Raw genomic sequence first — 144,179 nt, 5'->3', positions numbered from 1 at the left:
TTTCAATGTAACAATTTTGATTGATAGAAAATGTGAACAATAAGAATATAGTCAATTACAAACAATCTTCATTTTGATCAATCTAAAACTATTTTCTTCTATTGTTCCTATTGTCACACATATTAGTTTTTCAATTTTCTCATATCGATCATATGAAAAGAGAAATTGCAATCATAGACCATTCAAATATTTAACTCCAGCTATTGTAGTAAACAAGATATCTTGTCTCCATTACTCTCCAATATTGATAGTAGTTTTCTCGAATCTCAATCATTGTGACTTATGGAGTGTTAAACCCCAAATAATTTTCAATGGTAGTTATTTTCTATTACCGCCTTTGAATGCAAACTAATTAACAATGTTGAATGATGGAAAATGGGAATAATAAGAATGTAGTGAACTATAAATAGTTTATAGTTCCAAGAAGAAAATATTTGGCTAAGAAAACTTTTTATTTAGGATGAAAATCCAAGTATTGTGTTTATGGTTGAATTACTGTAAAACATAAGTCAATTCACATCATGAATAATTTTTATTCGCTTACACTGAGAGAGAGTGTTTGTTTTGGGGGTAAGAAGCAGAGATAAGGGGAGATAGAGAAATAGATGGGGGGGGCGAGACGGAAGAATAGAGAGGAAAAGACAGGGAGAGAGGAAGATATATAGACATGGAGGGAGAAATGTTAGAGAGAGAGAAGGGGAAGAGGGGGGGAGAGGAAGGGACAAAGAGATAGATAGATATGGAGAGAGAGTCTGTATGTTTAGGCGGTGATATAGAGAGATATATAAGGAGAGAGAATGGGAGATAAAGATATAGATGGAGGAGGCACAGATGTGTTTGCAGTGAAATCAATGCACACTATTAATCTAATTACTTTGAAATTAATGTACAGAATACATCTAGTTGCATCACATCAGAAATCAACATCTACACTAAAATCAATGCATCTAATACCAACAATCAAATAGGATTATAAATCAACATCTATACTAAAACCAATGCTTCAGTGCAAGCAATTAAATAGGATTAGAAATTAATATCTACACTAAAACCAATGCATCTAATGCAAGGAATCAAATATGAGTGGAAATCAACATCTACGTTGAAATCAATACCTCTAGTGTAAGGCATTAAATAGGATTAGAAATCGACATCTACACTGAAATCAATGCATCTAGTGCAAGCGATCAAATAGGATTAGAAATCAATACGTACACTTAAACCAATGCATCTTGTGCAAGAAATCAAATAGGAGTAGAAATCAACATCGACATTGAAATGAATGCATATAATGAAAGGTATTAGATAGGATTATAAATCAACATCTACAATGAAATCAATGAATATAGTGCATGTGATCAAATAGGATGAGAAATAAACAACTACATTGAAATCAATACATCTATTTTAATGAAAATCCAAAATATTCATGCCTTTCTAGATCTAACTTCTATGTCTCTATTTGTCTCTCTATGTCTCCTTCTTCTTCCCTCTCTCTCCACCTTCCATTTTGTCTCTATCTCCCTCCCCCTCTCCTTCTCTCTCTTCCCCTCCCTCTCTCCCCCATCTCTCTTTATATGCCTCTCCCTCCCTTTCTGTATATTTCTCTTCTTCCCCCTCTCCCCCTACCATCTATATACATACATCCCTCCATCTCTCCTAAATTTTCTCTCTATCTCAACCCCCTAAACGCATGTCATGCTCTCTCCCCCTCCATCTATATCTCTATCTCCCATTTATCTTTCTTCCTCCCTCCCTCTCTTTGCCTCTCTCTTCTTCCCTCTCTCCCACCCTATTTATATCTCTATGTCCCCTTGCCTCTCCTTCTCACCCCCAAAACATACACACTCTCTCTCCACCCTCCAACTCTGTAACTATCTCCCTCCCTCCCTCCTCTCTCTGCCCCTCCCTCCCCCTTCCATATCTATGTCTTCTTTCTTTCTCTTACCCTTTTTTCCCTATCTTTATCCTCTCCTTTTCTCTCTCATCCCTCATCTCCTCTCTCCCTCGTTCCATCTCCATCTCTCCCTTGTCACTCCCTCTCTCTCTCCACCTCTATCTCTCAATGTCTTTGTTCTTCACTCCCTTTCTTTCCCCTCAAAATCCATCTCTCTCCCTCCCTCTCAACCCCTCTTCTCTCTCTTCCTTTCTCTCTCTCATTGTCTCTGCCATCTCTATGTCTCTCTCCCCCACTCTATTCCCCCTTCCATCCCACTATATTTATTAAATATGGTCTCATTGTATCGTATTTAATAAAGTATGTAATTAAAAAACCATAATTGGTTGTACAATATTAAACCTATATTTTGGATCAATCATGTTAAAGAAAATACAATAATAAAAACCTTAAAAGAATCATGCAATATCTTTCCTCTATTTTTGTTAATCATTTTTGTTTCTCAATTCCTTTGGATCCTTGGTTAAGTTGCATCTATCCTGGTTCATCCTTAGTTAATATGCACCTATCCTCGTTCTTTATAATATTATGTATGTTATATAAATTTCACATATCTATATATAAAAGTATTATCATTTTTTAATTTATTAAAACCTCCATTTAATATCTATGAGAATATTTTTAGTAGTCTTGAGGATGGAGGGTTTAGATACCTCAAAAGTAATTATAACCTTTATGCTCTTAGATTTAATTAAAAAATGTGATAAAATTAAATTAAAATAAACTATTTCTAAAATATTTTGACTTTTAAAAAAGTTATGGTTTTTGGGCATGTGGTATTGATAAGCCATGGTATTATAATAGAATAACTAATAGCCTAAATCCATAACATAATAATCAAAAGTCTAGATAACTCATGGTATTGATAAACCATGGTAGTACCCCATGGTATTATACTTTTCTTCCCTCCTCTCCCTCTCTATATTTCTCTTGTGGGTATTGGCACATGGTATCGTAAAAAAAACCTACTTAGAAACTAAATCTATATTAATTGTTACAAATATATTGATCACAATTGAGCCAACATTACAAATGTTACCCACATTACATCTACACATCTACCCTATACTGGGCTGTAGAGTGACTCTCAGCACAAAATGTTAATCGGGTGAGGAGAAATATTACATAAAATATAATATTACAATATTATATGTTACCCAATATTTATAACCACCCCCACCTAATAAAATGTAATATTATTATATTTTACCTAATATTTCATGTCACACCCCATCCTAAATATTACATTCTACTCAATATTTCCAATCACTCCTACTCATATTATAGTTTAGTTTGTTTACTTTTAAATTACAAATACAATTAAAAATTACAATAAGATATTTACCCACCTTTGCACACAAATTCCTAGTACCAACATATCCATAACTTTTGCTTACTTGTACAAGAAAGTTTTACCTTTATAGGCTACATGGGCTCAACGCCATCATTTTGTACAACTAATTATGTATCTAAATATAGCATCAAACTAACATGAATCTAGGCTAGTTTATCCCCCAAAAATAGATTATATTTCAAAGGAATTCCATGAGTCAACACCGTGGATTTTTAAAAGCATTATTCAATACCACGAGTCATTTTTACTTTTTTTATTATTTAATATTTATAGGGTTATTTTTTATTTTTTTTATTTTGTTATTTTAATTTTATTTTCACCAAGTTACAATGCTTACATTACATAAAGTTACACACCTATACCATATTTTAATTTTCTTTTCACCTAGTCAAAATGTTAACATTATATTACTTTAGGTTACACATTTCTAGTATACTATAAACATTATATCTTGGGTCAATTAAGAAATTACATTTATTTTTCATACTAAAAAATATTTTTTTTTTTAATTTACTTTATCTCATTATATAAAGTTTGATGTAAAGTAAAAGTGAAAATTCAAATATTTGAAAATCACTGACATTGACTTTTAAAGTAACATTATTATTTTTTTTAAAGTAAAGTTACCCACAACATCTCTTACATATACATATATTAAAGAATATCTCTTACATATACATATATTAAAGAAATGTTAAGCACAACATCTCTTACAATAAATATTTACATAGTTTTTTTTCCAACCAAAAAGAGTATATTCTGTATTAAAGCTTCTATGATCCATAATGAATTAAACAAAATCTTTCGGTAGAAATCACATGAAAAAGGTCCTAGTGCTAAGAAAGATACCAAGGATCGATTTTCTGGTGTTCATCTTCCTTTTATCCAAGGGACCACTGACAAGATTGCAAGCATCCTATGGAAGCATAAGGTGGTTTCAACCTTTCGGCCTTTAAATACCATATGGACCTCACTTAGATCTGTAAAAGACCCAGTGGACCCCAAGAATATGAAGGGTGTTTACGTTATCCCATGCTCTTGTGGGACTCTCTACATTGGTGAGACTAGTCACTCGATTAATCAAAGGATTCATGAGCATGTTGCTGACATCAAGCATGGGAGGGCCCGCTACTTTGCTTTAGCGGAGCATGCAGATAAATCTAAGCATCACATCTGCATTGAGGAGGCCCAAGTTGTTGCTAATCATCATCGTAAATTGAGGGAGGCCTTAGAAATTGAAAAAAAACTCAATAATTTGAATAGAGATGATGGTTGGAATATTAGTAGAAGTTGGGTCCCTCCCTCGTCCTCTTACTTTTTTTTTCTATGTAGGTATTGGCATCATTTTTATAGTATTTGTTGTTAATTTATTCTTCATTAGAGTTTATTTTCGCGATCCTTCATGTTTTTTTATGTATTTTATCATCCTATTCGTTCTTAATTCCTTTTAGTATTTTTGTTATTTGTTTAATGGGCATGAGCGCCATATTTTATTGTTGACCCGGTTTTATTTATTGGTTATTTTTCTTTGGATATATATATATATATATATTATATATATATATATATTTTGACTTGTGTATATTTTTGTTTTATTTATTTTTCCATTAATTATTTTCATTTTATTTCATTTTATTTCCATTAGTTATTTTATTTATCAAATCATTATTAGGGTCTTCACACGTTTTTATAATTTTTGACTCCCCTCATTTAAAGTTTGACTTTGATTATTTATTTATTTGTTTTAAAAAACTAGTTATTTAATATAGTGGTTACTTATTAATATTTGTTTTTAATAAATTAATAAACTAATATCACAGTTTAAATATTATTTTTCAAAAACTACTCATTTATATCCATTACATATTAACATAAATTAATAAAATAATATCATTATTTGAATATTATTTTCCAATAAATAGTAATATTTAGTTTTAATAAATTAATTTAAATATTATTTTTCAAAAACTGGTCGTTTAATATAGCCGTTACCATTTAATATTTTTAATAAATTAATGAAATAATATCATTATTTAAATACTTTTTTCAAAACTAGCGGTTTAATATAGCCAATTAATAATATTTGTTTTTGAAATTATGCTTCTACATTGCTCTCTATTTAAGCCTTTGCTATGGTCTGCCTCTTCATCTGATTCTGATGATGAACCACACTTGTTGGTTCGAAATGCGTCGGCCAAAAAAATTCTCTCAAATTTTATTTAAGAAATAGTATAGTCGACTTGGTGAAAATTGTGTAATGAGTAATAAGTATAGACGACCTGGTTTGGTGAAAATGGTGATTTCGTACATAGCCATTATTTCATCCCCACCTCGCACGAATTCACGACACCCGTCCATTGGGTGCCTGCCCAGATTCCGAGCATGGTTTCTGTGGCATTCTCTGTATCTCAACGTTCTTCTTTCATCCAATACTTTTTCCGGCGGCTTCATTTCCAGAGTCCTTGTGGCAGCGAGTAATCTCAACATGGAGGTGTCAGTTATGGCCGGAGGACTGATATCAAGAATATGTCCGGTTTTCAGATTTCCTTCTCTCATCCGAAAACCCATTTGGGGTGAGGGAGAGAAATGTGAGAACAAGATTTCCGTTATAGAGCTACCGATATTGGCCAATCTTCTTGTCATAAGTGAGTCATCCAAACTCAGATGACTCACTGCCACAAGCACTCTCGAATGAAAGCCGTCCAAAAATGCATTTAAAGAGAGAAAAACGATGAGATGAGAATACCACAAAAACCATGTTCACAGCCTCGGTAAGTATTTAGTGGACTCAGAGTTTGGGTAGACATTTAATGGACTCACAGGGAGTATTAAAATAAGGTAATTATTAGTGTATGTAGTGGGTAGGTATTTAATGTACTCACAAGGACTGTAAAAATAAGTTAATTATTAATGTACGTAGTGTTAATTAAATTTAAGAAGTTAAGTTAAATAGTGTTCCTTAAATTTAAGGAGTTAAGTCGAGTCAAGTTAATATAGTCTAATTTAATGTGTGGTGAATTTAAAATTTTAAATATTTTCCTTAAATTCATTGTAATAATGAAATTTTGTGTGATAAACTCTCTTCATACAAAAATAATTTTGTGTGATAAACTCTCTTTTGTGATATAATGGTACCACATTTCCATATTTCCCATATGATGAAAAATAATAGCCTCAATTGAAATCTTTTATGTCAATGTAGAGACTAGTGAGCAAAAATAATGATATAGTGAAGATGGATAAAGACAACAAGTAACATTTGTTAGTGGACTTTAGGAGTACAATAGACCTAAATAATGATACAGTGAAGATGGATAAACACAACAAGTAACATTTGTTAGTGGATTTGAGGAGTACAATAGACCTAAGTAATCAGAGGAGCATTAGAAAAAATGCCTATTGTAACATACCATTTATTTCAACCACCATGTTTAGAAACATAAAAGCCATACTTCTATAGTGGGAGCCACTATTAGCTACAGGGAACATGGTAAACACTTGAAAATTAAATATTAAAATTAATGACTCACATAAACGGAGGGATGCCAAATGTTTTGAAGAACTTAGATAATTGTTCTTGCCTTGTAAAGCCAATAGTCACCTTGACCTAATTTCTTAAGTGAGTTGTAAACCAATTAAGCTACCATCGTGTAACGAAACCAACACAGATCCATAAGTGTTGGGAGGATCGAATGGGTGAGAACATTACTTCAAGTTTTTGTACAATAAAATAGGTTTTCACTTCCAAGCATATGACCCCATCAAGCCCTTGATAGATCCAAGGTTAATATATTTTTCTCAATAAAGTGAATTTGTTTCTAATTTATAATATTAAATTAAGTTTCTTCAATAATAATGTCTTTTTGTTAAGGACATATTTTCGTCAAGTGTTGTCAAAAGTAGTGTAACAAAAATATCCATGAGAAACTATAACTATATCTTTTCTTAAACAAGATCCACTGTTAAGGCACTTCTAATGTAAGAGTGAATCCTACATTATCTATGTAGATGGTAGTAGTAAGAATCTTATTGTTATAGTGATAGTTCAATTATCGGAGTAAATCCTACTTTATCTATGTAGATGGTAGTAGTAATAATTTTATTGTTATAGGGATAGTTCAATTATTTGTCATGCTAGTATCAATAGTGACACATGGTGGTAATTGATGTCTATTTAGTGGTTATAGCTATAAATGGATTCCATGTCATGTGAGTATGTTCCTTGCCTAATTGGTGATTGTTATAGTTTCATGATGTTTGGATTGATCATTTTTATTAAAATGATATTTTCACAAGAAAAAAAGGTAAATCTACTTGTCAACCTAATTATTGATTTGTAAAGGGTTCATATGACATATGGAAGGTTTGTGTTGTGTATTAGCTATTTATATATTACATATTAGATCAATATAATCATGCTATTAAAAGGTGATTAAATAAAGTATTTCCAACATCATTATACACTCAAAATTTGTGTAAAGCCAATCCATGTAAATTTACTAATATTTGTAGATAGAAATTACCTAGAAATGAGAGATTCATTCTCGAATCTAACAAAAACTCTTGGTTTTTTTATAACTTTCATGTGTTACAATTTTTCAAAATTGGTCAATAATATCAATTTTATTGATGCTAAATGGATAACCAATACTTTGTGTTCACCATATTGTATTATTATTATTGTTATTATTATCTGTTATTAAGGTCACAACCAAGCCACACACCAAATTGCTGTATGTGACCCCCTTGTTTGTGGGACAAGGGACCCACCTCCACGTAGAGATTTTTCTATTGAGTCTACAAAGGCATACATACTCTACCCGCGGTTGGGTTTGAATCTGTAACCTCTTAGAAAGAAACACATGCTCTTAATCATTAGGCCTGCTCACGTTGTATTATCATTTAAAATAATAATAATTTATCATTTGAAAAAGTTGTAGTACAAATAATCCATTATTTCTTGATTTATTATAGATTTATTCTCCATTCATAATTTTGGATGGTACCATTGTAAGCTAGTCACTCAATTTCATATTAACCAAATACCATATAATTCATATTAATCAAATTACATATAATTAAGCACAAATATAGTTATTTGATTTCATTTCATCCCATTAGGAAATTAAACATTATAAATGAATAATTATTTTTCTAAATTATAAATGATTCTTATTTATAAAGTTATAATGTAAATCAATTATTTTTGTCATTTATTTTTTACATCTTTAAACTTGCTCAAAATCAATTAATATGGAATTTGATTTATATAAGTATAAATTTTCAAGTAATTTTTTAATTAAAATTATTGGTACTTTACACTTTCAATCATTTTTTTCCGTGATTGATAAGATTTCATTAATTTTATTTGAAATATTCATATTTAATGATAGGCATATTTATTTAATAATTAAGATTGGAAAATTTGGTTAATTGATTTTGATTAAAATATTTCCTTTTATAACACCTTTGAGATTAATATTACTCTCTTCATCTTTTAAGTTAATTCATTAATATTAAACTAAAATAATCACATTTGTAATTTTGTTTGAATGTGGATAGATCCTTATAACAATATATCTTTCTTTTTAATAGGTAAACGCCCACGAGGGATTTGAACTAGTGACCTATCACAAGGTTTTCCTTAAGAGTGCACCCATTCACTGTCAATCTGATGGGACCAACCCGTGCTACAAACCTTAATTAATCAAGTAACTGTTGATTACAATGATTTATAAATAATGATGTTGTTAATCAGGGTTTAGCGTAGATATTTAGGTTGGAAATTGATTGTTGTATTAATGTGTTTGTACGCCGAGAGGACAAGTGTCCAGACCTCGGGCTTCCATCCCGCATTTGGCTAAATCCTAGGGTATTGGGTTCTCCCAGTCATTTTCACAATGCGTTGTTGCTTGTGAGCTCTACGACTCTATGAGGGTTTGTTACGGTTTTGCAACTATGTTTGCCTGCACCCACTGTGGATTTTGTTGGTAAGTTACAGTCATGCATTAATATTGTTTCTCCTTGGTCTATTCCTTACTTGCTTGGTTCTACTCATCTTTGGTCAAATTGTATGAGGTTCTCCTGTTCCTTGGATGGCTCGTTGTTCACTGCTTCATTCTGGTTGCTCGTTCGGTCCTTTAATTTCATTTACAGTTCCTCTGCTACTTGAATGGTTACATGATTTGTTGTTTGAATATGTATGTACTTTTGCTCAGGTCGCAGCCTTAACAGGACCCTTCCATTCGGTGACTATTCTCTCTGGCAAGGTAAAAATGTCTCTCTCTGCTGTAAGTTATGTTCTTAATTTTTCTTTGTGCTAATGGTCTCGGCTCCTTACTAGCAGGGTTCTGGTTTAATGATGGCTGCGGTCAATGGTAATTCTTCTTGCTGAGCTTTGCTGTTGAGAGGGTGAGTTCATCTAGCACTCTCATTCCCTTTCTATCAGTCTTTACACTTGTTGTCTGGTTCTCAAACCCTCGTTGCTAACACCTTGTCGTGCTTCCCTTGCAGGTCTCTCGTCTCCAGTTAGCGTAACCCTCGACTCCTTCTTCGAGTGGAACTGGTAGGATCTTTCCTTGTTGTCTCTATTTGATCAAAGGGTTTCTGGTTGTGTTTCTATTGTGCTCAACTTGGTTCAGTTGCAATGCATTCGATTGTGAAAAAATCTAGTTTTCAGATTCATTCACTGTGTAATATGGATTCGGCCGTGAGCTATAAAGAACTTTGTTTTAAGGGTTTGAAACCCTAACCCTCTTCTTATTACTTGGTTTCTGAAGGAGGGTTTCCTTGCCTTCGAAACTATTGGATTTAGACTTGTATTTATGTGTTTGAACCCCAATGTGGACTGTAATAATATTTGTGAAAGATTAATGAAAATAAATTTGGTATTATCGTGCATAGGGTTACCTCTTACTTATATTCAATGTTGGAACTATGTTCGTTAATAATGCTTTACTGTAGCATATCTTTGTTGTAGCCTCTTTAGCATGCACAGGAACTATGTGCTCGTCTTCATTTTGTATATCTGTGTCTCAGCTTTAGTTATGCCTCTACTTGACTTTATGTTCAGGAACTTGCTTCTATTCAGGAAGGAATTTGACAGATTGTTTGTCTGTTTTAATATTGCATGTAACAAAATTAGATTATAGGAGATACAATAGTCAATTCAGATGGATTTAGGAAAATAGAATGTAAAGAAAGTATCTCTATTTTGTATTATTATTCTCTGTCCTGAAAACGAGGAACCCCGTTCATGCTGTGTACAATTGTTTTATAATTCCTTGCAATACAGTTAAGCAAACTGTTGGCAGTTTCTTGTTTAGTTATACAGTTGTAATCTATCTTGCTATTTTGATTCTTTCATTCTGTAAAATACAATGATAATATTTTCTTTCCTGTTACTTTGTTGTTTTTTTCAAAAGTAAACAACTAGAAAGTTAAACTAAACAAGGGACCAGACAACTAGGTGTCTTCGACTACTTTTACCTGATTGTACTATCCCTAACTACTCATTAATAGACAAAAACAAAACATAAAATAGGTTCCTAATATTGTCCTTAATTGACAAACACAAATGAAATTCGAATTGTTGACGATCTCTCCTTTTCGGCTGAGACCAACACCTGGTCATGGTGCCCTTAGCTGGATGCTCCTGCATCAGGCTCCCAAGGTAAAAGAAATCATGACTTTGGTCCATGAGCTTCTTGACTGAATAACCCGCCTGTTCTATCTACCTGGCATCAAGCCACGAACTATCCTCAATAGGACGGTTCTTCCACTTGACTAGGTATTGTAGATACTCTTTCCACTGAGTTCGCTTAGCCACCTGAGTGTCGAGGATCCTCTCAATCTCGGGAGGCTGAACGTAAGGCATTTGTCTCATCCAAGTCTCACTTCCATCTTGGGTGTCCCATGTAAGCCATCTGGTACTGTCTTCCTTTGAACCAGCAGTGTATGGAAATAGGTTTGCTACATTAAAGATGGGTGAAATACCTATTCCCGATGGCAGTTGTATTTCGTAGGCATTCACTGAAAAATTTCTAGAGGACTTTGCAGAGACCTATCTTCTTGTACTTCAGCTTGTTGTATGCACCTCTAGGGAAGCGTTCCTTGTGCAAATGTTTGAGGACTTCATCTCCCACATTAAACTGCACTTCTCTCTGTCTCAAATCTGCTTATTGCTTATATTTTTGGCTGTTGTCCTGCAATTGAATTTTCACCTGCTCATGAAAATCTTTTATCGCGTTAGCAAAGTCTTCCCCATCAGCACTCTGTCATTCCTGCTGTCCCAGATCTCATAATTCGTGCACTCCGCGAGGATGCATGTTGTACAAGATCTAAAAAGAACTGCAACCCATGCTGCGATTGGGCGAGTCGTTATAAGCGAACTCCCCTTGGGCAAGTACTCAATCCCACATCCACGAATTTTCACCAATCAAACTCCGCAGCAGGTTCCCCAGACTTCTATTTACCACCTCTGTTTTCCCATTGGTCTGTGGGTGATAAGCAGAGCTGTAACTCAATTGCGTGTCCATCTTCTTCCATAGGATGCACCAAAAGTGCCATGTAAACTTCACGCCCTTGTGAGAAAGAATAGACTTAGGAAAACCATGTAGCCTCACAATCTCTGTAAAGAACAGGTGGGCCACGTGGGTGGCATTGCTGGTTTTTCTGCAAGGTATGAAATGTGCCATCTTCGAAAACTGGTCCACTACTACCATCACTGAGTCATAACCCCGCTACGTCCTTGGTAGACCCAAGACGAAGTCCAAGCTGACTGAGTCCCACAGTCTACTTGGAATGGGCAATGGTGTGTAAAGTCCCGTGTTTTGACTGTGATCTTTTGCCAATTGGCACACTTTACATTTGGTCACAAATCTCTGTACATGCCTTTGCTTTTTTAGCCAAAAGTAAAAATGGCTGAGCTGCTCTAAAGTCTTGTCTATACTGAAATGTCCGGCTAGACCTCCACTGTGCTTCTCCCAAATAATATTCTCTCTCATCGAGCAGTCAGGAATGCATAGTTGTCCTCCCTTAAGCAATAGCTTCTCCTACAAATTATAGTCCAACCATGGACTATTGTCCCTTACCAAAGGATTCTGGCATGCTTCGTAAGCCTCCTTAAAATCTGTGTTAGTCTGATACAAATCTTTCAAGTGCTCAAATCCCAGCACTTGTATAGTACTCTCCTGCAAGAGTAAGGCTCTCCTACTCAATGCATCTGCCACCTTGTTGCCTGCCCGCTGATGTGTTTCAACACAAAGGTGAAACTCTGCAAATATTCAACCCACTTGGCATGTTTATGGTTCAGCTTGTGCTGTGCATCACATACTGCAGTGCAGAATTATCTGAAAACAAATCAAATTCATGCCCCAGCAAATAGTGTCTCCAATGCTTCAGTGCTTGGACGACAACATAGAACTCCTTGTCGTAGGATGAATACTTCTGCCTTCTTTCGTTCAACTTCTTGCTAAAAAATGCAACAGGTTTATCCTCCTAGCTAAGTATAGCTCCAATAGCCATACCGCTTGCATCACAACAAACCTGAAAAAGCTTTTTAAAATATGGCAATCTTAGGATCGGTCTCTCTGTGATCTTCTTCTTCAATGGCTGGAAACTCCTTTCTGCTACCTCAGTCCATCGAAAAGGCTGACTTGCCTTCTTAATAGTCCAACATAGGTGCGCAGATTTCACTGAAATTTCTTATAAATTTTTGGTAAAAACTCACCCGCCCATGAAAACTATGTACCTCAAATAAGCTTTTTGGGGATGACCAGTTGACTATCACTGCAATCTTCTCTGGATCCATCTTTAGCTCATTTTTTGCAATTACAAAGCCAAATAAACTAATTCTTTTTGCAGAAAAGTACACTTTTTTAGATTTATCAGCAGCTTATTTTGCTGCAATTTTTCCAGCGCTTTTCAAACATGTCGAAAGTGTTCCTCTCTTGTCTTGCTGAAAATTAATATGTCGTCCAAGTACACTATCACAAACTTCCTGATTTATTCCTTTAGCATTTCATTCATTATTTGCATAAAAGTACTGGGTGCATTGCTCAGTCCGAATGGCATTACCAGCCACTCATACAGTCCCTCATTAGTTTTGAAGGTTGTCTTCCACTCTTCCCCATCTCAAATTCGAATCTGATGATACCCACTCTTTAAATCAATCTTAGAAAAATATGCTGCTCCGCTCGAACAATCCATCATGTCATCCATTCATGGCAATGGAAATCTATACCAGATGGTGATCTTGTTGATGGCCCTCGAGTCTGTGCACATCTGCCATTCTCCTCCTTTCTTGGGAGTGAGCAATGTTGGAACTGCGCAAGGGCTCAAACTCTCCCTTATCAGCCCTTTATCTAGCAATTCCTACACCTGCTTTCTAATCTCTTCATTGTCTTTGGGGCTCATCCGATATGCTGCCTTATTCGGCAAACTTGCTCCGAGTATAAAGTCAATATGATGATTTATACTTCATTTGGAGCGCAGTTTATCTGGCAAGTCATCCACCACTATATCATTAAACTCCTACAACATCTGCTAAATTTCTATGGGAAAATCTGACACCTCTGTATGTAGCAGCACCGTCTTTTCTCTTCTTATGATAACATAGCTCACCTCGTTGTCCTCAACTTGTTTCAAAAACTGTTTTCTGCTCATTAACAACACTCTCATCTCACTTGTCCCTACTGTCTCTTCCTCCTTGATGGGCACAAGCATGTGCTTGATCCCATCTTTGACAAACTTATAACAGTTTGTCTTTTCATCATGTACCACCTTCCTGTCATACTGTCATGGCCTGCCTAGTAGTATGTGACATACATCCATCGGCATTATGTCACAAATGACCTTATCCTTATATCTGCCAATATGAAACTCCACTTTGCATCGCTCATCTACCAGCAACTAATGGCATTTTTGCAGCCATGATACTTTGTAAGGAGTGGGGTGTTTCAATCACTTCAACCCCAACATTTCCACCATCTACATGGCTACCAAATTATCTGTACTTCCATTGTCAATAATCAAATTATGTCACTTACCATGTGACTTAAAAACCATTCAAAACAAAGCTTTCCGCTGAGTTTGTTAAGCCATTTCTTTGGCTAGTTTCAGCAACACCTTGTTCAAAACTAAGGCTTCCCCTGTTTTCGGCACGTTTTTTGCTTGTTGGGGAGGTGCCTCTGCTTCTTCTGGCTATGCGACATACACACCCCTCTGTCCAACTTATTCTGCCTCGGGACACTCAAATGATTTGTGTCCCCACTTGTGACACCTGTAACATTGATAACCAGCTCCTTTGCCTCGACCATTTCCCCTGCCTCGCTGATATGGCCTACCACTTCTTGTGCTGTCACCTTTTTCTACCATTCCAGAAGCTTTAGAACTGCTACCTTCTTCGTTACTAGTAGCAGTTCGCCCTCTGCCATAAGACTGTCCTCTTCCTCTGCTAATTCCCGAGCCTCTCCTGGAATTTTGTTTCCTGGTGATTTTCTCCTCTGCTTTCATAGCACTCTAATATGTTTCTTCAATGTTTTTTGGGGAAAGAATGTTGATTTCATCTAAGATTTCTAACCTTAAACCATTTACATACCTGGTTGTTTTCTCTGGGGTGTCCTCTGTATAACCGGCCCTTAAATTCACTTGGTAAAACTCTTCAGTGTATTCCCTTACTGTCATCCCTTTCTGCTTCAGATTCTGCACTTGCCTATGTAGTGCAATATGGTAATCCTTAGGCAGAAAACTTCCTTTCAACTTGGCCACCATCCTTGACCATTTCTTGATCGGAAACTTGTTCAACCTCCTTCTCTTTGTTTGGACATTGTCCCACCACAGGGTTGCATGTCCCTTCAACTTTGTCACAGTGAACATGACTCCATAGTCTTCACTGACCTCTTCACACTCGAAATACTTATCCAGCTCGCTGATCCAGTCCAACAGAACCTCTGTGGACAAGCTGCCATCATAATTTGGGAGTTCTGGTTTGGGTTTGCTGCTTGCCAATAAGACCGACCTCAACAGTCTCATTTCTAGTCCTTCTTCATTCGATCCATCTGTTGTTGCTACAACTTCTTTTTCGCTATCATCACCTACCTCTGGATCCCTTCTTCTCCCTACTTCAACTGCCACCAAATAGGCAGTAAAGATCCTAATCTCCTCTCTCAATCCTTCCTCTTCTATCCTCTGAGCACCTCTTCCATGACCTCGCCTTCCTACCTCCATTTCTCAAGCCAATTCCAAATGCGGCTCTGGTACCACTATGATGGGACCAGCCCATGCTACAAACCTTAATTAATCAAGTAATTGTTGATTACAATGATTTATAAATAATGATGTTGTTATTCAGGGTTTAGTGTAGATATTTATGTTGGAAATTGATTGTTGTATTAATGTGTTTGTACATCGAGAGGAAAAGTGTCCAGACCTCAGGCTTCTGTCCCGCGTTTGGCTAAACCCTAAGGTATTGGGTTCTCCCAGTCATTTTCACTATGCGGTACTGTTTGTGAGCTCTGCGACTCTGTGAGGGTTTGTTACTATTCTGCAACTATGTTTGCCTACACTGACTGTGGATTCTATTGGTAAGTTATAGTCATGCATTAATATTGTTTCTCCTTGGTCTATGCCTTACTTGCTTGGTTCTACTCATCTTTGGTCGAATTGTATGAGGTCCTCCTGTTCCTTGGACGGCTCGTTGTTCAGTGCTTCATTCTAGTTGCTCATTCAGTCCTTTAAATTCATTTACAGTTCCTTTGCTACTTGAATCATTACATGATTTGTTGTTTGAATATGTATGTACTTGTGCTCAGGTCGCGGCCTCAACGGGACCCTTCTGTTCGGTGACTGTTCTCTCTGGCAAGGTAAAAATGTCTCTCTCTGCTGTAAGTTATGTTCATAATGTTTCTTTGTGCTAATGGTCTCAGCTCCTTCCTAGCAGGGTTCTGGTTTAATGATGGCCGTGGTCAATGGTAATTCTTCTTGCTCAGCTTTGTTGTTGAGAGGGTGAGTTCATCCGGCACTCTCGTTCCCTTTCTATCAGTCTTTACGCTTGTTGTCTAGTTCTCAAACCCTTGTTGCTAACACACTGTCATGTTTCCCTTGCAAGTCTCTGGTCTCCAGTTAGTGTAACCCTCGGTTCCTTCTTCGAGTGCAACCGGTAGGATCTTTGCTTGTTCTCTCTATTTGATCGAAGGGTTTCTGGTTGTGTTTCTATTGTAGTCGACCTGGTTCGGTTGCAATGCATTCGATTGTGAACAAATCTAGTTTTCATATTCATTCACTGTGTAATGTGGATTCAGCCGTGGGCTGTAAAGAACTTTGTTTTAAGGGTTTGAAACCCTAACCCTCTTCTTATTACTTGGTTTCTAAAGGAGTGTTTCCTCGCCTTCGAAACTACTGGCTTTAGACTTGTATTTACGTGGTTGAACCCCAATGTGGACTGTAATAATATTTGTGAAAGATTAATGAAAATAAATTTGGTATTATCGTGCACATGGTTACCTCTTGCTTATATTCGATGTTGGAACTGTGTTTGTTAATAATGCTTTACTGTAGCATATCTTCGCGCCTCCGTAGCCTCTTTAGCGTGCAAAAAAACTATGTGCTTGTCTTCATTTTGTATATCTATGTCTCAGCTTTAGTTATGCTTCTGCTTGACTTTATGTTCGGGAACTTGCTTCTATTCAAGAAGGAATTTGACAAATTGTCTGTCTATTTTAATATTGCACGTAACAAAATTAGACTATAGGAGATACAGTAGTCAATTCAAATGGATTCAGGAAAATAGAATGTAAAGAAAATATCTCAGTTTCATATTACTATTCTCTATCCCAAAAAGAACGAACCCCGTTCATGCTATGTACAATTGTTTTATAATTCCTTGCAACACAGTTAAGCAAACTATTGGCAGTTACTTGTTTAGTTATACAATTGTCAACTATCTTGCTATTTTGATTCTTTCGTTCGGTAAAATACAATGATAATATTTTCTTTCCTATTACTTTGTTGTTTTTTTCAAAAGTAAACAACTAGAATGTTAAATTAAACAAGAGACAAGACAACGAGGTGTCTGCAACTGCTTTTACCTGACTGTACTGTCCCTAACTACTCATTAACAGACAAAAACAAAACATAAAACAGGTTCTTAATACTGTCCTTAATTGACAAACACAAATGAAATTCGAATTGTTGACGATCTCTCCTCCTCGGCTGAGACCAACACCAGGTCATGGTGCCCTTAGCTGGATGCTCCTGCATCACAATCCAAAGCCCATGGGCCCTTATAACAATATCTCATCCACATCTACTAATATAATTCTTCTAGTATGTAATATCCATAAAATTAAAATATTATCAATGGCAATAAAAATATTAATATATTACTAAAAATATATAATAATAATAATAGTATTAAATATTAGTTAAAATATTTGTTATTTAAATTCCAACCTAATTAGATAATTGTGTGAAGAACGCAATATCTTAAACTAATTGTTTTAACCTAAGTGAAGAAGAAATAAAAGTGAGAAGAATAAAATAAAAAACTGATTTCAAATTTCAAATTAAATAAAATAACTACTAACACTTATTTAAATAAATTTATGACTAACATTTAAAATCCTTTTTAGATAATTTGGTAGAATATCTTCTCAACCTGGTAAGTCAAATGATTGCAGCATTTAAAAAAATGCTAAACCTATTGTTTTCCGTCTAGTAAACATTCACCCACATAGTTGAGAATAAGGTTAAGATGTTTCTTCTAAAGTGTACTAATTAAGCTCCCAAGTACACTTAAGCTCTCAACCCCGTGAATTTATGAGTATAATTTCAAACCCTAAAAACAATGCCAATTATAGTGGGAATAACACCAAGGTTAAAACAATTTAATATATTTTTTATCTTAGCTTCCATAACCAATAAGTCCAAGAATAATTTAAAAGTCTAAAAATAGTTGTCTAAGAGAGAAAGACATTGGGATGTTACCCATGGATTTGTACGAGCGTTGTTCATTTGGTGATTCTTATAGTTTCATGATGTTTTGGATTTATCACTTTTATTAAAATTATATTTGTAATAAACATTCTTGGATTTATAATTTATATTAAAATAAAATATTGAAGTGTTATAGATGGATTCCCGCATAGTAGACCAAAATAAATAAAATTTTATGATTCATATGTATAATATATATATTAGTTTCTATTTTATAGTTATATTGTGCATCCCTATATGACCTATGAATCTTACTATACACTCTTGTTCAAGTATTCTTACAAAAGTACTTCTAACAAAGCTATTTTCATTATTATATTTATGAATAGTTCAGAGTGTATACTCATTTTCTCACATTTTATCTAGTAAGAGAGAGTTTGACATACATGTATTCTATTCGCAATATAGATCTTCATTTATATATAATTGTACTTGTCTAATAATAATTACTCATGGGGCTTTGGATTGATGGTGAATGGGTGCATTGTTAAGGCACTCCTTGTGATAGGTCATTGGTTCAAATCCCTTGTGGGTGCTTACCTACCAAAAAAAATAAAAATTACTCACGCTGGTAGTTTCTCTATCTACAAATGGATATCTTCTTTTATGTACTAATAATTCTTTCTTCCATTTTTATCTACTCATTCATATAGAATTAACTCTACTTCACATATCTAATTGAATTCTTTGTTTAGAAAAACATTTATCTATACATCCAAAACTAGTAGCTTATTCGTTTTCCTTAAAATGATATTTGTACTACACATTTTTGGATTTATCATTTTTATTAAAATAAGACATTGGGGTTTTACAAATGGGTTCCCACAGATTAGGCTACATTGAAAAAAATATTATGATTCATATGTATAATATATATTTTAGTTTCTATTCAATAGTTATATTACAGAGAGGCTATATGACCTAGCAGATCCATCATATACTTTTCTTCTTGTATTAATGTAGAATAATAGTTGTAGGAAATTTCTTTTCATTATTATATTTATGAATAGTTCAGAGTGTATACCTATTTTTTCGCCTTTTATGTAATAAGACAGAGTTTAATATGCATATATAGTATTCACAATATAGACCTTAATTCATAATATAATTGTATAGGTCTATTGATAATTAGTTTCCTTGGTAATTTCCCTATCTACACATGCATACCTTGCTCCTTCTTCCATATTTATCTACTCATTACCAAGTAAGGTGTCATGTTATAAGGTATAAAATATAGAATTTACCCTACTCCACATATCTCATTTAATTCATTATTTAGTAATTAATTTATATACATGAAAATCTAGTAACTTATTAATTTTCATTAAAATGATATTTTTAGTAATCATTTTTGGATTTATCAATTTTATTAAAATGAGACATTGGGGTGTTATAGGTGGAACCCCATAGACTAGACTAAAATGATCAAAATATTCTGATTCATATGTATAATATCTATTTTAGTTTGTATTCAATAGTTATATTCCACAACCCTATATGACTTAGGAGACCTATTATAGACTTTTGTTCTTGTATTGATGCAGAACAATAATTCTAGCAGAGGTCCTTTCATAATTATGTTTATGAATATTTCAAAATGTATAGCCATTTGCTTACATTTTATATAATAAAGAGAGTTTAATATCTATATATCTATATATATATATATATATATATATATATATATATATACATATATATACATATATATCTATATTCTATTCACAATCTATACCTTAATTCATAATATAATTGTACAGGTCGAAACATAATTAGTTTCTTTGGTAATTTTTCTATCAACACGTGCATACCTTATTTCCTGTACTAATAACTCTTTCTTCAATATTTATTTACTCCTTATGAAAAAATGCATCATATGTAACACACACCTCCCACATCTACCTAAGCAATTTACAAACCGTAGTAAACATGTGACAAGAGGATACTATGATATGATTTGACCTCCTAAATCACATTAAGGAGGTGGAACCAATGGAACCACAACATACATACCTACAACATCAATATTATGACCTATGGGTCCCACTGACATTTTGGACCACTTGACCCCCAGACGCTCCCATGTTATACACCTTATAGCATCTAGGAGGATCTGGATCCTCTCATGACAAGGCATGCTATCGTCCGAGGACTATTTTGTTCAGTATTGTACTAGCGTCCATGGGATTTGAGCCATTTTTTCAGGCCCAAAGCCGAGGTCAGTCTCCAGAATTAAATGACACCTTCGAAATAGTAAGATAACAAGGACATGACAGTGCAAATGTAATTACATTAATTATACTTTGATTGGCCCCCTACTAGCCATGACAGGAATTTCATCAAACATATCGTGAATATGTAATCTACAGGTGTAAATAGCATATATGAGCATAGGGGTCTCCTACTTATCTGAGAATTGCTAAGAACCATTGATGCTTCAACACATTAACTACCATTTCATCCATTAGGTCATATATACATTGTTCATTCATTGACAAGTAAAATCATGATGAGAGCCATACAGAGTTGTTGTCATAAACCACATACATAGCCATCATAATAGCAGAAAAAGTATCAATGAAATCATAGCCATATGATCCACATATAAACCATTATAATATTCATAGAAATACAATGAGAAATAACATCATATCGATGATGAAAAATCAAAACCCAGGATGGGACTTGCATGTTCCACCCGACCGTAGAATGGCTAAGCCAAATTTCTCTCAAGTCATTCACCCCCATCCCATATTCCAAGAATGAGTGTGGGATCTCATATAACACATCAATCCTAAAACCGTCATGGGCTTCCAGTGGCCATCCACATCAAGGAATCAAAACAGTGATTCCACCTCGCGGTCATACATCAAAAAACCATCATCAGATTTGTGTGCATCCAAGCCTTCCAGGGCTCCATAGCATTTTTCCAACCAAGGCTTTCAGGACTAGTAATTAAACCCACAACTTATTCTAGGGTTCCAAAGCATTTTTCCAATCGGGGGTGTGAGAACTAGCAACTCAACCCACCAAGGGTTTTTTGAGTTTTTCTCCAACCAAGGCTTCGAGGACTAGTAACTCAACCCAAGTTGTTACAGGGCTTCCAGAGCATTTTTCTAACCAGGAATTCTAGGACTAGTAACTCAACCCAAGCTAAGGAAACATGAGAACCAGCCAAAACAGAATAAGGAAATAAATCAACAATCTCAATTAATATCCAGGAAATGGCAAGGTTAGGAAATCCACTATCAATCTAGACAATCCTCCATGGCTGTTACAAATCATGAAAAATAATCCACATGCATATGCCATTCATACCAAAACTAGTGAGGAAAATATCCATGCAACTCGGTACCTGCAATAAATATCTGTTGTAGTTGTTGATCTTGATGTTCTCTTGTGATTTCCTACTCCTACTTTCCCTTCTTTCTCGAAGACTCCAAGTATGCCACACTCTCCAATATTTCTCCAAGAAACGCTAATTATCCAAGACTATGAGAGAGAGGGAGAGAATAATGAGAGAGGTCCAAAAATGAACTGAAAAAATTATGTGAATTGATATTCATAAGAATTTTTATGAATGAGGCCTCTATTTTTTATATTTTCCACTATTTTCCTTCATTTTCCTCCTCACATGCAACCTGTGACCTTTAACCTCCCTTTTCTCCTAATTTCCATCATTTTCATAAAAAAATGGTCTAAAATGAAATTTTTGGACCATTTATTTATCCAAGTGATCCACTATCAATCCAGGCAATCCTCCATGCCTGTTACAGATCATGAAAAATAATCCACGCGCATATGCCTTTCGTACCTTCTGTGAATTGATATTCATAAGACTTTTTATGAATGAGGCTTCTATTTTCTTTATTTTCCATTATTTTCCTTCATTTTCCTCCTCACATGCAACCTGTGACCTTTAACCTCCCTTTTCTCCTAATTTCCATCATTTTCATAAATAAATGGTCCAAAATGCAATTTTTCTTTCCAAAGCCTTAGCCATCACCTTTGCCAATTTCCTTAGCCATTAATAAACCAATGAACACCCCCACTAAGTTGTCTTGACCAACATTCAACTTGAAGTAAATGTCCCATCAACCGTGGTTATAATTTTTCCTTTCTTAACTTTTATTGCATGGAATTTTCATAAGGATTGGTATAGAACCCTCCCCCTTCGGGGAAAACCCTTGTGGTTATTCAACAACACCTATAACCAAAAGACTATTGTAAGGAAAAAATACTATCAATGGAGCTTTACAACTTAGCTCATTGCAGTATTTACAATGATCAACCTGTTTAGAAGCAAACGAACATGAAAACATAACAAACATAAAATCATAATGACATGACACCCATACTGCTTATTTGAGCTTTATAACATAGCTCATGGTTGTATTTACATCCATATACATATGTACATATACCAAACATCACCAAAACATGTACGAAAACATCATAACAAAATGACTTTGCCTCCACCAGCAAACAATAAAGAATACATAGCCCACATCTGATCCAACATCTCCCATGTAGCTTCCTTAGGCCCAAAGTGCTTCCACTGCACCTTAAACTTCTCTATTGTTGAGTTCGAGAGCATAAGCACATTCCTCTACAATATACATTGAGGCTTCGACTAGAATTATCCATTTGGTTCCACCTGCAATATAGACGATTCAATCACATGGTCAACATATTTAACATACTTATTAAGAAATTACACATGGAAAACATCCTGGAATTTCAGTGTCAGAGGTAGTGCAAGTTGATAGGTTACTGGCCCAATCTTCTCAATAATACTGAAGGGTTTACAAAACTGGGGTGTCATCTTGACACGTGATCCAATCTGTAAGGAGATCTTCTTCAATTCGATGTGCAAGTACACATGTTCTCCAACATGGAACTCCTTGAACAACATGTTTTTATCTGCATAGATCTTCAACCTATCCTATGCTGCCTATAGATTTTTCTGGATTACCTGGATTTCATGTTCCATGTTCGCCAACATGTCTGGTCCAATCAACATCCTATTAACAGGATCACTCCAACTAATGGGAGTATTGCAATTCCCCCCATACAAATCCTCAAACAGACTCATTTTCAAATATTCTTGATACCCATTGTTATAAGAAAATTTTACCAGTGGAAGGTACTCTTCCCACTTAGTTGTTGATGCATCACATACATCCCAACATCTCCACCAATATCCTGTTGATCTTCTCTATCTATCCATCGATCTATAGATGATAAGTTGTACTGAAGGTTAACTCTGTGCCCAAACGTGCAAACAAATGCTTCCAAAACAATGAAGGAAATTTGCATCCCTATCTAAAACAATCTTCCTTGGAACTCCATCCAATATAAAAACATCTTTGATGAGTACCTATGCTACATTGCTACCTTAGAATGTAGACATCACTTGAATGAAGTGCACAACCTTTATCAACCTATCCACAACAACCATGATGGAATCATGTTGTCTCACTATCCTCGGTAACTGTGATGAAGTCCATGGAAATGACCTCCCATTTCCATTTTGGAATCATAATTGGCTGTAGCAGTCCACCTGGGTTTTTACACTCTGCCTTCACACGTTGAAAATTGAAACACATAGCCACAAACTCTGCTACATCCTTCTTCATATTTGGCCAATAATAAAACTTCTTTACTACAATCAATGTCTTCTGATAACCAGGGTGACCCGAATATGGTTTCGCATGAAACTCTCTCAAGATCACCTTCTTGAGCTCACTGTTATTGGACACATATATAATGTCTCTGAGTCGAACCAATCCATCTGCTATAGGAAAATAGTCCTCATCCTGTGTGCCTACACCTATACCATCACCTATACCACCACCTTTACCTGTACCTGTACCATCACATGTACTTGTACCCGTACCTATAACTATACTCTCCAAATACCTGTACATAATCTCCATATACTTTACATCATGTTGACCTACCTGTAATACCCTATCCTGTAAGTCTATCCCATAGTAGCTCATAGCTGCTAACTGGTTTACCTATACACACCTACTAAGAGCATATGCCACCCTGTTCTCTTTACCTTTGATATATCTGATCTTAAAATCAAACTCAATGATCATGGCCAGCCACTGAGCCTTCCTACCATTCTAGTTAGGTTTGTCAAATAGATACCGCAACCCACTATGATCACTCATCAACACAAATCTACTACCTAGAGGGTAGTGTATCCACATATTCAATGCATGTAAGATCGATGCCAATTCAAGATCGTGTGTGGGCTAGTTCTTCTCGTGCTCATTCAGTTTTCCTGACTCATAGCAGACAACATATCTATCCTACATAAGGACTCCACCAATTCCCTACTTGCAAGCATCTATGCATACTACAGACTCTTTGTTTGGATCTATAATTTTTTACAATGGTGCAGGTGTAAACAACTTCTTAAGTTGCTCAAAACTAGCCTCACACTCTTTTGTCCATTCAAACTTCATACATTTCCTCTGCAATGATGTGATAGTATAAGAAATCCATTAGAATTTCCCAATGAACCTCCTGTAATAAGCTGCTAAGCCCATGAAATGTATCACCTCATCTACATTCTTGGGTGCTACCCATTCCATGCTGGCCCTTATTATTTCTGGATCTAATTCAGTGCTCTTATTGGAGACAACATGCCCCAAATAATGTACCTCAATCTCAAATAAACTACACTTGCTAAGCTTAGCATACAACTAATGCTCTCTCAACAATCTCCACACTGCTGCTAAATTCTCGACATGTTCTTCCTCATTTTTAGAATATACCAATATGTCATCAATGAACAAAATAACAAGCTTATCCAAGTATGGATACAACACACTATTCATGAAGCACATAAAAGTAGTTGGAACATTAGTCAAACCGAATGGAACTACAACAAACTCATAATGCCCATACCTGGTCCAGAAACCTATGTTGTAAATGTCATCATCTTTGATGCATACCTGATGGTATCTTGATCTCAAATCAATCTTCGAGAACATTGTTTCTCCCTTCAGCTAATTAAACAAGTCATCAATCCTCAACAATGAATACCTGTTATTGATGGTCACTTTGTTCAACTGCCTATATTTAATGCATAATTTGAGAGTATCATATTTCTTCTTTCTTAATGTATCACTTGTCCAACATTTCCTTGAACTGTAGCTTCGACTCTACCAAATTAGTTACACCCATCATGTAAGGTTCTTTTGATTCTGATGTTGTCCCTTGCACCAACTCAATATAAAAGTCTACTCTCTTGTGATGTGGAAACTATGAAATGTCCTTAGGAAATAAATCCTGAAACTATTATAGAACTGGGTACCTTCTCAAAATATCTGTGTGCTCAACTTCCTTACCTTGTTCACTAGAAATGTGAATTGCAAATAACAAACACCATTTCATGCAACTGTGCTTTTCTTGCATAGTTCTCACTATTCTAAATGATGTTTCTTTATTCTTACCTCACAAGGCTCTTGGTTTACCATTGTCATCCAAGTACTCAATAACATTATCATAAAATCCACATTGGTTCTATTAAGATACAACCAATCTATGCCCAATAACATATTGTATGATCCCAACACTAATACATTCAAATGTGTTGTGGTAGACATACCATTCAAATCAACTACACAAGTTCTTACCCATTGATGAGCTTGCTTCTTTATACATGTAGCCAATTTCACTAACCAAGATTTTAAATGCAATTCCTTACTCAAACAAAACTTATCCATCAATTTAGGAATAGCATAGCTATAATTAGATCCAAGGTCAGTCAAAATAAAAATAACTTGATCACAAAGCTTACCATCCATCTCAATGATAGATTCGTGATGGTTTATCTATTCGTTATCCAGTGTTTCATAAATACGAGGAACACTCTGACCAACATTCCCAATAGTATCTACCTCTTACGCACTATATAAATGATGCCTACCACCCTTTGTTTATGGACAATATCGCCTGTGATGATCCTTGCCACAATTCAAACACTTTATACGCTTCCGGTCTACATTCTTATTTTTTTATTTTGATTGAAATCCTTGTCCTCTGTTTGATGCATTGAACTTCTTTGTTGTCACTAAATCCTCTTTATTACATGTGCCTTGAGGTTTTGCTCACTTCTTGTCCAATTTTCTCTTGTTATTTGCATTACATTAAGAGTCTGGTTTAGTATTAGATCAGTTCTTAGATTATTCATAGCAATGCTTTATATTTCAGGTGGCCTCCTCCAAGGACCTAGGCTCATGAAACTCAATTATGTATTTGAATTCCATTGGCAACCCACTAGTGAATCTCTTAATCTGGGCCTTGTCCTCCTTAAGGTAAGGCATATACCTTAGTAGCTCCAAGAACTTGCTTGTGTACTCATCACCTATCATAGGACCCATCTTTAGCTCATTGAATTCTTTCACCTTGTCATGAAAGTATCTCTTTGATCGATACCTCTTCTTGAATATCTGCTCAAACTCACTCCAACTCAAGTCTTTTTCATGTATACCTCTGGCATTCTTCATGTCTTCCCACTAAATTTCTTCTTTCCCTTTGAGACTAAATGTCACTACTCTGTCTTTCATGTTCTATGAATAGCCATGCAACCTGAATAAATTCCTCATACTAAGAAACCATACCTCTGCATCCTACGATTTCTTCACTTCTCCATCAAATGTAGGTTGATTTTCTTTCTTAAACTAATCCAGCAAGTATTCCCTACCACTCGTCCTGTAAGGATGATAACGATGACGATCATAATGCCTATCTGAACCAAAACTAGAATAGTAGCTTTGTCTATCCCCTCTCCTATCTGGAGTGTCCAACAACCTTCCATCACTCACTATGTCATCTCTATCCTACCTGTGACCACCCTGCGACCTCCTACCATATGGCCCATTAGTTTTGTCCTCCTTCTCATGCTTTATCTGATGTCATCCCTGTAGCTACAAATATAACAAACTATCAAGTATCAGTGCATTTAACTATGCTAGCTTCTCTTATTTCTGTATGATTATATCATTATCTTCCTTACAACTCCTTATTTCCTCCTTTAAGCTTCTAAGTTTATGTGCCAAATTAGAATAATTCCCAACACCATACTTCTTATTTAATTCATATGGAGAGTCTTTGTAGTCTACCATCTTCCTATTCATCTTTCATATTTGTTCCTGCAAGGTATATCATGTCAGCTAAATCAAATCACAATAAACCAATGTACCTTAGTATAGCTCAGGAAGGATACCTTGTCTACAGGATCAAAAAATCAACATGATACATGTATAACATAATGATCACAACATATAAAACATAACACATAAGGATATAACTGTATAACCATAATTCTAGCTAGGGTCTAGTCATTAATGCATGACCTTATCAACAACGCATACCACGACCTCATGAATGACAACCACCATTACACCATTGTACACTTGACCACATGCAAACATTAACATGCATAAGCAATGTGTAATCAACCACACACACACATAAACACCTAAAATCAAGCACAAATGAACAATAATTGAAACCAAGCTTATAAGAATGATACATGTAACCAAACATACAAAATGATATGTTTAAGAGACATATAACAACATGTAACCAATCATACACTCATGACGATGCAATCCAAAATAATAACATCAACTTCCACATGGTGACATCACTCCAACCATGATCAACATCATGCAAATGAAACAAGCACATGGAATGCAAGGATAAGGGACACACATGCAACCAACATGAATGCATGAACAACATGCCCAACCCATCTAGTTTGAGGGGTGAACCATGCTTTGATACCACTTTGTAACACCCTCCTCTCACATCTACCCAAGCAATTGGCCAACTAGGGTAAACATGCAACGAGAGGCCACTATGATATGATTCAACCTACTAAATCACATTAAGGAAGTGGGACTAACTAGAACACACCATATAGACCTCCAACGTCAACATTAGGACCCTTAGGAACCAACCCAACCTTTCTGCCAACCAACCACTGGATCCCACTAACATTTTGGACCACTTGACCCCTGGACATTTCCATGCTATAGGCCTTCCACCATTCGAGAGGCTCTGGATGTTCTCATGAAAAGGCATGCCAACATCAAGGGACTATTTTTCTTAGTGTTGTGCCAACGCCCTGGGATTTGAGCCACGTTTTCAGGCCTAATGCCCAGGTCACTGCCCATAATTGAATGACACCTCTATAACCGTAAGATATCAAGGAAATTACAATACAAGTTTAATTACATGAATAAGACCTTGAATGGAGCCCTACTAGCCATGATAGGAATTTTTTCAAACATATTGTGAATAAGTAATCTATAGGTTTCAATAACATATCTGAGCATTGGGGTCTCATACTTACCTGAGAACTGTTACGAAACATTTATGTTTCAACACATTAATTTCCATTTCATCCATTAGGTCATAGATACATTTTTCATTCATTTACAAGTAAAAACATTATCAGAGGCATACATATCTACTGCCATAAAACACATACATAGCCAACATAATAGCATCAAAAATACTAATGAAATCACAACCATATTATCCACATATAAACTATTATAATAGTCATAGAAATACAAGGATAAATAACCTCATATTGATGCTACAAAATCCAAACCCGAGATGGAACTTTCACATTCCATCAGACTGTAGAATGGCTGAGCCAAATCACTCTTCAATGATTCACCCCCATGTTATATTCCAAGTATAAATATGGGATCTCATAGAACACATCAATCCCAAAACCATCAAGGGCTTCCACAAGCCATCCACCTCAGCCCCTCAAAACAGTGGTTCCACCTCACAGTCATACATCACAAAACCACCATCAAATTGGTATTTATCCAAGCCTTCCAGGGCTCGAGAGTGTTTGTCCAACCCAAGCCTCCAGAACTAGTAACTCAACCCACACCTTATTCTGGGCTTCCAGAGCGTTTGTCCAATCAGCACTTCTAGGACTAGTAATTCCACCCACAAAGGGCTTCCAAAGAATTCGTCCAACCAAGGATTCTAGGACTAGTAACTCAACCTAAGATGTTAAAGGGATTCCAAATCATTTGTCCAAGCAGAGCTTGCAAGACTAGTAACTCACCCCAAGATAAGGAAACATGAGAACCAACAAGAAAAAACAAGGAAATATACTCACAATCTCCATGGCTATCTAGGAAATGGCAAGGCTAGGTCATCCACTGTCAATCTAGGCAATCCACCATGCCAGTGATAGATCATAACCAATAATCTAAATGCGTATGCCATGCATGCCAAAACTAGTGAGGGAAACATACATGCAACTTGCCACCTACAAGTCAAATCCACTGTAGTTGTTGATCCCAATGTCCTCTTGCGCTTCCCTACACTTCTGTTTCCTTCTTGCTCCAAGACTCCAAGTAAGCCACACTCTCCAAGAATGCCCCAAGAAAACTCTAAGTATCCAAGACTATGAGAGAGAGAGAGAGAGAATAATGAGAGAGGTCCAAAACAGAACTGACAAAAGTCTGTGAACTGATCCTCATAAGTCGTTTTATGAATGAGGGCTCTATTTTCTTCATTTTCCATTAGTTTCATTCATTTTCCTCCTCACATCCAACCTATGACCTTTCGCCTCCCTTTTCTCTTAATTTCCATTATTTTCATAAATAAATGTGCCAAAATTCAATTTTTATTTTACAAAGCCTTAGCCATTTCCTTTTCCAATTTCCTAAACCATTAATAAACCAACGAACACCCACACTAGGATGTGTTGCCCAACATTCAACTTAGAATAAGTGTCCCATCAGCTATGGTTATTATTTTGCCTTTATTAACTTTTATTACATGGAATTTTCATGAGGGTTGTTAAATCGTATTATAATATTTCAAATATAGAATCCACTCTACTTCACAGATCTCATTGAATTCATTATTTAGAAAATAATTTATCTATACATGTAAAAGTAGTAGCTTATTCAAATGGTTCTATGAATTTCATGTTTAGACTGCATTCTAACTATAATAGCTTCGACCAATTTGGAATTCAACATATAAAACATAATAAAATTATGCATACCCATAATAGATGTTTGCATAATATTCAAGAATCGATCACATTCCACCCAACCATGAACTAAATTCAAAATACCTCCCCCCCACGTGCAAACCTTTCATTCTAGTTTCTTATATATTCCTCCTAGTATATTTTTGTGTAGCATCTTGCTTTAAGGTCGTCCGACCTTTTTTGTAATACCATTTGTTTTATTATAGGAAAATATATTCTCTTTCGCCTCAAAGCATGTCTTTCTCTCTTGTTGTGCTTTGTTTCACTTTTTATCCAACTTAGAATTCCTCCCCATCTAAGTGCTTAATATAATATATCTCTTCCATTATGTTAACATATTTAAAAAATTTCTCCTATGGATTTTAAGGAGTCTATTAGGAAGTTCCACCTTGGGGAGTTTAATAATTAACAACTTTTTATAATTTGTAAATAACTATCTAATACTCAAGTGCTCTTTCTAGAATATTCCCATGCAGTCTTGTTTATTAATTTATTAAAATAAAATATAATTACATTATCGCATAGTTTTTATCTTGGCTTATATAGCCATTAAGTCCAACAATAATTTAAAAGTAAAAAATAGCCATGTCAAAAAAAATAATACATAGGGGCATTACATATGAATTCCTTTTTATGCGACTATCTGTAGTGATTCCTATAACTTTATGATGTTTTCGATTTATCATGTTTATTAAAATGATATTTGTACAAATAAATGGTTTTATTACATTGTTAAATATAAAAAAGAAAATATATTTTTCATTGGAATGATTGATTTTTGAAATATTCATATGACATATTGCATGCCAATCCTATGTATTATCTATTTAAAAGAACACACTCTTCATATAGCCCATTAAATATTATATAAATATAATCATATCACTCTAGGGTGATTTAATCAAGTGTCTTATCTATTTAATAGAAAACACTATGTGCATATCCTATTACACCTTAGATAAATATAATCATGCTATTCTAAGGTAATTCAGTTAAGTATTTCCAACATGATATACTCAAAAATTTGATTAATACAAGTCAATTATTTTAAAATTGCAAATATTCATAGGTAGGAATGATTTCATATGAAATATTCATTCTTCAATCTTAGATAAAATCCTACAATTTTTTGGATAACCTTCATGCATGTTATAATTTTTCAAATTTCATCAATAATATCAATTGTATTAATATAAGGGATCAATTGTATTAATATAAATGCATGATCAATATTTTGTGTTGACTATATTCTATTAACATGTAAAATAATAATGATTTATCATTTTAAAATTTTTAAGTAAAAAAAGTTCATTATTGTTCGATTTATTATGGATTTATTCTCCATTCATATTTTTGGATGGTAATATTTAAAAACTTAAATATAATTAAACAATTATATACTTGTTTGAATTCATTTCATCCCATTAAATAATTAAAAACTATAAATTGATCATTCTTTTACTAAATATAAGTAATTCTACATTATAAAACTATAATGTAAATTAATGATTCTTTTCATTTTTTTGTTTGCGTCTTCCAAAGTATTCATCATAAATTAATATTAATTTTTGCTTATAAAATTTTCTTTCTAAAATTATGAATTTCTAATAATGTTTTTAATTAAAATAATTGTTACATTACATTTCAATTCAACCTTTCTAGTTTTTTTTTTTTAATGAATATTTATATTCAGTGATAAGCATATCTATTAAATAGTTGTGATGGAAAGATTTTGATTTGAGTTTCTTTCCAAAAATAATATATATACTCTTTTGGTTTTATTTTGATTGAATTCTTTTTTTATAACACTATCAACATATCTATTAAATAGTTGCCATGGAAAGATTTTGATTTTGAGTTTCTTCCAAAAAGAATATATATATTCTTTTGGTTTTATTTTGATTGAATACTTTTTTTTTATAACACTATCAACTATTGAGATTCATTTCTCTCCACTTTTTAACTTACTTTAGTAAATTGAAAATTTAAAATACAATTTAAAAGAAAATTAAAAAACTTGATTAGGACAAATTTGGTTATATTATATTTTTATAACATGAAATTTTGGAAAATTAAAATTGATTAAACTAGCATTTGCATCATATGTTGAAAAGGAAACACCATAAGGCAATGGCATAAGAAACAATAGCATAGAAGATGTCATAAGAAACAATAGCATAGATGAAAGAAGTCGAAATTTTCCAATCAGTATATGTGCAAAGTGAAGGATTTATGAAAATTCTCTTCATTAAGATTTTGGAACCTTTATAAGTAAATGATTTAAGTCAAACATGAAGAGCATGCAGAAGAAAAATGCCAAACCCAGAAAGATAGAGTTTTACACCCAGGAAGAAGGTGCCTCACCCCCTTAGAGGTGTCCACTTTAGAAGATCCTTCTATCATGTAAAGACAATCAAGATGAAAAAAAGAGCTACATAATCAACTGGCCTCTTTCGAGACCTTTCCAGTGATAGTTGGCAAGCCTCCTCACTCGTCACAGTTGAGGAAAAATGTTTTTTTTGTATGCATACATATATACACCATGTCAATAGAAAAATTTTGTTTATCTAAGTGGTCAAGTCAGCCCCACTTAAAAAGACAATTCAAAAAGTGACATGTTGGCTCCAAGACAACCCCCAAAACTAGTATTTATATCCACATGTGTGGCTCGATTTAGACACCAAAAAATAATTTTGCTGAGGAATAAGGACTGAGATAGACCACAGGAGATCTGAGCTAAGGAGAAGGTTGAGCTATCTAAGGAGCAGAATCGAGTTTTGGGGACTACTTTGTCTGTTAGAAGGTTGAGCTAACTGAGGGAGGATTGTAAAGTATTTTTTATTCTTCTGTGGTATGATAGGGTCGAGTTTTTTTACTCTTGCAGGGGTCCTGTGTTTTGTGTTTTACCCTGTTCTTGTTTTACCCTATTCTTGGAGTAGGCTGAGCCCATTAAAAGGCTTGCTTGTAAGCCTTATCAAATAAAACTTCTTGTGATCAAACTTTGTGGTAATTATGTGGTATATATAGGCAGCAACCCTTATTGAAAAGAAGCAAATAGAAGAAAGTTTACAGTGATTGTCTTAGTACAGATTTGTTGATGTGAGTATCTTAGGTTGCAGGCCGGTAATGCATTTTAGAAGAGCAAAAGAGAATACATCTTCAAGGTTGTGGAGTCCTGTACATAGGCCATAGCCTAGATAGTGTATTCGAAAATAGACAGCAGGTCAAGCGGTGTGTGGAAGAAACAATGTTTGATATATGCTGCTAGGTGGGTAGACCTCTTTTTTTATAGACAATAAGTCTAAAAATAAGCAGCAACAATTTATCAGAGAAAAACAAGTTTCAAAGTGATGACTTGAGGAGGTTGCAAGTGGAGAATTTTGACCAAATGAAGTTTTCATGAAGATCTATTTTCTAAGGTAGAACAAGTGTACTGCCATATGTCAACATTCCTTTGTATATTTGTCTTCACAATGAGATGATCTTTGTCCATGCAGTGCACATCTCTAGATATATATAAAATCTCGGCTTTCATTAGAAACAACAAAATGAGCCACAAAAGAGCCAGAAGGAATAGAAAGTTCGATTTGATCTGGAGGATGCAAAGCCACAGAAATGCCAGAAAGAGGAAAAGGATGAGAAGCCACCGAAGGCAAAGAAGGGTAATAATGGTAGAGTAGGAGGAAAGAAGGATGAAGGAAAATAAGGGAAGGATAAAGAAAATGGGAACAATTGTGGTGGTGGTGATTGCGGTGGAGGAAAGAAGGGCAGAGGTGGTAATGGTGGTGGAGGAAAGAAGGGTGGAGGCAGTGAATGCCAAAAGAAGGGTGGAGGTGATGGCCAAAATAAAGGAGGTGGTAATGGTGACGGGTCAAATAAAGGAGGTGGCAATGGTGGTGGTGGTGGTGGAAAAAAGGGTGGAGGAGGTGGAGGCAATGAGGGGCAGAAAAAAGGTGGCAGCGGCAGAGGAAGTGAGGGAAAAAACAATGGTGGAGGGAAGAAAGGTGGAGGGGAGGAAACCAATATCAAAACCAAGGTGGTGGTGGTGGTAGTGGTGGTGGGGGAAAGAAAAATGGAGGTGATGATGGGGAAGGCAACCAAAGCGAGGGTGATGCTGAGATGGAGATGAAGGCAGTCAAGGCAAAATGAATGGGGGAAGTGGCAGCAGTGGAGGGAAGAAAAGTGGAGGGAGCGGAAATGGTGGAGATGGAGATGAAGGCAGTCAAGGAAAAATGAATGGGGGAAGTGGCAGCAGTGGAGGGAAGAAAAGTGGAGGGCGCAGTGGTGGGGAAATAGTAGTGGAGGAAAGAAGGGTGGGAAAAATGGGAATGAAGTTGATCTTGAAGTAAGCACTAATGGTTATGGGGATGATGGAAGTGGCACCAATGGAATGCATGGAGGAGTTGGTGGTGGTTACTGTTATTATGTTGGAGGCTATGAATATGGTAATTACAACTTCCACCTAGGGTATAGGAATAATATGAATGACAGATACATGATGATGCCACAAAGGCCACCATATCAAATGTCGAATCTTAATTATCCAACTGCTGATTATGCCACTCATATTTTCAGTGATGAGAACACTAATGGTTGTTCTGTCATGTAGATCATGGTTATGAGTTCATTCTCATATGAAATGTATCTCATGCACAGAAAATGAATGTGTACGCATATGTCTGTGTGGTTGTGTTTCTCTTTGTTTGAATTTATATCATGTAAGCTTGAATGAGACTGAAATCCTACCGCGGATGAATCGTCTACACACATACATAGCTATTTTCTTTTCTTCGGCATAAGTATGAATACATGATGGTGTGGTTAACTTAGGATTATGACATGTATGTGGCTCTTAGGACACAAGAGAGAGTCGTTGATGGGGTTGTTCAGAAAATTTTGGAAAGCGTTGTACTTATCCTACTGATGGGATTAATAATCAAGAGCTCTCACATCAATTTGATGTGTGCATGCATGAAAATGGTGATAATTCTTCTGCACTGGAAGAAAAATGGTAGCACAACAAAACTCAACATTGTTTTAATTTGGCTGAATTTTTTCTTGGGACTAGTATCTGTTTATTGAATTTTGATGTGTGTTGGTATATAGGTCCATTGTATTTTCGAAGTTTGGCTTGGGGTATCCTCTGTGAATGATATGCACTACTCAAGCTTCAGTACAAAATTGATGGTTTAAAATATTTTTTTTGTCCCTTTGGGACTTGATATTATATTTTCACGATAGTATTGAATGACATAGTAGGATGCAATAAGTGTGATTACAAATAATTTCACAACTGTATTGAATAGCTTCACTAGTAGTGTGTGATGATAATAGTAAATAAAGTGTGATCGCAAATAACTTCATAACAGTATTGAATAGTTTAGGGTGCAATCACAACAGTAAATAAAGTGTGATTGAAAATTATTCTGTACAATATTGAATAGCATGGCACCATTAAGCTTAATGACAACAGTAAATGGAGTGTGATTACAGAGTGCGATTACATAGTGTTTTGAGCAGTTTTGAAAATCAGTTCAAGTTGACTTCGACTTGGTCAGCTTGGCCGAGTTGATTGCTGGTTGAATTGACACGGCCTTCAAATTGTTTTGGTGGGCTGGTTTGGTACTGAAGTGGCTGACTCAGAGAAGGACTCAGGTAGATTGGTACCAAACTACTTGACTCAGTCCCTAATTGGCTAAGTAGATCTAGGAACACTCTGTGCGGCCTCTCTGTTTTTGAATTTTAAAGTTGTTTAACAAAAAACCTTAATCTCTAGACCCTAGAAAAATGTTATAAAGAAGAAACGCACCCCCACTCCGTTCACACCTCTTATTATGCATTTGGAGTTTTGGAGCAGTGCTGAAATCTTCAACAACAGTTGTGAGGCTTGAGCTTGGATCTACGTTAACAACTTTCCTGAGTTTGATGATTGATCATGTTGAGTAATGATTTGTAATAGGCTAATAGCTTGTCGCATGTTTTTGGATTCAAGAGGCCATTTAAAGTCTCATTGATTATGTATTTGTCACTGATATGTATTGCAATCAACACTATTTTGATACATTCATCATTACATGGCATATAAATGAACAAACTTTGACATATTTCATCTCTAATGGTTTGGAATCCTTAAAATATTTTTTTCATTAGTGTCTAATTATTTTTATGTATTTTTAGTGGATTAAGTCATTGAAATTAGATTGATCCGAGTCAGAATTGCAGTCCAAGTTGATCCTAAGGGATTCCAAGTCTAACCTTGAGTTTAAAAACTATGTAGTGAATAACCTGAAATGATTAGGTGCAATGCCAAAGATAAATGAAGTGTGATTACAAAGTGTTTTGAGCAAATCCTAGTGTGAAGATAGCAATAGGAGCATATTAAGTGGGTGACAATACTTGTACCCATGAGCAATCTGATTATTTAGTTATGAGAATGATCATGGTTACACTTAAGACTCCTTTTAGATTGTTAATACTGGAAGCATAGTAGGTAATTGTTAATACTAACTTGGGGATGGCTATGGAATCTACATCTCACCATCATATAATTAACTAAGAAATATCATATGACTATAATGTTATGTGTATTCCTGCAGAACAGTTGTGGAATAAAACCTCTAAGTGAATGGTCAATAGTATAAGGTTCCTTAATGGATATGATGCAATAGTTAGATTAGTTGTAAGGACCATGAAATCTTAATTATATCTAAAGGAAACTTTAAGAAATTTACGGAGTTAGGGGTTATATTTCTTGGTAGGCCCCGGAGGTACGTTACAAATGGTATCAGAGCAAATGTCAAACGCTGAGGCATATGGAGAATCCACCTCCATATCGTTTTCATTGACTGGTTTTAACTATAAAATCCAAAGATCCATAAAGACAAAATTGGATCGTAGAACTTAGAATATGTTAATGATGTATTGATTTTCTTGTGTTTAAAATTACTTAAGATTGATTCCAAAGGTTATATGTTTTGTTGAGGAATTATTAACATATGCATGATAATTTGGTTGGATCAAGCAACTAAATTTAATGAATATGGGGTTATATGCTTTCAAAAACACCGTCCAAAATTCAGCATCCCATAAGCACCTTGTTATCATTTAAAGGGTATCAACAATGATATATATGTAGTTTTAATCTTACTGTATATATATAGATGAGGACTTCTATTAAAGTAAATATTCCACTGCATGGACATTTTCAATGCAAGGAGGTTACTGGTGGCCATAAACGCCACCAAAAAGCACTACAACACTCTGAAATGGGCCCTTGACAAATTGATTATATCGCAAGATACAATCATTCTTCCACTAGTTCAGAGCCATTCCATTTTTCCTCCCGCAGACATGCCAGATTCAATTTCCTAATACAAAAGTTTCGACCTTATATTGTCAGCAGTTACATAGATGTTTGTATCCTAGAAAACCTAACTATATGTATGGAGCATGCAATGATTTCATTATTTTCATAACCACTGCTCTATGTGTTATCGAATAATTTCCATCTGATGTTCGAGGAACTCGAATTTGTTAGATTGGTTTTCGATAACATGTCGAACTCTGCAAACACATCCGGTTCTTGTTGCATGTATTATGTAGAATAATTATATAGTACCACACTTGAGTTATATTTTCTTTAGTGATCGAACCGCTCACTATAGATGGGTTGCCTTTCCCTCGTGAAGGGAGTATCACATTGAATATCCTTGAGCAATGCCTCTCCTCTCCCGTAGATAGCAATGGTTTGGAATTATTTATCACCCAAACAAGATTGTTGGATATGGTATGTTCCTCATCTATTTGCAGAGATTTACACTTTGGAAATTTTTGATTATGACTATATTACATAATTGAAACTTCTAAAATTAACACAACCACCAATATGGTGTGCGCACACCTAAACGATTGTCTCTGGTATAAGCATCAAAGTGGTTGATGCATTAATTAACATACTATTGCGTCAGAGGTGATGGAATTCCTCGCTAAGTCAATCATAACGGTTGAATGAGGAGAGAGGTTCTCTCATACCCCTAATGGTTTTAGGATTAACAGAACCTCGTCCAGGAATCCTCCTCCATATTAACTGGAAGCACCAATATGCTATTGATGTAGGGAAAAACCAAACCATGCTTGTAAGTTTAACGAATGTTTTAAAAACATCAAAATAATAGTGCCATTAAAAGAAAAGAAAAATTCTTACAGATATAGACAGACTATCCATGAGCATGCTGGTAAAAGAGGCCAGAAAGGAATTAAACGTATTATTTTCAGAAATGGTAAGAGGATCTAGATAAGATCCATCTACAAGCATTGTCTAACAACCATTGGGGTATAGGCCATACCCATGAGGAGGCAGCTATGTTACCAGAAACGGGAAACGGGAAACGAAACGAGAAATGAGAACGGTACGAGAAACAGAGTTTGCAGGTTTCTTGTATAAGAAACGAGGAGAGAGAAAAAACAAGATTAAATGTTAACAATATAAAACACAACATTAATCATAAAAATCTAATGTTTCCACATGTGAAGTTTTAAAGAAACATCTATAAAGATTGATTTAATTTTAATCATAAAAATCTAATGTTTCGACATGTGAAGTTCGAAAGAAACATTTAAAAAGAGTGATTTACTTTTAAGAAAGATGTCATAATTTGCCAAATCCAAAACTTTAGCCAATCATTAATTCCAAAAAAATAGCAAACATTTATGAGAATAAAATATTTGAAATATAAATAATTAAATGTATCTCTAAAGCCACTTCTAGCAATTCATATGCAAAAGACAAATAAACTTACTAATCTAGATTGCCAAGTTCATTTTCTAGAATGGTTGTTCAACTTGACCCAATTCCAAAATCATTATTATCATCACTAGACTTCTTGGTACTATCAATCATGTCTTCAGCATTGTCTTGTGTCACCTCAAGTGGAAGCTCATCATCTCCATCATCTTGTGAACCACCATAATACCACATTCTAGTGGGTCCAGTTTTATACTCTAATTGCTGTCGAGACAACAAGCGTAGATTTGAGTGTACAAACACCAAATCTTGTGCCTTTTTTGTACCTAGGCGATTCCTTTTTGATGAATGTATAAAGGCATATTCACTCCAATTTCTTTCACATGCAGATGAACTACTAACCTGTAAAACAATAATAATATTATGTTAGCAATAGACATTTGAAATCTTAAAAGGAAAATAATAAAAAATGAAGATTAGACTTAATTTCTTAAACAATAAATCAATACATTAAAGGTATTCAGTATTGATCATACCTGTGAAAGAAAACAGATAGCCAAACTATGAAGCAAGGGAGTCCCTATACCATATTGCATCCAAAAGTCTATGGGTCCAAGTTGTTCTCTATTGTATGCACAATCTTCATTTGCAAAGTGGTCTTCTGATCTCAAGTACTTTCCCAACTCAAGTCGTAAAGTAGTGCGATCCTGACGATCGTAACACCTACTTATAAAAGTGTTCCAATTTTGCATCACTTCCACATCTGTAGATGGTTTCTTATGAAACCATTTATGATTGAGTAAAAATGAAATTGAATGAAGAGGGCTATGAATCATTTTCCACCTTGTCAAACTAAGTTCCCAAACCTCATTTCTAGTGTCTTTGTCAATCCTAGAATTTTCATCTTCCATTATATCATGAAGTTTCTCCCTCATTTGATCCATACTCTCAAAAACATCCCCTAAGCGTGGTTGATCACTATCAAATATGCGAAGGGTGGAAACAATAGGTGTGATCAAGGTGACAACATCTTCCACTCTCCTCCAAAAATCCTTTGAAGAAATGCCAATAATAATGTCCTCAACTTTTGGGCCATCTCCAATATGAGAACCCTTCCATCTCTGCCAATCCATTGATACCACCATCTCTCTCAAAGATTGATGCATTTTAATAAGATGTTGCAGCATGATGAATGCAGATGTAAATCTAGTCTCAGCGCATCGAAGAAGTTGGAGATTTGCATATTTCCTATAAATTGCTATGGATGCTGCATGATTAATAATAAAATTTTTTAGCGTATTTGCTTCATTTATAGTTTTCCCAACCCATGCAATGTTATTAATATCTTTTAGGAGCAAATTCATGCAGTGCACAGAACAAGGAGTCCAAAAAAATTGTTGGATAATCATCCTCAATCGATCCCCCAGCAAGGACATTATTTGAGGCACTATCTGTAATAATTTGGACCACATTTTCTCTTCCAACCTCCTCTATTGCCTCTTTGAAGAGACCCATTAGGTATGAACCATCTTTTGTTTTTCTTGTGGTATCATGGGATTTTAAGAACATAACTCCTTTCGGACAAGATACCAAAATATTGATAAGGGGACGATGGTTGACATCTGTCCAACCATCTAAGACAATGGAGACCCCAAATTCTTTCCAACTATCTTTAATGTCATGAAGTCGAGCTTCAACCCGAGCCCTCTCTTCAGATATCACTATCGTCCTCATCTTTTCATAACTAGGAGGCATTTAACCTTTAGGGGCAGTGTTAACTAAATCCCTCACCATTTCCTTCCAATAAGGAGATCTACAAACATTGAAAGCTATGCCGTTTGCGAAAAAAAATCGCCCAATGGATGCATCGAGATTTCCCCTCCCTTTCACATCCCATAAATTTTCAAGATGGGAAACTGGAACTTGATGTTGAGAATAAGAGTGTTGACCACCAACTACTAATCCACTAGGATTGTTGTTGGTTTGAATTGAACCTTCAACAATATGTCTCAATTTTTCAAGTTCATTAAATTGTTTATGTAGAGATGCTTTCTCTATTTTAGGTACATTCGTACATATAACTGTTTGTTCTTTCTTTCCCATTCCAAGTAAATGCCATCGAACTCTTGCTAAACTCCCTGTTTTTTGTGTTTTACAATAAGGGCAAAACCAAGACTTTGAACCACTTGATCCACTTGCTCCTCCACTATAAGATTTAGTGCATTTCACAGTCGCCCAAAACCTTGCTTCAAATGCCTTTTTTTCTTCTTGATATTCTTTGCTTTGGACTTTTTTTGATACTCCCACGGAAGAAGTCTGTTGGGAAAGGGGTGGTCTACTTTGTGAAGCTGATGAACTTTCTTCCATTGTAATGACAAATAAGTGGAATAAAGAATAAATAATTCTCTTCCACAACCAATTCTAATCTGCACAATTTATATTTGAAAACTAATTAAAAAATAAAAAGAAAAATAAAACTAATACTTAATTAGAAAATACAATTAACAAAGAGTTTGAAGAAATAAATTTATTCACTTGCATAGTTTAATGTATTGCATGAGAGAATATACTGATAGAGCAATCATAATTTCATTTGATGTAAAATTAAATTCAAAAATATTGAATTTCATTACTATACTTAAATTTTACAATGTGATATGTAGTAAGTGTAATTCTATTAATTATTTTAACTTCAATATTAAAGAAAAACATAAAATTCTATTAGTGGTACAAAAGAAATATATTTAGTGCCTATTATTCAATTATTGTTCACTTCAATGTTTTTTCTATTATTGCCATTTGACCTTTATGGGTGGAAAAAGTAGTCCCTACAAAATTTTAACACAAATTTGAAACATAAACATTAGTTAAGTAATTAACAATTGTGAAGGCTAAATTTATGTGCATTTGATACTATCCAAATGAGTTAAACTAAACTAATTTTGTGAAAACTAAGAAATCTATAACTATGCAAACAATTAAAACTAAAGAAATTGTAAATGATAAATATGTAAGTACTTAAAAAAAAATAAACTAAAAGAATTGTGAACACTTAAATTTTTACATCACTTAAGTGCCTGTACTAGAAATAAGTGATAAATTCTTGTACTAGAAGAATTTGAGTGTAATAACAATAAAAAAGTATAACATTGCTTGACATTTGAGTGTAATAACAATAAAAAAGTATAACATTGCTTGACAGAATATGGTACAAAGAAGATCAGATAAATTTATCTTAAATTGATGGAACTAAAAGAAAGTGGCCCTTACATGTTGAACATGTGTTTACACTATTTACGAGATTACTATTTATTAAGTTATAAAAGGAAAGAAATTATATTGTCACAAATGACCTGGTCAAACATCAAGAATATAACTAGAGAGCACCTAAGGCTATGCAAAACATTACATTCATTTATATTATTTTCTTGGGACTATACGGCTGGAATTGTTTTGAGGAAATACCACAGGAGACTGCATCAACTTTTGATTTTCCAGTTCAAATTGGATGGAAATATTTCAAATATTTGGGAGTGAAAATTTATTTAGGTATTCATTTCAAGGAAGATTGGAAGGCGATAATACAAAAATTGAAAAAGAAAATAGGAAGTTGGGGTTCCTTTTGGTTGAACTTAGTAGGAAAAATAATATTAATTAAGTCTGTCTTATCTGCTTTGTCGAGTTATATGTGCTCTGGGCTTGTAGCTCCGAAGAGTATCAAAAAGCAAATTAGTATCATGATCAAAAAATTCTTATGGTAGGGGAAAAATAATGAGGAGAAGTTTAATTTATTTAATTGGAACATAGTTTGAGTCCCTGTATTATTTTCATTTATACTAATTAAATATTACCTTTTTAAATTCTAATTAAATATTACCTTTTTAAATTCTAATTAAATATAACCTTTTACATGGTGAACGTTCATGTTGGAAATTTTGTCATGTATAACTTATAATTTTCACTACTTGTTTTTTATATCTTTACACAATCTAGTGACTTAATATCATGTCTTTACACAATCTAATGGCTTTATATCTTTTACATTAAAGGATAAAATCAATTAACTCTTTTTCTACTTTTAATTCCTTTTAACAAATATATTTATGCATTGCAATCAAATACAGTTGCATTCATGGAGAACTTTTACTTAATAGTTAAAAAGTGATTTGGAAAAAAAAATCCTAAATCAGAGAAATTATTAAAGTAATGTAGCATAAAACTAAAACTAATAGACTTAAAACTAATAAATTATTAAAATAATGTAAATTTCTCAAACCATGGTAAAACTAATATACTTAATAAAAAGAGGGTGGTTATTTCAACCCTTCATATCATCAACTAAATATAAGCAAAGTGAATTTGATCTTCATGATTACCTAAAGTATTATTTAAAGTTATATCGTTTGACCGTTAGAAAATAAATATTGTATATAAATCTAATGGCTTAATATCTTTTACATTAAAGAATAAAATCAATTAACTCTTTTTCTACTTTTAATTCCATCTAACAAATATATTTATGCATTGCAATCAAATAGAGTTGCATTCATGGAGAACTTTTACTTAATAGTTAAAAAGTGATTTGGAAAAAAAATTCCTAAATCAGAGAAATTATTAAAGTAATGTAGCGTAAAACTAAAACTAATATACTTAAAACTACTAAATTATTAAAATAATGTAAATTTCTCAAACCATGGTAAAACTAATATACTTAATAAAGAAAGGGTGGTTATTTCAACCCTGCATATCATCAACTGAATATAAACAAAGTGAATCTGATCTTCATGATTACCTAAAGTATTATTTAAAGTTATATTGTTTGACCGTTAAAAAATAAATATTGTATCTAAATATAAAAGGTAGAAATGGGTGGGATAAATATTGTATTTAAATATAAAAGGTAGAAATAGGTGGGTCATCGTTATTTGGATGGTAAATATTTTAAGGTCTTCCAAAATATTCCCAGATTAATAATTGTTATGGTTCTAATAGATTATCAGAATATCATAATGCAATCAATATTTCCAAAGAAAAATTTGATATTGTCATAGAAATGTTCTATTTCTCCTGTTGATATTAAATATGACAGCGCTGAAAAATACCAAAGAAAAATTTGATATTTTGATAGAAATGTTCTATTTCTCCTGTTGATATTAAATATGACAGCGCTGAAAAATATACAAGGAAAAAATAGAGGAGAAACCGCAATTTTAAAGTGCTTGGGAAAACTTTGTATAGCCAAGTATGATCATATAAATGATGGCCTTACTTTGGTAAATTTCAATCAATCGACTGTCCAATTACCAATCTTGACTGTAAACATAAAAATGATATATTGGTAATTTGGTAATAGTTTATTATTGGAATGCACAGGTTTCTATAAAAAGGCCGTAAGAAAAACAAAGTGGTAAGACTTATCACTTAGAAATTGGAAGGATATGTAAAGGAGATCCACTACCAGTGAGGAGTTTGGGTAATCGAGTAGCCTCTAAAACCCAAATATAGGTAGTCTAAGGGGACACTGCTAATTTATGAGATTGTATATTGGATATAAATTTGTTGAACATAAATCATGGCTAAAAGAATTAACGAAAAAAAGAGTTATAGTGGGGAGGACATGTTCGGGAATAGAAGTTCAAAAAATATTTAAGTTACCTGGAATGACCTGAATTAAAAATACTTAAAAAAACATGAAATATGGAGATATATGAAAGCGCTCCCGAAGGAGGGTCATGCATTGTTGGAGATTATTTTTTGGGGAGTGTACCCTTAATGTTCCATATCACTATTGTTTATCATTTTTAATTTTTTTTGGCCTGGATTTTACAATACTAACTTTGAGCTGAAAAATATGTAAAATAGAAACAGCGGAATCAAAGATTATTTATCAAATAAAACAGATATGGAATGTAGTCAACTTATATATATAAGTGATGTTGGTATATGATCAATGTAATTACCATTTTTTTCCTTTGAAAAAAAATGATAATTGTTTTTATTCGTGAATATATATAGCCTTTGGAAGATCTGTGAAATTTAGAATTACATGGGCATTGGGGATTCCAAGGTAATCTGCAAATCTAGTGGTCCAGATTGAAAAATATTGATAAGCTAAAACTTTTGGAATCTAAAAAACCTATGGTTGAACTAACTAAAGTAGTCCTTCATGAATTCTATGGTGAATTGGATTTCATGAATTCCATGGTGAATTGGCTGTAGACGATAAAAATTACTCATATTTGTTTATGAACCAAAGATTGTGTGATTTAATTTGGAAACTATCTTCTTTAAGAAATATATTCTTAACCAATAAACGTTAAACCTAATTAAATCATACTAGGCTATTCAAAATTTTAATCTATGTTAAGGCCATTTTCTTGCTTGGCCATTGTACAGCCGGGAAAAAGGCAATACTGACGCAACGAGGTCATTTTCTTGCCAGCCAAAAAGCAAGCATTTAATTGTCCATCTTAAAAGTGTCTGTCAATCAGCAAGTGCAATATCTTGGTTTCTTTTCGCTAATCTCCTTTTAAAACTAAATATGTCCATTTGCTAGACCCTTGGCGGTAGAGTGAGAGCAAATTATTATCAGTATAGTGTTCATTTCAGTCACACTGTGCTGGATCTATTAAATCTTCATGAGCATCATTGTTTGATTTCTAATACTTAATTTGAGTAAATATGTGACCACAGAGACCAGAAATCAATGGACTTACCAATAGTTGCAATCATTTAAATACGTTGAAATTTTGAATGAATTATTTTGTACTATGCAAGACCTGTTATATAAAGGCTCTCAGCAGCAGGGGCATTTTGTCTCTGTTTGAAAATAGATGTTACGGTTACGGTTTACCTATTACAGTTTATTTTGTCAAGATATTTTTTAAATTCAACAAAAATTCGAAACCACAGCTAAAATAAGAACACCGTTTATAGTTAAAGATCAATTGCTAGCCTAGGTTCATTGAAACATACCAGTGAATTGGGAATTCTCACAAATCCAAAATGCTATGGACTCTGTTCGATGCGCTCCTCTCTGATTAAACTGCTCTTGACCGGTGTCTGTTGAATGACGAACCTACGCTCCTCTCAGCTTAAATTGTGCTCACACCTCGCGTTACGGGCAGGCACTACGCTCCTCTCAGCGTAAATCGTGCTCACACAGCCGCTGACTCACAGAACTCAAGTTGGAAACCACTATTTTTGAAATGGACCAACTCGGCAACTTTTGTTTTTTAAATGGGATTTAACGAAAAAACGGAGACGGAACCAAAACGTTGCAGGGAAAACGGATAAACTTTTTTGCATAAAACGTTGGGGAAACGATCAGTTTCACCAAAAACCAGTTTCCTGTCAATAAAAACGAGAACGCCCGTATAAAACGTGGTTTCCCGTCGCGTATGGTTTCTGGAGCTGTTTTTCGCAGAAACGCTGCCAATCGTAACGTTTCTGGTAACATAGGGAGGCAGTTGTTTTATTCTGAGTTTTATGTGTAAAAGTTGTAATCGATACTAGAAATTGCATCCTCATAGTCTATTCGAATATCATAGCTTCACCAATTGTAGACAGACTTGTGTTGATTGTGGGAAATCTTATGAAATTGGGATTCAGACATTCGTGTTATCCTCGAGGATGTGCATTAATGATTTTTACGAAATTACGACAGTATAACTAGATAAGCATAAAGTAGTCTTTGTTAAGATGACATTGCTCAAGTCTCGAGCAAGTGATGGCTACTTGACACGTGAATTATACTGCACTGCTGGGGAAAATAGCATATCTTTTTTTAATATGATTAGAATGTTTCTCAATCAGTAAGCACGCTGATGAGGTTGAATCTTTGTCAAAATATTCGCTGACATGGCAAGTGCCAAGTTCGAATGATTGTTATCCTGAGTCAGAATAAGTGAAAAATACATTCTCACGCTCAGATAAAAGCTCCAACCTAGGATATTTGTTATCCCCAATGCCTTATCCTCCAATGTGTAGAGGGTACGCATTATTAAAAGGACCATCTCAATCCTTAAATAAATTATATAATTCTATAGTTGTGAGTGCCTTTGGTTCGTTGACATGATTCAGTGCCGCCTTATAGAGAAAAATAATGAGGGGAGCTGTGTTAAAAGCTAGTTTTATACATTTCTATTGTAGTCTTGCAGCTGTGGAGAAGATTCTCCCAACTGCAGTCTGCTGCTTCAAAAATAAATGAAAGTGTAGGCAAGGCCTATGGTGTTGGAATATTAATTCCAACTGCAGGCGTTGTGGACAGCGACGGCAAAACCGTGAAACAGCAGTTAGTGCACCCAAAACCACTCCTCCAAACCACCTGCATTTCGGACCGCTTTTCCGGTGAGAGCAGTTTCCGTATAATCGAGCCCGATCCAATTATCCTCAGCAACGTGGTCGTCTGTATACGTCAGCAGAACTGACATTTCGGAGCCTAAATTTCAGCGTGAAGTGGGCTCCCGATATTCTTGTCCACCGTTCGATCGCCTTCGTCATTCTCCGCCGTCCATCAGTCAAACCTGCATACAAGCTTGCATTAAATACATTGCGTGGAGTAAAATCAATTTTGGTTGACCGCAGGTTTTGATATTAAGGCATTTAAAAAAAATGTCATAGTGGTTGGTAAAATATTTAAGTTCTTTTACAGCGCGTAAAACTTAATGCCTTTGCTTTGGGAGTCGTTGTTTTTCATACATGTTTTTGTTTTGGGTTTATATATTACATAATGATGAAACAAAAAATATAGTTTTAGCTGCAGCGAAAAAAACCTGGTTGACTTCCAAAGAAAACCAAGTGCGTTGCACAGCAGTGCATGGTGTAAAAAAGGGAACGAAGATTGAAATGAAGTTTTGCTGCAGCAAAGGACCTGTGTTGACTTTTGTGAAGAGATTTGAAGTTTGCACATCAGTGCATAAAGACAAACAAAGGGGAAGTGCATATGCTCGATGGATTTTTTTGACCAGCGTGAATCAAGGTAAATATTGCACAACAGTGCATAAGTGAAGAAGCACGGGAGTTTTGTTTGGTGAATGATTTTGTATTTTATAAAACTCACAGCAGTGAACAGAGGTTGAAATGTAATTTTTGTTGGTTGCCCAAATGAAGGGAAAGAAGCAAGAGCGTATGGTGTGAGTAAAGTTTTTTTTGTGAATGTAATGTAAAATTTTCCTGCGTATGTAAAAATAGTTATACACCAATATGTGTAAAAATAGTTTTACACCAGTAAATGTAAAAGGGGTTTTACAGCAATAAATGTAAATGGGTTTTTACACACCAGCAGTGTAAATTCTCAGGAGGAGACAGAGTTTTTGTTTTGTTGGCTGAATATTTTTTTTGGTAAATCCCTTTGAGTGAAAGAGGATGAATATGTATCAGGCATTTATGTTTAATGAATAGAAATCTTTTTCTGGTGGTGTAATACTCTGTTCTCAGACAATTTTTTTTTAAAAATGTTTCCCTGTGCAAAAGATCCTGTGGAGAGAAAAACAGAGCATTGCCTCTGTGTTCAGTTTTAGTTTCTTTGTTTTTGGGATTTTACCAGAAAAATCCCCAACAGTGGTATCAGAGCTGGTCCAGGCTCTTTGATGGTGACAGAGCTGGTTCAGGCTCTTTAAAAGCGTCAAAGAAGCTGAAGGAAAGATTCTTGTTGCAGCAGAGAAAGCTTCTCCAGCAGAGTGAAGTCTCAAGCAAAAGAACCCAGGTATTCCTCAAAGTTTTTTTTCTGTTGTTGTTGAAGAAACAGTGAGTCATTTTAAAAACACAGTCAGGTATTTTAAACATAGTTAAGAATGGAAAGGTCAAGGAAGAAAGTGTCCAAACCCCCTAAGGTTGTGTCTCCCTCTTCTATTAAAATAGAAAACAATCTATTTGAAAGCATTCTATTTGACACTCCAAGGTTCGATGGGAACTTTGATATATGGGAAATAAAAATGAGGACTTTCTTAAAGTCTGAAGGGATTGAAATTTGGGAATCAGTGATTGATGATAGCAAGATGGATAGAGAATCCAAGGAGTACAATGCAAAAGCAGCAAAGACTATCTTGGATGGACTGCCTGATTCTATAAAGAAGAATCTAGGAAAATATTCATCAGCAAAGGATATTTGGGACAGACTTCATGACCTTCATGCAAAGGGAGCACTGACCATGACTATGAGTGAAGAAGAAAATTATGAACCCATCATAGAAGCTGAAAGTGAGAAGATTGACCTCATCAAACTTCAAGTAAAAGAAAGGGATGAAGAGCTCGTCAAGCTTAAGAAAGAGCTTGATCAATGCAAGAGGAAACATCATGAAGAAGTCATATCCATGACAAATCAGTTGAATAAAGCAAAGAAGCGGGAATATATTTTTTCAAATCAACTTGAACAAAGGCACAAGAGAGTGAACAAACTTGTAGAAGAGATTGGACAGTACAAGGTAGAGGTCTCCTCCCTCAAGTCTGAACTACAAGAAGCTAGGAAGCAGGCACAAGAAGCTGAAAAGAAAATGGAGAGAAGTCAAGCAAAGAATGAAGAAATCTCCAAAATGAAGACAAACATCATCTCTCTTAAAATAGTAGCAGCTGAAGCTACTCGTAGCAAAGAAGAAACTGAGGAACAACTTGCAAAGAAAAATAATGAATGTGAAAGATTGGAAGAAGAGATTGTCCCCCTCAGGAAAAAGGTTGAAGGGATGAACAAAATCATGAAGAGCTCTCAAGCCTTGGATGACATGCTCAGCTATCACAGATCTCCATCTGATAAATCAGGACTCGGGTATGTAGGTGAACCCTCAAACAAGAATGAATATGTTTTAAGCAAAGGAGATGTGAAAAAGCCAGAAAGAAATGGTGATGCTCCTAGTTCCAACAAAGGAAAGGAGAAAGATCATGGGTACAATAGAAGAAATCCTATTCCAAGCAGAAAACCAGCTCCAAGAAGAAATGTAGCTGATGTCAAAGAGGCAAGATGCAATGGTTATCATCAAAGGATCTCAAGGCAGTAAGGCTTCAGAAGTACATCAAGGAAACCTCCATCTCCCAGGTACCAAAGTTCATTTTTTGGTTATTGTTATTCTTGCTCAAACTTTGGTCATATGGCAAAAGATTGTAGAGCATTTCATAGAGATAGATGTTATGGTCCTCGACAACCTCCAAGAAACAATTTTACAAGAAGAAATCATGAAATCTTATTCATGAACAATGTAGAATGTTTCAAGTGTCATAACATTGGGCATATGGCACGTGATTGTAACTTAACATGGGCTCTTACACAAGCTAGACCCATGAAAAAGAAGAAAGTTACACAAGTATGGAGAAGGAAGGAAATACAGTCTGAAAGTCCCTTGAGCTCTCAAGCTGATCTAAGTTTCTTTTGAGAAAACTTTGCTGAAAGAAAACAATGCATACATTAAGGGGGAGCCTGTAATTCTTGAACATTATTGCTGAAATATATTAACAGTGATTTTTTTATGAAGATCTTCTTATAGGGGAGAGATATGGAATTAAATCTACCATAAAAGCAGAGAAAAAATTCTGCAGGGCATGGAGACTGCATGGAGGATGTATTGCAGCGTAGGAGAGCGTAAATGAAATATTTTTGTTAATCCCTCTGAAATGTAATACGCAGTGGTGTTGAAAAATGTAATGTTTTTTCACATATGCAATGCAATATGCACAGAAGTGCGGAGAAGAAAAATGGGCAGCGTTGAAATGTGAAGTGCAGCAGCGCGATAAGAAAAATGAGAAGCAGTAGAACGCATAGCAGTTTCGAAAAAATTTCTTTATGAATTATATGCATTGTAATGCAAAGCAAGGAGACCCGCATAGAAGTGCGAAGGTAGAACATAGAACAGGGGCAGCGTGGAAACTTTTGTGTGGGGAGCACATGGATTAGAATGCACAACAGCATGGAATTTTTTTTTGTGGAGCACGTGCATTGAAATGCATAGCAATGGAATGTAGTTTTCCTTTTATGTAATATGAGAGAATATACTCACAGCAGAGTGAGTGTAATACACAACAGATGGAAATGTTTTGTATTGGCAATGAAAACGCAAAGCAGTGAGAGGAAAATGAGAAGAGGGCAAAACGCAGCAGAGCGTAAATGCCCAGTGTTTGAGAATGCAATGAAATTTTTCACGCAGCAATGAAAAGGGTAATGTAAGTGTTGTTTTTTTTGTTGGAGAATATGTAGTAAAAACACACAGCAATGTGAATATGAAAAATGCAGCAGCATGAAGTTTTTTTTTTGTTGTTGAAGAAACAAAATGTAATGGGCAGCAGCACATGTAAAAGAAATTTTTCTTTACAGCAGTAAATGTAAGTGCAGTTGATCCGGATTTAAACAGGAACACAACAAATTACAGAGATAACCATATACACAAAGATGCAGTGGAAATAATACTTCATTTCATTAATGGAAAATACTGAAATATGCTTACAACCAGAAATGGAAATAAATCAGCTAGGGCGATGGTAGCTTATCTCTGAGAAGAGATGTGATGGCTACATGCCTCTGAACTGTGTTACAATGAGGCTCGAAGGCCTATTTATTGTTTAGAAACAATGGAAAACCCTTAACATTCCAAAACCTAACCTTAGGAGATGAAACGCCAAACTGTGGGCCCCGTTTGGGGTAAATTGGTACATCAACTTCCCGGGGTCGTAACTTTAGCATATGATCTCCGTTTGACGCGTACAATAGCTCATTAGAAAGATCTATCCGAGCACTATCATTGTTGGAATGGGCAAAATTGGTCCATTCCATTGACCCATGTTGCCCCCGGATTCCCCAAAAAACGTCGTTTAGGGCCTCAAAACGGCTCTGCAAGTTCAGGACCCGAAAAACTGCTAAAAATAGTAAGTTGTGCTACAATTAAGGAAACTGAAAATGTCGAGAAAGACGATGGTTGGGGTCCAGGTGGACTTGGCAGGTGGCCACCAATATCCACCTGGATCATTCCTCCCCCCTTAGGAAGCAATGGTCCCCATTGCGTTGAGCTCCTCCATGAGATGAGGAAAATTCTGCTGAACTTGTTCCCTGGTGAGCCACTTTCCCTGCTGAAGGAGTTGGCCTGCTTTGACAACTCGATATAGTTGGATATTCTGTTGGCGAGTGTTCTTGATCTGTGTGTCCATGATCCGATCAGTTGCAGCTTGTTCCATGCAATATGGATTTAATTCTGTGGGTGTGAGCTGTTCTGCAATGTCGGATGTGTCTAGCAATGGTGGAAAGTATGGCCAAAGGCGGTCCACATTGAACACTGGGTGCAGGCCAAGGAATGGGGGAATGCTGAGCTCAAATGCATTATCTCCCATAGCCTTAGTAATGGTGTAAGGACCATATCGGAGTGGTCTCAATTTCCGATAGGCTCCAGTAAGGCGTTCCTTTTGCAAATGCAACCAGACTTTGTCGCCCACCTGAAACTTGTGTGGCACCCGATGTTGATCATGTCCCTGCTTGTACTTGGCATTTGATTTCTCAAGAATGTCATGGACCTGCTGGCGAATATGTTGGATGTGCTCAATGAAGCTGGTGGCCTTATCTGTTTCGGACTGGACATGAGTTGAATTCATGTGAGTAGCTGCAAGTGGCATGGCCACATCAATGGGGCATAGTGGTTGGAATCCCAAACCCACCTGGAAAGGGCTATGGCCAGTGGAGCTATGAAGAGCTCGGTTGTAGCTGTGCTGAACATAGGGGAGGCTCTCGTCCCATGTGCATGGATGCTTTGAGTTATACATGCGCAGGATGTGCACAATCATCCTATTGACAACCTCTGTCTGGCCATCAGTTTGAGGATGGAAGGCTGTGGACTTCATGAGTTTGGTGTCTAGCATTGACCAGAGACTGGACCAAAATGTGCTGAGAAACCGACTGTCCTGATCTGAGATGATAGACTGTGGGATCCCAAAGTGCACCCACACTCGTTCAAAGAAGAGTTTAGCAGTGGCTTCTGCTGTGATATTCTTCTTGCAGGCCACCATAATGGCCATCTTCGAGAACCTGTCGACGACCAAAAAAACACAGTCATTTCCATGCTTAGTGGAAGGAAGGCCTGACATGTATTCCATGGAGATGGATTCCCAAGGTCGGCTAGGGGTAGGCAACGGGGTATAGAGGTCGTGCTTCTTAATGGTCGGTTTGGCAATGGCACAGGCAGTACATGATCGGATGTACTTCCCAACATCCTGTCGAAGATTCGGCCAATAGAAATAGTTTTGCAGTACTGCCACTGTTTTCTCGACCCCGAAATGCCCAGCAGCCTGACTGTAGTGTGCTTCCCAAATCATCTTGGAACGCTCGCTTGAAGGAACACAAAGGTGACCGAGGTGGCATAATGGGGCATCCTGGAGGTGAAAATCTCCAACATGCCGACCCTCCAAGAGTGTCTGGTATGTGTGGCCGAATTCTGGGTCACTTTTGTAGAGAAGTGGCCAATCAAAAGTCTCGTGCCCACAAGAGTTGAGCACGGTGGTTAGCGCCATGATCGGTGGTGGACTGAGGCAATCTGCAACATTATTGGTGCTGCCCTTTTTATACTTGATATTCAAGTGAAACTGTTGCAGGTATGTAGACCACTTCTGATGGCGATCATTCTGCAATTTCCCTTGGGTCTGTATGAACTGCAGGGGTCGGTGGTCTGTGTGGATGACCGTTTCCTTCCCCAAAATGTAATGCTTCCATTGTCGGTAGGCCTGTACAATGGAATACATCTCTTTATCATAAGTGGGGTACTTCCGGATTGTGTCTGAAAGTGTTTCACTGTGATATGCCACTGGATGTCCATGTTGAGTAAGAACTGCCCCAATAGCATAGTCAGAGGCATCTATCTCGACCTCAAATGGTTGTTGTAAATCTGGTAACGCGAGCACTGGTGTCGTGCAGAGGCGATCCTTCAACTCCCTGAATGCCTTCTGTTGAGATTCAGACCAGAAGAATTTTGCTTTCGCCCCTCCCTTGGTGACTTGACTCAAGGGCCAAGAAAATGAGAAAACCCCAACACAAACCTGCGGTAGAAGTTGGCCAGACCCAGAAAGCTGCGGAGCTCTGTTAGAGTGGTTGGAGAGGGCCAATCCCGAATGACTTGGACCTTGGCTGGATCGACATGCACCCCCTGTTCATCAATGATGTATCCCAAATACTGAAGCTGGGTCATGCCAAAAGTGCATTTCTCCAAATTGGCACATAGCTTGTGTTGCCGCAGTGTTTGGAGAACCTGTCGGATGTGGTGGAGGTGCTCTTCCCAACTCTGGCTAAAGATCAAAATGTCATCCAAGTATACTACTACAAAGGAGTTGGTGAATGGCCACAAGATGTCATCCATTAGCCTCATAAAGGTTGTAGGAGCATTCGTCAATCTGAAAGGCATGACCAACCATTCGAAGAGGCCCTCCTTGGATTTGAAGGCAGTCTTCCACACATCGGAGGGTTCGATTGGTACCTGGTGATATCCTGACTTCAGATCGATCTTGCTGAAATATTTCGCCGCCTTTAGTTGGTCTAGGAGGTCATCAATCCGCGGGATCGGGTACCTATTACGGACAGTGATCTTGTTCAGCGCCCGATAGTCAATACAGAGTCTCCACATCCCATCCTTCTTGTGTACCAACACGATCGGGCTCCCACAGGGCGATGAACTCGGACGGATGTGACCTTTCTGCAAGAGCTCCTGAATCTCCCTCTTGATTTCATTGTTCTCCAGAACGGAGCGCCGATAAATTGGTCCATTGGGTAGCGGCACACCTGGGGTCAGATCGATGGAGTGCTTGACTTGACAGTGTAAAGGAACCCCTGCCGGGGAGGTGAAGATGTCCTCGTACTCCTCCACAATCTTGTCCATCTGTAGTTTTCGTGCAGAGGGACCCCGTTTTGAGGCCGTGGCCACTGTCTTCTTCTTTCCTTGAGGGCGTATCATCAGGAAAACAAATTTCCTGGTTTTGGAAATGATCTTACTGCATTGTTTTGCAGTAATCAAAGAGATGGCGGCAGGTGGTGCTACCTCTGGTATCCTGAACAACTTATTTCCCAATGTAATAATAACAGCACGGGGCCTTGATTCATACACAGCATGTCGCTTCCACAAGTATGGTTGTCCTAATAATACATCACAAACTTCAAGGGGAGCAATGTCACACAATACCTCATCCGTGAAGGGCTTGATGTTGTATGGAAGGCGACACTGTTGGCTCATGCGAAGATCTCGTCCTTGGTGAAGCCACCCAATGGTGTATGGTTGTGGATGTGTTGTGGTCGACAAGCCCAACCGCTTCATGACCTCTGCCGAAATGAGGTTCTTTTGACTCCCGCTATCAACAATGAACTGTATCGGGGAGCCCTTTACCCACATCTGGGAGTGGAAGAGACGCTCCTCCTCCTCTGGATCTTCGGGTTCATTTTTCTGGATCTTTGCGGTAGCAACAGTGGCGCTGGGATCCGCATCAATGATTTGCTTCCCTTTTTCATACCCCTTATCGGGTTCTGACTCAGAGTCGCAACATGCATCTGATTCTGAAACCTTTAGCTCAGCCACGAGTGACTGCTTGGCCCGACACTCACTTGTGTTGTGAGTGGAGCTCTTATGGAACTCGCACCATTTTCCAGTGTCCTTTCTCGGCTTCGCGACGCTGTTCTTTGCTTGCAACTTCAGCTGGTTGTCTTGGGCTGTCCCGCCTTGGCTTTGTCCTTGGTTTTGTGGTTTAGGGGCACCTTTCCCCTGCTTTGGATTCGCAGATCCAAAGTCTCGCTTCTTTTGTTCAAACTTCTGCTCGACCTTGACGGCATATCGGTATGCTGCGCCGAGCGAGGGGATGTTTAGGAATTGTATTTCTTCCTGGATGTACTTGTGCAGGCAGCCACGGTATTTGAGTATCAAATGTTGCTCTGAATCCTTGATACCCAACTTTGTGCGAAGGGTATGGAAAAGATTGGTGAACTCCGGCACGTCTTGGTCCCTTCCCTGCCGCAGCGTGGTCCACTTTATGTATTCATCCTCATAGCTTCCCACAGGGTAGTACTGCTCCTTGATGGCATCCTGGAACGAATCCCAGGTGGGTGTGGCTAAAAATAGTGAGCCAGTACTTTCATCCTTCTGCTCGCAGTAGGTTTCCCACCAGTCCTTGACGTGGGGGGCTGCTTTGAGAAGAGCAAAAACAATCTTTTCCCGACTCGAAAATTCATGAACAGAAAAATAACCCTCTAGCAGATTTAACCATTTATCTACGGCATCTGCGTCTATCTGACCCTCGAATATGGGGATTTCAAAATTAACTTGTACCTTAAAGGGTGTGGCGTTTCCAGAGTAGCTGCTAGAAGTCGATGCGTCGCTTCTGGGTAGCCGCTGAAGGATCTGGGCAAAGCTGTCCATCATCGCGTTCCGTTGTCGCTCGAGGGCTTCTTCGAGCAAGATTTTGATGGGATCTCCTGCCCCCTCGTCTTTCTTCTCGTCCGCCATGGGAGGCCGTCGGGATTTGCGAGGCTGGTTTTGCAAAGGTTCAACCAGTTCAAGCCCTAACTCCTTATATCTCGACCTTGTTGGGGACATGCAAAGAAAAACAGAGAAAAAGCAGACCGCTCTGATACCACTGATCCAGATTTAAACAGGAACGCAACAAATTACAGAGATAACCATATACACAAAGATGCAGCGGAAATAATACTTCATTTCATTAATGGAAAATACTGAAATATGCTTACAACCAGAAATGGAAATAAATCAGCTAGGGCGATGGTAGCTTATCTCTGAGAAGAGATGTGATGGCTACATGCCTCTGAACTATGTTACAATGAGGCTCGAAGGCCTATTTATTGTTGAGAAACAATGGAAAACCCTTAACATTCCAAAACCTAACCCTAGGAGATGAAATGCCAAACTGTGGGCCCCGTTTGGGGTAAATTGGTACATGAACTTCCCGGGGTCGTAACTTTGGCATATGATCTCCGTTTGACGCGTACAATAGCTCATTAGAAAGATCTATCCGAGCACTATCATTGTTGGAACGGGCAACATCGGTCCATTCTATGAACCCATGTTGCCCCCGGATTCCCCAAAAAACGTCGTTTAGGGCCTCAAAACGGCTCCGGAAGTTCAGGACCCGAAAAACTGCTAAAATAAGGGTTGTGCTACAATTAAGGAAACTGAAAATGCTGAGAAAGACGATGGTGGGGGTCTAGGTGGACTTGGCAGGTGGCCACCAATATCCACCTTGATCAGCAGTGAGTGTGTTGATTCATTGAACTGAAATCCAATATATGCACAGCAGTGCATTGTGTAAATAAAAAATGAAGACGAAGATTGTGTGAAGCAAGGGTGTAAAAAGGAACAGGGGCAGGCTGTGTTAATTTTTTTTGTGTGGAGAATGAAGTGCAGCAGCGTGAGGATGATTCCTTTTATATGCAAGTAATGCAGTATAATGAGTGAAACGAAAAGGGCAGCGAATGAAGAAAATAGAATGAGATGCATAGAAGTGCAGTGAGGGTAACGGACACAGCAGTGTGAGAAATTTTTACGCACAACAGTGCGAATTGCAGAGGCAAGCCAGCAGCGAACAATCAAGGGGAGATGCACAGCAGTGCATAGAATATATGTGTTGATTTATGTAATAAAAAAAATGGTGAATCCCTTTGTCAAGAGGAAGATGCTTTTTAGCATAGTGTGGCAAATCCCTCTGTCAAGAGGAAGATGCTTTTTAGCATACACTAGTGAATCCCTCTGTCATGAGGAAGGTGCTCTTCAGCACAGTCTCAGGTGAATCCCTCTGTTAAGAGGAAGACTATTTTGTTGTTTGTGTAACTGCATCAGAAGGAGTGTTGATGAATCCCTCTATGTGAGGAAGATATTTTTGTAACATCAGTTGGTGAATCCCTCTATCTGAGGAAGATGTCTTTGTAACAACAGTGTTAGTGAATCCCTCTATGTGAGGAAGTGTTTGGGTATGATTGAATGCCCAGCAGTTGAAATTAAAGGGGAGTGTTGGAATATTAATTCCAACTGCAGGCGTTGTGGATAGCGACGGCAAAACCGTGAAACAACAGTTAATACACCCAAAACCGCTCCTCCAAACCACCTACATTTCGGACTGCTTTTTCGGTGAGAGAAGTTTCCGTATAATCGAGCCCGATCCAATTATCCTTAGCCACGTGGTCCTCTGTATACGTCAGCAGAACTGACATTTCGGAGCCTAAAGTTCAGCGTGAAGTGGGCTCCTGATATTCTTGTCCACCGTCCGATCGCCTTCGTCATTCTTCGTCGTCCATCAGTCAAACCTGCATACAAGCTTGCATTAAATACATTGCGTGGAGTAAAATCAATTTTGGTTGACCGCAGGTTTTGATATTAAGGCATTTAATAAAAATGTCATAGTGGTTGGTAAAATATTTAAGTTCTTTTACGGCACGTAAAACTTAATGCCTTTGCTTTGGGAGTCGTTGTTTTTCATACATGTTTTTGTTTTGGGTTTATATATTACATAATGAAGAAACAAAAAATATAGTTTTAACTGCAGTGAAAAAAACCTGGTTGACTTCCAAAGAAAACCAAGTGTGTTGCACAGCAGTGCATGGTGTAAAAAAGGGAACGAAGATTGAAATGAAGTTTTGCTGCAGCAAAGGACCTGTGTTGACTTTTGTGAAGAGATTTGAAGTTTGCACAGCAGTGCATAAAGACAAACAAAGGGGAAGCGCATATGCTCGATGGATTTTTTTGACCAGCGTGAATCAAGGTAAATATTGCACAGAAGTGCATAAGTGAAAAATCACGAGAGTTTTGTTTGGTGAATGATTTTGTATTTTATAAAACTCACAGCAGTGAACAGAGGTTGAAATGTAATTTTTGTTGGTTGCCCAAATGAAGGGAAAGAAGCAAGAGTGTATGGTGTGAGTAAAGTTTTTTTTGTGAATGTAATGTAAAATTTTCCTGCTTATGTAAAAATAGTTTTACAGCAGTATGTGTAAAAATAGTTTTACACCAGTAAATGTAAAAGGGGTTTTACAGCAATAAATGTAAATGGGTTTTTACACACCAGCAGTGTAAATTCTCAGGAGGAGACAGAGTTTTTGTTTTCTTGGCTGAATATTTTTTTTTGGTAAATCCCTCTGAGTGAAAGAGGATGAATATGTATCAGGCATTTATGTTTAATGAATAGAAATCTTTTTCTGGTCGTGTAATACTCTATTCTCAGACAATTTTTTTTTAAAAAAGTTTCCCTGTGCAAAAGATCCTGTGGAGAGAAAAACAGAGCATTGCCTCTATGTTCAGTTTTAGTTTCTTTGTTTTTGGGATTTTACCAGAAAAATCCCCAACATATGGCAACCTTCAGGTGTGCGGATGAGAAAGTTAAAAAGTTCTGATGTTTTATGGGGGTTTTGGGTCTCGGCATGATCCAAGCATAACCAAGGAGGATTACGGGAATGATGTGTCTTATCTTGTCTTATCTTACCACCATCTGCAGTATTGTGGAATTGATGTTTTTATGTATATGTAATTATGTTATAAAACCGAATAACATGAGATCATCATGAACTCTTTCCTTACCTTATATAATGATTTGTTGGCTTCAGAATTGGATTTGGATAGTCTAAAATTTGTTTTTATTCTAACTCCAAAATTAAACAACGAATGTCATGGAAGTTTAAAACGTAATACGTAGACCATGGGACTTTTGGCCAAAACAATCATTCATTGTTGCAATGATGACTTGGCCTTGATGGTGGCTGAAAATAGAAACGAAGAGATGCATGCAAAGAGATGAATTCATGAAAGTTAACCTATGTAGTTTTTGTATTGTAAATGTAGTGGTGGTTGGAATTTGGCAAGGAGTCAACGGTTCAAATCAATTGCTTTAACCACCATGATAGTTTGTTTTTTCCTAAACGTAAGTCAATGATAACTGTTTAATGATTTAGGAGGTCATAGTTGAGTTTCTAATGGGTATGGCTAAATTATCATGAAGGTTATGATAACCTCTTTAAGTTTCAATAAAGAAGTTATATTATTTTAGCCATGTTAACAGTCCATCTATGTACTTAGAAATTGACTCATAATATGCTAAATAATCTATGAATGAATGCATTAGAATTCCCTTCGGCTGAACATATAAATCACTACTAAGTTAAACATGATTATATATGGAAGACATAACTTAAGTTCGATGTATAATAATATTTTTCATTGACCGTGTTAGAATTGGGAAAAGGCCACTTGTTAAGGCAAGCTAGTGGATAATGAAAACACTATTTTGGTTTGTTTGATTAGATGTTTTCTAGGTTTCATCTTGTCATGATTTGTGGCATCATGAGAGTAAGGAAAAAAGTAATACTAAGCATGGGAATATTAAATTTGGTCTATTTTTTGTTGTATAAGGGGATCCCTGAATTCTCAAAGGCAGTATGTCTACTCTCATAGACCGGTAGGAATCCATAATGAAAATTTTAAATGGTGGAAATCTCCCTCTAAAAACAATAGAATTATTGGCAAAATCATAACCATCACATTATAATAAATATGTTGTTGCATTAAAAAAATGGGTAAATGTCTTGTGGTCCTTGCAGATACAAACTTTTATAGTTATTGATTTGGTACAAAGGCACCACCCAAAAACTTGTTGGGTCTTCTTTATACTCTCAACTTTGAGAGGTATATCATTTAGGTGCTTTTATTTAATTACAGATTGGATGAATTGAGTAGGAGAATTTGGTATAAACTAATGTTGTTTAACTTGATGTGATGGTTATGATGAATAGTTCTCTTACCATACTGGAATATTGGGACTTGTGTTAATAACCTTCCTTGCACAATTTTCTATCAATTAATTAAGAAGAGACATGTACTCCATGAGAGGGGTGTTGTATTTTCATGTAGTCACAACAGTGGAATGTGAAGAATAACATAAACATCTAACATGCTAATAAGTATTTTTTTGTGTTCCTGGTAAATGAGGAGTTTAAATTTTATCTATTAATATATAATTTTTCAAAAGTTATGTTTTGAAACGTGACGGTTACAAATATCCATATCATGTAGAGATTTGACCTTTTCATCCATGTATAGGATTTTGAGTTGCTTGAACTATATTTGAGGTTATATTACTTTAGCATATATGCATGGGTTGTTATGTGCTAATGATAAATAGGAAAAGTATGCACGAACAACTTATTATTATGTTCATGTTTAAAATAATAGAATTAAGCATCGGGTTTGATAAGAAAACTAAAGGATATTAATCGTTACTGTCATGTGAAAAATGTTATAACTAAATTGTTATTACAGGCTATGTGCCATAATAAATAAGTGGCTTAAAATTGATCATGATAGAATTTGTTTAAGTATGGTTATAATATACACATATAGCATGAAGAATTGATGTTATGCTAAGCTACACATGGCTATTATAATGTGACCAAGATTAGCTAAATAGTATTGTTGCTTTGATATTGAGAATGACGATGACATGTGGTGAAGTCATGATAAATTTAGGTATCGTTAACCTAATGTTGCCATCATATAGAACAATCCAAAAATTGGTTGTGATTTTATATTTATGGTATGATGATGCTCTAGGGGGGCGGGAGCATATCTGGTATCTGGATAATAGAAATTACTTAGATGTGTTACCTAAAGCAGTGCTAAAGTGGGAAAATAACATGGTTAGTAACATTAAAAGTTTACAAAATTTAAACTATCGATAAATATTCTTATGTGGATACAATGACATGATTGGAAGGTGAGGATTATAATATGATAATTAAATAATTGAGAGTCATGAACAAAACATAGTCATCAGATTAATACAATATTAATCCTATTAAATAAGTAATTTATATAGAAGAAAAATGTGCATGTGTGATTTACAGGAAGGATTCATTGGGGAATACAACGAGATGCATGAATGTACCTTAATATGTGAAGGAATGAAAAATTTCCACAACTAAACTATAATAAAATTAAAGAAGAAGTTATCATGTAATATGGGGTGTAAATGGTTTTGGAGAAGAAACCCAAGATTAAACTATGATGACTTAACAATCATTAAATAAAAATATGAGAAAGGCATTCAACCAATGATAACATGTAAGTTGTTGGATAGTTGTAGACTCCATGGAAAACTATAATGAAACCGGATCAAAACCAATTAGTTTAGTAAGAAATGAGTGGTTGATAGATGACATGATCAACCTACTAAAACTACAATTGTATGGTTGCCATATAAAAGGAAATCTTAAATAAAATATCAACTCCGGGAAATTAAGAACCTATATCGAGAATGAGATTGTCAAGTGGGTATTAAAAAAATGATACAATATATTGTATACATACATAATATGACAAGGAGGTCAATGGACTGACCTCAAAAGCACATCCAATTTACATATATAATGGAAATCTAAAAGCAAGTTTTGATGTTACTTCTGAGAATGCCTTTGAGATAGTAAGTAGAAAATAGGGAATGTAAAAATATTTTACCAAATTACCACTCATAATGATTTAAAAATATAATGCTAACATAACACATGCATTAAGTAAGATAGGAGAGGATAAACAATTCCTTGGTCTTAAGGATGTGAAGTGGAGAGTATTATAAGTTTTCACTTATAACTCTTGCATGGGAGTTGTATACAAGTGCATACTCATTAACCATAATTTTTTGACCTACATGAAGCAACAAGGTGTTGGAAGAAAGAAATACTATGACATGATTATTTAAGTATGGAATGATTATCAATAACTAACCAAATTTGTTCTGATGGGCATGAGACTTGAAATATTTATGAGAGATTGAGTATCATAGTCAGCTTTATGATGTATTTCATTATTGTTAAAGCTTAGTACAGGTGATAGATTTAATCCCAAAACTAACAGTTATGGGTATGATTGAGTTATAATATGCCTAATGGCTGTTATGATGCTATTATAATGTGCATGACGACTATTATAGAAATGAAACAGGTCCTTAAATTCCTTAGCAAGAAACTAAACATAGTTGTTCTACATGCCAGAAATAGATAAAGGAATGTTTGGCATACTGCTAACCTCATTAAACACATGTGAATAAGTGTATGTCATGCAGGTGATGTTATGGCCATTGGTAGGATATACAGGGGTATAGATTGTACTATGTAGAAGTAGTACATATGGTACTAGTATGCATATATGCATGGCATGATTTAAACATGATATGTATAACTATGTGTGTAATACACCTTATGTGCAGGTATGCATGAAGATACTGGGTGTGTGTCTGGCAGGGTAACCAACCTGGAAGTTGCACAACAAACATAATTAAGAAGTGGATCAAGAATAAGTAACAATGGTTTATTTGTTGTATGTAATACAAATGATTATGATGAGTATATCTGATTATGATGATATGTGAGCTAACCTGCTATAATGTTTTATGCATATGCTAGCCTTGTTGTACACAAAGAAACTGTAGGAAGCAAGTGTTCGGCAAGAACACAAAGGCTTGGAAGAATGCAGGAGGAGAACATGCATTCTTCAAATAAAATGAATAATGGGCAATATAATCCATAGTGATTTTAATAGTATTGAGTGACAAAATATGATATTGATCATGGTAAAACTTAGTTGCATTTCTGCATCTAAAATATCTTACAAACTGTTGAAAACAATGTTTCAAAGTAGCTATTGAAGGAGATGTGTTGGGAGCACTCCTTGTAACTGATAGACATTGGAAGATTTGCATCAAATGGCAAGGCCATGAGAGCTGTGGATTCAAAATCCAGCTGCCTATGAACGAGGACATGACACAGGGATACACCGACAAGGGTGTAAGATTTAAGGGGGTGATTATGTAACATCCCTCCCTTGTGTGTAATCCTATCATAACCTAAGATGAGAAAAGATAGGTGCGATCTGTAATATTAAAAACAAATATATTATTGTATAAATTAATAAATAAATCATTTTGAAAAGCGAGGCACCAAGACATGAGATTCTTGCCAAATCCCATTGAGGAATGGGATAGGGACAAATCTTTCATGATAAACTTCAAGATGTGATTCTAGATAAGATTGGATGGATTGGAAATAGATATCCATCAAGGAAGAAAACAAAATATTTGCAGGAGATAAAGGCAAGCTTTTATGAGGAAAAGCCTCATGGGAGATAAAGGCGAGTTTTTGGAAAAAGACCTAGGCAAATGGAAAAATCAATAAAAGTGGGACACCGCTAATGGAAACTATATCATGAAATAGTGTATTAAATACCCATTCCATAGATCAATTGGTGGCATTTGATCCATGGCAAGAACCTCGTCTCGGGTGAAATCAAAGGTGATTCATGGTTGGGTGGTGGTGCTCCGCTCTCCAAGGGATGTTTTAGTTGGTTTTGCTTGCGAATGATGTCTTGTATGTTGACTTCGTACTCTTTCCTTTATAGCTATAATTCTACTTAAAATATGAGAGGGTTTACTTCTGTTTTCTCTCCATGAGAATAACTGAAGAAATTATATAGGATAAGTATAAATGGGTAAATTATGTTGTTTTGTACTCTTTCCTTTATAGCTATAATTCCAGTTAGAATATGAGAGGTTTTGCTTGTGTTTTCTCTCCATGAGAATAACAGAATTATATAAGATAAGTCTAAATGGGTAAATTTACTGTAGGGTTACTCCTTCCTTTATGTCATTAAGGCATTCAGCTCAGTTGCATGGAATATAGAGTTATCTTTATTATCAGAATGACATATTTTTATTATGCATGTGATCTTACTGCATCCTAGTGTGAAGATAACAGTAGGAGCATATTAAATGGGTGACACTACTTGTACCCATGAGCGATCTAAGTACGGGTTTATGAGAATGATCACAATTACACGATAATTTTTTACAGTGTTAATAGTGGAAGCATAGTAGGTAATTGTTAATATTAACTTGGGGATATCTATGGAATCTACAACTAATCATCATATAATTAACTAAGGAATATTGTATGACTATAATGTTATGTGTATGCTTGCTAGAATAAAACCTCTAAGTGAATGGTCAATTCTATAAGGTTCCTTACTTGATGTGATGTAGTAGTAAGATTAGAGGTAAACACCATGGAATCTTAACTTGATGTGATGCAGTAGTAAGATTAGAGGTAAACACCATGGAATCTTAATGGTATCAAAAGGAAATTTTAAAAATATTACGGGGTTAGAGTCTAGGAAGTACATTACATGATAACTCATTAGTTTTGATTAATTGATTACTTAAAAACCATAAAAAGTGTAACATTTTATTGAAGATAAGACCATGGAATCTTAAATGTATCAAAAGGAAATTTTAAAAAAATTATGATGTTAGAGATTAGGAAGTACGTTACATGATAACTCATTAGTTTTGGTTACTTGATTACTTGAAAATCATAAAAAGTATAACATTTTATTGAATATATGAATTTAACGCGCACAAAGACATGACCATAACTCATTAGCATAACCATAACTCCTTAGTTTTGATTGCTTGAAAATCATAAAAGATATAACATTTTAATGAATATATGAATTTAACATGTTCAATAAACTCTTACATCTATGATTGCCATAATATTACATCTATGGTTTATATATATATATATATATATACGGAAACTAAAATGAGCTACAATCATATAAGCTTACTAGAAACTTTCACTGGATTCTTGTATTGAATTCACAATTGTTGTCCATATTATTTTTAAGGATTTTTTCTTTTTTTTAGTTTAATTTTTTATATTTTTAAAACTATTCAAAATAAACAAATTTTAAATTTACTTTGTATTTAATAATTCAAAAATCATGTTAATGTGATATTTAATGATATTTACTTCCTATATATATCTTTCATTTCATTTATCGTCGAAAATAGACAGATCGATGTTCTTCAGAAATCTGGACTAAAAACTTTCCTTTATTGATACGAATGAAAAATTTCGATGCTTATTCATAAAGATGGAAGCTTCAACAATAAGGGGAGTGCAAGGGAAATATCAAAATGTATAATGTAAAACTAGAATCTATGTGGTGACATAGTGCTTATTGCTAAGATAACAAAATATATACGGTAGAACTAGAATTGACGTGCCAGACAGTTTTTGTTTCGGAAGGAAATTATATTCTTGTGAAGAGTGTCGTCATTCTTAATTGACTCTCCAGGCGAAGTGCAACATCCAGGGGGAGTTGGAACATTGTTGTTGCATTGAGATTTGGGAGGACACACTCCTGGTGCTGCTTTCTCGGCTGAAGATTTAACATATGGACGAAGATTTAACATATGGACGAGGGTGAGCTGGAGATTTAATATGGACGAGGGTTGCTGCGATCCCGGAGGAGCAGCAACCACAACTATTGGGACCTCCTTAAACAACAATGTTGTCATAAGCAGTGTGAGACCAACAACAAACAGACCACACGCACCGTTTTTCATCGGCAACGCCATTACCATTTTCACTGATATGCTTACGGAAGTGCGAAATACTATAATCCGCTGCCTGCCTGAGAATTGATTGTTCGTTAATTTTTGGGCTCTGGGAATCCTTTCATACATACTATACCCACCGGGATCGCCTATAAATAAAGGATCGAGAGGGGAGGAGCGGAGCGGAATATTGAATGGAATTACACGATGGTCGCGTGGGCAGAGTCTTAGTTCGTAGGGTACACGGTAGAACATTCATATGTAGATAAGCCGTTTGACATTCAGAGTCAAGGTCAGCCCCTCTGAATACCGAAAAGGAAACATTATTAGTGGCGGGTAATTTTTTTGGATTTCCTGATCTTTTAAAGATAAAATTTCAGCTAAAAATTAGATGTTAAAATAAAGTTATATCTGTATTTTCCTTTTGATATGTTTAATGCACTGGAGTTAAAATTTAAATTTTATGTTTTAAATTCTAAATATTAATGTTAACAATTTTATGTATTTAATGCCAACGGAAAGGGTGTTTTTTAAAGATGTAATGCAACTGTATAATTTTATTAATTCATAAAGTCATTAAAAAAAAAAAAAATTTAAAAAAATTATTTTATTTTAATTAAAATACATAAATTAATTCTTTTAAGATAGATGTTAATTGAGGTAGATGAGGGATGGAATAATTTATAGAAACGTATAGACAGGTTTATGATTATGATTTTGTAATGGTATAAATTTCATGTGTAGATGTGGTACATCAACTTTTTTTTATGGATTAGATCGAAACTATCTACATGATGTCAATATCATATTTTGCAAAAACAATTTTTCATTTGAAATTGATAAGCAATCCCAATTGTATGTAATGGGGATATAAACAAGAATCATAATTTCTTAATAATATATTTGCAGTTTAAAGTTAGATATTAAAATAGAGCGATGTTTGTATTTTCATTTTCATGCACTATAGAAATGGAGTTTAAATTTAAGTTTATATGTTTTAAATTCCATATGTTAATGTTCACAAATATGAGTGTTTAATGTAAATGTAAAGTGTAACAGAATGTTGTAATTTTATTGAATTCATAAAGTTATTAAATAAACTAAAATAAAAAAATCAATTCATTTGATTTGAAATATAAAAAAGTTAATTTAATATGATGCTATTTAATTAACTTATATGTTAATTAGATAAAAGGGTTGGATAATTTATGGTCAAGTTTGTGGTTTTGTAATAGTAAAAATTTCATATACATTACATACAACCATGGTACATAACTTTCATTATGAATTAGAGAGAAGGTGTTCACATGATCTTAATATAGTTTTAGTCTTTTGGAAGAGCATTATTATATTTGAAATTGATAAGAAAATTCAATAGTATGTAATGTTCCATAGTGAAAAAGAATCATTCTTTTGTGATAGAATTATACCACATTTCCATATTTCTTGTATGATGAAACATAATAGGCTCAGTTGAAAGCTTTTATGTCAATGTAGAGAGCGCTGAGAAAAAAGAATGATCGAGTGAAGATCGACAAATACAACCAGTAACACTTGTGGGTGGATTTTAGGAGTAGAATAGACCTAAGTAATCATAAGAACATTAGACAAAAAACCTATTTTAACATGTCGTTATTTCAACACCCATGTTTGGAAACATAAACTGCATACTCCTATAGTCAGAGCCACTACTAGCTAAAGGAAAAAGTAAAAGTTAAACATAATGATTAACATAAAGGGCGGGATGCCAAATTTTTTGAAGAACTCAAAGAATTATGATTGGAAAGTGTTGACGAGGCTGGAAATATGTCAACCAAGGGGGTTTGCCCGATGTGAAGTTCCAATTAGACCTCACATCTACACAAGTAAGCATCCAACTAGGCTAACATGTGATGAAGAATTACTATGATCTGATTCAAATTCATATGTATTAGTTAAGGAAGTGGAACCAACTGAACACAAACAACCTGACCTTCTACAGATGCAACAGAACCCCTAGGGCAATCCAACCCATCTATGTGACGAGCCCCTTAGACAAGCTTGCATTTTTCTGCATTAAAGCCTCAGTCATTCCTTTGACATGGGCATGCATGTGACTACGAACCTATAGTCGCTCCCTCAATAAGGCATGCCTGCAATTGAGGACTTGCACAGGTAGTTTTGTGCCAGCAACTCTCGATTTTGTGCCACTGTTTTAGGGCTAGGAATGAGGCCATTGCCCAGAACACCATGAAACTTGCATAAATTAAAAGTGAAATCAAAAATATGATATAAATGCAGATAATTAAACAAGGACTTAACTAGATCACTAGTAGCCATGATAGGCATGTTGTCAAACATGTCACAAATATGCATTCTATAGGTTTAAACAACATATATGAGCATAAGGGTCTCACACCTATCTAAGAATCTCTAGCAAGCATTGCTGCCTCATCACCATAAATGCATTACCATCTATTAAGCCGTATATTCATTGTACATTCAGTGATTAACCGAAACATGATGAGATCCATACATTTTCACTGTCATCAAACTCACTCATAACCAACAGATAACCAAAATAAATGTCAAGGATATAATAGCCATATAAGGAACATATAAACAAGTATATTTACCCATAAAATACTAGGGGGAAAGAGATCTCTTATTTATTATTGCATGGATTTACTAGGTATGGGACTTCCATGAACCACCCGACCATATACTAGGTGGAACCAAATGTTTCTTTTAGTCAGTCACCCATGTGCCATATTCCAATCATGAATGAAGGATTTCATAAAAAAAATCAATCAACGCCATCCAGGGCTTCGAGAGGCCAAACCACCTCAACTGCCAACCAATGATTCCTCCTCATGGTCAGACATCCCTAACCATCACCATATTGGTCTCTACCCAAGCTTTCGAGGGCTTCGGAGAATTTGTTCCAACGAGGGCTTCCAGGAATAGTAACTCAACCCACAACTGTCGTCGGGCTTCCAGAGTGTTCTTTCATGACTACTAACTCAACCCAATATGCTATAGGGCTTCCAGAGATTTTATCCAACCAAGGCTTCTAGGAACTAATAACTCAACCCATAGCCAAAGGAATAAGAAAACCAACCAGAAAAAAATATATATATTAAAAACCACAACACCATGATTATTCAGAAAATGGAAAGGGTAGGAAAAACCACTATCAATCCATGCAATCTTCCATGCCAATGAAAAATCATGACCAAATAACCACATGGATATGTCATGCATGCCAAAACTAGGAAGGAAATCATACATGCAACTTGGCACTTGCAAGAAAAAATCGTTGTAGTTGTTGATCCCAATGTCCTCTTGCACAATCTTTCTTTTCCTTTTCTTTTGATATGATAATCACCCTATGAGTGACCTCGGTTAAAGATTTATTAAATGAAGGTATTACAGACTCATATGTTGGTGTGTGTATATGTTATTTAAGCAACGGATCGATCAGATTGCCAATACATAGACAATTGAATGGAAAGACAACAGAGAAATATAGTAAGCAAATACAAGAACACAAGAAATTAATAAGGAGTTCACCCTATTCTCTAGGGCTACATCTCCGGTCTAGCTTCAGTGGTGGCCTTATTTTATTGTGTTTTAAGCAGAGAATTACAATGCAGGAACTCAATACGAGTCACCTAAAACAAATTTGCTTGGCAGGGTGGTTCTTGGATTCCCCAAGCCATTGGAGTGCACAGACTCGTTTGCCTACCAGCTCTGTGACCTTCTAGTCTACAATGGAAAGAGCCCAATGGGGTGCTCAGTCTGGACAGATCCTCTCTGGGATGGCTTGAATCCCTCAAGCTCTTTGGTGCTCGACGCTGCCTTTGGTCAGCTCGGCCCTCTGTCCTCTTCTGCTTTTGCTTCACTGTCTTTTTCCCTGTGTTTTGTCCTCCTCTGGGGATTCTGGTTCCTCTATCTCTCTCTTTTGTATATTCTGTCTCTGTTCATGGCTTTAAGCCATTCATTTCCATGTCTGTTCAGTTCCTCTTCCGCGTCCATCGAATCACCTTCTGCAGCTGCGCTTGGAGTTCCCTGGCTCGGCGTCATCATCGGCTCACAGGGAGGGGCCACATGTCTTCTTGTAATGTGCCAGCCTACTTCGTTGGTTCGGTTCTTCAATTACATCGTGGATGAAGTCTTCCTCCATTGTGGCAGTCAAAACGGACTTCAAATCCTTCTAAATCGCGACTCATTCCTTCGTCGATTCCGCTTCCCCCATCGGGCGCGATCTCGGCCATCCGATCTGGGGCCTCCAGATCTAACGCCATACGCACGTTTCACACGGTTGACTTGCTCGACCTTTAGTGCACGATCAACGATGGTTTTCTCTCTCCTCTGCTTGCCACGCATCGATCATTGAGTGGGATCACTCCAGTTTCTCCAAAACTGCTTACCATTTGAGGGCTCCCCGATCAATACCGGCGGTTTTTCAGAGCACAGGTCCCGCCTTGTCCTTTAGTGCCTTTTTCACTATTTTCGCCCACGGTTCTCCGACTCCCCACATGTTCGAGTGCTCGGAGCTTCCCCATTTCGGCCCTTTTCACCTAGCGATGCGTAATTAGTGCCGCATCAAAATCCACCTCTGTTTCCCTATCCGGGGCTCCCAAGGGCTAATTCAGCCTCCCGCGCAATCTCCATGGGCCTTGGTCAATGTGCTTTGATCGGGTCCTCGTCATTCCACGTTGGCTGCCATTACCACTGGTTTAGGGTGTTTTTTATCGTTGTTTTGGAATTTTTAGAAGTTTGTCCCGACCTAATACAGTCATGGTTGTCTTTACAGTTCTTTTATGGATCCAATTCAGATCACGACCTTCCCACTAAAAAGCTTTTGGACCACCTGTTGTGATTAGCAACAACCCCCCCCCCCCCCTTCTTATTTAAGTGTCATCCGAAATACTAAATGTGTGGGGACCCTTAGTTCAAATTTAGGAAAAGCAAGAGTAATGCTTAAATTCCTTTTCTGCAAAATAAAGTTACCATCGTAAGCTTAGGAAACTCCTTGGAATACTTAAAACCTAAGTTTATGATAACGGGAAAATCTTTAAAAAATCGCATCGTAAAATGGTAGTAGAATGCCACCATTCAAGTCCAATCCCGGCATGTGTGAGATTGTGGTATTGAACAACTATCGCGTCGCAATAAGAAAAACTTATAAGAAAAACTTCAAGATTTACCAATTTGCGATGACACCAATCGCAAGATCGCATATCACACGAAAGAGGTTAACGAAATTTGTCATACATAAAACTTCTGCGATTTGCGATATTGCGATATCGCGATAAGGCGATAGTTGCGATGTTAGGCCAGATCAACGCTGCGATGTTATATTTGTGCGATTTTACAATATTGTGATGGTGCGATGGTGCAATCTGTGATGTTATGAAGAAAAACGCAAAATCACTCCATCGCAGATCTTTCAGGCACGATATTCAAGAAAAGCTATTTGCCATAAACTGACTCATGATCATGCGCTTTAAATGCTAATAAAGGATTTAATTGTCAGTTATTAATAAAATATGAACACGTGCTTTTCAAAGAATCACTTCACGTAAGGTGGTGTATTTGGTATGTCTGCAGCATTTAAAACTCTCCCATCACCCGTCCGGGTCATTCATTTCCATTTCACCTGTGAATTGTAGGAACGGAGAACGGAGGACGATACAAAGCAATACGCAGGTTGAAATGGGGAAGAAAAACATAGCCCCGACCTCCAAAGAAAAGGAAATGGCACCTTTGAATACAGACATGGCTTGTAACAGAGATGCAAGAATAGCTACATGGGAAGGCATGTACAGTCTGCTCAAAGAAGAGAATCCTAGAGTAATGAAAGTTACTACTATCGCGGGCTCACAGAGTTCTTCTGAAGCATCCCTAGAAGAGCTAGCATGCTCATTCCTACATCGGATAGCAGCAAGGCCCAAAATTCTCCCATACACAGACATGGTTAAGTGGATACTTGATAGCGCAAAAATGAAAAATAGACAGTTCAAGGTTCATGGTCAAGGGCTCATCGAGTCATTCGCTGCGCAGGATTCAAAGCTTATGTATCATCTGCCTGAGCCACATGCAACTTATAACATGCAATTCATAGAAAAATTTGTGAAGGAGAACCAGAACCTATCAGAAACCACCAAAGACTGGTCCAGGGAGGATGAACTGCTCAAGAAAGATAAACACGGTATGTATAGTATTGGTTCCCTTACCTCCCCATATTTCTTTGCTACTGCCATGCTATGTAGATTATTTGGAATGCCAGATATCAACAAATTTTCATCTGAATGGTTACCATTACTAGATGCTGCCACAAATGCCACTATTGTAGATTAGGCCAAAATTTTATCTGATAACCTAATCACGGCTATTGTCACTTACCGGTCCAAAAGAGCTACATCTCAAAGGATTTATCCTCCTTTTTACCTAGCCGCATATGTTATGGATTCAATATGTTATGTTTCCAAGTTCCCTGTTATGGGTTGGAAGTGTACAACTCAAGACCCCTTACCCATCGATGTCTATCATAAGATATTGTGGGACTCTCAGGTCACTCCATATTTCTACTAGATTTGTCATGGACTTATGCTACCCTTGTATAGAATTTCGTATGATAAAGAACCCCCGAGGTGTTCACCTGAAGCATAGATAGATATCCTCCCCATCACAAGATGGTTCGGAGAAGAATTGTTCACTTATGTTAGGGTATTTGGAAGTACTGCACCCCCTCATGTTCTACCTTTGTATATCCCTGATAAACTCCTAGCTCGAGAAATTTCATATCAAACCTGTGAAAAAGGTGACCTAACTAAAGACTTAAAGGACAAAAAGAAGGCTATATGGCCACAATTTCCTGTGGCTTGTGGGGCCTTTTCACTATTTGATGTAGGTCACGCGTTCACTGAAGTACAGAATATGACGTGTTTACAACTATTTAAATTCCGAGAAGACCATTTGACCCGAATGAGGTTGCCCAGAATTTCACAATTACAGTCAAGGAAAGTGTTCGTTTGAAAAAGGATTTATTTGATGTTATATTCCAACATAAAAGCTCACTTCAAGAGATTTTGCGTGAAGCCCAATTGCAATTGTCTCCAGAAGACTTTCAAAATTTCATGGTATACAGAGAGAGAAGATTAGCAAGTATTCCTCTAGAAAAGCTACGACTGTCTACAAGAGAACCAACTCCAAGTGTTAGTCTCAGTGGGAGCTCAAGCACTAACGGATCTAAATCTATGTCTGAACAAGAAATGCCTGAACACTCTAAAAGATCCGGAAATGACCAAGATAGGAGCGAAGAGTCAGCTAAGGATACCACTCAGTCAATGGAACTTCTACAACAGCAGGTTATTGCCTCCCCGCAAAGAGATCCTCCTCCTCTCATCATTGAAACACCACCAGTCATGACAGAATTAAATAAGGAATGGGAAACCTTCAACGAATTGATCAATCTTGAAGGAAAAGCACTAAAAACACCTGTGAGCAATACAAAGGTAGCACAGGAAGTAGTCACAGCCATAGTCAGTGATGTCTCAGAAACAGAGCATATTCCTATTGCTCCATCTTCTGAGCCTGTACTTAATATAGAAGAAATTCCCTCTCTGGACATATTTTATAGTCCCCAACATAAATCAGTGGTAAGAAGACAAAGAAAGAAAAGGAAATTAGAAAGTACACTCTCTCAAGATGCAGAGCAATTAGACGTCTTGTGGAAATATCCCACCAGCAATCTGACTGAAAATCTCACCAAACTACCTCAGATCACAGGAGCGTATGCCTTTGCGACTATTGACAAAGCATCAGAAGTACAACAGTTGTTGAAAGAACGGGAAGATCAAATATAGGTACTGCAACTACAATTACAACAAGCCAACACTAATAATGAGGCACACAAACAGCTTGAAAAGTTGCAGGAGGACTTCTAGCAAATGCAGATAGGTTACCAGAGAAGTTTGGACGAGAAGGGAAAACAGTTACATGATTTACAAGAGATGCACATGCACGACCCTAAGCTTACAGAGTTTATTTCAGAATCGATTTCCTTGAATGAACAATTACTGTAGCAGCAAGAAGTGTTGGGCCAAAAGATATCACAGTGGAATTATTATTGCGAAATGAGTGATAAGATCACTAATCAAGTGGTCGACTTACGAAGTGACTCTGATCTGATTGATAAATGGGTGACTGAGTACTTGGCTTGGCAGGATGAAGACGAGGGAAAAAGAGCAGGCGCACCAAGGATAAATGAGAACCATAAAGAGCTACTCTTTAATAAGTGGGACGATCAAATCAGAGAGGCAGAGCAAGCGACAGAAACACCAGCCACGACAGCAAGCATTCTTATTGACTGTGTAAATGAGAATTTTCACAGAGCAAATTTGATCGCATAAACCATCCCGGGATGTTTACCGAACAAACTACAACTAGAGGCGGAATGGAAACAGAGAGCACAAGAAAAGGCAAAAGCAATCAAAGCGCTGAATAGGTTAAATTGGGAATGTTATTGGACATACTTGGTAAAGCCGTATAGTCAGTGGATGATTGTGAAGTGTGTCATAAATGTGGCTGAAAAGATGGTACCAGTTCTCATCGATTCCATTTTCTCAGCCCAGCTCAAAGCAGAAGTCAGCCAACCGACTCTCCTTAAACCAATGCTGAATACATGCAGTTTTAAAGACCAGATACAAAAGTAGTTTAGTTCTGAATTTAATTTTCACTTTAAATTTTGCTTAGAAAAAGGGCGGTCATTTTAAACCGCATCCTGAATTTTTGTAAATAAGCTATTATTAGATTTAGGAAGTAGTATTTAAACCCTTCTCATGCATTTAGAGAAGGGTGTAGAAATTTATCAAAAACTTGTCCTCAGAACATGCACTTTCGCACCCTCGGAGGAGGTTTTGGTGAATGAATGGATCAAGATTTGTTGATGTTTGCATTTGATATCTGCTACTGATGTTGCACTTTTGTACTCTTAGTGGATGTTAGAGCAAGGAGAGATAAATCATTGTTGCTTGAAGCTTATGAGTAGAACTAGTCATAAATGGTACTTTTATCTCTTGACCATTTCTGCTTATATGTTAAAGTGATATACAGTTTTTAGTTGTTTATGTATTATTTCATGAATGTTTGAGTTATCATTTGGCACTTTTGTACGGTGATAGCTATTTATTTATGCCTAATGTATGAATAGCTCATTATGCAATACGTTGTTCACAACTGTTTCGTCTAACTTTTTATGCGAAGTGGTTCATCTTGATTGATTTCCTTTCTTATAATTGTTGGATGATCTTTATTACCAGTTGTTATTTGAAATCTCTTTAGATCGCATAATAGAAGAATTACATCCCAGGTTAGCATAGATTTAGATGTGTTGTTTATTAGATTACAATAGCATAGAATTAGATTAAAGTTTGAATCAGAATAGCTTAGATAGGAATTGTTAGATCAACAACATCGAATTCTACACACACACACATAGATTGGGAAACTGGTCCCATTATCCCCAGTCGGACCCGCTATACCAAACAGATAAGGAGCTACCAACCAAGGTCTAGACCGGGCGGGTATCCCCCTTGTTGTCGACCTGATTTTCGGGGCTTCAACATATTTGGCGCTAGAAGGAGGGCCTGAACATGTTGTCTGTTGGGGTTTGTTTTCAATTGTAACATTCGAATTAGGATGGCTTATCTTAAACTTCCCATTTGGAGTGTATCCATGTTCGTGCTTCTTCCAACACTCCACCCCGAAGTGGTAAGACTCTTGTCTCAGGTAAAATTCAATGGTAAGAGAAATTCTTATGCTTTTAATCATGCCCTTCAATTTATTCAAAATGTTTCAAATTAAAATTTTCAAGGAATTGATGAAGGCATTTTATGCAGAATTTTTACTCTCACATTTGTAGCGGAAGCTAGAAACTAGTGTAGAACCCTCCCAGTTGCCTCAATTCACAGCTAGGACCAATTTGTCACGGCTTTCGGCTCTTATGAACATATGTGTTGAGATAGAGCCATCTTCTTTTGAGGATGCAATGGAGAAATCGATCTGGGTTGATGGCATGGTTGAGGAGTATGATTCCATTGTCAAGAACAATGTTTGGGATGTGGTCCCAATATCTGTGCATGAGTTAGTGGTGAGCTCCCAATGGATTTACAAGGTAAATAAAGTAGTGGATGGTATTGTGGAGCAACATAATGCCAGGTTTGTGGCCGAAGGATTTTATAAAGTGGAGGGGATTAATTACGATGAGACCTTTACTCCTGTTCCATGCTACTCATCAATCATATCCATTTTTTCACTGTCATCATAGATGGGATGGAATATACATCAGATGGATGTAAAGTCAGCCTTACTTAATGGAATGATTGAAGAAGAGATGTATATTGAGCAACCTTAAGGTTTTGAGACCTTCGACCATGAGTCACATGTATGCCGACTCAATTGAGTGTTGTATGGGATGAAACAAGCATGCCATGGTTGGTACACCAGGATTGATAGCTATTTCACTGGGTTTGGCTTCACCAAGATTGAAGCAGATGAAAGCCTTTAGCATATTACAATTGAAGTTAAATTTTTGATTATTATTTTATATGCTGACAATTTTATTCTGATAGGTGATGATAAGATGATCAAGTCTTTAAAAGAGGACCTTGCAAGAGAGTTCAATATGAAGGACCTGAGGCTCATGCACTACTTTCTGGGCATGGAATTATGGCAAGGTGAAGAGGAACTTTTTGTCTCTCATGGAATGTATGCCAACAAGATACTGAAAAGGTTCCACATGGAGAGAAGTAAACCCATGGAGACTCCTCTAACATGTAGATGGAGGAGGGAGGATGCTACTTCTAGTGAAGTAGTGGAAGCTACTCTTTACAGACAACTTGTGGGTTCACTCATGTATTTGGTGAACACACAACCGAACATGTTCTATGAAGTTAGCCATCTCAATCAAGTAATGGTTAAGCTAACCAAGCTATATTGGAAGGCATCGAAGCATGTGTTGAGATAACTCAGAGGCACTACTCAGTATGGTTTATGGCATAAATGGATAGAGGGAGTGAAGCTTCAAGGCTTCACCGATGTAGATTGTGAAAGGAATCTATATGACAGCAAAAGCACATTAGGAGGGATCTTCAATATTGGGTGAGTAGTTGTTTCTTCGTATAATAGGAAACAAAGATCAGTTTCACTCAGTTCAGCAGAAGCAGAGTACATGGTTGCTAGTCAATCATCTTGTGAGGCTATCTGAATGAGGAAGATTCTGGTTGGTTTGTTTGGTTAGCAGATGGATGATACTGTGATTCACTCTAAAAATCATAGTTGTATCAAACTCTTTAAAGATCTAGTTTTTTATGATTGGTCCAAGCATATTGATATCTGGTAGTACCATCTTTGAGATTGTGTGCAGAGGAGAATTATGTTGTTGGAGTATATTCCAACATAGGAGCAGGATGCATATATTTTTACAAAGACATTGTCAAGATGCAAATTCAAGTTTCACATAGACATGATCAATGTAGCTGATAATCCCTTTCTTATTGAGAGGGAATGCTAAAAATAGAAACAGTAAACACAAATTTAATTTGTCCTTAAATTAAATTTTGAATTAAATTGTAATTCTATTCTCATAGAAATTTCTAATAGTTAATTAAGTTAAATTGACCTAATATACTTAGGAAATTCGAGTTGGAAGTCTATCTAGATGAATGTAGCGTGATCCATAAATTTTAGGGGCTCAAGTTGAGTTGTAATTAGGTAACTCAATCTAACTGATTTATAGTCAGTTAAACTAGTTCTAACTATTGGAGGAACTAGTAGAGGTCTAGTAATGGAGTAGTGCACCAGTGCATCACCAGCACCACACCAGTTAGATGAAGATTCACCCACAAATTATTCATGCACCTCAGTTCATATGAGGACCCAGTTGAGATTCGATTTCCAGGATAATGTACTATTAGCTGTATAATTTTTTGATTTGTATTGATCCTGCATGCAATCAATTGAGGACCTATTTTTGGATTGTGCGTTTATGAAGAGTGGATTTTCCAATCAAACATGGGATGACTTATCTAGGAATTGCGAAAGGAAGTAGGGGATTCGAAGGAAGTATAATTGGTGAAGTGTTGGCTTTAGCTCGCTTGTGAGGTAAACAATTATATTGTACTAGTGTAAGAATTGTTCAGGATGAACAAGCATTGTATTTTCTTCTCAGATCTTCTAGTTTTTCAATATAGATAGTTAGGGTTTTTAGTATTTTCTTTCCCCAGAGAAATGTTATCATATGTGCGATTGATAGTATTCCTATTTCTTCTTATTTTTTTCATCAACCAATCTTGGTTTCTGCTGAAGAGTAGAGTAGATTCTTGTCTTGTGTTTTAGAATATCACATAATCTATTGAATCTACAGGAAAATCTAAAGTATGATGGGATTATTCCCCCTTTCTTAAAGGTAGGCTAGGGGGAGCTTACCGCTAACTATCTCTTGAAATTGAGCAGAATACATGTTATGGTGGGTAGAAGGAGGTGGAAGCACTTTGAGGAAACAACATGGCTAGATGAAAAAGTTTGAGCCACCCCACCCTGGTAACCCTAGGGGTATCTTGAAGAAGGAAAAAACACGAAATATTTTCCACAACCTACCAAAGGATGGATAAAATAGAATAAGGAGAAAAGAGAAATGTTCAGGGATAGGCATGGAAGCCAAGACCTCAAGCAATAGTGGTGGTCATGCATCTCCTTTTGAGAGCACCACTATTAGGTGGGGGCATGTGGCTAACACCTTCTAGTTTGTTCAAAGATGTATAAGGAAACCAGGTTCCCCATTTACCCTTATTCTTGTTGTTCCAATAATAGGAAGAAAACCTCAGAAAGGAAAGAGATTCCAGGTCCATGGGGATAGAAGAAGGACTAAGTGGCTTGAGGATGAGCCACATTTTTTTATTGTGGTGCTGCAGCACCCTAACAAGCCTCAGTCTTCTAGTGTAACAATTCCCCAATGGGCATGAGTTCTTGAGTATGAAAATGACCTCTCTGTGCCTTCTTATCTTTGATATGAGAAAATATTATGATAGTGATATGAAGGATATATTTTGAGTGCTACGAGAGACATACCATGATAGACATATGACTATTTCACTGCATTATTATTGCTAGTGTTATCTCTACATAATTTATTATGATGATATGGGGTTTATACAATTCAAAAATGTTGACTTTTTTTAAAATGTAATTATCTACAATAGAGACTTCTAGCCCTAAGAATATTAACATTATTAGTGCTCTACTTGTTAATGGTTAATGATGAATATGCCTTAGTAAATGTTGAAAAGTAAAATCAATTATATAGTTGTCAAATTTTATTCATAAAATTAAACATTTATGTGGGGAGAAAGGAAAAATTATAGGTCACCAATGGATGCTAATCAACCTATTTTCCATGTTGAAAATATGGATAGCTCTGTAATTTTAGTTTTTTGTTTGTATTTGGAGTTTAAAGTGATCGTTGAGTTGATTATTGTTGGTGCACGGGATACTGACAAACCTGGGATTTGCAACACAATGGCTAATAATAATCCACTTAGCATCAGCCCTTTTGAAAAAACCCAAAAGTGACTGAAGTGTCACCCAAGACATTAATGGGTGATTTTCAGTAGCAGGATTGTCTAGTCTAACGTGATGGTCTTATGATTGTGAATAACACATCCTACAACACTGTATTGTTACTACTCACTACACATATAACTAAGCATTAGTTATTCCATAGATTTCACAAACCTATAATGGCCATGTGTGGTGTGAGTCCTTCGACATGGAATCCATATGACAGATCCTATTCAATCCTCGACACAAATAGGTTTGTGACTACTATATAGATACAACTGATATACTAGATAGAATAACACTTCAGACGTTACCAGTGAAGGAGCACTTGTGATATTTCATCCAATTTTAACAAACATAACTCTATAGGTCTAAAAAAAATAGGGCATCACTAAAGATCACCGGTCCAAATCATATCAGTGACTATGGGCATTTGGATTAATAACAAACATCAAAACTAGTAACACCATTACAAACCATCACTAGAAAGTGAGGTAAATCATATTTTAATGCAACACATTCACATATATAGAAGAGTCATCCAATAATTTACATAGCTATGCATAAAAAATATTGCAAAGTGTTCCCCAAAATGTTTTCTATATTAAAAAATTATCAAATCAGTTTCGCCAACAACAATTCACATATATATTAGCAGGCAAGGAAAAATATCCCGAGTTACATACACCAGTTTACTAGGCTCCTCGAACATCTATGAAAACAATAGACAACAAAAAAAACCTGGCTATAGAACATCTGTAACACACTTGTATAGTCCATAACTAAGCCCATTATAGTAATTTTACCAAGTAATGACATACTTGACTATGGGTCGTATATTACATCAAAACAACAATGGCATAAATAAAAATTCAATACTTTAGCTAGAAACGCTTCCGGACAATGACCCACCCTATATTGGTCTTCAATAAACCATTTTATATCTATTGGGAGTTCTCTTGAATCCTTGTCTCTTCTTGCATATTTAGTCTACATGGATAAAATTCATTGGGATATTGCATTTGATTCCCTCCTGAGTTGTCCTATATCTATCCAAAATATATCCTTCCCTATTCAGCTCCGCTCCTCCCATTCTCTCTCATTTTAAAAATTTCTCCAACCTCCTATTAACCACAACTTCCCTAGTTAATACATTCCCGAGTCTTGCAGCCACTACAACCACCCTCCAAAATTTTTCCTTAGCTTTGTTTGGAGACTCCTTACCAACCGTCCTCAACAACATGTCTTGCATTGTCAAGTACATAAGCTTCAATGGTTTTCTAGCAGCATGACAACCTATGAATGATAGCTTGTTGCACTCCCCTCATAGGGTGCTTTCCCAGACATGGTCCAGCTACTGGCTGGGAATCTCCCTCAAAAATTGCGCAATTCTGGAGGGGAACCGGTGTTCCCTCCATAAATTGTGCAAGTCTGACTGGCAAGCTACTAGAATAAGAAATTGTGCAATCCTGTGAGTTAGCCTTCCATGAGAAAACTGTGCAATGTGATCCAACAAGACTACCTAGCCCAGAAATTGCACAATTTTGGGTAGCAGTCAGCTGCTCCTCCCAAAAATTGTGTAATTCCCTTAGGCAACCTGCCCAGCTCCCTCCCAGAAATGCGCAAATTTCTCCCTCAGTCAAGCAGGTTGTTGTATGTGCCATCGGGTTGACTGGTTCCACCCCAGACTGAGAAAATTTGACTTGCATGCATGGGCTACATTTTCCCGAAATAGAAAAAAGGAACATGCAAAATGCATCCCTAGATTTTAGGGATCTATTTTTAGCGGCTGGAGGTTACATGTAAATATCGTTTCAGAATCTTTCCTCCAAGTGTTGTTTTTTCTAGAGTTGTGGCATGCGCGTTATGAGAATTAAACTTATTTAGTCGATGCATTAGAGCTCACTTCCTCACATCGATCTTGGAGCTTTGACATCCCACAACACATCGAGGAGTCTTTGGCACATCCAACTCAGCTATTTCCGGGTAAGTCTGCCTAACTTGTCTTTTGCAACATTTCTATCGCCTTTTGTGTTTTGGCATGTGTGAGTGTTGTCTGCTTGATTTATGTTAACATTTGTTGTTATTTGCATGAATATTAGCTTGTACTAGCACAGTTTCAGTTTTTGTTAGCATCTCTTTGTTGTTGTATGCATGACACTGCTTTGCACAAATGGTCGCTGATTCGGCAACTTGCTTCACACACATGCATGTTGAACAATTTTTTTAATCCTGCATTCACTATTTTCATGCACAATCATTCACTCCTTCTTACACTCAGTATCCCCATGCATTCACATCCCCATTTGCTTTCAGTTTCTTTTCGATGGGTCTCGGTGACCTTGGCCTATACTATACCTCACCAAGACAGCATTGCGCAATCCTGAGAGGGAAGGTTCTACCTTCCTCCTAGAAAATGTTCATATATGCCTAGTGACTATCCTCGAGTATTGCATTGCGTAATTATAAGGGGCAGTGACTATTGTCCCATAAAATTGTGCAATGCAGTCACAGGACCTACAACCCTTGCTAGCTCAAATTGTGCATTATGCAATCCCAACAGCTAGCAAGCTAGTGTGGATTGCACATTGTGAAATTCCAGCAGTTAACCGACCTCCCAGTAGTTTAGACTGCCTTTTGTCTAGTTCCAGTAGCCAGTCTCCCAGCCTCACAGGAAAAATTGTGAAATCCTTGCTAGTCAATACCCAGGTATGTTGCATGTCATTCCTCAAGTTTGATTTGGTTTTAGGTTGACATATTTCTTGCCATACATGTTTCCATGTCTCCAGATCTAGCAAGTGTTCATCCCCCTCTCACTATTTTAGGACCAATGGTATCCAAAGGAGTAGGATCAAAAGACAACAATAAAAATGAATCTGGAGCAATAGTTGAGCGAGTGTCTACAAGTTTATCAATCTATGAAGACACCAAGCTGATTTTAGACAAGGGAATCAAGATGAAATGCGAAGGGGTCAACGATGAATTCGTAAGAACATTTAGGGAATATGTCAAAGACCGCCAAGTTTATGTGAACATTATCAAGTCCAGCTTGTACCAAATTGCATGTAGGCATCCTGTGTTCCCATGTGCAGACATGATACATTGGATTGTCTCACACACTAATCCCGAGATGATGACATTGAATAGTGTCAGTGAGATGAAGATTGTTACCTTCAAGGAACAGGGTTATGAAAAAATGTACCATATGTCGAAGCGAGTGATCACTATGGACACACCCTTCAACATACCTAGCAGCAATGCCAAATCCAGGGATATCTTGAAGAACTGGGTGAAGGAGCTCGCCAAATTCATGATGAGACCCAACTAGGTTTAGAAGACGAATACACTGTGGAAGTTGTATCAACAATTGGTCATGTTTGCATGTCACTTGTATGTCCAAGAGAGCATGAAAACCTTTCAGTGTATTTGGGTCATCACGTTGGACCAACTGGCCAATGAAGGAAAAGCATGCAACTCATCTGACTTGTTGGCTCATGGGTTGAAGGAATAGGTAACAAGAGCTCAACAATTGCTGAGAAGTCAGCAAGCATAAATCTACATGTCCACCTATATCTTGGATGCAATCTGTTTCCATTAGGAGTTCTCGGGCTTAAAGTGGGCATGGACATCGACGAAGACCTCTATGAAAACTTATTATAAAATGTTGTCCGAATGTAGGTTCAGAGGAGACATCAGACAACTATCAGATCATTTTGTCACCCCAGTGTACAAGATGATATTTGACTAGGATACACCTTACATGTCAAAGGCAGCAATGGAGGCACTGATTGACATAGTAGATTTGTATGCCTCACCATCTGTCACCTTCATACAGATGCATAGAAAGGAAAATCTTGCACATGTTTTGACAAATTTCACCTTGGACAAGCTCGTCATGCAAGTATTATCATACCACTTCTCGGCAGGTTTGTCAGCTAGGCTACAATGGAAGAAGAAGGCAACTTGGCCCACTTTTCCATTGTAGATCAGGTTATACTAGATACAAAATTTCAACCACATGGATGTCAAATTAGAGGAAACCAAGAAATATCCATTTGATGCTTGAGGCTACAATCCATATGACCACCATTTTTCGTAAAACATCAATGCACGGTACTGTAGTTTCAGTGGATCCACGGGGCATCTCATTGGGCAGAGGAGGACCCATGGAGATATTGTTTTAGCTTCTCCACACCCAATGAACTGGTCAGCATCATTGTGGAATGGTTAGCTAAGAAGCATCTAGGAGAGCAACGGTAGCAGAGGTAAAAATACCAGAGCATGACAAAGGAAAGAGGAAGATTGTCGACAGCGTGGAGGCAAAACAAAGCTACAAGTTTGGAGTAGACCCACTTGTGGAGAAAGAAGATTTGACAATAGAGGAAAGGAGGCAACAATGAGATAGGAGGAACGCGCAAAGGCAGACAGAAAAATGAAGAATGGAGGAAATAGAGAAGGAGTTGCATGAGTTGAAGGAGAAAGTCTAGAAGGAATAGGAGATGCGTAGACAGGAGAAGGAAGAACAGTAAGAATAGGTACAATAAGGGGTGAAACATCTACAAACATTTGAAGCTGCACCCGTACATGTAGTTGACTCATCTGAATAGATGACACCAAGCAGACAGGGTGAGCAGTCACAGGAGAAGGAATTTTCTCAAGAGATTGAACAAGAACTTGAGTAGATGGATACAGATATGGAGTAGTAGGAGTTAGAAAAAGACATCAACCTCATGCCTTATCATCAAGAGGTTGACACACCATCTTCACCAGATCTAGAGGAAGAGAAAGTCCTAAGCGACCAAGGAGACACTGAGATTCTTGGAGATCGGCCGGAAGGAGATATACACAACATATCATTTAATAAATCACAACATAGAGTTGTGAAATCTTGTAGAGTGTCTACTCCAGATGATCACACATTTCCTATGAAATTTGAGGAATGAGTGATTATACTTGACATGTGCAAGCATCCAGCAGCATTAGTTGATGCTACCAGAGCATACGCCGAAGCCACTAGCTCGATTGTTCACTTCTTGATCGCTAAGAATGAGTGATTAACTAAGGAGTTACAGATGATGAAGTAGGGAGGAGAATCGGTTACAACATCTACCTGAACAGAGTTGAAGAAGGAAATATTAGATGAAGTATTGTCCCTTGAGACAGTCATGCAGGTGTTGTATTCCATGTTTAGCACTGTGCATAAGTTAGATGTCCATCTGAACGGTTGGTAGCAATGATTTACTATGAGAGCACATATCTTGTCAAACGTGCATCTTGTTGTTTATTACATGCAAACATGAACAATGAGATACAAGTGAGACTCGTTACACTTGCCCAATATGGTAAATCCCAAAGCGGTTCAGCTAAAGGCATGAATTGGGAGTCAGATCTTGAACTATGAAGGCCTCGGGCAACTCATCTCTAGTGTACAAGCTTCCCATGCATGGGTATTCAAGAGTATGGATGTTTTTGTGCATGCACACACAATCCCATCTATTGGGACACTCACCGAGGCAAAGACTGGAGCTTGACTTGTAATTTGATGAGCTGATGCGTATAGCCACCAGTGCAGTCTTTGTCATCAATGTAGTCACCATGCATCATTATGTCACTTGTCTAGTCACACTCAAGACAATGATGCACATGTTATCAGAGGATTTGGATAGAGGAGCTTGAGTAGTGTACCTGGATTGTATGGAGGAAAGATTTCTTTTCCATAAAGATGTCACCACAAAGTACATGGATACCATCATGGACTACCAAGCTTGGCATCAGTTCACCACCATCGACCACCATCAAGATGTTGAAGAGCTGGTGTTCCCACAGTTGTCCAAGTCATAGTGATGTCATGCATGGATTTCTCAAGCCTATTTTGTCTCACATGGGTACATGTGCAGATTATATGTGATGTCTTTTCAAGTGGAAGTTCAAGTGTCGATAGTTGGATGTAACAGTCATAGAGTAGATGAAGAGTCATGAGGATAGATAAACTATCACAAAGGGGAATGTCAAGGGCCACCCCACCCTTTGTTATATATAGTCTCTCATAACTCATTGTATGGGCTTTTGGTTAGCAAAGATTTTGATGGGAGTATCTTATAGACAGACGGGACAATATTGTAATGAGCCTTGGCTTCTCCACTATGCAAAGCTAGTATATCTCTTTGGAGGAGAAGGTGGTAGTGACTGTAATGTTCCACTGTCAGAACTAGTGGTTGGTCATGGTTGTATTATATGACGGGAAATTACACTTCCTAATATGACAGAGCCAACATGTTTCATGCATATGTCATATTGTATTTCAGTTATCTTGTTTACTCTAAATTATATATGTATCTATTTGCTTACGCATGCATGTGTAGCTATTTTTTGTATATGTATGTATGGATCTTATTGAAATGTGTTTTGGTTTAACCATCACTTTCGATTTCTATCTCACTTGCCTTCCAGTTTGTGATGCATCTTATCTCATGTGTTCCCTTCTTAACTTCGTGCTTTCACATGTTTCTAGGGGGCTCACTCACCTCAACCTCCATGTGTTAAACCCACTCATGCACCTTCCTTAAATTGTTGCATATGTAACACCCTTGCTACCAATAGGGAAATCTTACTTGCCTCTACGCAAAACCATGGTCAAGGTGATACCATACAACCCATTGCTAGGACTCCTACACCGAACGGTCTGAGGCCTAGTTGGGACATCTTACCGAAAAGATCCCCTAACATGTTGGTGGGTATAGCACTATCAACATTTATGGCGCTAGAAGGAGCGCCAAAAGACAACTTGTGTCCTATCATCCTATTTTGAACCTTTTCACATCTATCATGGATTCTGTCACACTCACCCCTCCACAATGTTTTTCGCATGTCGAACCTCTCAACATCATGAGGGAGTTTTTTCATCTCTTGTCTGAATTCACGTGTGATGGTGAAGGTGAAGTGGCCTGGCTTTGGTACTTGAAGACTTTGATGCATTCCTTGAGAATTCAGACAAGTTCTATGTAGAAGAGGTTAGTCTGCACTGGCATACACACTTCACGAATCCCCACAATGGTGGTGTTGTAGTCTGCCTGCTGGCAGCGTGCACTCACTTGAGAATTTTTATGATCTCTTTGAATCTACTTTCCATCATTCTGATCCAAATCCTCTTGACCAAAAACTTTTAAAACAACACAAGGCCTTGAATGAATTGCCTATGGATTTTTGGCATTGCTTCTGTAATTTGCAGTTTGAAGCTCTAAAAATCTAGATGAAATTTCCATATCTTTAGGATAGATTTGAGTATAGTATTAACAAATCATTTCATCCCAAGAAGAATTTTGAGCCTAACCCTTTCTCATCATATTTCAATGATGGAGCTGCACAATCACAAGCATATATGGTTATTGTCACTAATGACTGTCCGTCGTCCCCTCATCAAATAGTGGCACCACTGTAGAGTGATGTGGGAGAATAGGCACACAAATATGTTCAACTATTACATCCTCCCAACATCACTTCGCATAATTGTTGCTCAGATTTCATTGTGAGTCCATTGAATTGTCACACACATTTCGTACCTCAAACTCCATCTTCGTACTCGGATGATCCTTCAGATGATAATGTCTTGTGTTCTTCCATTCTAGACTCTACACTTGTTGTGAACGAGGATCAATCCATCGAGAGAGTTGGTTTTGCACAACCATCATGCACTTTCATTCATCAAGAGTATGACTGGGAACTTAAGCATCAACACTTGACGAAGGATGACTCCCTTCTATCCAAGCCTCCTCCATTCTTTCTTGAAATATTTAGTGAACCTGCCAACCATCATTTCACATGTGTATCTCCATCAATGGATGCACCCATTTCTAATCATTTGCAGGACACACCGAATGTCGGTCCATCATCCGACAACAATGAGGACAAACTATTCATTAAAAATTCACTTGACTTTTCAATTTATTTTTATGGAAACACAGAGGGTGAATTTGTCCACTTCTCATCTACGCCTCTGTTTGATTCATCAGATCATGAGGATGCCGATGAAATCATTGATTTTGTTGATAATACTTGTCATGATCTATTTACTCCCGTATTTGATCATGATGATGATTCTATCACAGTTGATTTTTCGAAGCCACCCGTTTGTGATGATCTGTCTGTCGATGAAGTCGAAACCCCCCATACTGTCGAGGCACTTCAGCCTGAGCTAATGGTTATGTTAGGCCCTCACTCTCCTGAGGTTCGTTTCACCTCCGATCAGGAAATTGTTAAAACACCCAAGGCTCCTCACCACTCATCTATATGCATTGAAGATCAATCTCACACACAGATTATGCTTCCTCCACTCGAACTACATGATCCCATCACTCATGCATTGGAGAAATATTACATAGAAAGCACACGTGGATGACACAAGTTGTCTTTGTTTCTTTCATTTGCTTTCATGTCACATTCAAGGGAATGTGTATGCTTCAAAACTGCACATTACGTCGCACAACACCATGATGAGTCTAGAGGACTCTATGTCATGCACTTGCACTCACGTATGTTTTGTGGACACATTTACACATGGAGTGTGTTCATCTTCATTGTTATATATTTCATATTGGCTGGTTCACATAGATGTGTTGTTCATGAACCACGCCTTCACAAACATGAGTCAACCAATGTGCCGATGGCTGCATTGGAAGTATTAATTCATGTGATCAGACCCATGCACCGTTAGATTAGGAGTAGGCATAGTGTTTTCTTTTTGTCCATTTGCTTGCATGCTTGTCTGCTTACTTGATTTATATGTTTTCTTCTTACCTACTTGTTTTCTTACTTGCTTTCTTTCGCTTTTCTTTGTGTTTGTTTGCTTGCTTATGTTCGTGGGTTAGTTTCACATGAGATCGTGCTCAACTCTTGAAACAAGCTGGGTATAGTACAAGAGGCCTTGTATAGCCATCCTTACTTGGTTATTTGTTATCCTGCCTCTGTTAGAATTACTTGTTACCTTTAGTCCATGATACATTGATGGAAAATACATATTGTTCGAAGTGAACCTTGGTGAAAACACAATTCATGCATGCTAACAAGTGTCACCTACTCTAGTCAATTGTTTTTGGGTTAACCCTTGACATCTCAGTAGAGTAGAGTAAGGTGAGGGGGAAAACCTTAAAAAACATGTTAGAGGTATATATAAACAACTTCTCTAAAGGAATAACCTCTTCTTCTCTCAATAAGTTAGAATACCTCTTCCGCCTTCGAAACAAATAAGTGTTATGCATAGTTATGAAAATGAAAAATAAAAAAAAAATGAAAAATGGATAAGGAGAAAGAAGAGAAAGGCTTCATGTGTAGAGAGGTGATAGAAGTAGCTTTGCTGGGGTACTGACCAGGCTTGCTAGTATCAGAGCGATGCTTGTGTTCCTACGTGACTTTGCCAGGGTACTATCCAGGCCTACTGGTAGTGGAGCAACAACAGAGATGAAACTAAGACTCTGACGACTATACTACTTTTGCACCAATGTTATCAAGAAATCTAGTGTCTATGCAGAGCTCCTAGTCCCACTAAGGCTGGTAGCTACCTTAGAAACAAACAAACTAAAACCACTTTTGTTTTCCTTTATGAGAAGTAGATAAGAGGGGAAAAAGGAGACCAACCTCTGTCTTGTGCTTGGTTCCTTGCTTGATTCCTCTCCCTTCTGATAGATCTTTGCCACTCGCTTCCTTGTCTACCTAGCTTCAAAGAGAACCTGTGGAATCAAAGCACCATAATACTATCCAAGAATAGAGATCTACTATCATAAATAAAATAGGACCAGACATATATTGACCATACAAATGCATATATCATCAATCATACAATAATGTGGAGGAAAACTTGAATAGCTTTATTAATAATCAAGAATAGCAAAGAGGATTACAACCAATTGTTCTGACCCAATGTCATCCTCTCAGCAAGAAAGCCCTTCTTCACCTCATGAAAAGCTTAGATCACCCAAAACTATGATGTTACACCAAGAAGCCAGCAACACTTCCTCACAAGATACAAAATTCCAGCCTCTGGATCTCTGGGATGAGGGATTCATATATAGATGTTTGCAAGTGGGGTGAGTCAGCTTTTGAGATTTGATTAGTGTCCTCTCTCTAATAGTTCTTGATTCCACTTGGAGATTGATGATCTCTTACTCATCCCTGGGCAAATGCAGAGAGGCAAGTGTCACAGGAGAAGTTTCTAGAAGATTCCATGATCCTCCACCTCACAGATTGACCCTGCCATTTGTCCACTCTCGTCCATCGCACCCGATATAAGGGCTTTTCAGTATGCATCGCACCTCCCGTGTGCATTTAGGTGGGATGAAGCGCACTTTGACCATGGAGCAGGTGAGATGGTCCAATTTTGACCAGTTCTAAGTAGTTTTTCATGGAGAACTTCTGGGAGATGATGTAATCAGCTGACCTTGTTCTTTTAGGGGTTGGAACGACACTTTTAGGGACTTAAGAGCCCTTGGTTTATGAACATTTATGATTGGGGTTGCAATGCACAAAAATGTCTATAACAGTTGCCCCCTAAAGCATGAGGTCGTTAATCTTTTGATGTTGGGTAAAATGCTTTATCATGGGGATCTGAAGTTTCTTCGAGCTGGAAGGCGACCTGTAATAAGATACAATACAACACATTATCTTCATTATATTTTCATGATCTAGCTGAGGCAGGAATTCCCATGCTCAAATTTATAAATTCATTTTAATGTCCATAAGACAGAAAATTTTCTGAGTGCAGACTGATGATTCTGGTAGAGCCATCATCCCTTGGATTGGATGATTATCTGTGCAGCAATGATGTACATTTGATGTATTTATTTTCCTAAATATATATCGCAGCTCGAATGGATGAAACTAGATCCGGGGTCTTCAATCTTGTTTGATCTTCACTCAAAGTACAAGTCAATCCATGTGAGAGATGTTCTGGAGTCGAACATGGAAACGCATTGCCTGATTACCAGCCAATGATGTAAGCTGTTAACAAGCGTGAGAGGAATCACCGTTAATCATGATGACCCTCAAGGTACTACAGTACAATTCACATGGTGTGAATAAGGGACTTGGTGTCGAACACCACACAAAATCTTTTGGTCGAAGGCCATCGATGTAAACCTATCGCTAGAAGTGAGAAACTTGCCATTGAGGCATGCAAGCTTCAAAGTACCGAAAGGGTTGTTCCTAGATCGACTTCCTGGATAATGAGCTGATGTCGACAAGAAGTGATCCATCATAGGAGGGCCTTAGGGAATCCCACATCAATGACACAGAATGGAGCAAAAGATTTTAATGGAGGTGAAAACGATCTGATGACATAAGGTTCAGGGTGGCAGTCATGAAAGAATGGACTGTAAATGTATTGTAGTGGATGAGACACAGACGAATTCTCAGAGTGACTTCTCTTGAACGTATCGGCGACACTGACATGATGGATTGGTAACGTTAACCCCAAATATGGATGGTGTGATGGACCAATGGTGATATGACCAGTGAATGGAACAACCCAAACCGACTCAGATGCGGAGTGAAAGTGGCATGTTCAAGAGCGACTTGCTAGCAATAAAGTTTCTTCAAGTTTTCTTCCTAGTTTTTTCCCCAGTCATCGCTGACCAGTACCTCTTTAGTTTTGTCAAGCTTGAGGAGGATAACATATGCTTTTTCTATAATTTTCCCTTCGGGAAAACCCATCTCTATGTTTTAACGAGCCTAGCGATAGTGAAACTCGTTCTTGTCTATATGGACAAATTTGTCGCCATTCAGTTTTAACGAGTTTAATGACAAGGATAACTCGATCCTTTTCAGTTTTAGAGAGTCTGAAAAGGGACGTAAAGAAAATTCCAATAATCATTTTTCGTCATATAATCCCTTGAGTCCGAAAAAGTATAAAACAATACAAAAGGGATGAATTTTCAGTAATTTTAATGAGCCGAACAAAACAAGTGCTTGATCTTTTTGAGTAATAATCCCTCAAGTCCAAAAAGACTAAAATCTAAAGGAGGGATAGCATTTCCGGTCACTTTAACGAGCTGTAGAGGCCAATTACTCAACAATATTTTCATATTTTATGAGTCAGTTGAAAAGAGCTTAAAGGAGACTCGTTTTTTGAGGAACGAGTGATAAATTTGGGTAGCAGCTAATTCTAGGTAAGGTTTGGAATTTTCCAATCATGGCAGTGTCACAAGGATGGCTAACAAGATCACTCTTCACAGCCGTTCCTCAAAAAGGGTAAACAATCAAATGGAGGTGAATGATCGGCCAAAATAGAGTGGAGGTGATGATGAGAACATGACGAAGGCTTCAAAGGCTGATGATAATACATTCACGATGGTTATTTACCAGAAATTGGTTCATTTTTTAATGAGCTTAAACTCTGGGGGAACGTTTGCTCATTGCTTATGTTTATTTTTTAACGAGCTTGAATTCCGCGTTAAAACTGCTCGATATAATGGTCATTGATTATCTTGATTTTACCATTGATAACTTTGTTCCTTCAAAGGTTGTACTTCCTGCTCAATTGGTTCATAAAACTAGTTAGAAACGAATAATATATGTTTGAAAAATGAGTCAAAACACTAATATTTTGCTTGAATTACGTGAAAAGTAATTTAAAAGTGGTTTTTACCTCTCATTTTACCATTTCATTTGAACTTTGGTTTGTTGGAGCTTTGGAGGTGTTTCCCCCTTAATTTTCACCAGCTGATTCCGGGAGATTCTGTGGACGATTCTTGGCATCGTCTGGACCAGGTAGGAGCTAAACCTGAGCTCTTCAGTTTCATCCTTTCCTTTTTGAATTCTCAGAATGTTTTCTGTTTTTTCTGAGCCTCTGGGGTTTGAAAAACTCGCCCTGGCTCCATCGAACCTATTCTATATCGAAAGGTGCGATGCATGCCGACTTGGCCATTGGCCAGTCAGCATGCATCCCACCTAGAACACTGCTGGGGGTGCGATGGGCGCAAGGAGGGAAATTTGTGCACAATTTTTCATGGAAATTTTTTCCTGTTTTTTGCCAAATCACGATCCTGACTCTTCTCTTGCTTGTTTTCAGAGATTCATTGGAGCAAAATTCATGTTACATGGCAAGAACGTGAGCATGAAGAAGAGGACATGCTTGCTTTAAATGATCTGGTTACGGTAAATGCACTGTGGAACTGTGTCCTGTTCAAGTTTTTCCGCATCTCTAGCATGAGGCAACAAATCAACTTGTTGCAATATTTTCTCGATGCATTGGATCCTACCACCCAGGTGTTCTAGATCAGGGGCAAGTCCATCCCCTTGACTGTCGTGCACATCTATTTTTTGACCGGCTTATCGAGGCGTGGTTCCCTATCTCATTATTAGGTTTGGCCCGTGGGGGTGAATCTATGAGAGATTACATTCGCAGGTATTGCAGAGATGGATCTCAGCCGAGTAAGGACGGCAAGATCAATATCTGAGATGTCACTGACAGGTCCCTGAGGATCATTGTATTCACTTTTGCTAGACTGGCTAGTAGTGTGGCCCTTCACGTGGCCAACAGGTCTTATATGCAGTATGCCCTGGAATGCCTTGAACAAAAGGTGTTCAACTAGTGTGATGCAGTACTCTGTGTGATGAAGGAACAACTAACCAAGGTGAAAAACGGAAGATTGAAGAACTTTGGATATGGTTGTATTTTGACCGCTTTTTCCTTGGAAAAGATCCCACTCATGTAGCCACAGTATGTTTCACTTGGTTTACTTCCACCGACTGAGCCACAGATGCAGAGATGGGTTGACCTTTTTGTCAGACATGCTAGTCAGTCCCAGGTTTCCTTTTCTGATACTTTCTTCGAGTTTTTGTATCATCAAGAGATGGTTTTTTCCGAGTATCCATATGCTGGTATGGATTTTCGGGGTGATCCGGATTTGGTACTGTCGGCTAGCGAGCAGTGGGGTGTCATCGGTAAATTCTCTGACCATATCTCTATTTATCGTTTCTTTTTATATTGTTCTTGTAATTTCTTCTATCAGGACTAATCAAAACTCATGTGCTCATGTAGATGTTGGACCAGTTCGGCTAGTAGTATGCCTGAGAGTGCCAACTGCCGCTCCAGCAGGAGAGGTTGTGGGAAGGGCTATCCTTCATGACCTTGATGTGGCCGAGACTCTTTCAGCATTGTAGGATCAGATCGAAGGCCTCACTCTTGGTATTCCAAACGTGAGGGCTGATGAGCTACCTCTGAGGTTGCAGCTACATACTACTGGCGTGCCGAGTCGATGGACTAGGCTTTTACGTATGATTTCATAGGCGGTGACTTGTTATCACCAGCATCATTAGACTAGGGTGCCCCCTAGCGTTTTGAGTTTTGGGTCATCTGACCAATTTTTGTCTTTGTTACAGAACATTATGTGTAAACCATAAATAGTTATATACATATTTTTTGATTTTCGGAGCTTTATTTTGGTTAAGTTACATGATCCTGATGCAAATACTAATGAAATGCTTCTTTTTATAAATGTTGCAAATGTCTATCTAACACATAATTTGCCAATGAATCTATTAATGTGTTTAAGTTTCTGGAAATATGCTGATATTGAATAAAATAAAATTGCCTTTCCAAAATCTTGACCCTTATGAACATGCGATAGATAGCTGGATTTTGGACGGAGTAGATACCAGTGAGTTGTAGTATGACGAGTTGTGAGTCTAGCCTGATGAAAATTCGGCGTATGCCATGTGTGATTGCATCATAGAGGATTTCTATCAACGTGCTATATTCAACGATATTATTTGTTGACCGACCAATACATACCCCTTTGAAACTTACTAACTGACCGCTTGGATCAAAAATGGCCCAGGCCGCAGAAGATAGGTTCCGTGAACTATGACTCGCTCTGTCGGAATATCCAACAAAATATTCCAATAGGTTCAACATCTGCCGCAAATGTAAAAAGTGGATTACTCGACCAAAACAATTACTCTTAGTGAAAACAAAAATGTAACAAAAGCATAGGGGTTACTACACTGAATCATGCGAAGTAACGTTTAAGGTACAACACGTTACGAGGTTGCGCCAGTTGAATCTTGTCATAATCCACTAACTCATAGGCCCCTTTCGCTAATACATGTTTAACAATATAGGGGCCCATCCACAAAGACTTGAATTTTCCTACTCCCAATTTATCGGATTCTTGGTCATAAAGTAAGACCAAGTCACCTTCTGAGAAGACACGGAGTTTGACATTTTTGTTGAACTGCACCTTGACTCATTTCTTATGGGCTTCGTTAGCCAAAGTAGCATCACGATGGGTTTCATACAATTGGATTAGTTCCAAGAAACGAGCCTCCTCTTCTGAAGTTCCAGGGAGACGATCGACTACGAGTTTGAGGGACGAGATCTCACACTGAACTAGTAAGGTTTCTTCTAGGCCATACAACATTTGAGAGGGTGTAAACCCAGTTGCATTCCTTACCAACGTTCGGTATGCCCACAAGGCTGAGTATAGGATCAGGTGCCAACTTCTTTTGTGGACTCCAATCATCCTTTGCAGCATCCGCTTCAGGACTTTGTTGATTACTTCAACCTGTCCATTGGCCTACGGGTAATATGGAGTAGAGCTGTCGTGAGACAACCCTAATTTGTTGTTTAATGTAGGCATCACCTCGGCCCATTTGGTAAAATAGTCTACCGCGACTATGATATACCCATGCCCCCCGGTCGAGGTGGGGTTACATGTCATAAAACCTATGCCCCATTTGGCGAATGGCCCAGCAGCAACTGTGGGCTGCAGGGGTGCGGGTGGTCTTCTGGTTTTGATATCGAAAATTTGACATGCATGGCAACTTCTGACTATGGTTATGCAATCTTTGAACATTGTTGGCCAGAAGTATCCTACTCGTAAAAGTTTTTGCGTCGTAGCGTAACCAGATTGATGCCTCCCATACGCGCCTGAATGGCAATCATTCAGGACTTTTTCGGCCTCCTCATGGGTGAGGCATCTCCTCAGAACTGTATCGACACCACGACAGTAAAGCGTATCACTAATGATCATGTAGTCTTTTGATTGGTATCGAATATGTTTTTGTTCCGAGCGAGAGGTATTAGACCTATATTTTTGGGTTTGTAGATAGATTATTATATATCCATACCATAGATTGCTTGAAGATATCAGAAACAAAGATTCATCCACGATGGTTTCTTCGGATGTTTCATCATTGGACGATGATGGGAGATCACATAGTAATTCCGCGAAAACCAAGGATTTCTTCTATTTGGATTTTACAAATTCCAGATCGAAATCTTGAAGAATTGCTATCGTCGCGACAATATATAAGTCATGGGGTTGCAATTTGACAAAATGGTAGTTTTTTGAAAGAGGACATAGTGTCAAAATCTCTGTACCGCTGTGTCGTATAACATTTAGCAAGTTCGGCATAATTTGGAATGAACCTCCTCAGAAAGTTTTCTTTCCCTTGGAGTTTTTGAATCTAAAGAAAATTTGAAGGTGGAGGCAAATTTATGATTGCCTAAACCTTACATGGGTTAAGATGAATCCCATCCTTTGAGACTACAAAGCTAAGTAAACGACTAGAATTGACACAGAACACACATTTCTGTGGATTGAATCCTACCTTGTAGTGCCAGAAACGTAGAAATGTTGCTCTTAAATGTTGCGGATTATCGGTCCGCCTTCACGAATGAGCTGGAAGATTGTCGAGATACGGTTGAATGATGTTTTTGACGTCATGGAAGGCATAATTCATTGCCCTCTAAAATGTTGCCCCTATTTTCTTAAAACCAAAAGACAACTTGCGATATGAAAATGTGCCCCACGGACAAATAAATGCAGTCTTTGACTGGTCCTGTGGGCAGATATTTATTTGATTATACCCGGAGAATCCATCCATAAATGAAAAGATTTCACATCTGGCACATTCATTAATTATCTGGTCAATAAAGGGTGTAGGGTAGTTGTTTTTTGGAAAATATTGATTTAAATCCCTATAATCGAAGCACACTCTAATCATTCCTTGTTTTTCATTACAGAAACAATGTTCGATACCTAATTGGTTAGAGGAACCGGGTAAATAAAACCAGCATGGAGAAGTTTTTCAACTTATGCCTTGATGGCAGCGACTTTCTTGGGGTGCACCTGCCGTAGCCGTTGTCGTACTGGTTTGACATCTGGATACATCTTTATTTCGTGTTCAACTATACTCTAGTCAATGCGTGGCATTTCATCATATGACCAAGCAAAGACATCTGTGAATTCATGAAAAAGAGCGTTATATATTTCGAGTTCTGAAGGTGAACAACATTTGCCAACATAAATATTCTCTGCAAAATCTGTTTTGGTTGAGATGTTTATGGCCATAGTCTCTTCAATATTGGACAAGTTTCACTCGGAATCCACCGTGTTTACAGTATTTGATAGGAAATCAAAAACTAAAGGATGATGAAGGTCATCAGGAGTATCTTCTTGACAATCCGGAAGATGGGAACGATTCTGGTAATTTTCCCATGGTGTCCCGTTAGTTATCATTGAATCAACAATTCCTTCATCGGTGTAATGTACTTGTGACCTAGGATCTGAAGCGGTGCCATATTCCTTAGACCTATCTATCCAAACGCTCGATGAGCGTTGATTTGGGTCTGCCTCCCATACCAAAAACATTGATTGCTACAATATTTCTATTGGGCTTGGAGGTAGTACCTGCAGATGGTCCATGTTAATATCATTTTTTGAGATCTTTTGAATAGAAGATATCATATCGCAGGCTCCTACCATTGCCACTTCCGCCAGATTGATTGGAGGCGGGAGAGAAAAAGTCCCCATTAATACATGGTCTTTTAGTAGGCCTACTCCGATATTTTGAAGCGAATGGGGGCTTCCATGGATCATCGGAATGCTTCCCGTAACTTGGGAACTATTGGGGAGAAATGTTTGTTGGTCGACGACTGTAATTCCTCCCTGAAAGGGAAATGAAGTCTTCCTAAAGTAGGTTGACACAACCGTAGCCATAGCATATATCCAGGGCCTTCCCAGTAGGATGTTGTAATCGAGGTTTCCGTCGATTACTTCAACATCTATTTCTACCGTTTCCCCCCTAGTTCAACTTGCAAGTTACTTAAAATCCCATATGGGGTATATGTTCATCCATCAAATGCTTTTAATGTCGTCAAAGATCATGACAAGGTTCGAGATCCTAAAGTTTTCCAGAAACTCATTGGCATAATACATGTAGATGCCCCCTCATCAATAATTGCTCGATGAACAATTTTGTTGAGGGCTTTCACTTGAATGAGGAAAGCTAGTTGAGTTGGTAACTGAGGATCATATCCTTTGCGATTAAAGGATAGAAGATTAGAATCCTTTGGGTCAATCCCACCTATTGCTGATAATAAGGCCTGCTTTTGGGAGGGGCAATTTTGTAGTACCTCAAGTGTCGACATAGCAGATGGCGATTGGGCCAGATCTTCCACTATGTTATAATGTTTTGCTACTCTGGCACACGGATTAAATGTCGACTTGTGTACTACTCCCTTTGGCAGTTTTATTGTCAGCTCTGGAATGATGGGCGACACAACTTCTGTCGAAGTTGTTGTCAAACTACTAGGTTGATCTTTATCCTTGTCCAATGATCCACATCACATATAAGACATGGGAGATTTGGTTTCTTATCTCCAGAAGGGTTTGCAGAAGATTTTTTAGGTGATGATTCCTCCTGTTTCTTCTTCATCCCTTTTTTTTTCTTCTTTCCCCCTGGTTTGTTGGTTTCTTTGCCTTTGTTAGTTGAGACGACATTTACTTCTGAGGTGAGAAGTTCTTCTTTTGCATTTTGACTAGAAATCCTACGGGCCTTTTTAGATGTAGCCTTTGTTGATTTCGTGTCTGTTTTACCAATCACGCCATTGCGGGCATGAGAGTCATTGTTCTATTTAGGAGGAGGAGGAACTGAAAATTCCGGCCTAGGAGCATCAGGGATTTTACCGTAGAGAGTGCCAGACTGAGTATAAATCAAGTCTAAATATTGCGCATGAGCAATAACCTGCTCTTCGGTGACAACCCCCCCTTTTCCACATCTTCTGTAATGGAAGGTAACAATGACTTAATAAACCATTCAGCGAAAAGTTGATCAGGAACATACGTTTTTACCATTCTACGGTGACGTCGCCACTCATGAATATGATCGGATATGTGAGTGGTCGTCATTTGTTTGAAATTGGTAAGAATTTCTGTTCCCATTTCGTACCTTATGGGTAACTAAAAATGGGTTAAAAAGGTTGTGGCTAGGGTACTGAAGTTATCAAACAAAGCTCTAGGTAATTTGATATACCATTTTGCTACCGGACCAGTAACGTTCTCTGAAAAAGGCGAAGCCTAATCGAATCATCGTTTAGGGTGTTTTATGAACACCACAGATGAAATGTCATCACATGATTCGATGGATCTTCACCCAGATTCCCATTAAATTTAGGAATATCTGACGGAAGTTTATGCGGAATCGCTGGCCACCAAGGGGCGTAAGCAATTGTATCGTTTGTTGGCCGATTTGGATCCGGTAACTCTAAGTTGCCATAAAAGGGAAACTATTGATTCAGGTTTGGCGAAGCATACCCAGGATAAAATGGAATAGCCTGGGCAGTTGGTCTTTGCATACCAGCATAATGCATTTGATGCTGGTAATGTTAATAAGGTTGATGGGCATAACCATTGTAGAATGTTTGATTTTGATTGTTTTGAATATACGGTTGCCCATTATTTGCAAAGATTTGTTGCTCAGATCCTTGGTAAACTTGTTTCAATTATGGTTGTTGATATTGCACTAGCCATGGTTGTGAAGTCATGTGCTGTTGTCCAATATTGGTTGTTTGACCAAGATGAGGTGTAATTGTACCCGTTTAGGGCTGTGTCATTCCACTAGTTGGCGATTGTGGTTGAGTTGCAGTGATAAGAGGTTGTTGCATTACAATCTGAGAAACCTAAAGTTGGCATACAACAGAAAACGCTTGTACTTGTGACACCGTCACAATAGCCGGTGTAGTTGGTATATTTGACATAGGTAAACATTGTTGAATCGAATATACAACTCTTGGTTGTTGAGGTAGTATTGGCACCCAACCGCTAGATGTAATTCCAGTATAACCTGAACTTTTTTGTGAACTCTCGTATGGTTGTCCTCCCAGAGGAGACAATGAAAGGGTATATTTCCCCCCATACGGTGCTAATCCGGTACTCAAAGGAATAGTTTTTCCTTGAGGACTAGACTGACCAAATTGACGCCGTGAAGGATCAATTTGCTGAGACTCAACATGAGTTCCCAGATATTATTTCGGTTGAACAAATGGTAACGGACCATACTGTCTAAATAGCCCCTAAGTGGGCCCCATCTAGCAATTGAGAGCTAGTTGGGACAGATGGTATGCCGACGAACATTGTTGGAGTGACAACATGAAGTTTTTTCGTTGCTGTGTTGGATGACACAGTCCTAGATGTCGACGGTTGTTCAGACATTTCTAGTCTATCCAAAAGATTTCCTAGCGATTCTACAGGAGCTTCCGATAATGATAGACTAATTTCTAAAGAAGAAGGATATAGTGTGATCCTGACTCCAAATTGCAATGGAGTACTAGATGGAGGATCCTACATAATCTCTTCTATAGCAATCAAACCAGGTGAAAGAGGTAGACCACCAGGTCCGTAAAATATTTCTCGTGCTAAAGAAGGTATAGAATTTGCAGTGACAGATGTTTGGGGAATAACACCTTCCGAATCAGCCATACATGGAGCTGGTTCAGTAATACAAGTGTTTACCTTCACACTAGGACCAGATCTACTATCCTTTGGTGGCTACGGAGCTTCTTCTGTAAAGGCAGGGATACCAGAAATGTTTGGAGTAACTAGAGTCTCCATTGGTGTCAGAACACTTTTTCTAACTTTACCAGGGGATTTGGAACCAGTTAAACGAATTCGCTTTGTCCGTAGCAGTTTTGATTCTGGAGATAAAGGCGGTTGACTCGTAAGCCTCTGTGAATGACGGGGTTTCAATTGACTTTCTTCCACGATTGCGGATTACTCAACCAACTAAAAATAAAGGGGAAATATGTTTCCAAATTAAATGAATTTTAGACGCTTTGACACAACTTGTTTTTTCAATTTTTAAAAGTCGAGAAAAAACAAAAGATGACTCTAGTCGCCTTTGATTTTTAATGAGCTTGAAGTGGCAAGTGCTCAGATGGACCTTTTCCTTTAAGGAGTCTGAAAAGGAACGAAAGAGACTACTCTGGAAATCTAGATAGAGGCACTACCAAACCAATCGCAAAACTGCAAAATAATTTTTACGGTATGACACTCAATCTTCCCGAATGTTGTGTTCAGTGCATTGCGATCGATAGGGCGGCGGACATTGCTTCCTATGGATAAAGGATAAAGCCTATTGTGGTCTCCCAATATATACTCGATGGTACGTGGGAGCACAAGTCTGTACTAGCACTTATCGTCTCAAAGTGGAGGAATCACCCAACCAACAATGAAAACAACAGTTACCAGGCTTTACGACGCCAGAATACGTCTCTAGCCTAGACTTCTAAATGTTGTACATTAGGTTCCAAAGCGATTTTAGGTTCATTAAATTTATTTTAGAGTTGATCATGCTTAAGAAATTTTCCTTCCAGGTTCACCACGTGTTGTAGATATACAATTCCTAAAATGCAATCTAAGATGATAAACAATCATTTAATCTTCTTTTTGCAATGAAAATCCTAGCTACTAAGGAAAGAGAGACGATATTATTTCAACATAGAGCAGAGAGCACACACTATATGCACTGTCCTAAATCAAACCAACAAATAGTCTAAATGCAAATGCACATGCATGTATTTGTTTTTAGCCTTCTTAATGTGTGAATGATAAAAAGAAAGCTAAGCGCAAATCTGAATTATTTTCCAAAGCGACATTACTAACAAGTTTCTTTCCAAGACAAAATGAAGACAATGACGACACTTTGCGATTTGGAACTGAAAACTTACTTTCCACACTTGAAAAAATACTAATTCAAATCAAATACAAGAGTAACAGTGTAATCGACTATCAAGAACAATCGGATTCTCTTCTATGGCTGAAAACGACACTTGCGACACTTTCAAATCAAGAAACGACAGTTCAATTACACTACTTCTTTTTACAAGAGAACTGAAAATGGCTCACAATACATAAAAAAATTTACAGTTCTTTGTACAATGGAGGTGGAATAATGGCAAGGAAGGGGGTTTCCAACAGAGGTATACTGACTACAGACAGCAAAACTCCTTAATAGAGCTGAAAAGAGTGAAGAAAAACCAAAGTCTGGAAGCAAAATTAGACTTTTTTTATCAGCGCACCTGTTACACAGGGATTCCAGTATGCATCCCACCTACAGCACACGGGCAATGTGATGCATACTGATATCCTTGAAGAGAGGGTGCGATGGTACAGTGCGAGACTTTTGATCTAGTTCTTGATCACAGTTTGCAACACAGTTCAGGGATTTAGGCTGAGCAAGTGATAATCAGTAATTAAATCACAGGGGTAGATCTAAGGAGGTTACTAGAGGCACCACAAGGGCAATTAGAGAGTTTTTAAATCGATTTTTCAGTTCATAAACAAAACCCAAAGATAGACTGAAGCAGCATTGATCTACTTTGCACTTGCATAGCAAATGCTGTTCGAAGGCTAGCTGGCTTGACTTTAGGCTCCTTCTGTAAGTTTATAAAGCAAACAAATATAAACAAAAAAATAATCTATTCGCTCCCCAGTGGAGTTTCCATTTTGTTATCGGGAAATCTAGTGTCTATGTAGAGCTGCTAGTCCCACTAAGGCTGGTAGCTACCTTAGAAACAAACAAACTAAAACCACTTTCTTTTTCCTTTATGAGAAGTAGATAGGAGGGGAACAAAGGAGACCACCCTCTATCTTGCGCTTGGTTCCTTGCTTGATTCCTCTCCCTTCTGATAGATCTTTGCCACTTGCTTCCTTACCTACCCAGCTTCAAAGAGCACCTGTGGAATCAAAGCAACATAATACTATCCAAGAACAGAGATCTACTGTCATAAACAATATAGGACCAGATATATATTGACCACACAAATGCATATATCATCAATCATAGAAGAATGTGGAGGAAAACTTGAATAGCTTTATTAATAATCAAGAATAGCGAAGAGGATTACAACCAATTTTTCTGACCCAGCGTCATCCTCTTAGCAAGAAAGCCCTTCTTCACCTCATGAAAAGCTTAGATCACGCAACACTATGGTGTTACACCAAGAATTCAGCAGCACTTCCTTACAAGATACAAAATTCCAGCCTTTGGATCTCTGGGTTGAGGGATCCATATATAGATTTTTGCAAGGGGGGTGAGTTAGCTTTTGAGATTTGATTAGTGTCCTCTGTCAGATAGATCTTGATTCCACTTTTAGATTGATGATCTCTTACTCATCCCTGGGCGAATGCAGAGAGGCAAGTGTAACAGGAGAAGTTTCTGGAAGATTCCATGATCCTCCACCTCACAGATTGACCCTGCCATTTGTCCACTCTCGCCCATCGCACCCCATAGAAGTGATTTTTAGTATGCATCGCACCTCCCATGTGTATTTAGGTGGGATGCAGTGCACTTTGACCATGTAGCAGGTGAGATGGTCCAATTTTGACCAGTTCTGAGTAGTTTTTCATGGAGAACTTTTGGGAGATGATGTAATCAGCTGACCTTGTTCTTTTAGGGGTTGGAAAAACATGTTTAGGGACATAAGAGCCCTTGGTTTATGGACATCTATGATTGGGGTTGCAGTGCCCAAAAATTTCTATAACAACCAATATACCCCTCATCTCCAATTGAAAAACTGTGTTGGCTTGGCTTGGAATGTATGCCGACCGACCAAGAGCTTGGCAGATGCTGCATCTTATAGTCAAGCAAGTGTGGAAACCAAGATGAACATAGAACTGAACAATACTTCTGGAGGTGTTAGACTTGCTTTTCACGAACAAGGTCCATTCAAAAAGATGGAGTTCTACTAGTGTGTCACCAAGTGTTGTAGTGGCGACAACCACCCTCCAAAATTTTTCCTTAGCTTCGTTTTGGAGCCTCCCTACCAACCATCCTCAACAACATGTCTTGCACTGTAAAGTACACAAGCTTTAGTGGTTTTCTAGTAGCATGACAGTCGTGCATGATAACTTGTTGCACTACCCTGACACACAACTTCCCCAGACTTGGTCCAGCTGCTGGTTGGGAAAAACCCTCAAGAAACTCTGGAATTATGGAGGGGAACCATTCTTCTCTCCAGAAATTGTGCAAATCTGACTAGCAGCCTGTTAGGGTCAGAAGTTGCACAATCCTATCAGTCAACCTTCCCTAAGAAATCTGTGCAATCTGACCCAACAGGACTTCTGAACCTAGAAATTTTGCAATTCTAGGCAGTAGTCAGCTACTCACCTCAGAAGTTATGTAATCCCTCTAGGAAGCCAGCCAGCTCCCTATTAGAAATGCTCAAATTTCTCCCTCAGTCAAGCAGGCTATTGCATGTGAAATGAGGTTGACCAGTTCCACCCTTGACTAAGAAAACTTGACTTGCATGCATGGGCTGATTTTTCCCGAAATAGAAAAAAGAAACATGTAAAAATCATCCCTAGACTATCGGGATCTATTTTTACCAGATGGAGGTTACATGCAAAGATTGTTTTAGAATCTTTCCTCCAAGTGTCACTTTTTCCTAGATTTGTGGCATGCACATCATGAGCATCAAAATTATTTAGTCGATACTTCAGAGCTCACATATTCACATTGACGTTAGAGCTCTTACATCCCACAGCACATCCAGGAGTCTTCGACACATCTAGCTTAGCTATTTCTGGGTAAGTACACTTAACTTGTCTTTTGCAGCATTTCTGTTGCTTTTTTTGTTTTGTCTTATGTGAGTGTTGTCTTCTCGATTTCTGTGAATTCTTGTTGTTGTTTACATGCATATTAGCTTTTATGAGCACCATTTCAGTTTTCATTAGCATCTCACTCATGTCACATGCATGACACTGTTTTGCATGAACAGTCATCAATTCGATGAATTGCTTCACACACATGCATGTTGTTCCATTTTCTCAATCTTGCATTCATTGTTTGCATGCATGATAATTCACTCTTGCTTACAATCAGTATCACCATGCATTCAAATCCCCATTTTATTTGAGTTGCCCCTCGGTGGGTCTGGGAAACCTTGGCCTAGACTCTGCCTCACTAAGATAGCATTGTGTAATCCTAAGAGGGAAGGCTCTGCCTTGCTTCCAGAAAATGCACATTTCTACCCAGTGACTATCCTCTAGTCTTGCATTGTGCAATTCTGAGGGGCAGTGACTGTTGGCCAAGAAAATTGCGCAATGCAGTCACTGGGTCTGCAACCCTTGCCAGTTGAAATTGCACATTGTATAATCCCAACAACCATTAGGCTAGTCTAGATTGTGCATTACATAATTCCAACAGTCAACTAGCCTCCCAATAGTTCGGACTACCTTTTGCGCAGTTCCAGTAGTGTCTCCTAGCCTCGCAAGAAAAATTGTGCAATCCTTGCGAGTCAAACCCCAGGTATGTTGCATTTCGTTCCTCAAGTTTTCTTTGGTTTTAGCTAATCGATTTCTTTCCATGCATGTTTCCATGTCTCCAAATCTAGCAGTTGTTCATTCACCTCTTAGTAGTTAACGATCAATGACCTCCAAAAGAGCAGGATTAAAGGACACCGACAGAAGTGCAACTAGACCAGCAGTTAAGAAAGTGTCTACAAGTTTGACGATCTATGAAGACACCAAGCTGATTGTAGACAAGGACATCCAGTTGAAATGGCGAGAGCTCAACGATGCATTCGTAGAGATATTTGGGGAAGATCTCAAAGGCTGCCAAGTCTATGTAAATATTGACAAGTCCAGCTTGTACTAGATTGTATGCAGGTATCTCGTGTTCTCATGCGTGGACATGATACATTTCATCATCTCGCACACTGATCCCAAGACGATGACACTGAGAAATGTCAGCGGGACAGAGATTGCTACCTTCAGGGCACAAGATTATGAATAGATGTACCATATGTGGAAGCTAATGATCACCATGGACACACGCTTTAGCATACCCAACAACAATGCAAAATCCAGGGATATCTTGAAGAACTAGATGAAGGAGCCAGCCAGATTTAGGATGACACCCAACCATGTTTACAAGACAAAGATACTATAGAAGGCATCTCAATACTTGGTCATATTTGCATGTCCCTTGTATGGCCAAGAGATCATGAAAACCTTTCCGCAGACTTGGGTGATCGGGTTGGACCATTCTAACCAATGAAGAAAACATGCAACTGGTCCGACATGTCATATCACAGGTTGAAGCAACATGTAACAAGATCTTGACAAACCCCCAAAGGTCAGCAAGTAGAAATCTACATGTCATCTTACATCTTGGTTGCAATCTATGCCCGTCAAGAGTTCTGAGGCTTGAAGTGGGCATGGATGTCAACGAATACCTTTGTGAACAAATTGTAAAATGTTGTCAGAATGCATCTTTAAAGGATTCATCACACAACTGTCATATCATTTTTTCACCCCGGTGTATAGGAAGATATTCGAGCAGGTTCCACCTTGCATGTTGAAGGTAGCAATCAAGGCAGTAATTGAAATAGCAGATTGCTATGCCCCACCATCTGTCTCCTTCATATAGATGTATAGTGCGGAGAAGCCTTCGCATGTTTTGCCGAAGTTCGCCATGGACAAGCTTATCATGCGAGAAGTATCATACCACATCTTGGCAGGATTATCAGCTAGGCTGCACTGGAAGAAGAAGGCACCTTGGCCTACTCTTAAGTTATGGATCAGGTTAGACGAGATATGTAATTTCAAGTACGTGGATGTCGAAGTAGAGGAAATCAAGAAATATTCATTCGATTCCCAAAGCTACAATCCGTATGACCCACATTGTTTTGTAAAATATCACTGCACGAGAATATAGTTTCAGTGGATCCACGGGGCGTTTCATTAGGCAGAGGAGGACCCATGGAGATATTGTTATAGCTTCTCTAGGCCTAATGGACCAGTCTAAATCATTTTGGAATGGTTAGCGAAGCAGCATGATGCAACGTCCAGGAGAGCACAAGTAGTAGTAGTAGCAGAGATAAAAATACCAACGCATGACCAAAGCAAGAGGAAGATTTTTGACAGCATGTAGGTAGAACAAAGCAACAATTTTAGAGCAAACCAACATGTGCAGAAAACAACTTTGGAAATAGAGGTGAAGAGGCAACAATGCGGTAGGAGGAACACACAAAGGCAGAGAGAAAAATGGAGAATGGTGGAAATAGAGAAGGAGTTGCATAAGTTGAAGGAGTAACTCTGGAATGAACAGGAGTTTCACAAATAGGAGAAGGAAGCACAACAAGAACAGGTACAATAGGTGGTGCAACATGTAAAAATAGATGAAACTCTGCCTGCATAGGTAGTCGACTCATCTAAACAACTGGCACCAAGTAGACAGGGTGAGGAGTCACAGGAGTAGGAATTTGCTCAAAACACTGAACAAGAACTTGAGTAGATGTATATGAATATGGAGCAGAGGAGTTACAGAAAGACATCAACCTCATGCCTTATCATCAAGAGGTTTACCCACTAGCTTCACTAGATTTGGAGGTAGAGCAAGTCCCAAGCAACCAAGGAGACACTAAGATCCTTGGAGATCAGCCCGAAGGAGATATGCACAACATATCATTCGACGAATCATAGCATAGAGTTGTGAAATCTCATAGAGTGTCCACTCCAGATGATCACACATATCTTCTGCAATTTGAGGAATGAGTGATCGTGTCTAACCTGTGCAAGTAGCCAGCAACATTGGCTAATGCTACTAGAGAATATGTCAAAGCCACTAGCTCGAGCATTCGATTCTTGATAGCTGTGAATGAGTGAATGGCTAAGGAGTTCTAGACGGCTAAGAAGAGTTGTAAAAGGAAATACTAGATGAAGTATTGTCCCTTGAGATAGTCATGTGAGTGTTGTATTCCAAGTTTGGCACCGTGCATAAGGAAGTTGTCCATCTCAATAGTTGGCAACATCGATGTGCTTCGAGAGAATGTATCTTGTCAAACGTGCATGCTATTGTTGATTACATGAAAGCATGGACAATGAGATACAATAGAGCCCCATTACACTTGCCTGAGATGATGAAGCTCAGAGCGATCGAGCTGAAGGCACGAATCCAGAGTCAGACATGGAACTATGAAGATCTCTCGTAGCTCATCACTAGTCTACAGGCTTCCCATGCGCGAGAATTCAGGAGTATGGATGTTGTTGCGTGCTCACACATGATCCCATCTATTAAGACACTCACCAAGGCAAAGAGAAAGGCACAAGTTTGACTGGAGCTTGACTCGTACTTTGACTAGTTGATGCGCATAGCCAACAGGGAAGACTTGGTGATCAGTGCAGACACCATGCGTCAATATTTCACTAGTCGGACTGCACTCAAGACAATGATGCACATGCTATCAAATGATTTGGACAAAGGAGCTCGAGAAGTGTACCTAGATGATATGGAGGCAAGAATTCGTTTCTAGAAAGATGTCACCATAGAGTACACCAACACCATCGCAGACTACCAGGAATGGCATCAGTTCTCCACCGTCGAACACCATGAGGATGTTGAAGAGCATGTCTTCCCACAATTATGGAGTCATAGTGATGTCTTGCATGGCATTCTCAAGCCTATTTTGTCTCACATGGGTACATGTGCTTATTGTATGTGATGTCTTGTCAAGTGGAAGTTCAAGTGTTGATAGTTGGATGTAATAGTCGTAGAGTAGATGAAGAGACATGAGGATAGATATACATTCACAAAGGGGAATGTCAATGGCCACCCATCCCTTTGCTATATATAGTCCCTCATAACTCATTGTATGGGCTTTTGGTCAGCCAATCTTCCAATAGGAGTATCTTAGAGAGAGCTTGGATAGTATTGTAACAAGCCTTGGCTTCTCCTCTATGCAAAGCTAGTATATCTCTTTAGAGGATCAAGCGGCAATGACTGTAACGTTCCGCTATCAAAACTAGTGGTTGCTCATGGTCGTATTGTATGACTGGAACTTACACTTCCTAATATAAAAAAGCTAGCATGTTTCATGCATATGTCGTACTGTATTTCATCTATCTTGTTTGATCTAAATGATATATGTATATGTTTTCTTATGCATGCATGTGTAGCTATTTCTTGTATATGTATGTATGAATTTTACTGAAATTTGTTGTTGGTTTAACCATCACTTTGGATTGGCAGCTCACTTGCCTTCCAGTTTGTGATGCATCTTAGCCTCTGTGTTCCCTTCTTAACTTCGTGTTTTCATAGGTTTCCAAGGGGTGCACACACCTCACCCTTCATGTGTTAGAACCTGTCACGCACCTTCCTTAACTTACTACATATGTAAGACCCTCGCTACAAACAGGGACATATTACTTGCCTCTGTGTGAAACCGTGGTCAAGGTGATACTGCATGACCCAGTGCTAGGACTCCTACACCAAACGGTTTGAGGTCTAGATGGGAATTCTTACCGAGGATATCCCCTGACATGTTGGTGTGTCTGGCACCGTCAACACCATGTAATAACAAAATCTCCAATATTCCCTTCATGTGTCTTCCTCTCCCACTTATTATTGTCCTCCTACTGTGTGACGTCCATCTTCATCATACCCCAACTAGTGCACTGACCCTATGTTGTGCTTTGCTTCCTTTGCCAATCCTGCACTGCACCTTACCTTTCCCTTCCTATACACCTCACTCTTGTTGCGCAGTCCTACTGTGCCAAAAAATTTTAAAAAAATTCTAGGTCCCAACAGTTCCCCGACAAAAATGTGGCCCATCCTTAAGACACTCTATCCTTATTTTACCACCCTGGATTTAGGTCCTCCATTATCACTGAAGTTGTTTATTTTCCTTTGTTAGGATTGTTGCATGAAGAGACATAGGATTTGGTCACCTTGGAGCTCTTAAAACACCCCAAGGGGAATCAGCCAAGTCCCCTTCCCAGATAGTGGTGCTCTAATCAGATGGTTATTTGGGTGCATAATGGTGTTGGCATGTTAGGAGGGCAGAGTATGTTAATTTTTCTTTAATTATTGCATTGTGGCCATTATCCCACATGCATCAGGAAAATAGTGTAAATGTAATTCAAAAATGTGTTGTGTTTTCAATTTTTCTAAGGAATATCATATGTATGGGTACCTTGGTTGGTGGTGTTGTGTATTTTGACTTGGTGTAAGCATTATGACATAAAATGAATTTTCATGTTTCTGTTATTTTTTGGCGTTTTATCTCACGGATTCCCCCCACATGGGTCACATAAGGAGAGTATGTGAGATTTAGAAATGTAGTGAATCTGGTTTACATAACAAGAAACATGAAAATAGAAAGGTATAGTGATAGTTTTGATGTTGGCTTCTAATAAAGTGGCCCCTCAGTGGCTACAGGCACATAGGTCATAATTTTTTAATAAAAAAAATTATATTTACAATATATAATAAACTATATTATATGCATAATTTCAATATAAAATGTGATTATTTTATGTTTTAGTATATTTACAACAATTGTATATATGTTTATTTTTTTATTTACAATATTTTTTTATTTACGAATATAAATGTTAAAATATTTTTGTTTTATAATAGGTTAAGTAACTGCCTTTATTCAATACGATAATGTGCCAATTGATGTGGAGGAGACACAAACAAGAAAAAAGTGAGATGTTGTGACAACCAAAGAGGAAACCCTTTAGGAAGAATCTACAAAATAGTAACCAAGGAAAGGTGGAAAAAAAGGATAAACAAACCAAAACGTCATGTAAATGACATTAACCAAGTTTAATAGACTGTAACAAAACAACAAGTGAAACCTAAAGGTAAAACCTATATGATGTTATGTATAAGCTAAACATGATGAGCCACATATTTTATCGATAAATGTGGGGGTTATTGTGACCACAACAATTGGCGACTCATAAGGAAGAAAAAATTATCCCTGGTTTCAAAAGTGATGGGTTTAAATTTATAAAAAGGACAAAGTGATAATTTTTTTCATGTATTCAAACACTAAAACATTTTCCATGGATCCCACCTCAACATATATAGAAATAAAGGTTCTAAAAATTAAGTACTTGATACAAACTGAGTCAAAAACCATTAATCCTATTTTTTGAGAGAAATACTTGAGTGATAGAAGAGTTACATATAGGAAGTTTTGAGAAGGTATTCATCCATAAATATACATAGTCTCCCCTACTCGACATCGATTCACTTCCAATGAGCTTGTTCAGTACCCTAGCAAATTTGTCTTAGTACTACACAAGCATAGCCTTGCTACCAGTAGATTTATTTTGTACCCCAACGGGTTTTCTACCGCTTCCCATATTTTCTATGTCTTCATGCCCAAAAATGTTTTGGCTCAACACATGAGGAATTTCCCTATCACATTCATGATTATACTCTTTTTCATTTGAAATAAAAATCTTGATTGGTTCAATGGGTCTCTAGTTATCTGTGCCTTAAGACTACCGTAGAGTTATTCTAGTCTAAACTAACTACTATGTACAATATGCACACCAACAACCTTTAGTTTGTTTATGAGTGGTAATTATTGAGATTAACAAACTAAAGGGAAATGAATTGTTTCTATGGCATTTCTTTAGATAAGATGATCTTCTTTCTAGTGATTGCAACTAGGGCTCACTCTAGCCACGAGTGGTTTTCTCCTATGCGAGGAGGCCTAACGAATAAATAACTAAAATATAATATGCAAAATGCAACCTAGTCTAGTGAAAGAAAATAAAATTCTATCTTAATTACGAGAAGGACAACCTCACTTGTAATCAAGAGCTATTTATCTAAGACAAAGGGGAATGGATTGTTGGATCTAAAGTTAAAATTGACCTACATGTAAAAAAAAATAAAAAAATCAATGTCATATAAATAGTTCAATCAAAGATGGAGAGGATTTGTTTTAATAAATAAGCTAATAAAACCCTTTTCTAAATATATTTAAATGGAAATATAAAGATGAATTCACTGTAAAATTTATATTGTGCAGAAGAAATAAATTTTATCTACAAAACATAGGATAGCGAAGAAAAATCTGCAATAAACAAATAAATAAGTTATCTTCTACTAAAAATTACCATCAATAAATTAATTAGCAGTATAAATCTAAAACCTACTAACCATGGAATGATAACATCAACAAGAAAACAATTACCATAAGAAAAAACATTTCAATAATATTTGCTAAAATCAATCATCAGTATACCAATTGATGCAGAATTTAATCTAGAATAAAATAAACAAGGAAAAATAATATTAAAAATTGAGTATTATTGACTCCAATACCTTCATACACTCAGTCCATTTGAAGCCTTGAACCATTACAAGAAATCAAATTAATATGCTACATCAACACTCCTTATCACAACTCCAAAACCTCTCCATTTCTCATAAAATATACTAAATAATCACAGTAGCGTAATTCCCAAAGACTCTCTATGAAAAGCCCCCTTCAGCTGGATGGAGAGGTGAAAAAAAATTATAATTTTGGACGAGCTCTAGAATCCACTTTTCTGGTAGATTCAAACCCCCCTCGTCTTTAGAAAGGGCTGAAGATTTATTTAAATCAGTTTTTGAGCGATGGGGATGCGATTCCTAGCCTAATTGTTGAACCATAATTAAATTTTGACAGATCTCCACGATGCTGAAATTTGATAGATAGTTATAAATTTGGAAATCTCTAAATAAATTTGAAGCCAATTGTTTGCATGTAGTGAATGAGAGCCTTTGGTTGTAAACAAGTGGTTCAGAAATCTCGTGCTCATTCACTGTTCTCGATTTTTTATTTTTTCTTAAATTTTGAAATTGTTAATCCCAAGAATTAAGAAAAGAACATGCTTAATGCTACATTTAGAAAAGTTACAGGACAGAATGGTGGATGACTCTAATATACCTAAGGTATAGGGAGAAGGAATCTATGTGGAGTTAGGAGGAGTAAATAACCAACCAACAACTCAATTTATAGAGATCCTGAGAATTTTACAAGAAGATTTGTCTCACATCATAACCATTCATGAATTGATGTTGAAGGCTAGTGAAGAACAATAATGGACAGTAAAAGATCGAACTAAAAATCTAGTCACAGGCCAGTGGAGACAATGGGAGATGGAGAAAAAATAGAACCATGAAAATAAAAATTGTTGAGATAAAAATAGGAAAGTTTGAATGTGGGGATGAATCAAAAAAAATTATTCAAAGAAATAGAAAAGGAAGAAGAAAGTGCAGTTACAAGGGGAGTTCAAAAAAATAAAACCCCCTACTTTTGATGTTGAAAAAGAGGAGGATGCAGAAGCATGGCTTCTCAATATCTCAAAGTAATGCCAACTTTATGAGTATGAGAGTAATTTGAATGCTAGATTGACCATTCATCAGCTAAAGGGGAAGGTACCCTTAGTTGGGAGGAGGTCAAAATAGTGCACATGTTGAAAGAAAAGACGGTTTCTTGGTAGGAGTTGAAGAAAAAATTCAAGTCTAGATATTTAATGGAATGATACTATGATGATCACGAAATCCAAAGTGCAAAGGCTTTTAAATTACTTATTGATTTCTTATAAATAAAGGATAGGGTTTGAAAATCATCAAAATAATGGACGAAGTAGTGAGGAAAGAAGGACTATGTTATCAATAGTTTAAAAATAGAGGAGAAGGCCAAAAATCTTGGTAATGTAAGGAAAAAAATACATTTGCAGTGGTGACAAAAAGACAAAAATCTGCATATCTCAAAATTTTTGGAAGGGACCAATAATGGAAGAAATTCAAAAGAGGTAATTCAACCCAGAATGCACAATCTCAAATTGGGTCCAAACCCGTGGATCTAAATAATAAAAAGATAGATGGGATCCAAGGAAGAGAACCTTTGAAATGTGAGGGTTGTGGAGAACCTCACTTGTTAAGTCATTGTTTGCATAACGTTAGTTATCTGCAAAACATATAAGCAATACATGATGCAAAAATAGTAAATGATATTGCAAGGAATATCATGAAGATAAGTGCAATGCTCGCAGATAGATGAGTGGACCACCAATCCAATATTATCAAGATTCAAGGTACTATCTTGAACCAGCTTGTCTATGTCTTAATTGATCGAGGGCCTACTCTTAGTTATATTAATCATCAAATTGCAGAAAAATTTAAGTTAAACAATGAAAAATTTATGAACGCAATGTTGGTATAGTTAGAAACTGACACAAAAAGGAAGGTAACTAGCCATGCAAAATAGTGTCCCATAGATTTAGATGGTTGTCCCACTGAAGTTAACTTAAATATACTTCCTTTAGGTTCATATGTTGTGTTAATAGGTATGGATTGGATGGGAAAACACAAATTGGTAATAAGCTGCTTAGAGAAAATAGTAAGTTGTGTAAATCAAGAAGAGAAAATCAAATTAATAAAAGGAAATCCAAAACCAATTTGTGTTAGAAATATTTCAGCATTACAACTGAAAAAGAGTTTCAGAAAAAGGTGTCAACTATTTGTTGTGAGTGTTCAAGAAAATGATCAGAAAACAAAAAACCAAAACATAGATAAATTTTCAATTATTACAGACTTTAAGGATGTTATTTCAGAAGAGATTCGAGGTCTACCTCCCAACATAGACATAAATTTCTCCATTTATCTAGTGCTAGGATCTTCCCCAGTCTCTGTAGCACCTTACTAAATGATCATTCCAAATTTATTAGAACTGAAAATGTAGTTGCAGGAAGTTTTCAATAAAGGCTATATTAGACCTTGTATTTCACCGAAGACTGAGTGCTATTTGTGAAGAAGAAGGATCGAACATTTATAATGTGCATAGATTACTGACAATTAAATAACTTGACCATTAAAAACAATTCCCACTACCTTGCATTCAATGTGATCTATTTGATAAAGTAAGAGGCAAAACCATATTCTCAAAAATTGATTTGAGAACTAGGTATCAACAATTAAGAATAAAGGATGAAGACATTCATAAAACAACCTTTCAAACCACATATGATCACTATGAATTTGAAGTGTTACTTTTTGGTCTTACCAATGCACCACTAGTGCACCGACAACATTTATGTGTTTAATGAATAATGTGTTTACTAAGTAACTTCATAAATTTGTGTTGGTATTTATAGATGACATTCTAGTGTATTCCAAAAATGAGGAGGAGCATAAAGAATATTTGAGACTTGTGCTACAAAATTTGAGAGAGCATCAATTGTATGAAAAATTTAGTAAATTTGAGTTCTACAAAGATAAAATACAATATATGGGCTATTTCATTTCAAAAGAGGGATTTTCTATTGATCCAGAAAATGTTAGGTGCATTTTAAGCTCGCCCATAACTAAGGATGTGTCAGATGTTCAATCCTATATGGGAACTACAGGATACTACAAAAGATTCATTGAATTTTTTTGAAAACCGGCATATCCTATCACTTCACTACAAAAGGAAGGAAAAAAATTTGAGTGAAAAACCAAGTATTAGGAATGTTTTGACAAACTAAAACATTTATTAATAGTAACACCTATTTTGATAAATGCAAATCTAGAAAAGGAATTTGTTGTATGAGCGGATGGTTTTTTGGAGGGTTTACATGGAGTCTTCATGCAAGATAAATTTGTAGTGGCCTATGAATATAGGAAGCAAAATCCAAATGAAAAGAACTATGCAGTGTATGACTTAGAGTTGTTTGTTGTAATACATGCCTTAAAAATGTGGAGACACTACTTGTTGGCTAAAAAGTTAACATTGATGATAGATCACATTAACTTAGAATATATTTTCATTGAGATATATCTTAATGTTAGACAATGTAGGTGGATAGATTTATCAGTGAATTTGAATTTGATATAAATCATATTAAGGGTAAAGAAGATAAACTATGAGATGCTTTAAGTAGAAGCACAAATTCACTTATGGAAATTTTTGTTAGAGGCATCATTACAGTTTTGTTGAGAATATCATGAATTCAATACAGGGGGATCAAATTTATCAGGAAATTTAGTAAAAATTGTAACAAATAGAAGTTTCAGGATATGATGAAAAGTCAAGAAAATTGTGAACTTATAGAAATAGATTGTACATTCCAAATGCAAGTGCTTTAAAAGAGTTGATATTAAATTAGCATCCAAACAAACCATAATTTGGACACCCCAGTTATAAAAACATAATAAATGCACTAAGAAATGAGTTTTATTGTCCTGGTATGAAAATGAAGTAGCAGGATATTTTTCGAAATGTCTAAACTATCAACAGGTGAAGGTAAAACAACACCCATCTGGACTATTAAATCCACTATGCATTTAAGAATTGACATGGGAATTCATTTAATTATATTTTATTATAGGACGTCCAAGAACAAGATGACAACATTATTATTTCATGGTGGCTACAAAAAAACTAATAAACGCAACACACTTTATACCCGTAAAGTCTAAATTTGGGACAACTCAATTTCCAAACATTTTTATGAAGAAGATTTTTCAATTGCATGTGGTACAAAAAATGGCAATATCTGATAGGGATGCTAAATTCACTTCTAGATTTTAGAAGGCTTTGTTTGGATGGATGGGTGCTTAACTTAATTTCAGTACAACTTATCACCCCCAAACTGATCGATAGATAGAGAGGACCAATCAAATTCTAGAGGACATGTTAAGAATGCATGTTAGGGACAAACCTACTAAGTTGGAATATTTCTGATAGCTAGAAGAATTTTGATTTAACAACAATTATGAAGCCTCTATAAAGAGGAGTCCCTTTGAAATATTGTATGCAGGGAAATGCCACACACCTTTCAACTAGAGTTAGCCCAAAGATAGGCTTACCTTGGGACCGTATGTATTCTAGGAAATGGAATAAATAGTGCAAAAAAATAGGTAGAACATAAAAATTGCACAGGGGAGACAAAAAAGTTATGCTGACCAAAGAAGAACCCATATGGAATTTAAGGTCAAACAACATATATACATAATATTTAAACCAGGGAAATTCACCTTGAAGATAGGGACCTATGCTAAATTAGCACCATGGTTATGTTGGCATTTTAAACTTTTAGACAAGGTTGGACCAGTAGCATATCAGTTGGCATTTCCCAGCCACATAAAACTACACAATGTTTTTCATGTATGTTTCTAAAAATAATATGTCCATGATAATTGTCATATAATTGGTTGGAAATTGATATAGTTGGAACAAGAAGGATATTTCAAACTAGAGCCACTTCGCATATTAGATTGGAGGGAGATCTTGCTCTGGAATCGAGCCATTCCTTAGGTTAATGCGCATTGTAAACACTTTACACTCAACCAGGCCACCTAGGAGATGGAAGAAAAAATGTGGGAGGCCTCTCCATCACTGTTACAAAAGGAAAAGACTTGGACATCCAACATTAAGGATGGTGTTGAATAAAAAAGGGGGGGAATATGTAACAACCCTATGTTTTCTATGTTAATGTTTACTATTTCAGACATCAACTTTTTTAGACTGGATGGCTAGGGATGTAATGTTGAAACTTTTGAGATGATTTGATCGATTTATTTATTGTTATGTAATCAATTATTTATTAATAATAAATAAAAATGTTGTAAAGTACTTAGGAAAAGAGCACTAGAGTTATAATATTTCTTGCCACTTTTGAAGTGGTTTTTGCTGGTTAAATCCAAGATGAATCTTCCCTTAAACTCTCCTAAAAATCCCTCAACGAAGGAAAAGAAAAAAAATTGATTTAATTTGATGGAGAGAAAGGTCATATTAAATCACTTAGTTGGAGAATCATACTAATTCTGAGTGTAATAAAGCATCGTTGGAGAAAAATACAAGTTTTAAAGAAAAAGAAAACAACCTTTTTTGAAAAAAATAGAATGCCTAGTCAAATGGGTTGGCAAACCTAAAAGAGGGACGTTGCTAAAATCTGTTAGGAAGGAAAATTATAAACAAACCACCCAGGAATTAATGAGGTTGTTAATTCTCGAAGTCAAGACATATTAGCTCGGGGGGAGCTGGTATCAACAATTTATGGTCGAGAAGAACATGCTTGGTTCTAAAATTTTACAAACTACTAAAATTTTATAAACTTCTGAGGAACATGCTCCGTCATATGGATTATTAGTTCGTAAAATTTTAGAACGAAAGGTTATTATAAATAATATTACACTTAATATTATGAAAAGTGTGCCATTTATAGCTTTAGCACCTCAGTGTTCCCTGAGAAAATAAACTGGGGATTCTAGCTATAATAAAATTATATAGACAGCTCGGAACCAATACATCAAAGCAGTATAGTGGAAGTGAATAATCCAACATGGAAGTTGGAGATGAAATTAATATGTGGTTCAATGAGAAGAAGTAAAAAAAAAAAACCAAATTTGTTGTCGAAATCCCTAAAAGAAATATACACTCCGAGAAGAAAAAGTACCGTGAGGAATTCATAACGCTGAGTTTAGATACGAAAAATAATAATAATGAAGGATAAACTTCAAAAATGATACTTTAAAATTTATAAAGAAATGAAGTATTCAAAGGTAAAAGGTTATTGGCATGTACAATAGTTTTCCTCTGTAATTTTTTCCATCAATAAAACTAACAAGAAGGAAATAATCCATAAACGAACAAAATTATGAAGTAGAAATAAAGTAGAGTCTTACCCTAATTCCAACGTCTGGGAGGTAATAGAGAGTGAAGTTACCCACATGAAAATTGACCGAGACAACTGGAATCGAAGCGTTGAAGAAAAAAATAAAATAAATGAAGAACTCTTCCTTATAGATTCATCTAAATACATTACAGAGACAACGATATTTACAATAATCAATAGTAAAAGGACAATACAATTAGGTTACATTATTCTTTTGATTAACACATTTAATGGATTTATAAGGAATAGCCTCAAACTAAAATTATAAATGAAACACCTAAACACAGGGTGCAAGTGAGTGATTAAACCTGGAGGGTTTCACCTACAATAAATACTAGAACCCAATTCTTAAAAATTCTTGAATCATATTTAAATGGTTAAGGAAGAGAAATAATATATGACTAGTCATAAAAATTCTATGATTAAAGTGGGAACACCACTACATTCACAAAACAGGGGTAGAACCCCACCAAAAAATGTCAGGGTTTCACCCTATCAAAAGCACAAAGAGGAGAAAAAAAAAATATACGAGACCATGAATACTGTTGAGCACGTAAAATGAAAGGATTCCAATTCAAAACATTGTAAATACAGAGTGAAAGGTTACCAGATTAACAAAGCTAAAACCTCCACTACGTAATCAGTTTTGTGCTTAAGAACCCTAGCTAAAGTATGTTAGACACAGTTAGTACATGAAAGAAAAACTCAAGTAAGACAACACCAAACCGATGCCATTGTTTTGTAGAAATACCAAATGAACTCCAATTACCAAAATTACAATGAAAATGCCATAGGGTTAGTTCAAAAATTCACCACCACTCAACAATATCGAGGAGGTTGCCACCATCCATTGCTAATGTTCTATCACATGTGGAATTCACATGGGCATGATCATGTGGCTATCCTTTGTTAGTCAAAGCAGACAAATGAATAGATGCGTGGAGAAACCAAAAAGAACTCCATATTAAAATCGACACGAATGTATGTATACAATACCAAAAGCTTGGAATGAACCCGATGATAACCAAAAAATATTGTATTTATATATAAAGACCATGAAGTTAAGTTAAATGTGTCATGTAATATATGCAAGAGATAGGTAAAATAAATTTGAATAATGATTGATCATTGAACTATATTAATACCATCTGAGAATTCCCATTCCCAAAAAATAGGTAGTGCTCATATTATAACATTATGTAGGAGGAACAAAAAAAAAAAGGGATACTTGTAAGAAGAACATAATCTAATTATATTGTGTGCTCATTCATAACTTTTCTAGCCATTAGATTGGCCTTGCACAATTCATCATTAGAATTTTAATGTGATGCATAAATATAAATAAGTCCTAAGAATAGCAAATAGGGCTAGATGCCACATGGAGTATAGATGTTGGATATAATGACAAAATCAACTGAACACTGAAAATTTGTAATTGATAACTAAAGTTAGTAACATAGAAATACTTATACATATGTAGAAATCCACCAATGGTAAAAATAAGAAAAATAAAAATTGTAGGAAAAAGGGGTATTTGACAAATGTATCGAACAAAGCTCATGGAGAGGGTTTCCTTTCTAAAATTTTTCTTATCGCTTGTTGACGTGAGTGTTATAAGGGTATTCACATTGTAGCCCAAGTCTAGAAGCCTAGTCGGGAGCTGGTGCTTCTAGTATACCTCACAAGGGATTGGTCACCCCCTGAGGAATTTTACTCTATCTTTTTTCCATTAGGGTTACACTGTGATGATATTTACTCCTGCATTTGTGGCAATTCATTCACTTTTCCTTCATAGGCATTGTTATGAAACATGATCATTTCTACTCATTTTTTCATTCCCATGGATGATACTAGGTTCTCCCCTTGGAAACCCCTTACAAGCATTTTAACTCTCTTGTTACCCTATTGTTTTGGAAAAGGTATTACTATTTTTAAAAATTATTGCAAAGTTTCTTTTTCTTTACTAACAAGACTTTTATTTCCCAATCACATGGAAGTCATAACTATGGGATGGCTTCTCGATGACCCTCTTTGAATTCTCGCGTAGCTAATAAGAAACCTTTAACTCATACTTGGATCTTCCTACCCATAAGTTGGGTGCACTACGTATTTTTGTTGAAACTACATGTTTCCTTCTTAGAATATTCACACTCCCTAGACTGAAGTTTATGTCTTTATTTTATGGTACTGAGAGGCATGCCTATATAATTCTTCGATGATTTAATTTAGGCTCTCTTATGACCCTCTTTAATTATTTTTTTACGGCTTGTGAGTTGGTTGATGGTACTTGTTCAAGCACATTGGAATCAAACATTTTACTAAAACCAATATAATGGATTGATAATATTTGGCATGCATATCGTCTGTGGGTTCCTTAATTAGTTGTGAGCTTCATTCATTGGTTAAATTATCTTATACACAATATTGAAACTCTTATAATTTTGTCTCAGATTATAGTTTCATTTTCATTTTATGTATACAAATTCACTTTTATTATCAATGTATTCCTTTATGTGTTTGTGTGTGTGTCCTTCAAGTTGATACAACCCTCTAATTATGGGCTACCCTATTCCACAATTTAGTAATTCATATATTATGGTGCACTTACCTGAACTATTATACTATAGTGAATTAATATCCACTAAATGTTAGAGGTATAACTTTTCATGCTACAAACCTAGCTACTATCCTATTTATGTAACTCTACTTGATCAAAACCTAGTTTATTTAGTTTTTCCTAAACAAAACTTAGATGTTTCTCTCATAGGAATTTCCTTAATTTTAGTCAAAAATAGGTATCTATATATTTTGTGGAATTATCCTTAATCAAATTTTACATGTTATGCTTATATCCTTTAATTAGTTCCTAATGCTCAAAAGGCTAGTTCTCCTTATGACTTTATATATATATATATATATATATATATATATATATATATATATATATATATATATATATATATATATATATATATATATATATATTATGAATGATACAAAATCCATATTATAAAAGCTCCTTCTCTTTTTGTAACCCTTTGACTTCAAACTAAACTTAATCTTGATTTGTCTTGATTGGTTACATGTTATACAACTTCATAACCTTTGAAACCATAATTTTCCAAGATAACATAGCTAGACAACATTTTCTTATAAGGAATCCTAAAATTATGGTCCTTAATAATAGTTTCCATTCCTAGATAAGTCTGCACTAATAAGTATATGCCACTAGCTTCCCTTATTGACTTTGTATTCCATATTTCCTTTAATAAACTAACCAATACATAATTACATTACCTATTCGTCATATTAGTTTAGTAGAAATCCTAATTGTCCATTAACATGTTTAATTACAAACAAGCATCCTTATAATTGTAGGTTTTCTTTTTTTAACTAATTATCATTATTTATTTAAGTGAACCCTATGAATTTCCCGTGGATCCTTGTTCTCATGTTCATTTTCTTGTTTTTATCTTTTACTCTCTAGTTCTCGTGACCCTAGTTTTTTAGGAAAGTGTTATTTTTCACCGTATACCTTTTAAATATTCTTTTGTGGATAGGGTAAGTGCCACTCTATTTTTTTTATTATACTATAAAAGTTAAATAGGCTTTCTAGTTGGTATTATTTTCTTCCTAAAATCAGTTTGCGAAATTTACAGACACATGTTGCTGCATATGCAGGAGACAATTTTTTCTAGGTAAACTCCTTTAGTATCTATTACAATTTAAGAGAAATAGTCTACATTTTGTTGCTCCCTTAAATATTTAATTTTGAACCTAACTCAGATGAAATTTCTTGAAAAGTATTTTACCTCTTCCTAAACTGTATCACAATTTTTTCAAAAATACTGTGGTCACCATATTAATTTTGTCTAAACTTCCTAGTTGGAATTGTAATTAAATTTTTCTTCTAGGAGATGCACACCTCCAAAATAGCTACTTTGATTTCAGTTGTATTTATAATTTTATGTTGTAATCCATTGAGTGCAATATCAAGGCGAGACCAGAAATTGTAAATTTCTAGGTTATATATATCACAAATATTGGTTATTCACCAAAACCTTGGTTCGACTTCCTTAAGGGACTTTATATGTACGGAGGCTTCAATTTTCTTGTAGGGTTTAAAATTCTCCTTTATTAAACGAGATGTTTGATCTTAGTAATGAATCTACGATGTATATGTGTTAGCTTTCTTGATAGTTCCGCAATAGCTGGACTATTTGTTATATGAGCAGTTGATTTATTTTATGCATGTTACTATCCTATTAATTGTCATTCGTTGTTAGACTTATTTCTCCTCTTGTATCTACATAATATATCTAATTTATAATTGGGTAAATGTTGGTAGTTGTGGGCATAATTATTGTGAATTTAAGATATATATTTGAGGTAATATGCCACCAATTAACTATCTATGGTGTTAGTTTTACTGCTTCCACACATAGGCTTACCATCCGCCCTTTATGATAGTATCAACCATCATGTTTTCACTTTTTCAATTGTTTTCTTTTCTCAAGTACTAGGAAACAATATAATTGAATCTACTTTTATTTTAAACCCCACTCGCCTAGAATGGAGTTCTGGTAAACTAGCATACCTCGTGCTACTCAATGTCAATTGACATTCTTATTATATCCCTTTTTACCGAGAATTTCTTTATTCCCCATTTTACTCATGGTATTTATCAATTATGTTTTCATTCCTTTTCCCATTATATAAATTCTTATTCTATCACCATTTTTTCTAATTTTAGGAACACATTCAATTGTCCATAAGGTGTACCCATTAATAAAAGAATTAAAAAAATTACCTTGTTGTATCTTGAGTGAGAAGTTCTTTATTTCTGATCTAAAAAATAGTTGTGTGACTTCATCTAGACCGTTGGGGAAAATTTTCCCTGCTTGCATAGGACCGACTTATCCCTATCTATGCGTCTATTATATGGTATTAGGCATAAATCCAGACTATAATTTTTTCCAAAATTGTTTATTCCTTTCAATATATATATATATATATATATATATATATATATATATATATATATATATATATATATATATATATATATATATATATATATATATAATTTAAGATTTCTCCATAATTGTATATGCTAGGATCTGTAATACATTTTGCAACTAACATATAATTTCCAACTCAAGTTTTTCTTTTTCATACTCGCATGGTGAGACTTGTGTACCAATCCTAAAAACATATTAAAGAACATGAATATTGAGAATATGACATTAAATTATTATTTGTCCATATATCCATTGACATTTTTAGAAAATGACTAGTTCTTAAACAAAAGCATTAATAAAAACATACATATAGGTAGGTAAAATGAATTAATTTTCCTATTAATTATAAGAAGTTATAACTAGGGTTCTAACCACAGTGGCTGCTAGAAATTTTTCAAGAATGTAACATGTTCCTCCTCACTCTAAACTACTTCCACTAGTTCCCCCCAAGCTAAGACATGTTCGACAATGGAATCAACAACGCTTTGATTCTGAAGTGGTGTGTGATTCTATAAGTTTTTCCTTCCCTAGCATATTCTAGCAGTGTCCTACTTCCTGGGTTTGCCAATCCACCCACTCAAACTTATTTTTTTCAAAAAATGTTCTTTTCCTTTTTACTTAAATCCTATATTTATCTCCTGTAATGATTTGTTTCACCCAACTTAATATCTTTCTCCAACTAAGTGATTTAATAGATATTTGTCTCCCATCATATTAAATCATATGTATTTCCTCATAGTGATTTTTAGGAGCTATTAAAGGGAAGATTTATCTTGAATTTAACCAGTAATGATTGTTTCCAACTTGGAAATAATCTTCTAACTCTAGTGCTTCATTCATGAGTAATTTCCAAAAATTTCTTTATTATTAATAATCTATTAATTACATCATAAAGAGTTTTGTAGATGACATTATTCACAACTTTGATATGAATTTCCTAGCAGTCCAATCAAAAATGTAGTCCATGTCTAAGAACAGTAAATTACTAACATAGAAAATGGAGGGGTATTACATCAAACATATACGTATAATAATAAAAAAATGTGACATTGATGGCCTCAACAAGAGGTATCATATATCCATCTAATTATGAATAAATCATGCAGTAAGAGGTATCAAATACAATTAAGTACAAACGTTTCCTCAAGTTATACTGGAGGTTTGCACCTCTAGCGATTATATGTTATCTATGTTGAGAAAACACATGCTTACACATCACCCTCATACTAGGTTGTACAATACCTCTCCCCAATAAATCAATAAAATTTTCATTTAATTCCATACTTACAATAAATTTTATGGAACAAATCACAACTAATTTATACCACCCCCTCCTCCTAGGTCCACCTAAGTAACCAACCAGTCAGGAAAACATTTGTTGAGAGAGGCTACTATAAGGGATTCAATCTCCTTGGTGACATTAAAGAAATTGTTTTAAACTGTTGGGAAAACTTGTTAATGCTATGCAAGCTCCCTCATTAATAATTTAAAATGTGTTTAGGATCATCTCATATTAACCAAAATTTGAAGGATTATGTGTCAAGTATTGAGTGTTTTTTATAAGTAATTTATGAGATTAGTTAGTTGTTTTAAACACATATACAAAAAGTAAAATGAAGACGAATAAAAGAAATACTCATAACACAAAGTTGATAAAGCAGGTCACCCCTCCTGGGCTACATCTCCTTGGACCTGCTTCACTAGCAAGGCCATCTTTGGATTAATGGACAATTCTCTAACTACATGCACCTGGAGTGCTCCAATGGAATTTGAAATTGCTCTATTAGATTCATAAGACCAAAAAACCTGAAAAATGACATTCCAATCTTTACAGTTGGGCTTCAGCTAATATAGGATTGACCTCCTCTCGTGGTGGCCCTAGGCTTCCTTAAACTTCAATGTAGAAAAATAACGCATAGGAGTGCCTCTCTACCTCTACAACCTATTGGATTGTGTTCAAAGCATCCAAATAATCTAGTAATGACTCTTTCTAAGCTAAAATTGGCCGCAAATATAAGAAGTTATGGTATGTTCTGCTTTTCCTAGGAAAACGCAACTAAAACTAGAGAAACTCGATTTAACCCTGCCAAATTTGGAGTTAGCGCCAGATTTGTCGAAGCTACAAAAATATTCAATAAGTTAAACACACATTTAATTAAGTGATAATCATGGTTTTATTATCATTAACCTCCACTTAGCGTATTAATCTGCGCGTTAGCATTAGTTTTGGCCTCCGATCTTTGAGGTTGGTCACATGGGAGGGGGCTAGCCCTCTCTTTCGTCGAACCACCGACACTTAAACTTCAAATTGAATTTGCACCCACCATATGTTAAGTAACATGGTGGTGGTATAATGGTGGATCATTGGTCTTATGCAGGTGAGGCCGCGGGTTCGATTCCCTGTTCTTCGAATAAACATTTACACTGTGTGCCGATTCTAATAGGCCATTGGGGAAGGACATGTGGTGGCCTCTAGGCTTGCAACATGTCTCCTTCTCATTGGTCCTCCCCTGTCCAATGAAATAAATCCAAATCATCAAACTATAGACCAACCAGAACATTCCACTTGGCATGACCTCACTGGCCATTGACCAAGCCTTTGACCTGCATAGTCATCTGCCACATCAGTAGTACAGACTACTGACTATGCAGTGACTGTATTTTTTTCTTTCAAAATTCCTTTGTCTAGCAAAGAAGACAGAACGCGATATCTTTCTCATACGAGCTCCATTTTGAGTGAAACAAATTGTGTTACAATCGTATCCTCAAGATGGACACGGTCATTTAGGTTTTGAGTGATTATGATCACTTTGATTTTTGAGCAAATTTTTGCCCCTAATCCAGATTTCAATCCCTCCTTCCAACTGATAGGATTTTGGACCCACAAAAGGTGGTTTTCTAGTGAGATCTTAATACACTTCTCCTTCCCAAGTTCTATCCATTTATTCTACTTGGAAAAATATCTATGACAACCACTTGGGTTCACCAACATGCCTTGCCTTACAAATGACTTGACACTTCAACCAATTTTCTCGTTTTTCTACTGACCCAATCCAACAATTATTAGCTTCTTGCTGATTAAACACCCTAGTGTACCAAAGTGATCCCTCGGTGCTTGGAAAGTTGAGTGATGGCCTTCCCACTAAAAATAATATTCCTCCTTTTCAACACATGCATTTGATGCAAGCTTCTCCTTGGAAACCACTTTTCCAAGTTAAGCCCATTTGAGTGAACTATAGAAATGAGTTCCAATATCATTAATAAAAAGAAAATAAATTACCATTATTTTACCTCCATGGTTCCAAATTCCACATCCCAAAGAATGGATTCACCATCTGTTTCGCTTCTTGGCATTAACACATCAAATGGTCTACAATGGCTGCAAAATATTTTTACCATCTTTTTCCACTTTCACTGCTTGATTCCATCATCATCCAGTATTAACATGCTTCTCATGCCATGATTTGAGAATGAAGGCTAATCATGAGCCTCTTACTCAAGCATGGACCTTTCAAAATCCTGCGACATCTTGTCACAAGAAACACCATTAGCCTTGAAAAAACACTCATGCAAGAATATAACTTGACGACCTCTTCCTTTTGCTTCTTCAAAGCAACAAATGTCACATCATTTGAACATTGCCATGTAGTCTTACATCTTGGTTTAGAAACCATCGACTAAACACAAGTCAACAATGCATGCTTCTGCAAATAATTGACTTTCAAATCAAGCAAAACCATGTACAACAAATTAACAAATTACAACAAGAATTTCACATTCTCATGAAACAATTCATTACATCTCACTTTCATCTTTGGAGACAAAATCAGCTCTTCCAATTTGATATAACATACATGTAAAAATCAATCAACCAACAGAAGTCCATTACTCATGCATTTTCAAGCATAATGAGACTATTAAAAATTCCACTATTCACACACACAAACTCTCATGCATGTATAACAATTCTCAACTCTCTCACAAGTATAATCGGAATTAAAAGAATACCATTGGCATGTACGAGTACTTAAAGAGCTGAAATGACCAAATTTTTTACAATAAAGTGAGTCAACATACTCCACTTTTGAGCACCTTCCTGGCATAAACATGCAAGCTTACGAATGCAACATGCATGCAAATTTGTAATTGAAAATTGTCATCTTTGCTGCATCTAAGTGAGTCAACATAACTCTAATTTTCCAACATCTTGCTTCATGCAATATGCAACATACTTTCAGGAGGAAGGAAATGCATTCAAATAACAAGGAAATGCATCAATAATGCAAGATTTACATCAATTATCAAAAGAAATGAAAGTACTTAATTGCTTAAGAAATATAACCATCTCTTTCCAAAGCATTTCAATGGAGCTTCTTTCAACTACACTTCATCATGTGTATCATCTTGATGCACATCAATTATGGAATCCTCTTTTCCATTATTGCAAAAATCTCTCTCCAACTCCTTCAACTTTCTTGGATGACTTGTTAGATGCAAAGTCCAACACTTTTCCACAAAATGACCCTGCTTATGGCCATAAGTGCAAAATAATTTCATCTTCTTTTCAACATGGTTTCCAGTATTGAAAGGACCTTTGGATTTCTATCTCTTTTGTTTTGAAAGTTTCCTATTTATGTCTATCCTCTTCCAACACCTTGAAACAATATGGTTATTCAAACCACCAAAGGATTATGTAACTTTTCTCCAAATTTTATCTGAGGATTTACCATGTTTATCATAATCAAAACAAACTTGACTGAAGGCATATTTATACCTTGAAGATTCACCTTTTTGGCCTTCTTGAGGAGGTGAATTTGATGAGGTAGTGGCTCCCTTCGAAATACCAACACTTGTTTCAATGGCCTAAGTTGTTTCAACATCCTCTTGTTTGCCATTTCCACTATTTGGATGCTTATGAGCATCTTCTTGCAAAAGGGGTTTAAAACTTTTTCATGCCTCATGAACACAAACTTGAGGTAATGAACATGTAATAAAAGTACTTTTTGGAACATCTTCATGTGCTTCCTCAGCTTTGGAGCATTCTCCATTATGTTATCCATAACCAACACCCAAATACCTAGGCCTTTCCTTAATCAAAATTGGCTCAACTATGCCTTGTGCATGTTTTCCTAACCCTTTACCTTCATAGCACATCCTCATCAATAATTTGGACCCTATTCCTCTAGTGTGTCTTTAAAAAGCACCAAAACATTCATTTTGAGAGGAAATTGAAGATAAAATTGAATTACATACCTCATTTTCATGCACATACTTGTCTACGGTTTCCTTGGCATCATGGAGTTGAATCTCCATCTCATGCATCTTTTAAAGAAGATCTTGCTTCTCCTCATTCATGGCCATCAACTCGTCTTGAGGCATATTCTTCTCCTTCCTATATTCATTCATCTCTTGCACCATATCTACCATGATGATAAGCTCTTACAACATCTCTAAATCAAAGAGTCTCGCTAAGGAAGATGAATTAGAAACATCACTTGTTGAAGTTTTCATCACATTTGTAATTCATCAAAAATCTTCACAAAACTTCAAAAAGTTTCTCAACAAAGAAGCATCTCAGACCATCTCCTTTCTTTATCTTACACACATAAAATTTCACACAATTAAATTCTCCTTGCACAAATACAAAACCAATAGCTAATTTTCTAGCTAACCTTGGTAAACCATCTTAGGGTTAAAATGAGCTAACAGTGCTCCGATACCAACTTGATCTAAACTTTTGGGGAAAATTTTTAATGATATGCAAGCTCCCTCATTAGGAATTTAAAACGTGTTTAATATCATCTCAAATTAACCAAAATTGGAAGGTTTATGTGTGAAGTATTGAGTGCCTTTTATGAATAATTTATGAGATTAATCAGTTGTTTTAAACACATATACAACAAGTAAAATTGGAAGAAATAAAACACAGTAAACTGATAACACAAAACTGATAAATGAGTTCACACCTCCTTGGCTACATCTCCTTGGACCTGCTCCAATGACTAGGCCCTCTTTGGATTAATGGTCAATTCTTTGATTACATGCACCTGCAGTGCTCCAATGGCTTTGCAACCTACTCCATTGGATTCAAAATTCCCCAAAACCCCAAAAGTTACTTTCCAATCTCTGGAATTGGACTTCAGTTGATCTAGGCTTGACCTCCTCTCCCGGTGGCCCTAGGTTTCCTTAAACTTCAATGTAGAAAAATCACATACAAAAGTGCCTTTCTGCCTCTACAACCTATTCCATTATGTCCAGAGCATCCAAATAATCTAAGAATGAATCTTTCTAAGCCAAAATTGGTTGAAAATAGAAGAAGTTATGGTCTGTTGAGTTTTTCCTTGGAAAGCTCCACTAAAACTAGAGAAACTCTAGTTAGCCCTGCCAAATTTCGAGTTAACGCAAGATTTGTCGAACCTGCCAAAACCGCTGACAAGTTAAAAATGCACTTAATTAAGTGATAATCATGGTTTAATTAGCATTACCCTCCACTTATAGCATTAATCCACATGGTTAGAATTAGCGTTGGACTCTGGTTCTTGAAGTTGGTCACATGGGAGGTTGCTGGCCCACAAGGCCGACCCTCTCTTCCCCCAAAATATCAGCACTTAAACTTTAAATTGAATTTTTGCCCACCATATGTTAACTAACATGCTTACGACATAATGGTGGAGCATTGGTCTTGTGCAAGCGATGTTGCGGGTTCGATTCCCCGACCTGCCAATAAACTTCTACACTGCATGCCTATTCTAATAGGCCATTGGGGAGGGACACATGGCGGCCTCTGGGATTACCACATGTATCCTTCTCATTGGTGCTCCCATGTCAAATAAAAGAGAAAAATCATAAAACTTTAGACCAACCAAAATGTGCCACGTGGCATGACCTCACTGCCCGTTGACCAAACATTTCAGCTACATAGTCAACTACCACATCAACATTATGGATTTCTAACTGTGTAGTAACTGTACCTCTTTTTCAAAAATCCTTTGTTTGGCAAAGTGGATAGAACATGATATCATTCTAATATGACCTCCATTTTGAGTGAAACAAGTTGCATTAGAATCGTATTGTCAGGTGGATGTGGTTGTTTAGGTTTTGAGTGATTCTGAGCACTTTCATTTTTGAGTAAATTTTTGCCCCTAATCTAGACTCTGATCAGTTATGGAATGATCGGAACTCATGAAAAAAATTCATCCACATAAGAAAATAAACCCCTAGGATACATGTCAGCCACTTAGACATCTTGTCCTTGGGTCTTGCTAATGTTTTAAGCCTCTTAAACCAAAATCGTTCTCATGCTATAGGCAAGACAATGATCAAAAACTCAAAGTCGCTATCATAAGCCTCTGTGCCAATGATTGTGGATGTTTCTTAACAGACCTATGTTAGTGACCCTAAGATTTGAGTCACTTTTCTAGCCCAGAATCCTGGCTTCTACCCAAAACATGCTACAACCTTCATAATCCATCAAATACATGATAAAAATGCGAATAAATGAAAAATAAACCTGAAGACTAGGCCTGAGCATCCCCATCTGGGACTGACATTCTATCAAACACTTGGCATCATTGCAACCTATAGGACTAGGATATAAGACAAAGCATAAATAACTGAAATAACTTATGAAACATGACCAAATGGATGACCTCCCTCTCCATTGAAAAATTATATCATCAAATAGGTCTTGCATCCATCCATTTAATAATTACAAGTAAATATATGAAAGAACCATGACATGAATGGGTCATATAACCATGCTTATAACCAACATGAAACCACATAAATATCAGAGATATGACAACCATTTTGGGTTGTGTTATATTCTTTCTGCGTAGTTAACAAGGGGTTTAAAGGGCCTTAGAAAATTTTGGTTTTGGACGCTATGTTAGGTTGGTTAGACCCACCTATGGTTTTGTGAATGATTTTCACACATCTTTTTTTGGATGTGATGGTTTTTCGGTCCATGGTATTGGACGTGATGGTTTTCGGTCCATGGTATTGGACGCGATGGTATTCGGTTCATGGTATTGGATGCATCAGCATGTATAAATAAGTATTGTAACATTGAAAGGAACATAATGAAAAATCAAGATGGTAGTCTCGGTTTTAGGGTCTAGGCGAAAATATCTGTGTATATGTGTTTTATGTGTTATTCTCTCGCATTGTTTATTTTTCTGTGTTTTAGAATTCGTATGGAGGTAATTTTTGTATGGGGTTAAAACCTACGTTTGGTATCAGAGCTTTTTTTGCTTCAAGGGGACGCCTTTGTTGCTGAGGGGTTTCGCTCGGGCCTGTGGTAGACCCTGCTCAGTGGGAGATCTACGAGATCAATTTTGGCGATGAAAGAAGATGGAAAGCAATGGAAAGATAGAGATTGAGAAATTTAATGGTCAGAGATTTGAGTTGTGGAAACTCAAGATGGATGATCTATTGGTGGATAAATATCATTGGATCATGATAGATCCGGGTACTAAACCAATGGGAGTTTCCAATGAAGAATGGAAGAAGTTGGATGATAAGGAAAAGAGCACAATACGATTGTGTGTCTCAGATTCAGTATTGTTGAATGTATTAGGGGAAGCTACCGTGAAAGCTTTGTGGGACAAGTTAGGTTCTTTGTACCAATCTAAGTCTCTGGTGAATAAATTGTTCCTGCAGAAAAAGCTATATAACCTGAGGATGAAGGATGGAGACTCAGTGACAGAGCATCTGAACACATTTAATGCTGTGGTAAGTTAGTTAGAATCTATTGATATTAAAATTTTAGATGAAGATAAGTGCATCAGTTCGTTGTGTTCTTTACCAGATTCGTGGGATAGTCTGGTTATTACAATAGCTAGCAATGCAACTGCCTTGCAGTTTGATGAAATAGTCTCATCCTTTCTCACGGAGGAGATGAGAAAGAAAAATATAGAGAGCCAGAATGGTGATGCCTTATCTGGATGAGGATGGTCCCAAAACAGAAACAAAAATAAGTCATCGAGTGGGAGATCTAAATCTCCATGAAAACCTGTAATGGTGGTGTGCTAGAAATGCGGAAAGGAAGGACACTTTAAAAGGGACTGTAAATCTAAATTTCCTGACAAAGGAAAGGGATCTAATGAGGCTCCTTCTGTAGAGGTGAAAGCCACCTCAGATGAAGGTGGGGATGTGTACTTAGCTTCTTCAAGTACACATGTAGATCATGAGGCATGGTTGATTGACTCAGGTGCATCCTTTCACTTCACTCCCCATAGAGAGTGGTTTTGTGAGTATGAGAAATATGATGGTGGTGATGTCTTCTTGGGAATGACAAGAAGGCTAGAATCGTTGGTCACAGAAAAGTAAAGTTGAAGTTGCAAGGTGGAAGGGTTAGAACACTTCCGAGTATTCTACATATTCTTGCATTTGCCAGAAATCTGATTTCTGTAAGCAAGCTGGATGATGCAAGTGTAAAAACAGTTTTCGAGAAGGATACTTGCAAGATGGTTCAGGGAGAACTGGTATTGATGTGGGGAGTTCAGATTGGAACTTTGTACAAGCTACAAGGTAGCATTGTTATTGATGGGTGCAATAGTTCTATGGCTCTTGAAAGTGGAGCAGAAAATCTAGTGGTCTTTGGAGAGAAGACTATGTTGTGGCATCAAAGGCTTTGACATATTGGAGAGAAGGGCCTTTGAATAATTCATGGTAAAGGTATGGTAGAAGGTATGAGTAATAACTCTCTGGATTCTGATTTATGTGAAAATTGTGTATATGGGAAGCAGAATCAGGTGAGTTTCCCCATTGGTGGTAAGAGGGCGAAACATATATTAGAACTTGTGCATAGTGATGTGTTTGGACCTGTGAAGGTTCCATCACTGGGTAAGTTTGTGTACTATATATCATTTATAGATGACTTCTCAAGGAATACATGGATATATTTCCTTCAGAAGAAATTTGAAGTCTTTGACAAGTTTAAAGAATTTAAGGCTCTGGTTGGAAACCAGATAGAGAGGAAGATAAAGGTGCTGAGGACAGATAATAGTGGAGAGCTTTTCAGCAAGGAATTTGAAGAATTCTGTAAGAAGTGTGGTATATCAGGGCAGAAGACTACTCCATATACACCTCAACAAAATGGAGTTGCAGAAAGAATGAACAAGACATTGATGGAAAGGGCAAGAAGCTTGCTCAGTGGTGCCGGGTTAGGACAGGAATTCTGAGCAGAGGCGGTGGATATTGCATGTTACCTGGTCAACAGGTCACCTTCATCAGCATTGGAGGATAAGACTCCACAAGAGGTAAGGATTGGTAAGAAACCCTCTCTTTCACATCTAAGTGTATTTGGATGTGATGCATATGTACATGTTCCAAAGGAGAAAAGAACCAAGTTGGATAGTAAATCTGAAAAGTGCATCTTTATTGGGTATAAGGATGGTTTAAAGGGTTATAAGCTTTGGAACCCAGTAACAAGGAAGGTTTTGTACAACCGAGATGTGGTGTTGAGAGAGGTGAAAGATGTTATTAAACATGAAGTCCAACCAAAGGAACCTGAGAAGATAGATTTTGAGCTAAAGGAGGAAGAATCAGACTCTACAACAGAGGATAAATTAAAAGATGAAGAGCCACAAACTCTGGCTATGAGAAGATCAGTTCGAGAAAGAAGGCAGCCAGAAAGGTATAGTCCATCTTCTTTTTGTTTAGATTTTGCTTTGTTTGTTACTGATGATGATCCCAGAACGATGAGGGAAGCAGTAGATTCAGAGGATGGAAAACTCTGGAAAGTGGCCATGGTTGATGAAAAGGCATCTTTGCAAAAAAATGAGGCTTGGGATCTAGTGGAGTTGCCAGCTAGAAGGAAACCCATTGGCAGCAAATGGTTGTTCAAAAGGAAGACAAATGAAGAAGGAAAAGTGGAGAAATACAAAGCTCGGTTGGTAGCAAAAGGTTATTCCTAGGTGCTAGGAATTGATTTTGGTGATATTTTTTCTCCTGTTGCCAAGGTAACTTCTATTAGATTACTTTTATCTTTTGCTACTGCTTATGATTTTGAGGTAGAACAGATGGATGTAAAGACAACATTTCTTCACGGGGATCTGGAAGAGGAAATCTATATGAAGCAACCTGAAGGCTTTGCGGTGAAGGGTAAGAAAGAACTGGTATGCAAGTTAAAGAAGTCTCTCTATGGGTTACAGCAGTCACCAAGGGTGTAGTATCAGAAATATCATACATTTATGCAGGGACTTGGTTTCACCAGAAGCAAAGCAGATCATTGTGTGTATTTTAAATTAATTGGTGATCGTGTTATTTATCTGGTCTTGTAGAAATTATCCAGGATTTGAAGACCCAATTGTCCTCTGAATTCGACATGAAAGATCTTGGTGCTGCAAACTATATTTTTGGCATGGAAATTAAAAGAGATTAGGCAAAGAGGAAGCTCTTGTTAAACCAGAGGAAGTATGTCGAGACAATACTGTAGAGGTTTAATATGTAGGATATTAAACATATGAAGGTTCCTATTACTGTAGGGATGAGGTTATCTGTTGAACAATGTCCCAAGACAGAAGAAGAGGAAGAGGACATGTCTCGTGTTGCATATGCAAGTGCAGTTGGTAGCCTGATGTATGCAATGGTCTATACTAGACCAGACATTGCACATGCAGTGGGAGTATTAAGCAGGTTCATGTCAAAACCAGGAAAGGAGCATTGGGCTGCAGTGAAGTGGGTTTTTAGGTATTTGTGTGGCACTAGTGATTATGGTCAGTGCTACCAACAAAGACTAGGATTGGACAGAGTGTTGGATATTCATGGCTTTGTTGATGCAGACTCGGTTCGAGATCTGGATCATAGAAGATCTACAAGTTGGTATGTGTTTAACCTATTTGGAGGTGTAGTCAGTTGGATGAGTAAGAAACAATCTGTAGTGGAACTATCGACTACAGAGGTATAATACATGGTAGCCACTCATGCAAGCAAGGAAGCAGTTTGGTTGCAGAGATTTTGTTCAAATATGGGGTTAGTACAGGAAGTTATAAGGATAGACCGTGACAGCCAAAGTGCAATTTTGTTCACAAAGAAACCTGCATATCATTCAAAGACAAAGCACATTGATGTTTAGTGTCACTTTGTGAGGGATATGGTAGAAGACAAAAAGGTGTTGCTGGTAAAGGTGGACACTTTGAAGAATACTGCAGATACATTGACAAAATTTGTGAGCTCTGAGAAGTTCTCTTGGTATAGAGAGACAATGGGCATTTCAGGGCTGGAAAAATGACTAAGCTCTCTTGTGGCCCCTTGTGGAAAGAAAACAACAAGTGGGATATTGTTGGGTTGTGTTATATTATTTCCATGTAGTTAACAGGGGGTTTGAGGGGCACCCGTAAAGGTGGACCCACCTATGGTTTTGTGCATGATTTTCGCACATTTTTTTTTTGGACACAATGGTTTTTCGATCCATGGTATTGGACGTGATGGTTTTTGGTCCATGGTATTGGACGCAATGGCTTTTGGTCCATGGTATTGGATGCTTCAGCATGTATAAATATATATTGTATCATTGAAAGGAACATAATGAAAAATCAAGCTGGTAGTCTCGGTTTTGGGATCTAGGGGAAAATCTTTGTGTATATGTGTTTTATGTGTTATGCTCTCGCATTGTTTATTTTCTGTGTTTTAGAATTCGTATGCAGGTAATTTCTGTACAGGGTTAAAACCTACACCATTAAATTCACATATAAATCAGTGCAAAAGTGAGACAACTTAGCTTTTATTAATCATAGGAAAATCTGACCAGGTTCAAGACTTCCATGTACCACCCAGCTGTAGACATAGCTGAACCAAAATCTCTCTTTCAGCCAATCACCCCTGTTCCATATTCGAAGCATCAATGTGGGATCTCATAGAAAAACCAATCCAAGAGAAACCAAGGGAGACCAGAGGTTAAACCACCTCCACCCTCATCCAACCGTGATCACACCAAAACGAGTGCTCTGATCACAACTGTACCGATATTTCAATTCCATCTGGAATCCATCAATGTCCTTGAGGAATTCTTTGTCTCCTTGTCTCTCAGGTTTTTCCGCAATCAAATCCCAGATCACTAGGCCCTAAACTGAGACTTCGCCCTTAGGATTTAACGTGTATCCCACCAAAACTGGTAAAGGGATTCCTAGGCCTTTGGGAATGAACCTTGAGACCACCTCTGCCTTAGATCCTAAAATACATCCAGCAAACCAAAGCTCAAAATTGAGATAAACATCGCAACATATCATGGAATCCAGAAAAAGGCAAGACTTGACTGAAAACCACGGTCATAACCCAGCAAAACCATGCCACTGACATCAAGAGAACCATACACCAAAATGCAAGGCCATGCATGCCCAAACTAGCTAGGAAATCACACATGAAGAAGGCTAGCTGTAGGTATTCTTGATAAAGCTACTTGATCCTTCTCTTATTCCTTGATCCTTACTTTCCTTTCCTTTCATTTCCTTGATTTCCCTTCCTTAATCCAAAGCTAGAGTGCTCCAAGAAACTCTAAGTAACCAAGATTGAGAGAGATAGATAATAATAAGAGAGCTTCGGACTTCACCTAGCCAGGAGCTTAACACTAACTAAGCTTGCAAACTAATCCTCATAAGTATTTTTATGAATGATGCCTCTATTTTATTCATTTTCCATTATTATTCTTTAGTTTCCTCGTCACATGCAACCTATGACCTTTTACCTTCCTTCTCCCTTATTTTCTTTTATTTTCATAAATAAATGTGCCAAAAATGCCTTTCTATCTTTTAATGCCTTTGCCAATTTTTCCTAGCCAAAACACACATCTAGTGATGCCCACTAAGATTTCTTTGTCCATCATTCAACTTGGAATATATGTTCCTTACTCGTGGGCTTATTTTTCCTTTATTAAATTTTATTTCATGAACTATTCACTAGGGCTGTTACAAAACCCTCCCCCTTGGGGATCACCACCCTGAATGTTAAAACACACCAAGATCTCAACAGAACCTCTGAAAAACAAACATATTGCTCAAGATCTTGACGACTTAGCTCATTATAGTATTTACAATGAATGGAGCTTTATGACTTAGCTTGTTGCAGTATTTACATACCTTGGAGCTTTATGACTTAGCTCGTTGTAGTATTTACATACCTCACACTAGAGCTTTATAATCCATCACATTACGGTATTTGTAATAACCACATATACACATATTTGTAAATAAAAGGATATGATGATTGTATCAATCAACAAGGGAATCCAAAGGATCACACTTCCACCCTCAAAAGTAGTACCAGGATTCACCTCCTTCCTAAGAAGTCCAGAATCCACTGCCACAGTCAAAGTTGTATCCAATTTCTGATTCTATAATCCTACACAACCTGTCCCCTCATCAAATAGTTATTGGCTCATTATTCTAGAGCGCACTCCCAATATGCATCTGCTTCTATCTAGAAATGCTAATGACCGAAACCAATATATCTACAACCTTCCCTTCTCTTCTACACAGTCCCTCACGAAATGGAGTCACCTCCTTTTCTGAAGTGACTCACCTTCGAAGTTCCACGGAAACCCCTAACACTAGCGATCCATCCCTAGGAAAGGCTTCCTCGCATCGAAATATCGACAACCAAGGAATATACATGCCTCAAACCATCATACCAATCATAGCATGCTCATGGAAATCTATGGACACTATTGGGTACTAGTGTCCCACAATGGCCTTGCTCCTGAAGTTCTTTACCAACATACACTACATGTTCCAATTTCTTTCATTGTTGTTGCAATTCTTGCAGTCGATTTCAACCACTCAATTCGGCATGTTCATGCATTCCGATTCCAAGCACATAATTTCCATTAGATTCAAATAAATTGAAATAACTACAAATCATTACTCATTGGGAGATCATCAATAAGGTACACTTGCAATCCTATTCACTTCCTATCACAAAAATTCAAAATAACTATTTGATCAAAACATCATGTATAAACATATCACTTTTGATTAACTCAAAACACAACCATCATAGATCCACATCCCAAATTGCATGTAACCATCATAGACCCGAATCATACATCATATATAATCATCGTATACCATAGCCATAAATCACATGCATAATAAAACTGAAATAAAATACTGTTACTTATCCTTTAATCAATCATTAGCTTCTACCTTTTTCTTTATTCGTCTGCACTCTAGATTGGTTTCCACACCCAAAAAACAGCCAATGCGTTCTCCTCAACCATGTACACATACACATAGTGATCATCACACACATACAACTACACATGTCATAGAACACCATGCAATACATGCATCTACATTAGTACCATATGTACCACATGCACACAGTACCACCTATACACTACAACCACCTGCACAATGTGTGCACAACATCACATGACATGGCACCACTTGCACAATGTGTACGTTGCACCGTTGTACAATGTGTACACAATACCACATATACACAGTACCAAATGCACAACATGTACATGACACCACATGTACATAGCATCACATGCACGACATGTTAAAAGCACCACCTACACACAACACCACGTGTATAACATGTACACAACACCATATGCACACAACACCACTTATACAATTATACACACAACACCATATGTACATAGCACCACATGTACAACATGCACGCAACACAACATGTACATAGCACTGCATATCCAACATGTACATAGCATCATCTATATACAACACCACATATCCAATATGCACAGAGCACCATATGCATTAAATGCCACATATACCTCATGCACATAGTACAATATGTACATACCACCACACATCCAACATCTACATGGACCCATCTATATCGAGCACTGCATATGCAATATCTGCAAAACACTACATGCACATAACATCATATATCAAACATGTGCACAAAAATAGAGCCACACGTCTGAAACCACGCTGTCATTACCAAGCAACCTTTCTTCCAATGTGTTATCCTTGCTTGTCCTAGCATGTTGCAGACCACACTGCTTTCCTTTTGTTGTTGTATCCATCGGTATAACCTGTCCATAACATAGACATAATATAGTCACGGAATATCAACTCATAGCCATATTATACTGACCTTGTATATTTTTCATGAATACACTTCTCAATTGATTCCTCATATCTAGGAACCTCTTCATGTCATTCGTCTATGTAAGAAATTGTTCCTCCATAAGGACAACTCGTGATAACCCTATTAGACAGTGGCATGGATACATATATACATACACACAGACACACACACACACACATATAGAATAATTATCATAAAACAATCATCGTTATTTTAGACAAGGACATACATACATACATGTGTACATATATAAACATCAACATAATCATGACCATAACACAATTACCAGATAACATTAGGTCTAGGTTAAGAGAACTTTATTTATTCATGCACAACATGGAAAACATTGAGAACAATCATTCCCAACATAGCCAAGGCATTTTACAACTAAAACCCATTTAATTTACCTTTCTTGGTTACATTTTAGATGTCTAAGCGCTAGTGTCCATTTACCACTATGGACTAACTAGTCCAATCGAATGTCATTGTTGTTGGCATTATGATGCATGTGTTGTACTTGATGGAAACCCACTTGTAGAAGAAAAGCTCACTTGTATATGGTAACTAGATGAATCTACGTAACTACATAAATCTAAATGAGAGATATCAGATGTGACAGAATGTATGGCAGTTGTGTTTATAGATTTGACAAAATGCATGGCAGTTCAAAGGAATTATTTAAGAAGTAATATGGGAAATCACATTATAACATGTCTATTCATAGGGAACAAAGTAATGATACAAAAATAATAGAATGAAGGAACAAAGGACTACATATCAAAATCAAGAAATTGAAGAAAGAGAATGGTTTAAGAAGTATACACTGGTTCACCTTGTCTAAGTAGCATATACATGTAGGTTCACAGAATAAAAAGAGTGTTGGCATTATGATGCATGTGTTGTACTTGATGGCAAACAACTCATAGAAGATCAACTCACTTATATATATCTAGATGAATCTACGGAAGAGATATTAGATGACAATTCTCAGTATGACAAGTCCAAAGGGGGAGATTCTTGGCATTATGAGACAAGTGTTGTCCTTGATGGCAAATCACACAAATGATAAATTATAGTGCAGCAAATTTATTTCATAAATTATAGTGCAACAAAGTTTCCTTCATGTAGAGAAAAGTTCACGCACTTTTATGCAGAGAAACGTTTATTCCATGTAGAGAAAAGTTCACGCACTTTTATGCAGAGAAAAGTTTATTCCATGTAGAGAAAAGTTCACGCACTTTTATGCAGAGAAAAATTTATTCCATGTAGAGAAAAGTTCACGCACTTTTATGCAGAGAAAGGTTTATTTCATGTAGAGAAAAGTTCACGCACTTTTATGTAGAGAAGAGTTTATTTCATGTAGAGAAATGTTCATGCACTTTTATGCAGAGAAAAGTTTATTTCATGTAGAGAAAAGTTTACGCATTTTCATGCAGAAAAAAAGTTCCCTTCATGCAAGAGAAAAGTTCACACACTTTCATGGTTGGTTCATGGTATTAGTCCGACAGTTTTTGATCCTATGGTTTTGGTCCGTGTTATTGCATTCAAAAGTGTTGATCTCACGCACTTTCATGGTTGGTTCATGGTATTAGTCCGACATTTTTTGATCCTATGGTTTTGGTCCGTGGTATTGCATCCAAAAGTGTTGATCTCACGCACTTTCATGCTTCGTTCATGGTATTAGTCCAACAATTTTTTGATCCTATGGTTTTGGACCGCGGTATTGAGAAAGGACTAAGGCTATAAAAGGGGAAGGAGATCATTTGGCAAAGCATCTTCTGAATGATTGAATATCTGATAAAGTGTTAGATCTTGAATATGGTGATTGGGTTATGGTGCAGATCTCGATCTGAATGAAGAAGGAACCTGAGCGTAAGGAGAAGGATAAGTTCTATTGATGGGTCAAAATATTAAGACTGGAATAGTGGTATCTCTATATGATTTTGATCTGTGATATGTGGCACACGCTTGATCTATAAATCTAATAATCTGGGTTAACTAATATCTAAATATTTGAAAGAATGAATTTATAGATCTGAATTATTGATGCATGTTTTATTGTACACATGTTATGATCTGGGTATGTCTGATGTATGGAACAACTGCAAAGTTATAAGGAAATATTTGCAGATCTGTATGCGGGTTGGCTTTTGTGAAAGCATTGATTCAGTATTGGATAATCAGAGATTGATGATGCAAGTGTAGTTGATGGGTTTTTGATGTTCTTGGATCCAGTCTAAAAATTAATGAAAAGTGGTCCTTGAAAGAAAAGAAGTAGGGGGTTGTAGCTCCCTTCCAGGAGAGACTGGAAAACGAGAGAGAGAGTTGTAGCTCTCTGCAGGTTGTAGCCTGCGTACTGGTAAAGGACTGCACCAGTACAAAATCATTGTAAAAGGAGTTTCTTATTAAAAGAAGATAGAGACATATTGTAGTAGGTGGTTTTCACCCACATTGGGTTTCCACCTTATATCTGGTGTTCTTTTGTGTGACTATTTTCTTTTCTTGTTCCTGCTCATTATTTTATGATACTGACATACAAAGTAATGATCAATATTTGAAGAATTGTAAATAAGGAAGATATATTGAAAAGAATTTGATAATACTGATTCACCCCCCCTCTCAGTATTATTTCCAACAATTGGTATCAGAGCAAGTCCTTCTGAAGAAGCTTGATCGCTTGAAGGAAGATCTAACATCATGAGCAACTACGAGAGGGAATCATCAATTAGGCCACCGATTTTTGATGGGACAAACTTCGTATATTGGAAGGTAAGAGTTAATGCCTATCTTCAATCTTTGGGTACAGAAGTATGGGACATTATAGAAACAGGGTATACTTTTCCATCAGCTACTCCTACAGATTCAGCTGAAAAGAAGAAATATGAAACAAATGCAAAGGCAGTTAATACTCTTCTAGGATGTCTATCTCAATCTGAATTCGTGAAGGTTATGCAATATAAATCCGCAAAAGAAATATGGGACAAGATTGTTTTGAGCTACGAAGGAGAAGAACAGGTAAAACGTGCAAAACTTCAAACCCTCAGGATTCAGTATGAGAATCTCAGAATGTATAATGATGAAAGTGTGGCTAACTATTTCCTTCGGGTAGATGAGATTGTTAATTGTATGAAAAACTTAGGTGAAGAAATAAAAGAGGCTGTTGTGGTTGAAAAAGTCCTAAGATCATTGTCCCCCAAGTTTGAATCTAAAGTATCTGCAATAGAAGAAAAGGAAAATCTACGAACTCTTACTATGTCTCAGCTACACGGAATTCTAACTGCTTATGAAAGGAGAAAAGGAGGTCCATCAGATAGGAGAGAAGCTATTTTTAAGGCTTCAGGCAAGGGAGACTACTATGAATCAAGTCACGTGCCAGAAGAAGAAGAAGAATCAAATTTTGCCAGAAATCTTCAACGGGGTACTGGATGGTTCAGAGGTAAGATACCTTTTAAATGTTTTGCTTGTGGAAGAGTAGGTCATTATGCTGCCAAATGTCCTCATAAGGATAAGATTGACAAAGGAAAGGAACCTGCTAGATGGAACAAGAAACAGAATGCAAATAAGAAAAGCTACTACACTCATGAAGACAGTGATGGTCTATCAAATAGTGATGAAGATGAACGAGGTAATGACTATAAACTTTTAATGGCATTTGAAGATGATGATTACATGGATGCTATAGATGTGGATAGTTTTTATGAAGAGATTTCTAGACTTAAGACATGTATAGAAGAAAAGAATATGATCATTGATACTCTACAATTTCAAATTGATGAAAAAGAAAAATTTCTTGAAAAGTTAGAAGGTGAAATTGTTGACCTTAGAAAAGAAATTGAGAAAACAAAGGCTATTAATCTTAATTTTGTCAAAGGATCTGAAACTCTGGATGAGATCATCAATGTACAACGTTCTCCGCTAAACAAGACAGGTCTGGGGTATAATGGAGAAACATCTCAAGCATCCACCTCAAAGAGTTATCTTGATGCAGCAAGAAGGAATGAGCAAAAGCACAATGGAGATCACCAGGTAAAGTAGGGACGAATTACATCAAGAACGAACAAAGACTATCAGGTAAACCAGGGGCAATCTGTCTTAAGGATGAACAAAAGATACAACCAGCCACAGGTAAAATCTTCTCAATTTGCTTCAAGAATGGATGACAATAGAAATTACAATCATTTGGCCGGTATATTTGATAATCACAGAAGTTTCTTCAATGGGCAATGTTTCTCTTGCCATAACTTCGATCACAAAGCAGCTCAATGT

The sequence above is a fragment of the Pinus tabuliformis genome, chromosome 3_2 (genome assembly GCF_031772625.1).
Source record: "Pinus tabuliformis cultivar Carrire ecotype Pingquan chromosome 3_2, CPIR1, whole genome shotgun sequence".
Classification (NCBI taxonomy): Eukaryota; Viridiplantae; Streptophyta; class Pinopsida; order Pinales; family Pinaceae; genus Pinus; species Pinus tabuliformis.
Note: the sequence above shows the minus strand (reverse complement) of the source record.